Source organism: Glycine soja, chromosome 15 (genome assembly GCF_004193775.1).
Source record: "Glycine soja cultivar W05 chromosome 15, ASM419377v2, whole genome shotgun sequence".
NCBI lineage: Eukaryota > Viridiplantae > Streptophyta > Magnoliopsida > Fabales > Fabaceae > Glycine > Glycine soja.
The window spans coordinates 4,167,189-4,289,864 of record NC_041016.1 but is presented as its reverse complement, the minus strand read 5'-3'; the positions used below and the strand labels follow the sequence as shown (position 1 = coordinate 4,289,864).

At 31.9% G+C, this 122,676-nt stretch overlaps 12 protein-coding genes, 1 long non-coding RNA gene and 2 pseudogenes across 21 annotated transcripts; 5 read left to right on the top strand and 10 right to left on the bottom strand.

Moving 5' to 3' along the window:
• Positions 1 to 18,304: 18,304 nt before the first annotated feature.
• LOC114386864 (7-deoxyloganetin glucosyltransferase-like) lies at positions 18,305 to 20,383 on the bottom strand. The gene is made up of 2 exons (XM_028346921.1): positions 19,823 to 20,383; positions 18,305 to 19,456 (listed from the first exon to the last, which is right to left on the bottom strand). Exons 1-2 carry the CDS (start codon positions 20,328 to 20,330, stop codon positions 18,516 to 18,518), a joined length of 1,449 nt encoding a protein of 482 aa, XP_028202722.1. The 5' UTR covers positions 20,331 to 20,383; the 3' UTR covers positions 18,305 to 18,515.
• Positions 20,384 to 22,528: 2,145 nt separating this feature from the next.
• Positions 22,529 to 24,538, bottom strand: LOC114388075 (annotated as a pseudogene).
• An 881-nt stretch (positions 24,539 to 25,419) lies between these two features.
• Positions 25,420 to 28,503, bottom strand: LOC114387126 (7-deoxyloganetin glucosyltransferase-like). The gene is made up of 2 exons (XM_028347258.1): positions 27,875 to 28,503; positions 25,420 to 26,531 (listed from the first exon to the last, which is right to left on the bottom strand). Exons 1-2 carry the CDS (start codon positions 28,398 to 28,400, stop codon positions 25,606 to 25,608), a joined length of 1,452 nt encoding a protein of 483 aa, XP_028203059.1. The 5' UTR covers positions 28,401 to 28,503; the 3' UTR covers positions 25,420 to 25,605.
• Positions 28,504 to 32,844: 4,341 nt separating this feature from the next.
• Positions 32,845 to 37,665, top strand: LOC114387606 (annotated as a pseudogene).
• Positions 37,666 to 39,011: 1,346 nt separating this feature from the next.
• Positions 39,012 to 44,650, top strand: LOC114386287 (metacaspase-1-like). Of its 2 annotated transcripts, XM_028346247.1 has the most exons (6): positions 39,012 to 39,711; positions 40,164 to 40,497; positions 40,604 to 40,730; positions 40,840 to 41,022; positions 41,683 to 41,746; positions 44,251 to 44,650. In XM_028346247.1, the coding sequence occupies exons 1-5, from the start codon at positions 39,225 to 39,227 to the stop codon at positions 41,740 to 41,742; spliced, it is 1,191 nt and encodes a 396-aa protein (XP_028202048.1). In that variant the 5' UTR covers positions 39,012 to 39,224; the 3' UTR covers positions 41,743 to 41,746; positions 44,251 to 44,650. The 2 variants fall into 2 exon arrangements, with proteins under 2 accessions (XP_028202048.1, XP_028202047.1); XM_028346246.1 differs by lacking the exon at positions 44,251 to 44,650 and having other exon boundaries at positions 39,013 to 39,711; positions 41,683 to 42,006.
• Positions 44,651 to 47,194: 2,544 nt separating this feature from the next.
• On the top strand, positions 47,195 to 50,282 carry LOC114386286 (metacaspase-3-like). Of its 3 annotated transcripts, XM_028346244.1 has the most exons (6): positions 47,202 to 47,572; positions 47,732 to 48,010; positions 48,454 to 48,787; positions 48,895 to 49,021; positions 49,125 to 49,310; positions 49,957 to 50,282. In XM_028346244.1, exons 1-6 carry the CDS (start codon positions 47,254 to 47,256, stop codon positions 50,014 to 50,016), a joined length of 1,305 nt encoding a protein of 434 aa, XP_028202045.1. In that variant the 5' UTR covers positions 47,202 to 47,253; the 3' UTR covers positions 50,017 to 50,282. The 3 variants fall into 3 exon arrangements, with proteins under 3 accessions (XP_028202046.1, XP_028202045.1, XP_028202044.1); XM_028346243.1 differs by having other exon boundaries at positions 47,203 to 48,010; XM_028346245.1 differs by lacking the exon at positions 49,957 to 50,282 and having other exon boundaries at positions 47,195 to 48,010; positions 49,142 to 49,263.
• A 900-nt stretch (positions 50,283 to 51,182) lies between these two features.
• Positions 51,183 to 53,845, bottom strand: LOC114387128 (monoacylglycerol lipase ABHD6-like). The gene is made up of 4 exons (XM_028347261.1): positions 53,184 to 53,845; positions 52,292 to 52,384; positions 51,765 to 51,832; positions 51,183 to 51,678 (listed from the first exon to the last, which is right to left on the bottom strand). Exons 1-4 carry the CDS (start codon positions 53,817 to 53,819, stop codon positions 51,507 to 51,509), a joined length of 969 nt encoding a protein of 322 aa, XP_028203062.1. The 5' UTR covers positions 53,820 to 53,845; the 3' UTR covers positions 51,183 to 51,506.
• Positions 53,846 to 55,316: 1,471 nt separating this feature from the next.
• On the bottom strand, positions 55,317 to 61,700 carry LOC114387127 (outer envelope protein 64, mitochondrial-like). Of its 3 annotated transcripts, none has more exons than XM_028347259.1 (13): positions 61,359 to 61,700; positions 61,123 to 61,275; positions 60,896 to 61,020; positions 60,245 to 60,370; positions 59,618 to 59,800; positions 59,249 to 59,393; positions 58,916 to 59,084; positions 58,305 to 58,439; positions 57,998 to 58,195; positions 56,725 to 56,852; positions 56,591 to 56,642; positions 56,149 to 56,218; positions 55,317 to 55,802 (listed from the first exon to the last, which is right to left on the bottom strand). In XM_028347259.1, the coding sequence occupies exons 1-13, from the start codon at positions 61,571 to 61,573 to the stop codon at positions 55,720 to 55,722; spliced, it is 1,782 nt and encodes a 593-aa protein (XP_028203060.1). In that variant the 5' UTR covers positions 61,574 to 61,700; the 3' UTR covers positions 55,317 to 55,719. The 3 variants fall into 3 exon arrangements, 2 of the variants coding, with proteins under 2 accessions (XP_028203060.1, XP_028203061.1); XM_028347260.1 differs by having other exon boundaries at positions 61,110 to 61,275; positions 61,359 to 61,498; XR_003661234.1 differs by lacking the exons at positions 55,317 to 55,802; positions 56,149 to 56,218 and having other exon boundaries at positions 56,725 to 56,895.
• Positions 61,701 to 65,384: 3,684 nt separating this feature from the next.
• LOC114387129 (probable protein phosphatase 2C 10) lies at positions 65,385 to 70,387 on the bottom strand. The gene is made up of 5 exons (XM_028347262.1): positions 69,820 to 70,387; positions 68,614 to 68,847; positions 68,029 to 68,305; positions 66,086 to 66,240; positions 65,385 to 65,848 (listed from the first exon to the last, which is right to left on the bottom strand). Exons 1-5 carry the CDS (start codon positions 69,847 to 69,849, stop codon positions 65,708 to 65,710), a joined length of 837 nt encoding a protein of 278 aa, XP_028203063.1. The 5' UTR covers positions 69,850 to 70,387; the 3' UTR covers positions 65,385 to 65,707.
• A 4,086-nt stretch (positions 70,388 to 74,473) lies between these two features.
• On the bottom strand, positions 74,474 to 85,668 carry LOC114387021 (calmodulin-binding transcription activator 2-like). Its single transcript, XM_028347123.1, has 13 exons — positions 85,502 to 85,668; positions 83,648 to 83,767; positions 82,942 to 83,057; positions 82,691 to 82,779; positions 82,186 to 82,228; positions 80,327 to 80,501; positions 79,813 to 79,938; positions 79,389 to 79,699; positions 78,131 to 78,664; positions 77,337 to 78,028; positions 76,297 to 76,879; positions 75,046 to 75,369; positions 74,474 to 74,963 (listed from the first exon to the last, which is right to left on the bottom strand). The coding sequence occupies exons 1-13, from the start codon at positions 85,539 to 85,541 to the stop codon at positions 74,850 to 74,852; spliced, it is 3,267 nt and encodes a 1,088-aa protein (XP_028202924.1). The 5' UTR covers positions 85,542 to 85,668; the 3' UTR covers positions 74,474 to 74,849.
• A 2,567-nt stretch (positions 85,669 to 88,235) lies between these two features.
• LOC114388714 (copper-transporting ATPase PAA1, chloroplastic-like) lies at positions 88,236 to 91,976 on the top strand. Of its 2 annotated transcripts, none has more exons than XM_028349361.1 (5): positions 88,236 to 88,521; positions 88,615 to 88,668; positions 88,758 to 88,911; positions 90,211 to 90,283; positions 91,703 to 91,976. In XM_028349361.1, exons 1-4 carry the CDS (start codon positions 88,303 to 88,305, stop codon positions 90,228 to 90,230), a joined length of 447 nt encoding a protein of 148 aa, XP_028205162.1. In that variant the 5' UTR covers positions 88,236 to 88,302; the 3' UTR covers positions 90,231 to 90,283; positions 91,703 to 91,976. The 2 variants fall into 2 exon arrangements, with proteins under 2 accessions (XP_028205162.1, XP_028205161.1); XM_028349360.1 differs by having other exon boundaries at positions 90,205 to 90,283; positions 91,703 to 91,956.
• Positions 88,430 to 90,209, bottom strand: LOC114388716. Its single transcript, XR_003661530.1, has 2 exons — positions 89,223 to 90,209; positions 88,430 to 88,551 (listed from the first exon to the last, which is right to left on the bottom strand). It is a non-coding gene; the product is annotated as an uncharacterized LOC114388716 (long non-coding RNA).
• Positions 91,335 to 97,483, bottom strand: LOC114388713 (potassium transporter 7-like). Of its 3 annotated transcripts, XM_028349357.1 has the most exons (10): positions 96,985 to 97,482; positions 96,085 to 96,313; positions 95,756 to 96,004; positions 95,499 to 95,549; positions 94,905 to 95,165; positions 94,492 to 94,544; positions 94,265 to 94,379; positions 93,926 to 94,180; positions 92,715 to 93,237; positions 91,335 to 92,436 (listed from the first exon to the last, which is right to left on the bottom strand). In XM_028349357.1, exons 1-10 carry the CDS (start codon positions 97,237 to 97,239, stop codon positions 91,902 to 91,904), a joined length of 2,526 nt encoding a protein of 841 aa, XP_028205158.1. In that variant the 5' UTR covers positions 97,240 to 97,482; the 3' UTR covers positions 91,335 to 91,901. The 3 variants fall into 3 exon arrangements, with proteins under 3 accessions (XP_028205158.1, XP_028205159.1, XP_028205160.1); XM_028349358.1 differs by lacking the exon at positions 94,905 to 95,165; XM_028349359.1 differs by lacking the exon at positions 91,335 to 92,436 and having other exon boundaries at positions 92,860 to 93,166; positions 96,985 to 97,483.
• A 1,989-nt stretch (positions 97,484 to 99,472) lies between these two features.
• On the bottom strand, positions 99,473 to 104,028 carry LOC114388402 (CD2 antigen cytoplasmic tail-binding protein 2 homolog). The gene is made up of 10 exons (XM_028348879.1): positions 103,878 to 104,028; positions 103,101 to 103,461; positions 102,693 to 102,818; positions 102,456 to 102,611; positions 101,622 to 101,748; positions 101,409 to 101,450; positions 100,824 to 100,961; positions 100,676 to 100,718; positions 100,386 to 100,463; positions 99,473 to 99,899 (listed from the first exon to the last, which is right to left on the bottom strand). Exons 1-10 carry the CDS (start codon positions 103,955 to 103,957, stop codon positions 99,833 to 99,835), a joined length of 1,218 nt encoding a protein of 405 aa, XP_028204680.1. The 5' UTR covers positions 103,958 to 104,028; the 3' UTR covers positions 99,473 to 99,832.
• Positions 104,029 to 115,917: 11,889 nt separating this feature from the next.
• On the top strand, positions 115,918 to 121,605 carry LOC114386937 (putative pumilio homolog 13). Its single transcript, XM_028347011.1, has 5 exons — positions 115,918 to 117,871; positions 117,957 to 118,119; positions 119,823 to 119,986; positions 120,628 to 120,886; positions 121,049 to 121,605. Exons 1-5 carry the CDS (start codon positions 116,247 to 116,249, stop codon positions 121,154 to 121,156), a joined length of 2,319 nt encoding a protein of 772 aa, XP_028202812.1. The 5' UTR covers positions 115,918 to 116,246; the 3' UTR covers positions 121,157 to 121,605.
• Positions 121,606 to 122,676: the final 1,071 nt, after the last annotated feature.

Sequence of the window (122,676 nt, the reverse complement as noted above, 5' to 3'; positions counted from 1 at the left end):
TTCTTATTTTTATTTAATAATATAATTCTTAAAATATTTTTCATTTAATTCTAATTTTATATTTAAGAATTTTATTTTATTCATTATATTAAGTATCATAAATAATATTTAAAAAATAATTTCATTTTTTATTTAAAATAAATAAAATTTTAAATATTTTCAATTAACATTCTTAATTTATATGAAAGTAATTATTTTTACAAGAGGGAGTATATGATATTTATCATTGGAATGGGCCACAGGATGATGACGTCACTTGCATGCTTCTTTTAATTTAATATGATGGTGCTAGTGGTAGAGTAGAGAGTAGAGTGAGAAGTCAGAATAATAAAGTAAATTAAACGTAGCATGCAGCTAGTGCCTGGGTTTCTGAGGCTACTCTGTGACTCCGTGAGCTTAGGTGGGTGGGTCAGGAAGGAACCAGGTTACTTAACTTTATCCTAAATACGTCAGCCTATTAATATTTTACTGCTAAATTAATTAAGACAACTTACTAAACAAACATAAAATGTGGCAAACTCCAAACCATGTTCGGCATGTCAATTGCCTTGTCCACGGGTTCTTCCACTGTGCAGATTCCGAATTCAATTTTTATCTTATGCACTCCATCAGAGATTAACTTATTTTGGTTTTGCTGTCTTTTCTTTTCTTCGTTTTCACCTTCTTTTTTTTCCTGTGTCCACTGTCCAATTCCAATATTTTGAATTTCTTGAATAACATATTGGGACAGTGCCGACTCTATGAATTGCCTACTCAAATCACATTATTTTGATGGAGCTACCCGTGAATGTGTTTTGGTGGTGGCTACAATTTGAAAAGAATAAACCGAAATTCCATTGCTTGCATGCATGCATGCATGAGGATTGACCTACCCGTGAATGTGTTTTATGGTGACTTCGATGTACATAAAAATATAAGATTGATCAACTCATTAAAAAAAATCATGAATTCAAATTTTCTTAATTAATATTTTTAACAAAACTGACACATTTTAGAATAAAAGAAAAACATGTAATTAATATATACATATTGATTTAAACATGCAAATAAATTTAAAAATAAATTTAAATGTCATATTCAAATGAAACAGTGTAAGCTAAAAAATAGAACACAAGTATACATTTCACTATTGCATATTAAACACGAAGTAACGCAAGCACGAACCCAAAAGGTAGTTTTATTTTTCCAAACCCTTACACACTCTAGATAGATGATGATGTATTTTTCTGTCTTGATGGTATAAAACTGACAACACTTCATCCTATTTATAAAGTCTGTCTATCACAAAGTTCGACTAATTAAACGTGACAACATAAAGGTTGAACATAAGAAAAAAAAATGGACCAGATTCAAAAAATAAATTCTCAAAAAACTGAAAAAAAATAATGGAAGAAAAACATGGATCCATCCGAAATTCCATCAAAACATGCACCTTCATGAAACAGCTTAAGCTGGTCACACCAATATTTGATTAACATATACTACTAAGTGATCATTAACTTCACTTAATTTATCTGCTTTATTTCCGGGCATATTTATATATAATCACCCGTCTCCATGACGAAGTTGCTGACGCACTTCCAATTGACATTGTAAGTTTGATTCTTTACGTTCATGAAGAATACACATACTGCTTTGTGGGCCTTCGGTGATGAATTGATTTACTTTCCAGAAGTATTGAGTACTATAAGCGATATTCTGTACATAATTATACTTTGCTTGCCGCAATAAAAAAGGCTAGAGGTTACATAATCGTATTATTATTAGTTAATATCAGTGAAATGAAGATATATAGTTTCAGATTCTTTAGAAATAGATTAAGAAATAAGACTAATTTAAAGTTAACACCATGAAAGCTCGATCGGATACATTTATGCACTTCTCTCTCATAAGGTTCAAAGTCACATAATTGATAGGAAAAAGAAGAAGAAGAAGAAGAAGAAGAATCCGTTTGACCCGCTATCCCGAAATAGCCACTTTTTTTTATTTGGTTTTAGCCCAAATAACAAACGATAAATAAGAATGGAATGTAATGTAAAATTGTTCAATTGAAGTTTTGTCTCCATTCCATCCTAGATTTAATTGTGTGGATGACCCAAACTCAAAACAATCGATCCGTTGATCTAGATTCCCTCCCTAGGATGTTTCTTCAACATAAGTCGTTTCCTTTTCCCCGCATTTGAACAGTATTTTTAAGAGCTACTGAATCGTAATATAGCTTATTTATTACTATTATAAGATTCTTTTCGGTAGTTTAATTAGTTCTCTTAACCAAAACACCCTTCTCTATTAAAACTTTGGGGTATGTAGATGGATTCTAGGTACCCCTTGTACCTTCTATTAATGTATATATTTTTCCGATTTTTAAAAAAAATCCTTCTATATTAAAAAAGAAAAAAAAAATCAAACAAAGCAGCCTAATTAATATCTTTACTCAAATTTAAACCCGAAAGACCAACCTTTTAAGCTAAAAAGCACATGTGAGAAATATGAAGAAAAGAAAAAGAGTAAAAAAAATGTTAATAATTTACAAAAGAAAAGAAAATTCTATTTCTATTTTTTAATTTTTTTTAGTAAATTTTATTATTTATAAACGTTTTCAAATACAATAATTTAATATATTATTGAAATTTTTCTTACTTTTAATTATTAAATATTTTACTTCAAATACATTAAAAAAAAAACAGGGTCAGAATTCGGGTTTTGCACACCCGAATTCCTAACCTGTTAAAATAAAAATAAAAGGAGGGGGTGTGAATTCGGATTTGCTATTACCGAATTCACACCTTAAACAAGAAAGGTTGCTAGTTGGGTAAATAAAGGGGAAAGGTGGCTAGTTGAGTAATTTTTTATTTTTTTTGTCTAAATGGGTAAACAAATTCATCCTTTAATCCTTTTACTGTTCAGATTTACCCAATAGGAGTGTATAAAGTCAAAGCTAGCTAGACCGATATATGTCCGACCATTTATGATCATTGTCTTCATCTGATTCAATCCTCTTTATACAATTGACGACACACAACACGAGTCTCACATAATAACACTGTGTCTACGTTGATAATGCATTGAAGAATCACGGTAAACGAATTCGAAATCATATATATACATATATATATATATATATATATATATATATATATATATATAAATGTGGGTCTAAAATACCTTAAACAAATCAATATATGATTATAAATGACCATTAAATAATTTTTTTTTATTTATGATGTTATATTTTTCTTTAGTTGTTTGAAAATTTATGTAATAAAGAGGTGTGTTTTCTTCCAACACAATGTTCAACCAAATAAAAATGCATTTAGGCCTAAGAGACAATGATATTTCATATTTTTTTGGAGTTTTATTATTTTTACGACATTTTTTTGTAATAATTTTCATAACAATGAACAAGAATAGGAAAAAAAAAAAGAGAGAAGAGATAAAAGGATTGTGAAAAGTGTATTGAAAAATTATATGGAAAAGTAATACTATAGGACTGATTATTTTGGATTATGCACTTTTGTGGGTAAAACTCACGCAAGGAAAATTAGGTGTCAAAGCTTTCAATAAATGTTTGAAAAAATGAAAGGCCATAATATTACATCAAGATTAAACAAAGCGATATTTTCAAATTTGATTTTTATGGATTAGCTTGAAGGCATTGGTTAAAGAGATGGAGTGAAACGACAAAGTAAAGCTCATTAATGCAGTGGAGAATGAGGCATCTACAGCTGTCTTAGAATTTGGTGCATTTTGGTGTACATTTTTCTTCCCTTTCGGTGGTTATAGATTCACATTTGACCCGTGTTATAAATGCAACTTGGGTCTTTGGGACAGTGGCATTGCCACTTCTTTGGAAAAAAGAAGGTGCAACCAAAATGTTTGGACGACAACTACCTAAATCAGTTCAATGTGTTGCTTTCTTCATTTGTCCCCTATTCAAAGTTGCACAAAGTTGTTTGGATGGTAGCAGTAGAAGGAGGCCAAAACAGCTTGCAAGATGGGGGGAAAACAAAAAGTGGTCTTCATTATTTTGAAGACTTGTTCTCCGTTAATTACTAGCTATATTTGCTTGGTCTCACTGTTTTCTTTTTTTGCCTTCCTTTTTCTTTCTCCCATAGAATAACCCATTAATCCCTTATTAATAAAATAAAACAATCAAGACATTGCCATTATATACTAATTTTATGAAGTTTTTTATACAAACTAGTAGACTTTATCAAACATTCTAGCTAACCTTAATTAATTCCTCCATAAACTTTATATCACCAATTTGAGTTAAATTCAAATGACAGATTTATTGTTCCCTATAATTTCTTCATTCACTTCTACGGTTTGATAAACTACAATTCAGTTGTTGGAGGATTAATTTCAGCTGCAATTAGCTGGAGTGGATTCATTTAGTTTAGTGTTTAGTTGAAGAAAAATGGGAAGGGGAACTACTATTGTTGTCTTACATTTGTTTGTGAAGTTTTAATGTGCTTTTGGCTTTTGTTTAAGAAAATAATTATAATAATAACGTGTTTCTGACTTTAAGCACACCTCTGGATATACCACTATGTTAATTATATTGTCAATCTAACAAAACAAATAAAATATATCAAGTTGTATTAGGCAACTTTTGTCAAAATTTATTTTTTAGGGTAATAACTATCATCACAATATGAAATTCTTTTTCTCTCACTTTTTAAAAAAATTAAAAGCAATTTTTCTTCAATATTTGTCGGTTGCTATTTTTTTGGTGTCACTATTATTTTAAAAAAATAATTTGGTTACTAATATAATTTATTCTAATTTAGTAGATTTTTAAATATAAGTAATGAATTTTTTTTCTATAAAAATATAATTAAGTAGAAAAAAATGTATTTTAAAAAAAGTATGATTTTCTTAACGTATAAAACTGATAATCAATATTTGGAAATTTAGGTCTTAAAAAATAAGATTAGTTTTATTTTGTAAATATATTTTAACTATAGGTAGTTCTTTCTATTATATGTGTTGAATGGGAAGAAAATATAATGGAGATAAACTATGATAATTAGGGGAAAATAGATAACGTTTAAACCCTTTTGTTGTAATATTAAATTAGAAGTAACAAAAATGAAAAACAATTGGCGGATTTCATTAACTTTAATGCAAAGGCAAACATGTTAAATAGCGAAGATTGTATTAAGTATAAGTATAGTTTATCACTACATAAAAAAAGGTATAATTTATCACTGAATACACACATGAATCAGCTGGTGTGAAGCTGTTTTCTCACTAGAGATTTCATATTCAAATAGTGAATGTGATCTATAAAAAAGAGTATAACTATACTCTACTTTTCCCTTAACTTAATTTTGCTTAAATTTAGGTGAATATTGTTGCAGGCTTGCAGTTACACCGAAAGAATTTATTTAATTTCTATTGGATTTAATTCTTTTGAAATATAAAATGCACTTTAAATGATAAAAGATTAACTATTAAAATAAGAAGTGGTTGGTTCGAATATTAATGAATTTAATCTTTGAGTGTTTGAGGATGAAAAAAAAGGATTAATCCTTATAAATTTAACCGTTGATTATTAATTGATCAACCATAATTATTGTTATTATTTGTAAGCTACATTAATTTCTTACTTAAAAGGAGAGAAATTCATTCCTAAAATTATTTCTCCAACATTTTATTTCCTAAAGCAAATGCTATTACGTTCTCTCTCTCTCATCATTCTATTTAAATAGAGCAATAAGCTTAATTATAATGTCTCTATTTATTCAAGAACGAAGATTATGAAGCATGAACCGAACATGCATGTTCTGGATAAGAGATATGAAAGGTACTTCATATTCGATTACCTAATTAAATAATTACATCATAATAAATTTCTCTTGGACCCTCACCTTTTTAGGATAATAAAATTTAGGAGTGACATCAAGTCACATATATATGTTACGATTATTTCTCAACTAATATTCCAATGCATTATTAATTGTGGCTTAAGATTCTCGAACAATGATGTATACATTTGCACATTAAAACCTTTCCTTTTTTTATAAACTTTAGGATAGATAGTTCGTCCTAGTGCATGTATTAGGAGAAAGTCAGCATGTAATACCGAAATTCTGTAAACTATAATGTATATTTTCTATCCATGTCTTTCTCAATGAATGTATAGACGTTAAACATATACATCGTATTCAATGGATATGGATCCTCAAGGATTCAAAAATAAACCGTACCCGATGTAATTTTTATCATTCCATGGTTCTGATTAATAACACATAGTTATTTGTAACTTTTTTTATAATACAAATTTATTGTCTTACCGTCCAGATCTCGCACTGTTTAAAAAATAATTTTAAAATTACTATTACAATTTTGGCGGTATTAATCTATGTATCTATTATATTAAAAATGTAAAATTTGATGAAAAATAATATTAAAATAACATTATTTTATATATGATCATATAATTATGAAGTTATTTAATAATATTGTTCTTTTAAAATATATTATTTTTACATAAATTTATGTGATTTGACAGTTGATGAAAAATACATCAAAGAGACTAAACCTATTCTAATAAATGGACAAAAATACCCATGTTATATGACCATTGTTTAATAAATTGTGTTTACTATTCATTTCGAGCATTGCTTCTAATGAAGGACATGCAATCTTTACAATAATGGTTTTAATTTACAATATAAAATATAAAAGTAGAAATTAGTACAATATTTTTTAAAAATATGATTGTGATCAAGTATTCATCGATATTTTTCACTGAAAAATTTGATAGATGATCTTTAGTAATTTTGTAATTACTTATTTCGTTTTTATAGTCTCATCATTTGTATATTTTAATCTTTATAGTTTTAAAGTGATTTTTGTAATTTCTATAATTTACATTTTAATTTTCTTTTAGTTTCTGTAGTTTGAAAGTGATATTTTTAGTCTTTATTATTTGTATTTTAATTCTCTTCTAGTTTTTGTCTTTGAAAGTGATCTTTTTAGTTCCTATACTTTATTTCAATTTTTTTAGTCCTTATTATCAAAATATGAGTAATATTATTAATTACAATTAACTACAAAAATATTAACAAATAATTCGTAACCGAATTATCGTAATATAATTTGTAGTAAAAAAATAATTGATAATTTATAACTAATTTGTAGCTAATTATTTTTATATATATTTTTTTGTAGTAAAGACTAAATTTAATTAAAATACAAATTATATGGACTAAAAAGACCACTTTCAAATTATAGAGACTAAAAGAAAATTAAAATACAAACTATAAGGATTAAAAATATCACTTTTAAACTATAAAGACTAAAAGAAAATTAAAATGTAAATAATAAGAACTAAAAGATCACTTTCAGACTATAGGAACAAAAGGATACAAATGATAAAACTATAGAGATAAAATGAGTAATTTAACTATTTTTCTCTCATGATCACTTTTTTTCTATATCCATGAGGAACATCATGGTCTTCATGTTTACAAACTCGAGACCAAGGGATTGTGTACCTCTCTAGTCGAATGTCAATTGTTCTCGCTACATCAAGTCCTGAGCGTTCTCACTACCTCAAACTCTCTGTGTTACGCACTCAGGTTAAGGGACTATGTATCATCCTGGTTCTTATTGGATCAACTGACTTTAAGCCCATTAATTCGGATGTCAAATATTTCAGCTTAAATACGATATTACTATATAACTCATACTATATCCAAAAAGTAGGACATATTACACTTTCACACTTAAATATTTTTAGGTTAGTTGTTTTTCTCTAAGGCACGATTAGTAACAAAAACATGTACTAACAATTTTTTTATGATATGTTTTACATGTTTTATTTATATTTGAGAAAAATATAAAATAAAAAAATGAACTAAAGAGATATATATTACTAATAATGACGAATATTTGCTTTTATTAGATGAAATAAATTAAAAAAACTAAAACTTTTAAAATAAGGATAACATTATAAAAATATGAACATGTCGTTGATCCAAGTAAAATTAGGTTCAATTTTCTAACTTTTATGGAATACATCCTGCATGCCGCGGTGACCATGATCCAAAAATTATAAAAATAAATTATTTAAAAAAAGAAATCATAATTTGTTAGTATGAGTTGTAAAAAATTTAAATAGATTAAATAAAATTATAATACTCTTAAAGTCCACATTTTTTTAAAAAAATATTTTCAATTAAATAAAGTACATCAAAATTCAAAACTTAAATTGAAATTAAAATTAAGTAATAATGTTTGAAATAGAAAACATTATGAATAGAAAATACTCAGTATAAAAATATACTCTCTTTTCTTGCTAAGATAAAAAACCTACACTCTTACTAATAAATGAATAATTCAAATGATAAAATATAAGTGAGTGTTTATAAAAATTCACTAGATTTCTAGGCAGATATTACACTTCTTTTCAACTTTCTTTACATGGCTTATGTGAGAATGAAATTTTAGATGACTTTGCCTCAATCAAAACCAGGAATATTATAATTAGTAGATGTGGGTATTCCATCATGTAAGCATGTTGATGCGAGTAATTATGCAACGAAAGCCACGGAACAAAACATTTGAAAGGCCATGGAGATGTTGCCACTGTACGTAAATAGTTCTAGCCAAATTAATAATGAGTACGGGTCAGTAGGAGATGGATTGGGAATCTGGGATCGATAAGTTTATGTTTCTTTCAAATTGAAATGAATTTTTTTATAGGATTATTAATTTAAATTTGAGTTCAACTTCAGAAAAATCCGACCAATTATAAGACAAGATTTAATTAATTTGATTTATTAACGTCATTTATCAATTTTTAAACTATGTATAGTTAAATAATGAATAGAATAAAAAATAGAGTAATATAGTTATAAAACATAAATTAAAGTTATGTTATTATTTATTTTTTAAAATGAATTATATTAACATAAATATAAGATCATGCTTTATAGAATATTATTGATTAAATAAAAAATTATTATTAATATATAATTATTAAAAATGACACTTTTAAAAATAATATATAGCATTTAACTAGGTTAAAACATCTCAAAATATAACTCAAATATTTTATAAAATTAATACCTGATACTTCAGGTTAAATGTCTATAACCAAATCCATCAAAATTTTATCGAATCAAGCCAAACTAATGAGACGAGACAAATCATATACGCTCCCAAGTACAAGTGTATATGTATACAATATGCTAAGAGTCACTTATCATAGAACTGGACTACAAAGTTTGTATCGGATAATTTGATTTTTTATTATTATAATATATAAATATAGATATATGAAGTTTTATGATTTAATCATTCAATTATGTGCTATTTTTTATAATTTATCTTATTATTTAATTGATATAAGTCAATTACATTCAAACATATTTCTTACATTATTTTATGATAACATTATTTGTTAAATTTAAAACAAAATCATATTATTTTTTAATTTTTTAAAATTAATCATTTATTTTATTTATTTTGGTCATATATTTGATGACTTAAACCAAATCAACCTATTTATTATTGGATTGGTTTGGTTCGGATTGAAAACATTTTTTTATAAAATTTGATCCAAGTCAAATTAATTAAAATCATTTGATTTAAATTTTATTTTTTTTCAAATCCAAACCAAACGACCTATAAACACCCCTGATGCAAAGAGCTGTTGTTGATGGAGATAGGAGTAAATGTATAGTTGTATATGATTTAGGAATCATTATAGGCTAAAGTTTATTCTAAATTTTAAGATATGTTTTGTTAGGAGACAAAAAATTTTTAGAGTTCATTATTTAGTTAGGGTAACGAAATTTGATGCTGCTCACTAGATTTTTTATTACATACCACGATGTTTATAATGACGAAATGAATTGAGTTTTATGTTTAAAAAATATACAATTCAACATACATTGACGACCGACAATATACTTGCTAGCTTCTTGAAAAAGAAGAATTCGTCCACGCAACTCCAAACTATGAAATAGAGCATTCCAATTAATGCCATTTCTGGCCTAAATCTATGACTAGTTTTATAACGTATGAATTTGGTTGAGTAGGAAAAAATTGATATATTCATAACGGTAAATCATTTGTTCATTTTTTTTTCTTTTTGAAAGAATGTTCATTAATAGCGTGAAAATTTTCATACTTAAAGCTGTAAATTTTAAGATTTCAAATGGACCTACATTTTCTCTTGCAAGCCCCTCTTTTTATCCTCTACGGAGTAACATTAAATAATGTCATAACTACATTGACCATTGTAAGATATGGATAAATGTATTATTGCTTTTTATAACCTTAGATGTAAATCCAATTGTAAATACCTCACTTCTTAATTTTCATTCTTTCATTTTAATTATAGTTTAATATATACGGTAAAAGTATTATTTTTTAATAATTATTTTAAAAGTTATATCTAAAATAATTTTTAAATAATTGATTTTATAAACATATTTATATTAATTTTTTAAGAAGCCAAAGAAATTTGTATTAAAGAAAATAGATTTGGATACACCACAAGATGTGATCATTCCAAATATGTCAACACCAGTACAGAATATTTATATTAATAATGTATGAAAAATAAATTAAATTATTTAACCAAAATTTATTGATATCTACACTGTCATAGAATCAAAAATAATTCGTAAGGCTTTATTTGAATAAGTTTATTTATAAACACTTGTTAAAATAAGAAAAAAAAAAGAAAAATAAAATATGCTCACCTCAAAAGTTAAAGGCTTAATTGTATATTTTATCATTCAATTTTCATTATTTTGTGAATCTTATCCCTCAAAATTTATTTTTAAGAATGTTGTCACTCAAGTTTTTTAATTATTGCACATTTTAATTCGTCGACAAAATTAAATCAAGAATGAAACTTAAGAGGAAAAGTTTCGGGACAAAAATAATAAACACAACCAAATTTTTGTTGGGTATTTTGTGATTTGATAATTTGAAATAGTCCCCTGTAGTTTTGAGGAAAAAAGACTAATTGAGTTTGAATTGCTCAATGTCAATAATATAGGATGGGTGGAGTGAGGGTGCATCTTATTCTATTCCTTAAGATGGATACTTCAGTCAGTGTCAGACATGAAACACGTCTTAGTTAAGCTGGATGATTGCAAGAAAATATTAATGATACATCAACAACAAGAAGCTGCAATTGAAAGGGGTCAAGCTTAATTAAGAAAATATTGAAATGACATGCAGTGTAAACCACCAATTAGATTGATCATTATCCACTCGCCTTCCCTCAAATCCATTGCACTGTATCTGTATCAATGAAATTATTTATTAATTAAACCTTTGTCTTGATAATTGATACTATAGAAGAAGCAAAATTTGACGTACCGCCAACTTCCATTATAAATAAACCATAGACCATCACTCCGGTTCTGTTTTGATGGCTACTTGAAATTCTCCTGCACGGTCCAAAGCAAACATTAGCATTAATTAGCAATACTATTTAATTAAATCTATATCATGATGGTCTTTCAACAGCAAAATCCCCAAGGTAGATAATTATTACCAGACAATATCCGAAGTAAATCCACTTAGTGATTATGAAGACCGTGAATAAAAGCAATAGGTACTTTCTAGGAAGCAGCTTTCAGAATCTGGCCGTAACCAAAAAGGAGTTTGAACATTAGAAAATTGAGGATAAGTTCAAACTGAACTCAATTATTCAGGACCCCATTTGACTTCCAATTTGGCTTCTTCTGGCTACAATTTATACCAAAGTCTTCAAAAGAAGACACTTTTATCTGTTTGCAGGAAAAAGCTTTAGAGTTTTCGTTCGAAGATCTTTCTTCGTATTGGAAAATATTAATTAGAAATAGATTCAAAATAAAGTTTATAAAGTGAGAATAATTTTCACTTTATAAATTAGTTTTTAGGATTAAGTTAGACTTCTTATATTATTTATTCTAAAATAAACGTGAAACTTGAGTATTTTCTAATGCTCCGGAGGACAGGACAAGAAGTGAAGGATTAACATCGAACGTAGACTATGTGACATCTCAGTTGCACGCACCACATCAGCGATGTCTGAAATTTTAAGAACCAAAATACTGTACAAATACAAACAGAAGTAGTAGTTGTTTTTTTCTTTTCAATAAGAACTTTTTTAGGGTATTCTTAACTTAATTATCTAATTGCATGTATAATAGTCCGTGATTCACTTCGTAGTTGGAACAATATTTTATGTTTCATGTCAAACTGGATAATGATTTATTTAAAGCATGGCAAGGTGTGGTGGGTGGGTCTGTCCCCTGACTTCTCCTTTTATTTATTTATTTATTTTAATTATTTGGTATTGCTACTTCTTCATCTGTGTTTCTTTCCTCCTAAACTTAGATTCCCTCGTATATATTTACCTTTTCGTTCTTCAATTTCTTTTACCTCTTAAAACTCATACCTGAAACTATCATACTATTCTCCATACTCACTTTTATCTTTTAACTATAAACTATCCATTACCCCTTTAACTGTTGTAAATAATTACAAACTCCTTCCCATTTTTTGTTTAATCTGCACCTTTTCTTTTCTTTCTTTTTCATTTTTTTTAAAAAATAAAATTATAGAGACACGAAGTGATGACCGAGTGAGATAGGGAATGAATCCCCCACTGTGCGTAAGAGCCCTATATTGAAGTGGAAGTGGACTTGATTAACAATTAATCTTAACTTACTATTGGTAATTTAAAATGTCTACTGAAAAATGCATTAAAATTATGAAAATGAGCCACGAGCTCAGTTTAGAATAAGACTATAATGAGTAAGAGAAATAGTTTGTTTTCTTCATTCGATTTTGAAAATGCATATTGATCATGTCATCAAATCCGAACATTTTCAAGGGTTGATTGATCCTTCCTTCCGTCGAATTCCAACAGAACTGCAACTGCAAGCTTGTGTGAGACTGATCAATAGTATTATCCAAACTGATTAGAGGATTGGGCCAACTTTCAATTGAGAAATTAGGACCCAACCGAAAATGATAGGGTTTTGGCCCAGAGTAATGATTCCTTTGGAATATATGTAAAAATGTTCTAAAACTTTTCAATACATGAGAAAATACTTCGGACAACTTTCAACTTACCTCATTATTTTTTAAGACAGAATCTTGGTAAGCAAAAATGAAAAAGACAGTACCATTGACTAGTACTGCATACAGATGCAAACTGTTGTTCTTGGCAACTGAAATTAGAGGCACCGGTTGTACTTGAGTTCATAATTCGAAGACCAAGAATGATGCTATAGATAGATAACTGACATTCTACCCATCACAAATAAATATATATAATAAGTTGTTAATTTTTAAAATAATTATTTTAAAAATTAATAAACTTATTATATATTAATTTAAGATTAGATGATATTATAAAATTTAATGCAAGTCTTCTTTCTCTTAAAAAATTATAAATATAAATAAATCATGTTTTAAAACATGATTTTTATTTTTATTCAAATATTGAAGTGGTATTTCATCACACGACTTCTGTTTTTTTTTTCTTTAAAAAAATAAAAAATATGTGAAAGCCCAACTTGTTTTAATTTTTTATAATCCAATTAATATTCATGTGATCCATGCAGTAAAACTCTTTGAATGATGCAGGTGAACCCAAATCTTGACACGGAAGATGGAACTAAAACCTCAAGCACAACCACGCCAATACGGGGAAGACTGAAGAGCCTTTACAAGGACAACTAGCCTTTGCTAAATTTATGGGCAGTGATCAACTATAATAAATTTATCAAACTTAAAAAAAGAGAATGTTAACTGTATTCTGAAGGTATTAATTAAGAATATTTAAGTAAAAATATTTTCATTAAAAAATAAAAAATTGTATTATCTATTGATATTTTTACTTTTTCTTATGATTTACACATTTAATATTTCTTTTTTTAATTCTTCAATCAACATTTTAAGAGTATTCGAATTAAAAATATAGTCGTACTTTTATTGACGACTTCTGATTTTTTCAAGAAAAAACAAAAGTCGTATAATAAATTACATCTTCAACTCATGAAAATAAAATTGAAAGTCATATTTAAAATACATGACTTTTTTAAAATGATATTTTCCTATTTTAAAAATAAATGACATCAAAAAACAAAGGTCGTGTTTTAAAACACTTATTTAAAAAATAACACATTTTTATATTTTTGTAAAAAATTATCTTATATTAAAAAAATTATACTTTGATGGTATAAAATAATTTTATATAGTTATTTAATTATAAATTATAATATATGATAAATTTATTTGTCATAACAGTATTAAATTATGATTGAATGAGAACACAAAATTATTTTATAATATCAATGCATAATGCATGTATGATTATTAAATTCATATGAAAAATTATTTCATAACTTTTAAAATAATTATTATAAAACTATTTTACACTAGGTCTAATGAGACTACAAAAAAAACACCTTTTATGAGATCATGTTTTGGTCTCTAAATTATTTTAAAAGATTCAACTTAGTTTTCAAATTTTGTTAAAATATATTGATTTGATCCTTTTGGTTTTATTAAACTGATGCGATTAAGATTGTGAATTTCAACAATTTTAGTTTACTAATAGTAATGATTTTTAACCCTCGCTAAATTAATTACTATTATTTAAAAAAAATAATAACGTTAGATAGCTTTTCCACGCTTGTTAAGTTTTTTTTTTGGTAAATATTTAGTTTCTTAAAATGTCAAAGCACTCATAGTTTGATCCCTGAAAAATGAAATTCAAATTTAGTCATTGAATGTACAAAAAATATAACAAATTAATTTTATCGTTAACTTTTTTTTGTTAATGTTAATGTTTTTGTCTATATGACAACCTATATCATGGACTAAATTATTAATATTGAAAATTTTATATAAGAGTGGACAAATTAGTTTATGAACATTATAATTTACTGTCAATTTAGTCATTTACAGACACCAACAAATTAATTCACAAAAGGTTAAACACCTAATTAAATAAGCTTAGACACAACACACTTGCATGCATGCAAATTGAAATTACTACTATCAAACACAAAGTTCAACTCTAGTTGCCATCAACTTAACCTATTCCAAAGCCCTAAACATATTCTTTTCATTTATGTGTAGATCATAGTCTTCTTTTCTATATTCATGTGTCTCACTATGAGTTAAACTTGGATTAACTCTTAACTTATTAGTCAATTTTTATATTCATGTGTCAATTTTTTTTTTATTTCATAATTATAGCTTACTTGTTTTTGAAGACCTTACCACAATTATACTTCACAAAAGTTTTAATTGGAAATCTCTTTGTAACTTTGGTCCATGCATAATAACTCTCTGAAGGGTATTCATAATGAACCGTTCTTCTATAAGAACTAGATCTGTACATGAAAATCTATCATCATGTTCCAATAATGGATCTTAAAATCAAATCTTAAGGTTAAAGATTTCCTTGTAAGATTTTTTATTGGAGATGTTGTTCATTGAATTTAAGATTCTTCGAAATGTGAAGAGTAGCCTAACTGTCACATGGGCATGGAATGAATGTTACAAGAACGTGAAATAATATCTTTCACCCACGCAAGCTCCCACATGATATTAGCCATGGAACGATACTCAATTTTTATAGAGGATCCTTAGCACACAATATGTTTCTTCGATCGGCTCATTTTTCAAAGCACTAATTTTATTCGAACTGTAAAGCAGCATCTGAAAAATGGAGTGTTGTCTGGTGTGCCTCAACATATGGTGCATATGGAAACATAGAGATCGGTGGTGTATCTTTAGAGGGGGGCAATTCCATCGAAGAGAAGTGCTACAAGATATATAGTGTTCACTGCTTGGTTGTGGATGAAGGTCAAAGTTCCCAAGTTTTTGTGCTGTGATCCATTAATCCTGGAGCATGCGTGACTGGCTGAACTCAACTTAATTGAGCTTGTGCTGGAGGTGAGGTGTATATAAATAACATAGTTTCAACAGTCATTATATTGGTCGATGGGGTAGGACCATGTGACCATGTCACTATACAATACGGTGAATTTTTATATTATGGGTCCTTAATTAATGGCGCTTTTATATAGTAGGTACAGCAAGATACTGGTCAATTACGTACTATACTTTCCTTCAAATATATATATATATATTTTTGAAGGAAAGTATAGTACGTAATTGACTAATTGTAGATGCACAAATCATGGAATATCTTCAAGGTGGCTTCGATGGGTTAGCTTTTTTGGTGTACAGGGTGTTACCTTTTTTGAAAAAAATTGTCGTGATGAGCTCAAAATATGAAACTATTATTGTAGATCAAGATGTGTCTGGACACACAAGAAGGCAATTTAGTGTCGGCCGGGCATTCTTGTAGATCAGTACATATACTTGACAGTGTGTGTGGGGATGGCATGATGTCGGGTTTGAGGATATTTTGGTTTACAAACTAGTTGGCTGAGTTGTAATTGGGAAATCAACCCGACAGGCACTAGTTTAATTTGTAAACCAAAATTAGTCCTTAATATAAACTGGTAAAAGAATAATTAATTTTAATGAATTAAATTTGAATTTCAATCTAGTTTCGTGTGTAAAACAAAACAAAAATATAATTTATTTATTTTAGAATTTTTGTTCATAAAAATAAAAAACAAATACAAAATATTTACAACAATTCAAGCATTTAAGCTAGATTTCTGGGTATATAAACTTATTAGAATGAAATAAAATTATGAATCTAACATGTTTAAATTTAAATATTTGAATGGAAGCGATTACACGGGCTAATATAATTTGTTACTGTAATTTTTGAATTTTTTAACGAAATTATGATGCTCCTCCGTCATGTCTATACATCTTATGCTTTCTTGTTATATTAGTTCTTTTAAGTGCGGTAGGTTTGCTAAAATAAATTAATATAAACAATATCTTCTCAAAAGGAGTGGAGTATGGCATGGTTCCTGATTTTTGGTCATTATCTAATGTTTGAATATTGTATAGTTCAGGGACCATTAGGCCCTGATATATCTCTGGTCCCCAACTTGTTTCTGCAGTGGCCAATGCTGGTGCTCTTGAACTTCTTAGGGTAGCTTCAAATCAAATCCATGATAAAAATTTCATTTACACAGTGCTTCATCTGGAGAAATATGTAATATATATTACCATATTGCTACAAGAAATATTAAAAGAAAAAATAATTAAATCTACTTAAAACATTGATTCACCAGTTAACAACACTGAATAAAAAAAGAAACCAAATTAGTTCAGTTTTAGCAGCCCCTCCTTAATCAGTTAGTCCAAGTTGAAGTATGAAGAACTACGTACCTATGAAACATCGACAACGACACGGACACCGGATACTACACAGACACGTGAACCTGTAATGTTCAAAATATAGAACGTAATACAGGTGTCATGTCGATATCGGACACTGACATGAACGTGTGTCGGACACCGAACACGACAAGGACTGGAATGTCCATGCTTCATAGCTACGTACCGAGTCTTCTTTTTTCATCTCCAAGATAATTTCGTATGTCGTCTTCTCTGTCCCCCGATTCATGGACTTTCTTCTCCACCTCGCTATTCTCTTAACATCAGTGTCAACGCCCCGTTCAATGAAAATATGGTGCAAGTACTATTCGTTTCTTTACTTAAAAATAAAAAATTGACGCCATATTCGATATTGTAATGTTCAAATGAAATGTTTCAAATCATACTTTGGATCAGAGTAAAGAAAGTTACTTTTTTGCTTGAACTAGAAGCATCTATAGCTAATATTACCTATACAGACTTTACCGATCTATATTGTCTCGCTCTCACTTATGACTCCACAATTTGTCTTTCCCTCTCACTTATCATTATATAATCCTAACACAAATAAAAAATTCTAAAGGAATATATATAATACAATGAGTGTAGCTCAGTGGCAAGAAAAATCTGAGTTCAATTCTTCTAAAATACACTCATGCATAAGGATAAAAAAATTTAAATGTGACTTAGTCTTAAATAAAAAATTAATCTTATATTAGACTCAAAAAGCTGAAGTTTGTAAGAATACCTCCAAGTTTTATCAGAAAGCTAAAGATACTAATTAAGATAGATAAAAAAAAATACCTAAAGGGAGATTCAAGAGACTCACATTTTCACCTAGATTCCCAAACGATAATGGTTAGTAAGTTTTGCATTTTTTTCATTTTGATCAAGCTTTTACATTTAAGCTTAATTGTACTTTTTATACCTGAAGTTTCACAAATGAAGTGAATTTTCTTCCAAAACTTTTTTTCGCGAATTTTGTTCCCCGCGTAAAAATAGTGACACGGAATAGAAAAAATTGTCACAAATGTCTTAATTGTGATGCTATGAATCACAGTTTGAAATGTCAAGATACATTATGTATCTTTACAAAGAAGACACAAACTAGCACCTATAACCAGTGCATTAGTTCTACATGGCAACAAATTCTAGAGGATAAAATCAAGTAATTATCACAGTAAAGCATTAAAAAAAAAACAGAAAAAGTGAAAACCCCTTCATTAATCCAATGTTGTCTGCTTAAGCAACACCTCCTTGATTAATTTGTCCAAGTTCATGTATGAACCACCACCGGGCCTGGTTTCCTCTTCTGCCTTCTTCTTCAACTCCATGGTCTTTTGTCCCATCTTCTTTCCTTTCTCTCCCACCATCAACTCATTCACCAGCTTTTCCAAATCCTCTCTCTTGGCATTGGTATCAATTTCCATCCCAATTTCCCACTCATTGCAAATATATCTACAGTTTGTTGGCTGATCTGCAAAGAATGGCCAACACAACATTGGCACTCCTGCACAAATACTTTCAGTAGTTGAGTTCCATCCACAATGAGTCAGGAATACACCAATTGAAGGATGGTTCAGCACTTGCTCCTGTGGACACCAGCTTGCTATTAGGCTTCTGTCTCTAGTTTCATTGACAAACTCAGATGACAAAATCACAGAGCCACCAATGACAAGGTCAGGCCTAATGATCCACAAAAAGGGTTTCTTGCTGTTGGCCAAACCCCAAGCAAACTCCAAGAGTTGTTCTGCAGACATAACTGTGATGCTGCCAAAATTCACATAAACAACGGATCTGGGTTCCTTGGATTCAAGCCAATCAAGACAGCCAGTATCTTCCTTCCAAAGATTGGATCCTAAAGACGGGACCTGTTTATGTGGACTTTGATCTAAAAATGAAGGGAAAGGACCAATGGAATAAAGAGAAGGGAACATAGAGGGGAGAGCATTGATTGCATCTCTCTCAAGCTCATGAAAAGTATTAAAAGCAACAGCAGAGGCACTAGGAACTTTTTCGGCCACTTCAATGAAAAAGTGTAGCATGAAATCATTTGGATCTGTGGTCCTTAAAAAGTCAGGCAGATCCTTGAGGCGATAATTTTGCAAACCTGGAATACAGTCAACTTTGGTGTCCAAATATCCATTTGTCAGATAACTCTCTTCTGCATTTCATAATCACAAAACAGCTGTGTCAGATAACCATATTTGTCATGCTATTAACAGATGCAGCACATATTACTTTTTTTTCATATTTTTTTGTTTTAATATTTTTATAAAACAATTGATGTTTTAAACTTTCAAAGTTTATTTCATGTTTTTTAAAAACATATTTTTATTGAATATTCATTATTAATAGTACAAGATATTAGATAACGACATTTTAATTTAAATATGACTTTTTAATTCAACTAATTATTTCTTAATGTATGTATAATAACCTTAATATATATATATAGGAAGAAGATACGTAGTACATACTAAACAGATATGAAAGGTGGAATTAAGAACTTAATTAAAGTGATAGATACCTTTGAGGGGTATGATTCCTCTATCAACCAGAGTGCGATAGTGCATAAAACCCCAGAATGCAGCTGCACTGAGAGGAGAAAGGAGAAGGACAGGGATTCCAAGTTCATGAGCAGCTTGTATAGGAAAAGTGACGAAGCAATCAGAGACTAAGCAAGTAACTGGGGGAGTAGTGGCAGAACGGTTAAGTCTGGCAAGAAGGTCACGAAAGGGTTGAAGGAAGTTCTTTCTGAGAGAGTCACAAAGAGAGGGTATGTCTTGACTGACATCACCATCCGAGGGAGGAAGGCCATCTGGGATGGTTTCGAAGCGAAAATCAGGAAGCTCATCAAGGGCGTCGGGACCCTTTGATTTGAGGAAGCGTCTGTAGTTGTACTCAGTGTGGACAAAGGTTATGTGAAAGCCTTTCAGATAAAGCAGCTTTGCGAGTTTGAACAATGGGTTAATATGGCCTTGAAGTGGATATGGAGTGAACACAGCGTGAGGCTTTGTCTCTGCTGTGTAACTCATCTTGAATCATCGATGAAGCCTAGCTAGCTCACACGGTCATTATTATAAGAGAGGAAGAGATGGAATTGGTATTATTTTATTTGCTATTGTCTGTGATCTACATTATTACTATTATTCAATCAGGCGGCTTTAGATCCATTTAATTTGGAGATTGAGTCAGCTGCCGGCCAGGAATATTTTCAAATTTTATATACGATATGATTTGTCTCTGTCTTTGATCAAGTTGAGACTTGAGAGACAAGGGTTAAGCCTCTGCGTTACCAACATATATAAATATACCACAACTCAAATCATTCATAGTTCTCGCCCGCACAAGTAATTTTCATACATCACCCGCATGCAGACATAACTCATATATAAGAGGAAGAGGGGTTTACTATATATTCTATAGGCCAATATATATATTTGCAAAAGTCAAACCTAGTGTTAGATAAACTGACATTATAATTATAAAAGGTTTTTTTTCTTTCTATATATAGGGTCGTGGATCACGAGTACGTAACTTTTATAATCATTATTTTTTGGACAGATTTTATAATTATTATTTTGAAAATCACGGAATATAGCACGTTTCCTGATTTTTATTGATATAAAACGAATTGGAAAATTGTTTTTGGACTCTCAAAATGCTAATTGATACTCAGCAAGAGAGAAAAAAAAATAGATATTACGATTTATTGAGAAGAAAAATTAAAAGTGTTAGTTAAGTGTTTGAAAAAAAATGGCTGTTTTCAGTATTATTGTACAAAGGAATTTTGCATTAATACTGCATTAAAATTAAACTATATTTTTCTTTTTTCTCACGTGACATAATGCGCTGGACTTGCAAAAGTTTATAAATGAGGTAACTTTGTCCAATACAAGTTCATGTATGACCATTGACCAATTACCAGGTCTCGTCTCTACCTCATTCAATGCCAGTGCTCATATCATTGTAATCTGCGTATATATGATATATCTGCAGTTCGGTAAACACTTCCCAACACAATATTGCCCACGCGCACTTTTTCTAGTTAAGTCTATCCTAACTCAACCTGGTATTTAGGTTATCTTTGATAAGATATTCTAAGTAATTTTTAATTTTTTTAGTTGAAAAGTTTGTTTAATGATTATGTAGATAAATTTTTTTAGTAGTTTATAATATTTTTTTTAAATATTATTTGAAATAACATTTTTAAAATACTAATTTTTTAATTTTTTATATTTTTGTTATTTCTATTCTTATTATATTTATCTAATTTTTTTTATTTATTCTTCTTAAATAAATCAAAATTTTATTACTGTTCTATTATTTTATATTTTTTAATTAATTTAACCGTTAATTTTATTAAACTCTTACAATTTAATAAGTTAATTATTTAACTTTTAATTTTTAGCTACTAATTAATTTTTCAAGTTTTTAACTAATTTTACCAATCTATAAAGACAACTTAGGCAAGGACTATAAAATAATACTAGTAGTTAAAAAGAAGAAGAAACGTACTTTTCGATCAAGTTAAACGCTCAGTGCATGAAAAACTAGAAATTGATCCGTCCATCTTAAAATTGTTGGTGGACTTACCATGCAACTATTGGTGGAGACCATGCCGGCCTCCGGTAATAAGTTTTTTTTGTGTGTGTGAGTTGAAAAATTCAGCCAATATATTACATAAACATAAAGATTGGTGGGTAATATAAATATGTAATAGTTTGTGTTTTCTTTGTAGTCATAGTAATAATTCTTTAGACACGCTCACATTGTATACATTTAATTATGATTTATTGTTTCAAAACATCCATTAAAAGAAATGTCGATATTTCCAAACGACATATTTCTTGGGAAATGTCAAAAATTCGTCGGAATAAAGTTGAACCACTGACTTTTGACGGATTTTATCCGTCGGTAAAAATGCCCTAACTAACTGTTACCTACGGATTTTCTTTTTATCATTTTATATCACTTGTCACATCACAACAAATTATTGCATAGCACCTGTAACCAGTGCATTATTTCTAGTTTCTAAGGTGCAGAAAATTCTAGAGGAGAAGATCAATGAACTGTCACACAAGAAGTATCGTAAAAAAAGAAAGTCCTTCAGTCTAATATTCTAATGTTAATGTTGTTGTGTTGGCAAAGCCAACTTCTTGGGTTGCGGGCGGAGAAGAGCGGACGTGGGGCCGACCAGAACTTAGATTACCAGATCCTGGACACAATCTTCCTAGAGATGGAGAGCCCCTTGCCCCGTCCAATTAAGCAGCACCTCCTTACTTACTTTGTCCAAGTTCATATATGAATTACCACTGGGCCTGGTGGCCTCCTCTGCCTTCTTCTTCAACTCCATGGTCTTTTCTCTCATCTTCTTTCCCTTCTCCCCCACCATCAACTCATTCACCAGCTTCTCCACGTCTTCTCTCTTCACATTGGTATCGATTTCAATCCCAATTTCCCACTCACTGCAAATATATTTACAGTTCTTTGGCTGATCACCATAAAATGGCCAACACAACATTGGAACTCCACAAATTGAAGGATGGTTCAGTACTTGCTCCTGCGGACACCAACTTGCTATTAGCAGGCTTCTATCTTTAGTTTCATTCACAAACTCAGACGGCAAAATCACGGAACCTAAAGATGCCAAGTGGCTTTGCGGACTTTGATTTAAAAGTAAAGGGAAAGGACCAATTGGATAAAGAGAAGGGAACATAGAAGATAGAGCATTCATAACATCACCCTCAAGTTCGTCAAAAGTGTTGAAAAGAATAGTGGAGTTTCTCTGAACTTTATTTGCAACTTCAATGAAAAATTGCAACATCACATCATTTAGATCCGTTGTCCTTATGAAGTCAGGTATGTCCTTCAGCCGGAAGTTCTTCATTCCAGGAATTCAGTCTACTTTGGAGTCCAGATGCCCATTTTTCAAGTAACTCTCATCTGCATATATATCATAAACACAGCCGATAGCTTATATTAAAGCTCCATGCATGAGTTAATATTAATACATAAGTTTATACAAACACTAGTGGGCACTTATTTATAGTCTATAGCAATATAAAAATCACGTGGTCAGCTGGCCACTAAATCTTACTTCCACATGCTATTTGGGTATCTACATACTATGTTGTTTTTCTTTTCTTTTTGTTTCTCTTTATCGATTAATCTACTCTCTCTTTTTCTCTTTCCTTCCCTGTGTATAGCCGAGCCCCAGTGTTAGTAATTCATTAATGCCATGTTTATGTTTAAATAAACTTCTATACAAGCAGAGGGAAAAGAGCATAAGTTGATAGTACCTTTGAGTGGTGTGAGACCTTTCTCAACCAGAGCGGGAAAGTTGATGATGGACAAGAAACAACACGCACTAGCAGGCCAAAAGAGAACGTTAGGTACTCCAAGTTCATGAGCAGCTTCTATAGTAAAGGTCATGCCACCGTCAGAAACTAAGCAAGTAACTGGGGGGATGAGACCTTCAGTGGCAGAATGGTTCAGCTAGCAAGAAGGTCGCGAAAGGGTTGGAGAAAGTTCTTTCTGATAGAGTCACAAAGTGATGGTATGTGCTGAGTAACATTACCATTATCATCATCATCCAAGGGAGGAAGACCATCTGGGATGGTCTCAAATCGAAAGTTTGGCAGGCCATCAAGGGCATTAGGACCCCTTGATTTGCGCAAGCGTTTCTAGTTGTATTCAGTGTGAACAAAGGTTATGTCAAAGCCTCTCAGATGAAGCAGCTTTGCTAGTTTTAGCAACGGGTTCACATGGCCTTGAGCTGCATGCGGTTTTATTTCTTCATTGTATTTTGTAGCTCATCTTTGGTTTTCTTTTCTTCAGTTAAGTTCAAGAGGAGATTAAGGCAACGGATAGGCCTCTACTACTTCACGTCAATAAATATAGCTCACTGAATCATTCTCTCAAAAACAATTTTCTCACAACACACGAGGGAAATATGAATAAAAAATAAAAAATTAAAACAAAACTAGGAGAGGAAGAGAATTTTGCTAGCTAGTTTCCTTTACTTGACGAAATTTGTTTCATATATAATAACAGTATACAAGCGGTGATCTTCTAATGGCAAAGAATATCAAATGATAGTGAAAAAAAGAGAGAAGAAAAACAAACTCTTTGATAAAATTAATGTTCGGTGGTCACTGGACAGTGCAAAATGCTAATGCTTGCCTGCTTGCAAGAAATTGACCCGTCTATCGTTAAAATGTTTGGCGGATAACCCATGCATCGTTTGTGGAGACCACCCAATAGCTCGCCCCAGGTCTGTGGAGAGGGAAAGAAATAGTGCATGTTTCAATTGAACTCTAGAAACTTAAGTTTGGATCAATTTATTTAAGTTTGTAAATTAAGTTGGTAAAAGTATCTCGATGCATGCTTGTTTTTCAGGTGAATGAAGTTTTCAAAAGCATCTAGATCCTTCATTTTGTAAAATTGAATTTGTGTATCATTACATTTATTTCAAAATTCATATATCACATTTTGAACTTAAATCCAAAAATACACTCAATAGTTGCTCCTCTCCAAACTGAGTTTGGAGTTCTCCATTGGCAAACCAAACATAGCCATAGAAGTGAAAGAATTAACATGTGATGGAAATTGTTTCTTGGACATAGAAGCAACGTAGCTTAATGGTCCAGGGTCCATATGTTTTTGTCCTCGCTTTATGGCTATTATATTTGCAAAGCATATAGCATTGTAGCATTATGTGTACTTTGTACTGACATTTGGGCACAACTTGTGCTTGAGTTGTTCTTAATAAATATATATCGATCATTTAGTTTTTAGAAGAAAAAAAATGTTTCTTTCATTTGAAACTTTACTATTAAGATAATTTTACTTAAATTTTGAAATGGTATTTAACTATATACATTAAAATAAAAGTAGATAGTCTTAAATAATTATGCTTCTTATCCTATTAATCTTTATCTGACAAATAATTAAATATTACTAATTATTTAATTTATATAAATATTAATTGAGGACTGGACAGCTGATTAGCTAGATCAACTAATAATTTCTAGTAGCGGTGACAAATTCATGAGCTGGGCCTTGTCTTGCTTTCCGTTTTAGTTGCTGCTGTTTCTATTTCTTTTTTATATTGCGCACCAATTAAGCTAAAGACAGGAAAAAATCACAGATTGAAATGCCAAGACTTACATATTACATGCCACAAACTAGCACCTGTAACCAGGGCACTATTTCTACAATGCAGAAATTCTAGAGAAGATCAACGAACTATCATAGTAAATTAAAGCATTATGAAAAAGAAAAAAAAAACCTTCAATCTAACAATGTCTAATGAAGCAACACCTTCTTAATTACTTTGTCCAAGTTCATGTATGAACAACCACTGGGCCTGGTGGCCTCCTCTGCCTTCTTCTTTAACCCCATGGTCTTTTCTCTCATCTTCTTTCCCTTCTCTCCTACCATCAATTCACTCACCAGCTTCTCCACCTCCTCTCTTTTCACATTTGTATCAATTTGAATCCCAATCTCCCATTCATTGCAGATATATCTACAGTTTGTTGGCTGATCTGCAAAAAATGGCCAACACAACATTGGCACTCCAGCACAAACACTTTCAGTAGTTGAGTTCCATCCACAATGAGTCAAGAATCCACAAATTGAAGGATGGTTCAGCACTTGCTCTTGTGGACACCAACTTGCTATTAGGCTTCTGTCTCTTGTTTCATTCACAAACTCAGATGACAAAATCACGGATCCACCAATGACAAGGTCAGGCCTAATGATCCACAAAAAGGGTTTCTTGCTGTTGGCCAAACCCCAAGCAAACTCCAAGAGTTGTTCTGCAGACATAACTGTGATGCTGCCAAAATTCACATAAACAACGGATCCAGATTCCTTGGATTCAAGCCATTCAAGACACTCTGGATCTTCCTTCCAAAGATTGGAACCTAAAGATGCCAAGTGGCTTTGTGGACTTTGATTTAAAAGTAAAGGGAAAGGACCAATTGGATAAAGAGAAGGGAACATGGAAGATAGAGCATTCATAACATCACCCTCAAGTTCGTCAAAAGTGTTGAAAAGAATAGTGGAGTTTCTCTGAACTTTATTTGCAACTTCAATGAAAAATTGCAACATCACATCATTTAGATCCGTTGTCCTTATGAAGTCAGGTATGTCCTTCAGCCGGAAGTTCTTCATTCCAGGAATCCAGTCCACTTTTGAGTTCAAATACCCATTTCTCAGATAACTCTCATCTACATATATATATATCATAAACACAAAAGACAATAGCTTATATTAAAGCTCCATGCATGAATTAATGTTATTACATAAATATACGCATAAATATCTAACTTCTCTAAAAGTTGAACCGTATAATAAGTTGATTTTATCTTAATAGGAAAAACTCAAGCTTGCTTGATTCCTTTTTCAGTTTCTTATTTTAAAAACAATTATACTTTACTTATCAATCAATTCATCATCCAAATTCCATTAAATTTAGGTTGAATGTTAATTTTGATTTATTATATTTTAGTATTTTTTTTACTTTATTATCATAAGTTTTAAAAGTTTTATTTTGATTTTTTATGTTTTTAAAAGTTTCATTTTAATCTTTTATACTTTTAAACTTTTTTATTTTGATTTTTTATATTTTTAAAAGTTTTATTTTAATTTTTTCTTTAGATTTTTGTTAACAAATGTTAGTATTATATTAATTTTTAAATAATTAATTTAAAATACTGCAACTAAAATTTAAAACTAAGATCCAAAATCATTATTCACTATTATAACATCATATATGAAATTTCTTATCACTATAGGACCTAACATTTCTTATCTAAACTGATGTAGATTTTTTGTGTGACTATAAGATGACGTAATAATATTATTTGATGGATAAATGCTACGGATCTGATTCGATTATGACACTAATGTTGAAAAAGTCATAGATATGAGTGAATAATAATTAGGAAATTTGCAAAGATGATGAATGAGATTAAGGAAGTAAGTAATTGAATGCATACTCGAATTGAGTGAGGCTCCTTTCTACAGCGGCAAGCAAGGCTCACCGATATCATATGTAAGGAACAAATATCTACCGATCGACAAAAAGAAAAAAATGGTAGCAGGCAACGCACACCCAATCCCAGTAGCTATTTACATTTTAAACTAACTAAAAACTGTTTTTATCAAACAAACAGTTTTTTCTAATTTTAATTTTTGACTTGTTGTCTTTTTTCTCCTTCAAATTAATGTCTATGGATTATAGATAAGTGTTTATCTAAGTAAACAAACATTCTCTCTTATCTTAATTATAATTTTTTTAATTAATTCACCTCTCTTAAAAAAATAATAAATTTAATTAATCATATTAAATCTGTTAAGTAATTATATCATCACTCTAAAATTATTATTTTTATCTCTTTATACGTTTAATTATTTTTTATTAATGTTTAAAGAAAAAATAATTAAGTAAGAGTATATAAAAAAAGAAATAATTAATGTATCTATAATTTTTTTTTAAAAATATTATAAAAAGATAAATAAATTTCTAAAAAAATCTACTGAATAAATAGTAAGAAATAACAGTTGATACCTTTGAGTGGTGTGAGACCTTTCTCAACTAGAGTGGGAAAGTTGATGATAGACAAGAATGAACAGGCACTAGCAGGCCAAAAGATAAGGTTAGGGAGTCCAAGTTGTTGAGCAGCTTGTATAGTAAAGGGCATGCAACCGTCAGAGACCAAGCAAGTAACTGGGGGTATGGTACCCCCATGCTCAGTGGCAGAGTGGTTAAGTGAACGCACAAGGTTGCAATAGGGTTTGAGGAAGTTCTTTCTGATAGAGTCACAGAGAGAGGGTACGTGCTGAGTAACATTAGCATCATCCAAGGGAGGAAGGCCATCTGGGATGCTCACAAATCTAAAATCTGGTAGGCCATCAAGGGCATTAGGACCCCTTGATTTGAGCAAGCGTTTGTAGTTGTACTCAGTGTGAACAAAGGTTATGTAAAAGCCTCTCAGGTGAAGCAGCTTCGCTAGTTTTAACAAAGGGTTCACATGGCCTTGAACTGGATATGGAGTCAACACAGCGTGCGGTTTTCTCTCCTCGTTATAGCTCATCTTTGGTTTTTCTTTTCTTCAGTGAACAATGAAGATGAAGATGATAAGCCTCTACGTCAATAAATATAACTCACCGACAGAATGAAGATTTTTCTCTCGAAAATAATTTTCTCACAACACTCAGTCTCAGTCTAACAAGGACCAGGATATATACGACTCGAGGAGAATTGCTATTTTATTTTACTTGAATTTTCTTTTAAGTTAAATTATTCATTTGGTCCCTATAATTCTTATTTTTTTAGTTTTTATAATTTTAAAGTGGTCTTTTTAGTCCTTATAATTTATATTATAATTTTTTTTTAGTCCTTATAATTTTGAAAGTGATCTTTTTAATCCATATACTTTTATAATTTTTATTTTTTTAGTTTCTATAATTTTCAAATTATATATAGGGATTAAAAGAGAATTAAAATACAAGTTATAAAGACTAAAAAGAATATTTTTAAACTACAGGAACTAAAAGAGAATTAAAATGTAAATTATAGGGACTAAAAAGACCACTTTCAAACTATAGGAACTAAAAAGGTAAGAATCATAAAACTATAAGGACTAAATGTGTAATTTAACCTTTCTTTTATGAATATACTTGAATTTTATTTGATACAAGCATGGGCGTTTTATATAAAGACAAATAATAAAGACAAAAAAATCACACTCTTCGATAAAATTTAAGGTTGGCCTACATCACAAGAAATTGACCCGTGATTACCTTAAATGTTTGGTGTAGCTAGAGTGTCAAGCTAATAATGAATATATTTCAGGGTTAAATCATAAAAAAAAATTATAATTTTTATCTTAATTTTATTTTTGGGTAAATAATTGTTAAATTAACATTATTTAAGTTTTTGTGTAGAAAATATTAAAAGTAATGAATTTATGATACTTAGTGAGTAAAATAAAACTCAAAAGAGAATGACTAATTTAAAAAGTGAGACTAATTAAGAAATGAAAACTAATTTTTCAACATTCTCATCTTCTGAATTTTCTTCTACAATAATATTGGATTTTCTCATCCTTTCTGTCTTTAATTAATTAATTTAAATTCTTGTTTAATTTCTCCTCCTGATTGATTTAATTTTCTTCCAATTTAAATTATCATTTTTCTCATAACCTTTTCAAGTCAATTTTCTTTAACTTCTTTTATTAATAAAATATCCATCTACCTAAGTACAAACAAAGTTATTGTGGATTCGACACTCGGACTTTCGTTTTAACTTTACTATCTGGGACACATTGATGCATTTGCCAATTCATCTACAAGTTTTTGGTGTTGTTGCTGGGGACTTTGTTCTTTGTACTTGGTATTTTGGATATTTTGTTTTTAATTGTTATTTTTCCTTAATTTTTCAAATTTAAATGATCATAAAAAAAGAAGAAGGATATATTTTTCTTGTGAGCTATGCTTGCAGGGTAAAACCTTGGAAGAACTTGATCCATGGAAGATATTTTGAGTGGTATGCTCAGACATCAAAGGCTTCTTAGTAACCAATTAAATAGGTTATCTGAGTATGTTGAAATCATTCAATTAGGGGTTAGTCACCCACAACCGGCAAATTTTGATTTTTGTGGAGGAGAGCATTTCAATGATAGTTGTCATCTCTACTCCATGAATTTTTTTTGGTAGGAGCAAGAGTTACAACCTTAGAATCAATATGAAGAAGAAAGACTTTCTAATATTGAGAACGTGTGGATGCAATTCATGGAAACATCTGAAGCTAACTTCAAAGTCAATCAACACGCAATTCAAAATCTGGAGATTCAAGTTGGTAAGCTAGCAAAGGAAATGGCTGAATTATCCTTTTTAGTCACAAGGGAAGAAAAATTTGTAGAGGTTAAAGCTCATGACAAAAGTCTTGTAGAAGAGTATGATTCAAAAGAAAAAGAAGAAAAATATGAGGAGAGAACACAACAACAATAGAAGAAGTGTTCACAAGTAGAAATTAAAAAAAAAAAGCATTCTCCAAGTCAATACCCCTCCTCATCAACTGATTGGCAAGGAAGAAAGACATGTAGGATGTGATAAGTCTTTAAGTGTCATTTTCTCCTTGAACACCAACACTTCTCTTGCAATGATATGGAATGTGTTTCCGGGATACATGAGTTTCATGGAGTCTCTCTAGCTAAGAGGCAAAAGTGCGAGGAAGATGTGTTCTATGTGACTCTTATGCCACCTTGAAGACATCTGACCTGTCAAGCTAATGACATTAAAGAAGTGTTTACTGGGAGACAACCTAGGATTTCTTACTTAATTGCATTGTGTGTTTTTTTGTTATTTCTTAGGATAGTTGTGTTCAATTTATTTCAATAATAATGTGTGCTTGCCTTAGCTCTAGAAGGTTAAGAAAACTGTAGGAATGTCTTGCATGAGTGAAGTGATAAGAAGCGACCAAATGCCTATACAAGTTGCTTGGCCAGGAGTCCAGCTTCCCTCTATCGGGGGGAGACACCTCTAGTGCTCTTAATGATGATGTTGCAGATGCTCGAGCTGATGATGATTATGTTGCGGACATCACTATTACTCAAGAAGCTTAGGATCCAAGGCTCACATAGGATTGAGACCCATTTTGATTAAGATTTTTTTTCTTTATTTTTTTTTGTTTTGTTTTTATTTTCGTTCGTTTTAATTTCTTGCATTTAGGATAGTTTAATCTCAACAGTTTAATTTTAGTAGTTTAAATTCAGTCATTAATGATAGAGAAGTAGGAAGTTATGGTTGTATCACATTTTTAGTGAATCGATTGCATGAGTGAAACTAACTATGTACTAATGAGTATTTTTGTGAATTGTTGATTCTTGTGCAAGCAAGTGTCAGTGTATGTGATGGAGTGTGAACTAACAGTACAAGAGTGAAAAGGTTAGCATTTCTGACATAAAAGCATGGAATGAGAACTTTCATACTTCAATGAAAACCGGTGAGTTGTGTGATCTTTAAATTGTGAGAGAATAATTGGTTTTAATTTTCTGATTTTGCATGATTCTTGGATTGCTTGAAATGCATGTATGATGTGAAGATGATCAAGGCTTTGTTTGTTATTTTTTTCAACTACTTAGCCAAAAAGTCATCCTGTGAATGAATGCATCCCTTACACCCTTTTTGAGCCTAATGTAAAATTTTGGCATTGGAACCCAAGTCCAAAATATGATATTTACTAACTACCATTTCTTAGGTTGTAGAAGAATATTCATGGATTCAAACACATTTGTCCCAAATTTGGGAGAATATTTTTAGGTGATTTTCTATTGCAGAAAAATAAATAAACATCACAAGTTAAATTGAGTCACAAAACATAGTTTTACTCCATCCTAGCATGAATGTCTAGTTTCATTTGCAAAAAAAAAAAGAATAAATTAAAGAATAAAAGCTAGTTCTCAAAATAAACAATTATAGATATTTGAAATGAATCCATTTTTTACAAAATTGTCCCCGATTAAATTTTAGAATGAAAAACCCATATTTTTAGACAAAATCCACAAAGAGAGATCTATCTCTCTTGAGCTAGTAATAGTGATGACTTCTCTTTTCTCAGTCACCTTTTTTTCTCCTCAATCTCATTGTGCTCTCTTCAATTGTTAACTTGATCATTCTATGATCATGTTTGATTCTAATTTAAGGAGTGAAATGTGGAAGAAAAGAGTGAAAATAAATAATTGTTTTAGGAAGTAACTTCCATTTCTTTGAAAATGCCTTTGAATGTGGAAATAAGAAGTGAGAGAAGTATGATGCATTAATTTCATATTTCTGGTTATCAATATAAATCTATTTTAAAACTTGTTTGATATAATATGTTAATGGATAATATTATGAGAATTATTTTTAAAGTTTTATCACTCTTTTAAAATAATATGTTTGATAAATTTAGAGTTTAATAATTATTAATGAGCAGGTAATATAAAAGTTTTAAATTATCAACTAATTAAAATTATTTAAAAAATAATTAATATAAAATTTAGTAAACTTACGTGTATATATATATATATATATATATATATATAATGATTAAATGATAATATAAAAGATATTTACATTATAAGTACACACATTTCTTTTTATAAACTTATATTTCATTTATTAAACTTAATAAATATATTATATTTAATACCATTTAAAAAAATATTTATTTATATTTTATAAAAGTACTGTATTAATAACATTAAATAGTATGATGTGTTAACTTCCTCCTCTTTAGATTATAAATTTTTTTAACTAATTTTATCTCATTTTATTATTTTTAAAATATTTTTTATTTAATTGAAATTTTAGTTTTAATAACTTTTTTTATTCTTAATATAAAGTTGAAAAAAAGTTCATTAATTAAGATTAATTTAATTAAATATAATTCGTAAATTGGTATTTTCTTCTTCTTATATTATAAATTAATCAGTATACTAAATACTGATAAAATGCATATATAAGTGATTAAAGTGATTAAAGAAGTGTAGTAAAGTCCGTGAAGTGTGAAAAAAGGAAGAGGCACAGAGAGCAGTGAAAGAGAGAAAGGAAGAAAAGAGGGAGGGAGAGAGGTTCGGGGGCCATGTAATTGGAAAAATGGAAGCATCATTGAAGTTGGAGTCCCTTGCGTGCATAGACTCCACCACTCTCTCTCACTCAGAGCTCCTCGCTCTTTCTCTCTCCTCTCTATGCTCCACCCATGATCTCCTCACTCCCAATATCGACCCCGCCCTCTTCAACCAGAGCACCGGCTCCCTCCGCCAGACCTACTCCCTCCCCCACTCCTCCCCTACCGCCCGCCGCCGCCGCCTCGCCGGCCTCCTCCCTTCCCCCAAGCTCCCTCCCCTCCCCGCCCACGACCCCGAAAACGCCGAGAACCGCCTCATCATCGACTACCTCAAACAGTTCATCAGAGACGACCCCAATTTCGACCAAGTCGAACTCGCTCCCCCTTCCCTCCCCCAACCGAGAATCCAGAGGAAGCGTGGCAGAAATCCCAAAGTCAAAGTCCACTTGGATGACTGCTACCGCGGCATCGACATTGTTAACCAAAACGGCGTCTCTGTCGATCTCCAACTGTTGGCCAACTCCCAAGACCCCTTCGCCGAGGAACTCAAGAGACGCACCGAGGGTTTGCACAACGAAGAGGAGCTGTTAGGGTTTCTGAGGGACTTGCCGGGCCAGTGGGGGAGCCGGAGGAAGAAGCGCAGGATCGTCGACTCTGCGGATTTCGGCGACGTCTTGCCGCTTAGCTGGAAGATTCTCCTCGGTTTGAAGAGAAAGGATGGTCGCGCATGGATCTATTGCCGCAGATACATTAGGTTTTCTTCTTCCTTTCTCACTCGCTCATTTTCTTTTCTTGCTATTTTTGTTCCTTTGGGCTTATTGTGTTTGTGTTTCATATTCCCCCGCCCCCGCAGCCCCAGTGGACAGCATTTTGTGTCTTGCAAAGAGGTTTCTTCCTATCTGCAGTCTCTTTTGGGTAATGGTGATGCACAGTTGCAAATTAGTCGGAGGACTGAAAATGTAGTGCAAGAACACAAATTGTCTGCCGATAATGTTAGTACACGTATTGTCTATTTGTAAATGATTTAGCTCTCTAAGCAGTTTAGAGGATAAAGTGCACTTACAATCGTTGATTAGAATTAGTTACAATCTTAACTGTTGATTTCTTAATTAATGGTTATTATTATTGCACTTTATCCTCTCTGAAGTGTGTATCCTCACTTTAGAGGATGCAAATATGTTAAATGTTTTTGTGGAGATTTATGGGCTGTGTTTGCTTGTGGTGCAGTCTGCAGCTGTTACCAAGGAGCATCAAGATGAGATGCAGATTGTTGCTGTGAACATGGCTGTGTCTGGTTTGTCTGCTGCTAATGAGCGAGTGAAGGAGGTTGCCTTGTTGGGGATTGAAAATCTTGCGGATGTGCAGATTCATGACCTGTTGGAATGTCGCAAGTGCAACATGAGCTTCAATGAGAAGGATTTGTACTTGCAGCACCTGTTGTCCTTTCACCAGAGGACGACAAGGCGGTACCGGCTTGGTTCGTCTGTTGGAGATGGAGTTATAATTAAGGATGGCAAGTTTGAGTGCCAGTTCTGTCATAAGGTGTTTCTTGAAAGGCGTCGCTACAATGGTCATGTGGGGATCCATGTTAGGAATTATGTGAGGAAAGTTGAAGATTCACCGGGTCAGCCAAATGTCCAGGGGACAGACGACAAGTCTCCAGTCAGGGAGGACTTTCCTTTAAGGATATCTAAGATGGATGCCCTCATTGAAATTGCTCAGAACTCTATTATGGAGGATACTGTCACTGAACCCCATAGTTCAGCTAAACTGAATAGGATTCCTGGTTCAGATGCTGTTGGTTACTTAGATCAAGATGGAAACTCTGAGTCTCCAGTCAGTGAACAGCAAATGGAAGATAGCATGACTGGAAAAAATGTGGATCATGATTTGGATGAAAAAGTAGAGGAAATTGACGATGATAACCATGCGATTGATGTAAAGATGGTTACTTTTCTGGATAACATGGGTTTGTTATCTGTAAATAACCAAGATGTTAATGCACCTGAGACTTCTTAGGTAAAAGATGATGTGCCATTGACTATTGAGGAACTGGATCAGTCTGGGATGGATTTGGATGACAATTCTCAAAACTGTTTACTTCCTTTATCTGAACATCACATAATACCAGAATCTGAAAAGAGTGAAAATTCTGTATGTGCTAATACTAAGGGTCAATTTATACTTGATGAAGGCATCAGTAACAAGAGTGAGTTGGAATTTAGTTTAAATGGCTTGAAGGATGTACCTGTTACTGTTAGCACTAATGTCCAAGAGATGGTAAGGCCAGCCTCTGAAGAAAATGTGGTACACTCTTGGGATTTTAACTCCTCTATATCCACAGAACAATCTTTGGGTTGTTTACCTGCATTCAACTCTGATGAGGTATAAAGCATAACCTATGGATGCCTTTATTTTCAGGGTTCCATATATGTTGAAAAACTGAGGGAATAGTCCTGCACATATTATATCAAGGTCCTCTTAGAAAGTGATTAATTTGAGGTCTTCTGTATGTGCATGCACATGCATGGGATGTGGACTACTGTGCTAATTTTCATCTGTGTCTCTGAATGTATTCTGGTTTCATTTTGTATTCAACCATTACTGTAATTTTTCATTATTTACAAAGCTCTTGCCAGTTGGCACACATTCCTGATTTCAACAACACATGCGGTTTTGTAAACCAGTTTTGTTGTCTGAGCAGTTATTGTTCTGTAGTGAATTTTGATCCTTTAGTGTGTTTTTCACACAATTGTTATTGCTTCTGTGCAACACTGAGTATGTATATTTTTTTCATCCGTAACTATCTCACTTAAACCTGCTATATTGCTACTCAATGCAACAGTCTTAGGGCATGTTTGGATTTCCGTTGGGATAGTTTCAAAAATATGGTTTCAAAAATATGTTTGAGAGTAAAATCAGTTTGCGATTAGGTTTGGTTACCTTCAAAAGTATGTTTGGGCATAAAATTCTGTCTGAAAACTAAGTTTTGGAGAAGTAAGACTTGGGATACTTTAAAATTTAACTGGTTTACAAACTTTAATCCAAACATGCTTTTAGTCATTTGCTCTTTCAGCATCTGTGTCCTCTAAATGAACACATGAATTACAGAAGCACACTTCTTTGTTTATTAATTGTAGATTGAGTAACATGTCCATTGTTTCTGAATCCAATGCTGGCTTTCCATGTGGATTTTAATATATTATTCTTTCTCATCATTCCTTAACATATCATGTATCTTGAAAGAGAAAAATAACAAATTTCTTTATTTGGGGAGTTGAAGGAATTGTAGGTCTAACCTGCCTTTTATTCTTTCTGAGACTAAAAAATGCTTGCATATCTTAAATGCCCTGTTAACAACCCTGCCATATCTTGTGCTTTTCTTAAATTTGATGTGTACGGGAGATTTGATGAGAGTTCTAATTACCAGGTGATAACCATGTGCTTGTGCACTTGAAACAACCTTTGTCTAGTACATTTCTTGTTTTTGGCTCTTTCTTTAGTTGAACTCTTGCTGAAAGCTAATTATGATTATTGGAATCTAGCATCATTAACTTCAAATTCTCTTATGATCAATTAGCTACTACCCAGCCATGATGCGTCTCAACTGGTTGGTAGTGCTGAACTTCACCTTGAAAAATTCTTCTTGTTGCTCATTGACAGGGAGGAAAACAGTTTTGCAGTGTTGATCATGAACATGATAATGTCAAGGGGTTCCAGGAATTGAGATTTGATGAAATAGATATTGTTGAGTATGATTTTTTCCTGATGTACCAACTGAATTGAGAAATAACACAGTGGTGGAAGGGACGTATGCATCCCCAGTTCAGTTTGAATCACAAGAAGTTATGCTAAATATTGGTGGCAGAAATCAGCTTACAACTGTGTGTATGGTGTGGAATAGAGTTTGACCATGATGCTGTTAATTCTGAAATACAACCAGATTCTGTTGGATTCATGTGTCCAGCTTCTAAGGCAAAAATCTCTGGTCAAGTCAATGTGTTGGACTGTGGATCCCCGAATGCTGGCTGTCTATAGACTGGTAATTGCTGATTCTCTGTAGATTGGTTTGATTAGAATGGTTTCTGTTATCTTGTCTCCTAATTATGATCTTCTCTTCCAAACTGAGGGGAGAGCATTATTCTAATATTTCAAACTTCCTAATTTGGTTTTATACAGTTACTCAAGAACCAAGTGATGAGCAAAAAAGCAGTCATACTGCATAGACCAATATATATATATATATATATTAAAAAGACAAAACAAAAAAATTGAAGTTACTAAAGGTGGGAAATGCGAGGGGAGAGATTCCAATATGATTTACCCTTTCCAGAAGAATCTATTACCAATATGATTTACACTTGTTATCGTTTGTACTTGTCACAACTGCAGAGATTTTAGCTTTGGCAGCTGAATGATATTCCAAAGATAGTAAAAACAGATGATCTAGAAGAAAAAAGCCAGGATTTGGAGGTTGATGGAATGCTCAATTATAGATTGTATCGTGTTATTTTTTATTAATTTCACCTCGTATGTTGTATTGTCGATTTGTCGTACATTGCCCCGTTCATTCGTATAGAAACCGATATTCAGTACTGTATTGTTTTCTTTTATCCACAACACTGCTGTAATAGTGTGCCTGGGGCTTTCATCTTGAACTAGGTACTAAACTAACGAGTGTATTCCCCAATTACACCAAATGAAATATGAACATCAGAACATATGTATACGCAATTTAGGCCCGTATATATATAGTGAGTATACTGTACTATCTCCGTCTCCTTCCCATAACAATCGTTATGTAAAAATAAAAAAGTTGTCATCAAATAATTGTCATTTTATCTTTTTAATATAACATTAATTATATTTTTTTTACTTATATTTCTTATAATATTAATAAGGGTTTGAAATTAGTGTGTTAGAATATTGATTAAAGAACTAAAATGAAAAAATATTTAGTGTAAAAATTATAGGAGAGCCTAAAAATAATCATGAGCATTGTAATTTTGAGCAATTTAATAAAAACTTTTTTCCTTCTAGTTTTTAACTAATACCTTAAAAGCATTAGTTAACATTTGTTCATTAAAAATATGACTATAAAAACAAAAAATGAATTAATGATGATAAAGTTGATTTTCTAAAATTTAATTTTTTTATCTATTTATTAATTTCTTTTTGTATATGTAAAATTACTTAGAAAGACAATTATAATGGGACGATTGTAATGGGATGGAGGGAATACTTCTTTGCGGTCGGTTTGTATAACAATTGAAATCTTATTGATTTATATAAATTAAACTCTATAATGAAAATTTATGAAGATTGAGAAAATAGTTAGAAATGAACGAGTCTAAACGCTAAGGAAATTGATAGGTATAAAAGGAAACGTTATGAAAAGTAGTTATTAAGATCAATGAAAATAAAGAGTTACGAAGATTAAAAGAGAAAAGTGTATAAAAAATTGTCTTTCTAAACCCGTAATATAGTCTAGTATATGAAAGTAACAATTAAATAATTAATGCAAAAATTTAGAGTATCTAACTGAGTCATGCTTTATTAATTATACTTAACAAATAATATAAATAATAACCTAGGATTGAATGATTGATAAGAAAACCTTAGTATTGAATGAATGAAATATCATAAATAAGTCAAATGTTTAATCTTTTGCATGCATGCGTAAAAAAAATCTTTCGCATGCCAAACACAGTGTTTTGGCCTTTCGGTGAATGCAAAATGTGAGTTTTTTTTTTGGTACATACAAAATGTGAGTTGATAATTGAAATATTAAAGGACAAGTGATTTCTTCTTCGGGGTGATAGAAAAACGGTAAGTACTAATTATATTTGCATTGAAGGTTTGTGCAAAACAAAATCTTCAATGCAAGTATAAAAAGAATATAGACAGACAGGAAAGTGGATGCAGTTTTGGGCAGCTAAAGAAACAGTTAGGAGCATCTGGTTCCTGATTAAGTAGCGAGAACAATGGGTAAAAGCTTATGTTGGACGCAAAAAAGATGTGCCACTAATAAAAGGTAGAGTGATAATTTTTCTATGATAAATACTAATTTTTCAGTCTTTCTTCTTTACATCATTAGTCTTGTCTCGTATTCAACTTTTGGATTGGCAATAGAGTTGTCTGAGACCCGAGAAGACAGCGGGAATGGATTCCTCATTTAATTTGGCTTTTCTTATCAATGGAAGCCCATGCATGCACATAGATAGATGAAAAGTGAAAACTAGTCTCCTCTATATATCCTTGTCGTTGGTTACACGTTTGGCCTATAGAGAAAACTAATTTTCAAAAAATGAATGGTAAACATAAAACTGGATCACGGAGAAAGAATGTTCCTTTCCCCGCAAACACTAGTACAACTCGTTGCCTTTTTTCTTCTAAGATGAATAGTTCAAAGCGTGCTGGGGAAGCAAAACTTACCTGCAGTGGTTGCCAACGCAAGTTTCTAGTACCTACAATCACAAATGCATACCGTTGCTATAAATGTAATAGTGTCACCAATTCCACTATAGGTTCTGAGCAATCAAGGAAAGACAGTGGAGTCTTCAAACATGATCAACTGAATAATGCTTACCCAAATGGAGCTTTGCTGCCACCTTCAGCTAGTTGTTCCTTGTCATTATCCATGACGATGGGTAACAAGCGTGCAGTTATATGTGGAGTTACATACGGGAAAAGGAAATTCAAGCTAGAAGGAACCATTAATGATGTTAATAACATGAAAAATCTACTTCTTGATAACTTTAAATTCCCAATTGGGTGCATACGTGTCCTTACAGGTATCTCCTTCTCTCCTTTTCTAATTGGTATGTGGATTTTATACGATTCATTTCAATTTTATTTATTTATTTATGTTTTCTGTTTGTTTGAATGCATAACAAAATAAAATCCAAAGCTCCTTATGAACAACAATTTGACACTTCTTCTCACTAGAATGCATATGTACCTGACTATCTTCGACTATATTATAGCAGATGATCAATATATCTCTATTGAAAGTCTTTAGTATTATGCTATTGTTGCGACTTTGGTTGAACCAATTGCATGTAATTTTTTTGTTAAACTATACTATTTTAGAAATTTTAAAAGCAAAATACACCTGCTTCGTAGAAAAGCGGATTGCTCTGAACTTTCCCAATGTATGAATGCTAAGCAAGCATACAAAGTGCCAACTTTAGTAGTGACAATGAAAGATACAGATTAATTTCATTCCAAAACTTGTAAATTGCAGAAGAACAGAAGGATCCCAATTTAATTCCAACAAAGAAGAACATACTGGATTCCTTAAATTGGCTTGTGAAGGACTGCCAGTCAGAGGACTCATTAGTCTTCTACTTCTCAGGACATGGTTTGCAACAACCAGAAGATCGCAAAGGAGATGAAATTGACGGGCTTGATGAAACTATTTGTCCTGTTGATTTTTTGAGAGAAGGAATGATCACTGACAATGAAATAAATTCTATCATTGTTCAACCACTCAAGCAAGGTGTCACACTTCATGCTATTATTGATGCTTGTCATAGTGGAACAACACTTGATCTTCTGTATCTTTGCAAAAAAGAAAAGTAAGTACATATTCAATGATTTCTTTCATTTGATTTTATGCTTCTATTCCAAACTTACTCTTGCCCCTTGAAAGCCAACTAATTTGTCCCTTTTGCTTGCTTGCAGAGGCAGTTGGAAATGGAAGGATAACAAACCACCTCATAGTAAAGAAACTATGACAACACAAACAAATGGTGGACTTGCTATTTGCCTCAGTGCTTGTGAAGATGGTCAGATGGCTGCTGATACTGCAGTAAGAATCTTGGATAAATATTTTCATCTCCCCTCTCTGTGGTGTAATGCAATGCAATAAATTGAAGATACTTTCACATCTTGAATTGAGTTGTGACCAACCTGTGCAGGCTTTTGATGGAAACAGGTTTAACGGTCTTGTGACCTATCTTTTCTCACAAATAATTAGAGATAATCCTGAAATAACATATGGTGGTTTACTAGAAAAGCTACATCAGGAAATTGGAAATATCCATCAAAGCAAATTCTCCAACAGCATCTTGAAACGTATTTTTCACCGAAAAATTGATCAGGTAGGCTTCCGTCTTCTTTAGGTTCTATTGCTTTTAAGTGTTATGAATTCAAGATTTTGTTTAGCGGAAATACAATTGAATTGTCTTCACTAGCAGCCAACCTTCTTCATTATTGGTCATAACATTATTTTACCTCATATAAATGCATTTTTTGTCTCTAATCTAGTAGCCTAAAGCTTTTAAGCAGAGTGTAAAATATCTGACAATCTTCAAAAATCCTGTTTAAGTGGATTTTATCCTTCCAATGTACTATAAGATATATACCATTATAAAAAATTGTTATGTGGTTTTCTTGCATTCGAGCATTGTTATCTTCACACTACAGCAAGGGCATATCAATATGAATTGTGAATCACAACGATAAAAAAAGTTTTAGATTCTCTAAAATCGATGATCTTCCTTTTCCATTTCTAAAGCACATAATCTTATTCTATCACTTAGTAGCATTTGTGCTTTATGCCCAAAATTACATCATCTATGATATGATATGTGAAAGGAGCTAAATGTTCTAAATGTTATCTCTTTGAAGTAGCATCAAGAATTTATATCAACTTTTCTTTGTGTATCCAACTCATCCAAAATGCATTATATATCACAATTGGGTTGTTCTTGATTGCAATTTTACGATGAAATTGGATTTTTTTCTTTGGCGCATTGCAGGATCCTCATTTATCATCGTCAGAGAAATTTGATATTGCTACAAGAATTTTTAAATTGTGAGCATGTAAGTTGGTCAAGACAATTCTCTCATTTGTTAATTGGTTGGTAAGGTCAGGACAAAATATTATTGGCTATTCATCATAGCTATCTCATGACAGAAGAAATAAGTGAATAATTAATGATAAAATTGAATTCCTAAGATAGAATAAGTCTGTACTGATTACGTGTTAGTGGATATTTGATTTGTGTGATCATAAAAATTCGTGTATTTGTGTGACCGTGGTTTATGATTAGCAACAAATATTAGCACCTTTGCATTTAGTATTGAGTAGACCTCATACAATAATTGTCATAGCTTTATCCTATCTTTTATTTCAATTCTTTGACAATAATTACAAAAATTTTTTGAATTTAAAGAATCTTCTTTCAAATCTTATTTTTCAGTTATTAAATCCCTTTATTTTACCACGTTCAATATTAATAATATTAATAAATATTTGTTTATTTCAATTTAAATATTAGTAAATAAAAAAACACCAATTTAGTATTAAGATTACTATATAGAATATATATATATATATATAATATAATATAATATAAAATATACAAAGAAATTTGCCCGCCTCCAATATATTTGATAGTATCTCCCATAAAAAAAAAACATGTAATACCTATTCTAATGGAAATTCCATCAATTATTCGTTTATAAAAAAAATAATTGAATTGACTAATTTTCTTATATTTGTAATTAAAGATATATCATAAAAAATATCTATATAACCACGATTATACCACCAATCATATATGATATTTTGAAAATTATTTGCAACATTTTCATTAAGAACACTTTTTTCAAATAAATTTAATAAATTCAAATTTTATAAATATTAATAAAACGGTTTGTAAAAAAAAAACGCTATAAATATTCCTATAAAAGTTAGAATCACCCAAAAAGTTGCATTGTTAAAAAATTCATGCCAATCCACAAAATATTTTAAATTTTTATTTAAAAGGTTTATAAATGGAATTAACAATTTTAATAATATATTAAAATATATTCCTTTGTAGCTAAAAGAAATTCGTATGATGTTAACTAATAAAGTAAAGAGCACTAAAAAGAAGGATAGAAAATCGCATATAGTATACGGATTTATATTAGCAAGACCTTATTTATAAAAAAAAGAATATGAAAAGTCTATGCAGTTTTCGGCAGCTAAAGAAACAATTAGGAGTATCTGGTTCTAGTGAGTGAGAATAATGGATAAAAGCATATGTTGAACGCGATTGAAATGTGCCACTAATTACAGGTAGAGTTTTATTTTCTATGATATACTTTTATCAATCTAAAATTCTATTTATTCTCAAAATCTTTCTTCCTTATATCATGATTGTCACCTGTAACCCAAAAATTTTGGATTTTTTTTTATTGACTAATATTATTCATTAATTTTTTGTTAATAAGAGGATTGAATCTGTGATTTTTTTTTTCTTCTTTCTTAGTCATCTAACCATCCTTGTATTTCCTAAATTTTGGATTTGATAGGTTTTAGATTGAGTTTCTATTCGATTAATGTTTGAAGAGCGAGGTAAATGTAACTTAAGTAACTTTGTAAATGCTAAAATATTTTATTTTTTGTTGTGTTGGATTGAGGCAATCTCTCCGCTTGAAGTTTCTTTTACAAAGGTCAAAGTTGTCAATCCTGCAGCCTTATCTTAATTGCTCAATATACATATGCTATATGTTTGGCCTGCAAGAAAACTAATTTTCAAAAAATGGATAAATCTGTAACAACGAGAAAGTATTATTATATTCCCAAAACTGCAACTCAAGGCTCTCTTTCCCCAGATATCAATACTGGGGAAGCAACACTTACACTTGTACAACTCGTTGCCTTGTTTACCCAAAGAAAAAATAATGGGCAAGAATTACTAGCCTGCATAGGTTGCAAACAAGAGTTTCCAGTACATCCAAGAACAACTGCATACCGTTGTTACAAGTGTCATCGTCTCAGCAGTTCAATTTCAGGTTCTGAGCAATCAAGGAGAGACAGTAGGGTCTGCAAACATGATCTACTGAATAATGCTAACACAAGAATGTCTCCTTCAGCAGGTTAACGTTATTCCTTGTCATTATCCATGACGATGGGTAACAAGCGCGCAGTTATATGTGGAGTTACATTCGGGAAAAGGAAATTCAAGCTCAAAGGAGCCATTAATGATGTTAATAACATAAAAAATCTACTTCTTGATATCTTTAAATTCCCAATTGGGTGCATACGTGTCCTCAGGTATCTCCTAGTCCTTGAGTCATTTTCTAATTGGTATGTGAATTTCACATGATTCATTTCAATTTTTTTTTTTCCCGTTTGTTTGAGTGCATAACTGAAAGCTCCTTCTGAACAGTAATGTGATACTTCTTTCTTATGACTGGAATGTATAAATATGTATCTGACTATCTTCGACTATATATTATAGTAGTAGATGATGATCAATATCTGTATTGGAAGTTAAATTGTAGTGATAATGAAAGATGCAGATTAATTTTATTCAAAAACTTGTAAATTGCAGAAGAACAGAAGGATCCCAATTTAATTCCAACAAAAAAGAACATACTGGAATCATTAAATTGGCTTGTGAAGGACTGCCGGTCAGAGGACTCATTAGTCTTCTACTTTGCCGGACATGGTCTGCAACAAACAGAATATCATGAAATTGGATTCTTAATATACAACAAAATCTTGCAAAAAAAGAAAGAAAGAATAAAGTCTGTACTGATTACGGGTTAGTGGAGATGTTTCTACAACAACAAAAAAAAAGATTAAAAGCGCAGGAGTGCAGGACTTTATTAGGCTTGTGTATAGTAAGCTTCAGTTTTGTTTCACTCACCATTTTCTATGTAAATTGAATACAAAGGTTGTAATAGTGACTCCTCCAATAGTTATACTTCTAAAAAAAATAAAAAATAATGGAGATCGATCCTTCATTTCGTTTTCACACTCACATATAAAATAAGAAGAAACGTTAACAATACATTTTTGACATAACTATATTTTAAATCTCCACAAATATGATATTGTCTAATTTTAGTCTTTACAAAATTTTGTAGTAATATTACTTTGTAGATCTGATATTTTTTTAGTGCTCTTTATTTGTCAAGATCTAAACTAACAAATTTTGTTGTAGTAATATTACTTTGTAGATCTGACATTTTTTTAGTTGTCAAGATCTAAAGTAACAAATTTTGTTGCAAGACCTAAAATTATATAGACTCTTGTTTACAGAAACTTTAAATACATTTAAGTCTATATTTTTCTAACATATTTTTTTATTATTGGTTTAAATTTATTGAAAATTAAAAAAATATTTTAATAATTTTGATTGGATATTTTAAAAGGTTAATACTTCTGAGTAATTTTTAGAAATTCATTTTAAAATTAATCCAAAACTCGAGATTTCTAACTTATAATTTTTTCTTTGAAATAATTTCCGTTTTCAACCACATTAATGTCATATTTCAACTAGCCTTAGTAACTGTTTTAAGTTGTATTAGAGTTACTCCAAAAAAAAGTTGTATTAGAGTTTATTTTAATTGGCTTTATTATCCCTTTTAAATATACTATTTAACAATTGTTTCCAATTAATTAACATTATTATATTGATTTTATTTACTATTATTTATGTCCAACATTAAAGACACGGATGTCCTCCAATCTCCAATCTTAGGATGTGTGATTATTGCTAATTCAAAGAAATTTTATATATAGAAGAGAATATTAATTCTATTTGCAACTTATTAAAGATAATCTGACTATATTTTTGTATACAATGATATTAGTGTGAAATATTTATTCACTTTATCAATTTTTCTTACAATATTTGAACTATAAAAGGGGTGTTTTTCTTTTCATTTTCATACAAAATATTTCTCATCTATTTTCCTAGGTGAATGAGAATTTTCCTAGGTGGAATAAGGCGTTGTTGTTGTTGTTGTTGTATTTTCCTAGGTGAATGAGAATTTTCTCTTGTTAGTTTGGATGTGATGCCTACTCGATAAATTCAAGATGAATATGTTTATGCATCACATAAATCCTTAAAGACAATATGACTATCACATGTCTTAAGCCATTTTCCTTATGAGTAATTGAGTTCTATAAGTTGAAAAATAGATCATCAAGACTTGTGATCATACACGTTTATGTTATTGTTTGATTTAGTTCGTGATGTGACCTACCTTAAACAATAACTATGAGAGAAATTCATTAATAATAGTATGTTCAAGAGCACTCTTTTTAATGCATCCTCTAGGTTAAAATTTATTGAAATGAAGATTGAGCTCATTAAATGTTGAAATAAAAAAAAAATGAACGGTGGGAAAGAATAAAAGCAACAGAAACTACAGCCTCAAGGTTGGAACCTTGAGAGCATCCGCTAACAAAAGAGATCTTAAAGGAGAGGGGCATGAAGGCCAAGTGACCAACAAATCAGAGGAAGAAGAACCCTTCTTTGCTAGCCGGTCTGCACACTGGTTGGCTTCACGGTAAACATGCCGAAAGCTGAGCGTTCAAGGCTTTTGATTGAAGGATTGAATTTGCCTTATGCACGAAGGAAGCATTCAGATGATGAAATTGAATTTTGAAGTATACACGACAATGGTGTTCAACATCAAGAAAATTAAAGTGGATGTGGAAATATTAATAAATGAAATTAAAAAACAACAACAAAGATACTCTTTTAAGAGTAAGACATGAATAATATTGTGATTTTGAAATATCATGTGTTATTTCATTTTTTTATGGAAAAATAAATTTGTTAAATAAGTTCTGTTGTAATTTTGAATTATTGAATACTAAAACATTCTACTTTTTTTATTATGTGTTGGTGAATCATTTAAAAAACACCTGAACAAAAAAAATTATAATATGATTTTTTCCCCTAAGATACGGATTTATATCCAGTTCTTAGCTAGACATTATTTATAAAAAAGAATATGAAAATTAGATGCAGTTCTGGGCAGCTAAAGAAACAATTAGGAGTATCTGGTTCTTGATTATGTATAAAGTGAGTGGGAATAATGGATAAAAAGCGTATGTTGAACGCGATAGGAGAGAATAAAAGGTAGAGTTTTATTTTTCTATGATACTTTTATCTATCTATCTATAATTCTATTTATCCTCAGTATCTTTCTTCCTTATACTTATCTATAACCCAAAGATTTTGGATTTGATAGGTTTCAGTTTCTATTCTATTAATGCTTTTAGAGTGAGGTAAATGTAACATAAGTATTTGTAAATGTTTTTTTTAGTCATAAAGGTTTTTTGAGTCAAAAGAATTATCTGAAAGATTTTTATTTCCCGGAATATTGGATAGGGTGTGTGGCTTATGTTTTTGTTATGTATCTATCATCAGGAGGGTCTTGGTTACGTTACTTGGGAGGCTTTTTTAATTTTTAAACTTTGTATATTTCTTGTTACCAGATTTAACATTCTTTGTGTTAAATCTCTCGTTTCTTTAGTTAATAAATGGGTTTTGTTTTGCTTTTTTTTTAAGAAAAACTCTTACCAAGTGAAACGCATGAACAAAGGTCAGAGTTGTCAATCCTGCAGCCTTATCTTAATTGCTCAATATACATATACTAGTCTCCTATATATACCCTTCTGGTTGTTGCATGTTTGGCATGCAGAGAAAACTAACGTTCAAAAAATGGATAAATCTAGAACAACGAGAAAGTACGTTTATATTCCAAAAACTACACCTCAAGGCTTTGTTTCCCCAAATATTAATAGTTCAGAGCATGCTGAGGAAGCAACACCTACCTGCTTTGTTTCCCCAAAGATTGATGCTTTGAACTACTACAACTCGAGAAAGGATGTTCCTTTCCCGACAAACACTAGTACGACTCGTTGCCTTGTTTCTTCAAAGATTAGTAGTTCAAAGCTTGTTGGGGAAGCAACACTTACCTGCAGTGGTGGCCAACACAAGTTTCTAGTACCTACAATCACAAATGCATACCGTTGCTACAAATGTAATAGTGTCACCAGTTCAATTTCAGGTTCTGAGCAATCAAGGAAAGGTAGTGGAGCCGCCAAACATGATCAACTGAATAATGCTATCAGTAACACAAATGGAGCTTTACTGAGAAGGCTATCAGTTTCAGCAAGTTCTTCCTTGTCCTTGTCCACTCCAAGCAACAAGCGTGCGGTTATATGTGGAGTAACATACGGGAAAAGGAAATTCAAGCTAGAAGGAACCATTAATGATGTTAATAACATGAAAAATCTACTTCTTGATAAATTTAAATTCCCAATTGGGTGCATACGTGTCCTCACAGGTATCTCCTTGAGTCCATTTTTAATTGGTATGTGAATTTTTTGATTTATTTCAATTTTATTTATTTTTTATGTTTCCTTTTTCTTTCAGTGTGTAGCAAAATAAAACTAAAAGATCCTTCTGAACAACAATTAAATACTTCTTATGACAAAATGTGTGTGTATATATATGTATATGTATATGTATATGACTATCTTCGACTATATATTATAGTAGATGATCAATATCAGTATTGAAAGTCTTAGTATTGTGCTATTGCTTGCGATTTTTGTTGAACCAAGTTTGCCAATAAATCAACAGGTCTCAGTCATCTTTCATCAGATCTTGAACTTTCCCTGTGTATGATTGTTAAGAATACATAGAAATTAGGAAGTTCCACTGCCAGCTTTAGTAGTGATAATGAAAGATACAGATTAATTTTATTCAAAACCTAGTAAATTGCAGAGGAAGAGAAGGACGCCAATTTAATTCCAACAAAGAGGAACATACTGGAATCCTTAAAGTGGCTTGTGAAGGACTGCAAGTCGGAGGACTCATTAGTGTTCTACTTCTCTGGACATGGTCTGCAACAACCTGAATATTGCAAAGGAGATGAAATTGACGGGCTTGATGAAACTATTTGTCCTGTTGATTTTGTGAGAGAAGGAATGATCACTGACAATGATATAAATTCTACCATTGTTCAACCACTCAAGAAAGGTGTCACACTTCATGCTGTCATTGATGCTTGTCATAGTGGAACAACACTTGATCTTATGTATCTTTGCAAAAAAGAAAAGTACATGTAACATATTTAATGCTTTCTTTCGTTTGATTTTATGCTTCTACCAACCTCACTCTTGCCCCTTGAAAGCCAACTAATTGGTCTATTTTGCATGCTTGCAGAGGCAGTTGGAATTGGAAGGATAGCAAACCACCCCATAGTAAAAAACCTATGACAAAACAAACAAATGGTGGACTTTCTATTTGCCTCAGTGCTTGTAAAGATAGTCAGATGGCTGCTGATAACGCGGTAAGAATCTTGGGTATATATTTCCATCTGCCTCCTCCCTGTGATGAAATGCAATGCAATAAATTTCACATCTTGAATTGTGAGTACTGACCAACCTGTGCAGGCTTTTGATGGAAACAGGTTTAACGGTATATTGACATATCTTTTCTCAAAAATAATCAGAGAACATTCTGATGAAATAACATATGTTGGTTTACTAGAAAAGATACATGAGGAAATTGGAAAGATCCACCAAAGCAATTTCTGTAACAGCTTCTTGAAACGTATTTTTCAAAGTAAAGTTGACCAGGTAGGCTTCCATCTTCTTTAGTTGCAATTGCTTTCAAGTGTTATCAATCCAAGATTTTGTTTAGCAGTAATCTAATCCAATTGTCTTCACTAGCAGTCAACCTTCATCATTGGCCATAGCATTATTTTACCTCGTATAAATGCATTCTTTGTCCCCAATCTAATAAAGGCTAAAGCTTTTAAGCAGAGTGTAAATTATTTGACTAATATTCAAAAATCCTGTTTAAGTGGATTTTATCCTTCCAATAATGTATAAGATATACCATTTATTAAAGAATCTTTTAGTATCTGGTTTTCTTGCATCCAAGCATTGTTATACGCACCCTACAGCAAGGACAAATCAGTATGAAGTATGAACCACAAAGATAAAAAAGTTTTAGATTCTCTAAAATCAATGTTCTTCTTTTTCAATTTCTAAAGCACATAATCTTATTTTATCACTTACCATTTGTGTTTTATGCCCAAAATTACATAATCTGTGATATATAAAAGGAGCTAAGTGTTATGTCTTTGAAGCAGCATCAAGAATTTATATAAACTTTTCTTTGTTTATCCAACTCATCCAAAATCCATTATAATTCATAATTGGGTAGTTCCTGAATGTAATTTAACGATGAAATTGGATTCTTTTCTTTGGTACATTGCAGGACCCTTTTTTATCATCGTCGGAGAAATTTGATATTGCTAGAAGCATATTTAAATTGTGACGATGTACGTTGGAAAGGTGATAGTGATAATGACAGTTGAATGGAGATAGTGTGTTGAAAAATCTGATAGTTAGTAAGTTTGATGATCCCTTGTAAAATTAGTTGACGTAACAGTCAACCATGTTTGAAAATTGAAACCGTTAACAAGTTGTTAAAAAATCTGGTAGATAGGGAAGGTTCAGTGCTTAGTAATATAAATAGGACTTCTACATACTTTTTAGGGCCCAAGTCAATCAACCAAACATTTTCATTTTACTTTGCATTTATCTTTGTTGTCTTTATTATTTTATTGCCTTTTATTTTTACCCAAGTTTAATTTTTGTCTTCCCATCAGCACTAAATATTTTTTGGAGTAGTTTAGGGACTCAACTGAGAAACGAGTCAAATAGACCGAATGTATGTTTACAACTTGTTTTCACACGAATTTCAAAATAAATCTAACTGTTCACTATACAAACTAAATGCAAAAGAAATAATTTAATTGGATGTTTTTGCCAACGTTTGTTTGCATTACAAACCGTTACACAAACATTCTCTGATTCTCTAGAAATCATTGTAAATACTTACCTAAGCGGTCAACTAATATTTCTACGCGACAAAATAATCATAGCATCAACTCATTGTGAATAGTTGGCTATAATTTTATTAATTTTAAAAACAATTAAAATCTATGCACAGTTAATAAAAAATAATGTTATAAATAATTTTTAAGATAATTATGATAAAAATCATCAAACTTATTATATATTAAATGAGTGTTAGTAATTAGTGCATATTTACTTTTTTTCCAAAATAATAAACTTTTTAATATGCTTTTTAGATTTTTAAGTTTTTAACTAGAGAAATGTTTAATGTTACGAAAGTACTATGCACGAAATATTGTACGAAAGAGGAGTGGTGGATTTGTGTGCCACTCCATAATTATTATTTTTAATGTATTTTATTTAAAAATTAATAAATAAAAAAAATTCATCTTCATTGAAGAAAAAAAATCCTCGGAAGCATACTCGAAGAGTAAAATGCATGCAATGCGGAAGGCCCTTGCTAGTGGCAATTGAAGTGAGTATATAATTAGAGAAGGAGTGAGTATATATACACATTAGTCCTGCTATTGTGCAGCAGCATTTGATGAGGAATGGTTAATAGTTGACCACCACACCAATACAAGTACAACCCTGCTCAACCGCAGAGCAAAATAAAGTAATATATGTATATATTGAGATTTTTTAGTCAATTGTACATATGTTCTAAAAAACAAAAGTACATAAACAACACAGAACCTCCTTCTCGTCCAACTGTGACAAAAAAAAATGGAAGAAACTAGCACACGAAGCCTTTTATTTTATTTTTTTTGCATTAAATCAACAAAATAAAAATTAATAATCCCCCCCTCCCCCCACCAAAAAGAAAAGGAAAAAGAGTAATTCCCCCAGAATATGTCGAAAATTGGATCTGTAGGAAGCTGAAATCACCTTCTAAATGATATAAAGTTAAAAATGAATATTCCCCCCAGCAGAAAACTGTGAGGTGGGACATGACTTTGTAGTATTAGAATCTATAAGGAATGCTTTCAAGTGCATACCAAACTCTTTGGCCTTTTCTAGGTTCACTGCATGCCCTGCATTCTTGATGACTGCCATTTGAGCATTTCCCCCTATATGCCTGCTCCAAAGAGACATCCACACTTACTAGTTTCAGATTATGTTTGAATGTAACGACATGAACTTCCACTGAAATTGAAATCTCACCTTTTTAATCTGTGTCCTAACTCCAGAGGGAATATCTGATCTTGCTCTCCCCACAAAATTAGAGTAGGCTGCTCCAATGTAAACCCACAATAGTGTCAATATTCAAATAAATAAATATTCAAAAGAATGTGAAGCAAATAAGCTACTTGCTTGGTGTTTTTCTACAAATCAATGCATCTCAAAATTAGAAGATGACAATTATTTGGGAAGTAGTAAAGTTTGTTTAATAGCTCTTGTAACTGGTGGATAGGCATTTTCAGTGTTGAAGATATCCCTATCCCCCTTCCTCTCTTTTATTTCTACAGTGCTGGATGGATTCCATTAAACAAAAATAGATGATAAATAAACAACATTAACAAGCTACAAAACCCTTGTTCATGTTTGATCAAGGAAAAAAAGTTAAACACACACACAGTACAGTGTATTATAAAATCTAAGAGTATTAACGATAATGACAACCGAGCCAAATCTCACTAGGTTTGGAAAACTAAAGGCATGGTTTAGAAAGAAATAAAGAATGGCTATACCTGTTGGATCTTAGGAAGATCAGAAAGATGCCGACCTTTCAGTATTGCCTCAAGCAATTCTCTCTTCTGTTCAATGTAGTCTGTACACATCACCTGTCCAAAGTAATAAACACAAACATGATTGAAAAGTAGAGGTGTAACGTCCAAAATCGGTGAATATTGATACCCAGATGAGCCTTGAATAAAAACTGATTGCTTCACATGACAAAGAGAGTGCAGTATTAAGTTCACGCCATAAGGACTAGTACAAGACAATCAAACTTCATATCTGAGGCCAATTTTCAACTTTCAAGTAAATTTTGATATACATAAAAGAATGTAAACTACAAATCAAAAGAGATCGTATACAACCACCCAGAGTTGAATGCTAATGCAGGATTCACATTTTTATGGGTATCTTCTAGCATATATCATATACGATATATCCAAGGCTTTAAACTGTGGTTACATTTTCGTTTCGATCCTTGATATTGTAAGAAATTGCAAACAAATGCAATTGATGTGGCCACAATATATTGCAGTCGAATCACGGTCACAAAGGCGTCAAGATTCAGTCACAAACACAAAAAATCTTGACGTTGCTGTCGAAATCGTGATGACCGTTTTTATATGCATGTTTGATTTGCAATTGAAATTGTTATGACAAGCATTCCAATATAGATCCAACGAATAAAAGTAAAATAAAAGAAAAAAGGGACATGATCCTTTGATCAAAGTACATTTATCTCAAAAGTAATTTTTCAGCTGATTTCCAAACATACTCTAAGAGGGTGGATATATCATCTCAAATAGTGTCCTAATTATTCATCATATATTTTCCATTGAACACGAAGCAAACATCTAGAATATGGCAACCCAAAAGAAAGAAAAGCAAATCAAAGGCATTAATTACTTGAATGAAATCTTGAAGGAACCAAGTAGGCACACCCCTGGCAGGCCTGACAAAGGACAACTTCATCAATTCCCTGAGCTTGTCCGGTGTTTGTGGCAACAAAATGCTGGAAGCCTCATCCAAATTGGAAACCCTGAACAAGCCATTTTCCATGTCAACCTCCTCCAAGCAAACCCCAGCACAACAAAGAACAATCTTCTCCACCACCTCAGGGAAGTGAGCAGCCACACGGTACCCCACAAACCCACCATAGCTGATCCCCACCAAGCTCATTTTGTGCACCCCATGAGCCTCCATCATCTTCACCACGCACTCCGCCTGAAAGGACTCGCTCCTCTCAGGTCGAGACGTGAAGGACTCGCCGAAGAACACAAGGTCTGGCACGTACACGTTGAAGTGCCCCATGAAGTGCCGAATGTGTTCCCCGTATTGCCACATCGCATTGGCGCCAAAACCGTGAACAAGTACGAGACTTGGCTTGCATGGCTTGTGCATTTTGGGTACCCAGCAATGCATGGTGGTTCCTTCGCCGAGGTCGGTGGCCACCGACCGGAGCCCCGCGGAGGCGAACAAATGACGGTACAACCAGTCCCGCGAAGCGGTGAAGCTGATGCATTTTGAGAGTTTGGGCAACATAGGAATGGAATTAATCGAAGACGTTGATTAACTAATGGATCGGGTGGAAAAAAATGGATCTTGGTGAAGAAAAGCAAGTGGGCACGTTGGCGTTTTTCTGTTGATTTTTTTCTGGGTGTGGTTGATTTTCATTAATCTTAGGAAAGTGAAGAAGATGAGTGCGGAGAAAACGAGGTAAGGGCAGGCTAACACGACACGAACTGAAACTGCAATGCAAGAAACGCGGACTGTCATTTCATGTGACACACATGCAAGACTCTTAACTTTTCTTTTTCTTTTCTTTTTTTAGTTACACGACAGAAGCAAAAGAAAAAAATAACACGGACCCTATTTTTGTATTTTAAAATTGAATTAAACAATTCAGAAGAAAACAATGCTAAATACTCGTAAATAGTATCGGGGTGTTACGAAAATTGAAATTGGAATTGCGCTTTCTCAATTGCTTAGACAATTTTTAAAGAGTAAATTTCATAAAGAGTGAATTTCAAAACAAAATGTCTCAGAATATGATTTTTTCGAGTAATTCAATAATGAAGATAAGTATAATATTTATTTTAATAGTTTGGACTTATTTTTTGTGGTTCTTAATAATTTTGATGATATATTTTTTAAATGTAGAATTGATGATTCATAGTGAATTTTGTAATTAAGCATTATTTGCTTCAAGAAAGAGAGAATACAATTTATAAATTGAATATTCATAGTTCCTAGAATGACAGATTACTATAACAAAGGTATGAGTTAAGTATTCAATTCCTATAACCATTATTTATTGCAATGAAGTAATGCAACCTAGGACGCTAAGTGTATATAGTCCTATAACCATCATTTGTAATAATAAAAAAATAATGTGATCTATGTATATATACTAAAATGAAAGTTCATGAAATCTCAAGAGAGGAAATCTTAATTTTCAATTCAAATATTTTGTCTCTTTTTCACTCTTTTTCATCTCAATCAAACAATCTTAATTTTCTCTCCTATTCTCTTTCATCTCTCTATATTCTTTTTCATTCCTTTTACCCATCTAGTCTCTACCAAACACAATAAGTTTTTTTTAATATAAAAGCCCATGCTATATTTGCATTTTTACTTCTTGTTCACTTTATTTATTATGTTTTCACTAATTTTTTGTGACTAATCCTATTCTTTTCTTTTTCCCCTAAGATTTACTAGTTGAGTAGATAATTTCTTGAAATTTATTGATCTACCTAGGAATTTATTCATTATTTTGATAGACCTCCATTGCATACGATAGAAATTATTTCAAAACTACAATATAATGCAACACTATTGGAAGAGAGATAGAGATAGGGAAAACCTCTTTATTTTGAGTTGTAACCATATGGACATAATGGCAATGTAACTAAGATGTTTTGAAAAGTTACGATGATTACTATGTATATCTACATAAATTCTGATCGAAGTATTTTGGATGTATTTATGTCAAGGGCCTAAGTTAAGATCCGTGATTCTGAGTCTTCTGACACTTAAGAATGAAAAAGAAACTAATTTCCTTTCTGCACAATCAAAAGTATTATAGAGTAAAACTTAAAATGTACAAGAGGCTGTTAGGCCAAGCTCTTATGCAGACAAAACTTTATCACGCACACACAGAAGGGGGACGGGGGGAGAAGAAAAGGTGAGGTGAGACAGCATATACTTGGGTCTACACTTATATTCATTATTGAATAATATTTTTTACCACAAAATTCCCAAATGAGACCAAAAAATGGAGCATCCCACCAACAAAGATTAGTCTGCCCCTTTTCTTCGACTTACCTTCTTCACAATCACATCCAAGGTATAAAGTGCAAGAAAGGAGCCGATATTATATTTCCAGAGCTATTAACATTCTCCAGGAGGAGGAGGAAGGTCAGTGTTGAAAGAACAGCTTGTATCAACTCGTTGATTTTCTGAGTCTTTTTTCTGCAAGACTAGCAGTCTTGTTCTGTGGTTCAAGAACGAGAGCATGCTGGAAATCTGCATAGCATGAGAAATGACAGGAAAGGGAACAGCATTAAGAATAAAAGAGGTAGACAGTCCAGAAGAACTATCAAATAGACCCAGTTTTAATCTGATAAAAGTCAATGCTATTGGTCAGACAACGAGCCAAGAATCGGCAGTTAAAATACAGCAAAAATGGATATTACGAAACACAACAAACAACTGGTCCTACCACTCCAGTGCAAGATTTGAGTACAACTAAAACGTCCAAATTTCCTTGTAATGGCTGTTCTATGATACATGTCCTTGTCAACAATTCTCCTCCAGCATTCTAAATCAAATCCAAATGACGTGCCAGACAATTTTTTAAAAATTGGCATACCTTTTAGAGCCTCCTTATAACGAAGTAGTAATTCTCTAGCAGTTCCACGTCTCAGATATGCCTTCACATTCTGCAGTAAAATAACAATAACAAATTAACAATACACAACAATCCTGAATAACATCCATATGCACTGTAGATATTTGTACAGATTCAGATGTCAAAATATAAGGACAGCAAGATATAGAGATCTAGCAAATGTACATTGCTAAAACCAATGATGATTAGCACACTATTAAGCTCCTAGGATGGATGCCCATCAGGTAAGATGATGCAACCAGCATTTTGAGGTATTAGAAGATAAACATTTAGCATAATATTTGGAATACCCTACCTATGACTTATAGTTATTAGAGTTCATTAATTATTATTATACATGGCAGGTTTAGAATACAAGTTTTTCATGATTTTGTCAGTCACGCTCATGTGCCCATCTTCTCACCTTCTTATCATGTAATATGGCCATATTGCAGTCCTCTTCGGCTTCCTGAAAGCTGTATAATTTCACAGGGTATACACCAATTACACAGAAAAACTGTGAAACTACCAATTGTAAAAACAGGAGAAACCTCGTACCATCCTAACTCTAGGTAAGCAGCTGCCCGGTTGCTGTAGTAAGTCGCATTTGTCCCGTTCAAGTTAATAGCCTCAGTGTAGTAATCAACAGCCTTATTCCACAGCCTTCCTTTAAAGGCCGCATTTCCCTGAAGAGATGCCTTTTAGTGATCCATGCCACATCCTGAAAACCTATCACCAATCCAACACCTTCTCCCCATATATAACAATTGACCCTTCTTGAGAAGCTTTTATACATTTAGATTCAATTATCCACCCAAGATTTTATATAAAAGCTGTTCTTAAATTAAACTAGTGCAAGCACACATGTACTGAATAATAACAAAATAATTTATAGATTCCTCGAGGAAGAAAATTTCAAATAAGAAAATATTATAAATCCCTTCATTATTCAAGAAAAAGTTTCATAAATAATAAAATCGATTTCCACATACAAATGACAGAATCAGACCACAAACTTAAAAACCTTTAACTTTCACTAAAAAGTTCAAAAGAAACCTGACCATGATACTAATGAGCAGCAGCAAACTTACCCTTGATAATATTTTCAAATTACTACACGACAATTGTGTGCTTAAAACATCTTGAAACACAGTAAGGATTGTTATGTATTTTTTAATTTAATTGATTCAAATTATAATTTATAAATGTTTTAAAACTTTTAAATATAAAATTACAATTAAAAGTAAATTTGGGTTAAATAATTTTTTATTTCCTATAAAATCTTATTATTTTGGTTTCAGCCCTTCAAAAAAAAATTGCTAGTTTTAATCCTTATAAGTTGTAAGAGTTTTGAATATGGTACCTATCGCCATTTATTGATGATGGGGCATGCATCTACACATAATACATGTCGCATCACATGTCATTGCTCACATGGCATTTCTGGATAAATGTCACGTCATCACTAAATGGTTGTAAGGACCATTTTGGGGGAAAAAATGAGGACCAAAAGCAATGGAATTTTTTTTTGAAAGATTAAAACCAAAATTCATAATTTATAGAAACTAAAAACATATTTGACACTTTAATTATTTATTACAATTATAATTTTGTAGAAATATAACAAAAAGTATATATTTAGTTGAGCAGCCCACAAACAAGGTATCATTAAGCTCTAGGTTGGCTTTAATAGTTGTAGAACCCAACATTCAAGTTCACATTCATTAATTAATCAAATGATCAAGTCTCATGGTGTTTTGCAAGATGACTTTATTTACACAAGAATTTTTATTACGGATCCTAACAAACAAAATGCTGAAATACAACTAACCTTCTCCTTCAAAAGCTCAGAAGTTCCCATACTACCATTTGTATCCGGCAGTGGCAAAGCATAAGCAACACTAACTTGCTCCTGAAGAGTTGAATACATATCCAAAACCGTATTAAGAAGAAATTTATCAGCTCCATGTGCTGAGATGAGTGAAACAGAGGCACAACAATCATTGTGACATCCTAATGGAATTGCAACCTGTAAATGATGCATCAGAAAATATAAAAATCAACCAAAGTTTCTGCAAAATAAATAAAAAACGAGAAGAGGGAAAATATTCATTCTTCAGAGCCTTAAGATTGATTACCTGACAACATCCAGAAATACTAGCAATGCTAGATAATGCAAAAGCTCTGTCACCAAACTCAGAAGAAAACCCTTTCTCTGTATTAAGTTTTAATGGATAATCTGCAACAGTGGGAATAACTAGTATTCCATCATCCTATGGGAGAATCAAAACAGAGGTATAAATAAAAGATTATAATTTCATAAATGTTTGTATTTGAATATTTTTCCATAAAAATATTTGCACAATCCTACTATAATTATTTTCTTATGTAGATCATAATTCCAAAGAATGAAAATGATAATTTCATCATCATACATAATATTCTGATTCATACAAGAATATTTTATTTAATTACTTTTTAATTTATATTTAACATTAATAGTTTTAACAATAAATAAAAAATTACTTATACCTAAAATAATTTGATGATAAAGTAAATCATGGATATTTAAAATATTTTTTAATTTTACAGTTTTTTAATAAAAAATATTCTTGTTTTTTATGTTTAAATTATACGCAATATGACTCTATGCATTGCACAGGTCACCATCCTAGTTTTAACATCATTTGAAACTTGATAACATTACACTAGAGCATTACTGACAAAATTACTGCAGATATTACAGTACCTTTAACAAATGTTGAAATGCACCCCACATTTCAGTTCTTACTTTATACAAGGTTTTTATATTATCATGTGTAGCATTCATGGCTGCATTAACACGCTCAGACATACCACGCCCTAACCTGGGTTTGACAGATTTAACCCATTCTTCATGATTGGTTTTGAATTCATATCTGAAGAGCAGATGCGAAATTGCAATTACAGGGCTATATAAACAAAATCTAAAATGCAACACATGTATTAAAAGAGGATATGATAAATCATCAACCATACAAAAACTTAAAGTATAACATAACATAAATCCAATGAAAAAATATAATAGGATATATTAGAATACCCTTGTAAATAAAACATAACCGAAGTGAGAGCTTTCAATATAGAAACTCCATTTTGTTGGTGTGTGAATTTCTCCCTAAACTCCTTTAGACTGGGCACATTAGAAGCAATATACTGGCAAAGATTCATATGCTGCGGAAACTGATCTGCAAAACCAATAGGACCAAAAGACTTCATTGTTCATAATACACACAAATTTTCTTTTCATCTGATCAAGACAGTCAGAATTTTTTCACCCACTGTATTAACAATCAAACTTACAACAACAACAAAAGCCTCATTCCACTAGGTATTAACAATCAAGTTAATCAACCATAAAAGATATTAATAAAGGAATCACAAATTGGTCTTCACAGGTCCGGAAACTTACAACCAGACAAATTCTCAATAGCTTTCCCAATAATATATACTGTCTTCTGTGAAGGAGCTTTACATAATTGAAAAAGATCATCAGCAAAAATAATACGCCTTGTTCTTTTGAGCTCCACAGAATTCAATGGAAGTAAAACAAGTCCTACTCGATGTAGGACAGAAGGATCCCGAGCAAACCATCCTACAATGCAATTATGCAATGAGGAAATAAAAGATTAAAGAAGAGAATATTAAAATATTTTGCAAATAAAAAAAAAAGAGAAATAGTCGAGTCCCAATTCAACACACTGAGCAGTAATTTCTAATTAAGGTAGTCATACATTACACTGGGATGGGAGACCAAGACTTTAAGCATATGTACAAGACATTTCACTGTAGAAACTAGAAAGCACTACTGACCATATTTTGTTATATAGGATTCTTCTGTAAATTTATTAACCTATTTACCTATGTATCTAATTTCTCAATTTTCTCCACATAATACTGGTCATATGGAAAAATGATACAGAATTCAATGATTTGAAAGAGATAAAAGGTATATGTGGATAGTTCTATGAAATAAAACCTCATCATACATGACAAAATTAAAAGCATAGTCACAAAGTCACATAATTCTGCATCATACCAACAGTGTCCAAGCTTTGTGCATTTGGAAGAACTCCAATGGTGGATATAACCCCATGAGATGGTCGAAAGCCAAGAATACCACAGAATGCTGCTGGAATTCTCACACATCCCGTAGTATCAGTACCTACAGAAACAATATTTTTCCACATTCACATACTTGAGAGAGAAAATTCAAGCAAATGATTTTTATAAGCACAACATAATTGCAATTTGTAAGTGTCCATTAACCCTAATATTGATTAGAAAGAGACAGACTCTGCATGGCAAGCCATGCTGCAATAATGCATGAACAAGATCACAATAATAAACTAAGAGCTACAATCCTGAAATTTATACATGCAACAATGAAAATAAAATGTGTAGATCACCACAACCATGGAGCTGAATTTTTATCAAGTGTCAGAAAATTAAAACTCATTTTACCCCTGAAGAAGACCAAATAATACACACACACACAAACAAACAAAAAACAAAAAAGCCACTTTCCAATTTCCAGGTTTGAACAAAAGAGCAGTCTCAAAGCCCCAAACAAAATAGAGGAGTTGATTGTTTGTTACATTGAATAGGTAGGCTAATAAGTGAGAATATATATCGAGAAATAGCATTTTTGAATGAATGATAACTTGATAAGCAAGTAAACTAAACTCACCCATAGCGAAGTCGACGAGTCGAGCAGCAACAGCAACAGCCGAACCACTGGAGGAACCTCCAGGGATAGAAGATGGCATTTGAGGATTGGTTGGCGTTCCATAAAACTTGTTCTCACCAGAAATCCTGCAATACAACCCACGATGCGTAAAGTAAACTCGTTCAGAAAACCAAAAGGTTAATGTCTTAATGAAAATGAACGGTTACACACTTACACGCATAACATACCCAAAAGAGAATTCATCCATAACAGTCTTGCCAACACAAGTGGCGCCGTTGCTGAGGAGAGCGGTGATGACAATCGCAGTCTTCCCGGCCTCATTGTGCATCTTCTTCCACTGAGGATTCCCGAACCCCGTCACATACCCCTTCACATCGAATCTGCCGCAAACATACAATTATTACAGCTCATCTAAAATTTGAAGCAGAGGGAAATAAATAAGGAAATGGAGGAAGAAAAGAACATGTCTTTGATGGCGAAGGTAAGAGCAGAGAGCGTTTGCGTTTGGTTGGGCTGAGGAATGGGGAGAAGTTCGAAACGCTCTACGAATGCACCGAAGTCCGGTTTGGGGAGCTTCCGGCGTCGCCGCCGCCGGGTCTCGGCCACAACAACGACCGCGCCGACGAGGAGCCAGAGTTTAGGGTTGGAGGGATTGACCTTCTTCAACATTTTAGACATGATCGTGAATGTGATCTGACACAAACACAATAGAGGTAATCAAAAGAAAGGGTTTTAGAGGGAATGTCACTGCTATCATGCGCAAACGTAGATTCGCGCGAATCTGGTCATAGCATTCCCACTTTGTTTTCTTTTCTTTTATTTTTAAAATGGTAAAATTACAATTATTTATTACAGATATATCATTAAGTTACAGCTAAATAGTGACTTTCATTCTTATAACTTATATTCAGTGACTGATAATTTCGTTCCTCGGTTATGAAAATGATTAATCTAATCAACAAAAATATAACTGTACCAACAATTTAGTACAACTGTGAAATTATTTTTGTTTTTATTAAGTTTAACATATACATGACACGTGAAAGTTTATGTGATAAGTCAACATATTTGTATTTAGGGAGATTTTTTACATTAGCCAACAATAATTTGGACTAAATTGTTAATGAATTTTTTTTAAAATGTTGATTTTGTATTTTACGAACCTAAGGACTATTTTGAGGAGAAGTTTATTTTTTCTAATTTCATGATAATATGTTGTTAGTCAATGACATTTTGATCTTCAACATATTTAATTTAATGATAAAATGATGTGCAACTGAATTTAAAATGATATTTATTAATATAATTAAAATTATATTCATAACATATCCAAATTGTGATGAGGAAGATGTTTTAGACCAAATTCAAAGTAGTTAAGAAGGGATTCTTGTAAAATTGAAATTCATATTTGCTTGTAGATCAAATTCTAAAAAAAATATTGTCATTAAACTTAAAATTTTATTCATAATTGAGCTAAAATAATAGTAAAATTTGTAACATGACAATACCCAAAACAAAACAAAAAAAAAAAGACACCAAATCATGAATTAACATACATGATTCTAACTATACATACAACATAATATTATCACAACAGAAAATTTCAAAAAAGAATAAGTTAAGAATGAATTTATTATTCAAAATAACATAACAAAGAAAATTGTTGCTTATCCATCATAGTCAAATCATTCTTCCTTTTTACAACTTCCATGCATTAGTCAAATTCTACTACAATTGATGTCGTTGCACATTGTCAAACTAATCACCTAGATCTTGATGCAACAAAGTCAAAAATCATTTCCAATTATATTTATCTTCAACATTGCCAATAGCATATGCTATAGGAAAAATTCCATTGTTAGCATCTTGTCCAACAACACAATGTAATCAACTCTCATAATATCCCTTTAAAAAACATCCATCAAGACCAATAAATGGTATGCAACAACTTTGAATCTCTTCTTACATGCATCAAGACACCCATGCATTTTTTCAAACTATGGTTGGGAAATAAAGGGTTCAATTAGTGCATTCTCATTCATGCATTTGTGGTGCAATGGAGTAACAAAATACAATCTTACTTTACAAAATAGTCACTCGTCTTCAACGCACAGGGAGATATCATGTTTAAACAACAACCACAAATGAAATGTCACTATTTGACGCTGCGTTGTCACCATTGGCCACCAATAATGCAAATGGCGAAAAGGAAAACAATTACGAAGGTTGGAGTTCACGTTCTTCTCTCTTGCAATGGTAAAGTGAAGAAAAACCTTAATGGTCACTTTGTGTGGTTGTGTGGTGACTTTTAGATGTAAAAACAAAAAAGAGTAAACTAACAAATTGGTTAGCTCAATGTGTGTTACTCACTTTCGCATACGTAGATCTGCCACGTTGATCTTCACATGTCATGTCACCTAAGACATTAATGAAAAAAGAGATGACTTATCTTTTCACATTGAAAAGATTTTTCATGTTAAAAATTTTTGGTGTCATTTTTCTACTCATTGTTCTTATTTTCTTTATTTCTGCTATGTGATTATTTAAAGTTTAGTCAGAAGCTTTGATATTTTCATTTTGGACTTATTAAATGAATTTAATTTAAATACGTTGCTTATTAAATGGTATTTTAATTTATATATATATATATTATTTAATCGTGGACTTTGATATATGATAAGATTGTAATTTTTTAAAATATTATTGATTTTTGTAATAAAGAGACGTATCAATTAAGAAGTCTATATTACAGTGTAGACTTGTTTTTTAGACTTACAACTAAAAAAATACATAAAATGGATAGGTTCTTAGTAATTAAATAGTTGTTGTAGTTGTCCATCAGTAAGAACTAGTGAACTACCAATCCATCACAAATTCACAAATAAAATTAGCCTAAAGCATGATTCTGCACTACCATCGAGTACTTATCCGCATGATACATAAATTCCTCAAGATTTAACATGTTTATCCAAACAATAGTTGAAGCAAAACTATCAAGATTTATTTTAATGTGAACCCAAATTCTCTCAGAGGAAATTGGAGGAAGAGAAAAAGGTGAGAGTCAATCTTAGAAAAACCTTTGAAGTATAAATATTTATAATGAAAATTATGTTAAGTCGTGTTTAAAGATAACTTGAGACCAAGTCAAAGATGACAAAGTCAAATAATTATATTTTGGATCAACACTTAATTAATTTAATACTTCACAAAAAACTTAATTAGTTTAATTATTTAAAAAATATTATTTAAATTAATTAATTAGAAATGTTAACCTTTTGAAATATCAAACAAAATATTCAACAATCCCCACATATTTCCAAATGTTAAAGAAAATGTTTTAAAATTAATAATTTCTCATGTTCTTATTTTAAATATACTCAATGTAGCTAGTTATATGAACTAGACAATAAAACATGACACACAATATAATTAGTGTACCAAGTTAAATGAATCAAAGATATTCTGCATATGTTAAAGGTCAATCAATCACATTATACTCTCATAATTTTTTATTGTTATCGTTAATGTGCGTTTAGAGGTCATGTGCGCGTCTAATATTTACAAGTATTTTAGATATGTAAGCAAAATCTCATGCAAGAGAACTCACTTGACTCTCATAAATAATTTCGAAAGATGAATGTGGCAAATCAAACCACCTACAAGAGGTCTAAAAGTCCTTAAAAATTTAATAAGTTTAAGACCCCCACCCATATAGATTATCGGGCAGAAAGGGTAAATGACATTTTCAAACATAAATTAACGTTTTAATTGCTTATTAGAAGAACATGACACTTATCATCAAGAGAGGATTCACACCTAGAGATTTCTGATGAATTTGAAGTGTAGAAAAAAAATTAAAAATTTAGAAGTCATAAATTTTAGTAAAAATTTGAAGGAAAAAAATTGAAGCATTTAGTATATGTCAATATGTGAAGATGAGAAAAATAATGATTTTTTTTAATTTTGAATAAAAATTAATAGTATTAATTTCGGTTGATTATTTTTGACAGGAAGAAAATTTAAAATGATTTAATCAAGTTTATTTGTAAAAGAAAAATCATTTCAAAAATGAAATTTTAAAGTTTCAACTTAATTCTACAATTTCCAAAGAAGTTTTAAATTTAAAATTCTAAATAAAGGAATGCATGATGAAACTTCATTTTTGGATCATCATAATACTAAGATATCTATAAACTTTATTAATAACTAATTTTTATCAAAATATTTGACTAGTTATTTTTAGTAAGATTTTTTATCCACGTCCTTTCCATCCAAGATTCAAACCCATATGACTATTAAGATGATATTATAAAAATCAACAAATTTAACATAAATAATAATAATTTCTAATTAAATGATATTATCAAATTATTACACTTTCAATGAATAGTTTGTTTTATCAAATAAATTTCAAATATATTCCACCCAAAATAATGATAATAATAACTCGAACCGTTGCTGTCGTCACTTAAATTGTAGCCGCGGAAAATTAGTAGGACATTTCAAGTAAGTCGTAAATTGTGTTTGTAACAAACGCATAAATGTAAAAGCTATGCCCATCTTCACACTGATCCATGTAATAATGCAAATTACAAAGAAAAATGATGGTAATAATCTACACAAAACAAATCATGAGATACTAAAATGGCACCACCTAATTTGAAGAACTTCAATTTTACAGAGGAATGAACAAAAACTTATGTTGTAGAAAATGGATTTCACGAGATCTCCAAAAAAAAATGAGAGGGGATATTGATCAAATATATACCAAGAAAATTTAGGGAGTAGTTGTGCTGTGTTGTGTTCCCTTTTTCATCCCTTGAAACGAACTACAATGCACGAAATATCATCCTTACTCTCTCTGTTCAATGACTCGACAACTAGTTGTTTAGCTGCCTTTTGTGGATCTTTTATCCTTCGTGCAATATCAACTGCCTCTTGGTTTGCCATTACCTGCAATGAATAATCATAATTTAGACTTTAATATTTAAGCAATAAATTCAATCAGAAAAGTTCTTTACACTGCAATTGTAGAACGCAATAAACTTCTTACATGATAGTTTCTAGTTAGATGTCAGTATAAAAATTCTTTACATTGTCAGTGTCAATATCATTTATTTGATATTTTAAGAGCATGCACAAATAATTTTAAGAAATGATGGACTGAAAGATATTAGATTGGTGGTTAACCTTCCAAAGACCATCACTGGCAAGTATCAAAAGCTCAGCATCTAGGTCAATATCAACATATCGTATATCAGGATCAGATCGTAAGTGTGATTTTAGATTTTTGTCTCCAAATGCTCGAGAAACTGCAAGCTGCCCATTTACTCTTGCAACGTCTCCTGATATACCCCCCCCCCCCAAAAATGAGCAAATTAGTCTAAATTACACAACACAAACAAAAAGGACTCGTATTAATGTTGCAAATAATATACTTCAATACTAACATGCCAAAACTTTGGTTTGATGCCGGGTCTCTAACAGCTATAAACCTTCCTGAGGGTAGAGTTTCAGTTTGTGAAATTGTTACTTCTAAAACTTTCCTAATCTTTATTTTCTGGTTTTTAAGAAAAAAATTACGGTAGAATGAGACATACAGTGATCGCTGATTAGGATTCGTGAGGCATCCGATACTTATTGGAGAACAATGTCTATGCTCTGTATAAGTGAACCTCATAGTTCTAACCTTGATCCACCACATAGTCATTAACACTTGAAATTGCATTTGTATCTGTTATTATGGGTGATGTAGGCATGTAGCTAACAGATATGAACAGTTGCTGTAAAGTCAAAGTCAATGACCTCACGGAAATACATTCATAGAGGAAATTACATAAAAGTGGGACTTTTTTAATCAGAAAAAAAAAATATTTTACACCCAAAGTTATAACAGAGATTCAATAATTGACTAATATTACAAGTTTCCATTAGTATGATCGTATATTTCAATAGTTGCCACTTGCCAGCAAAAAGAATGAGATATGCCTAAAATCTTACACTTAGATGTCTAGAATCTAAAATGTACATCGTTTGCAATTTAGTCCATGATTTAAAATATATCACAAACAGTCCTTAAATTATTAAAACTCATTTCATGTCACTCCTTTTGCTATCTATAGTGGGAAATAATTTAAGTACTGATTGTGAATTTCGTGGACTGTTTAACTGCAGACGAACATGGACCAAGAAAAATTAGCCCATTTAAACTACGGACCGGGAGAGCCTGAGCCGTTAAAATTGCGTGCCAATGCAGACAGATCTTCATGGGGCAGGCTGTTTACCCACCTCTAAGCAAAAGTGATAATTTTACGGGTGTTGCTAGGTGCACCCAGCATTATTGTTGGTGCACCCCGCACTTAAGGTGAAATGACAAAAATACCCTTAATCCGTAAGCCATTGAATTTGATCCGTAAAGTCTTACGGATCAATTTGATCCGTAAACTTTTTACAGATTAACTTGATCCGCAGAAGTCTTACGGATCAACTTGATCCGTAAACTTTTTACGTATCAAGTTGATCCGTAAGACTTCTATGGATCAAGTTGATCCGTATTGTTCCGTAAAAGGCTTACGGATCAACTTGATCCGTATCAACCTTACGGATCAACTTGATCCGTACGATTTATGGACCACCCTCACACACACACACATCACAAATGCAAAAAAAGCATAGAGGCAATTTTGATATTTTAATAAAATGCCGAGTGCACCTAGCAACACCCTAATTTTACTTTCCAGATTGTATATAATTGGTAGTATCATATACATGTCTTGCAAACCAGAAAGAGATAGAAACAAAGAATTTGAACAAATACTTTCAGAAAGTTTGATCAACAGAGGAAAGTAAATCTCCATTGAAGCATGTGCCTTCAACCTAATTTTAGCAAAGTGTTTTTATAAACAAAGTAAAATGTATATCTCTCTGTCTTTTCCTCCCCCCTCCCCCCCCCCCCCCCCTTTTTTAAAAGCCTTTTCCTCCCCCTTTGAAAATGGAAATGAGACTCATGATGCAATAAATACTTTTCCCAAGCACTTCATATTATTGAAAGCTCATAGAATGACAAGATAAATCCCACAATGAACATGTAAGCAATATCTCACACATTAACTCATTAAGGTTTATTAAATAACCTGGCATGTTTGAGACAAAGCCACCTTTGTTCTCAATGATGCCCCTCTCGGTATTGGGCTCATGATCAATAGTCATCTGTTCAGCCACCCCTCTCCTTGACAAAACTGCTCGTGAATCTCCAACATTTGCTACCCATAACTTCTGATTATTAATAAGAATTGCAGTCACTGCAGTCGATCCTCCTTGCCCCAAATCAGAACTATGAGAAAGAATGGTCTGATCTGTTGTCTCATAGGCTTTAATGATGGAACTGGCTGGATCAGTCCAGAAGTCCTCCTGGAATAATCCATCATATTTAAGAGTACAATTCGTAATTCAAAAATAAAATTATGTCAAGAGGCATTACAAAGATTCAAAAAGAAAATTAGTCCAAACTCAAGTTTTTCTGACAAGAGGTTTACAAATTTCATCAAGATATCAAGTTCAACCAGATTATATTTCATACTGTTAATATTGATCATAAAAAAAGAGTATGGAAAGTCAGGAGAAAAAGGGGGAAAACTTTGTCCCTTTGTCTGAGGAATCAAATGTGATCAAGGTAATAATCAATACATGATAATTTTTAGTCTGGTTCAATAACTCACCTCCTTCAAGATATTAGAAAAGAGATGCTTTTGTAAATAGGCAGGCACACTGTCTCCCAAGTGTCCATCATATATAGCAAAAAGTCCTAACTCTTGCCCTACAAGCTTGACGATTTTTGCTACATGATAGTCCTCCATTGGGTGGTTTGCTTTCCCTTTAACTAGGCTAAAGCCATACTTAACTGAGCCCTGATGGCTCTTGCCCTTGCCAGAGCTACATGAAGTGCGTACCGCCTAAAACTATGTAAGTTAAAATACAATAATAAAAGAATCTACTGTTTAACATAACATAAATGCAATGCAATACAAGGAACACGGTTGAAATTATAAAGAAATTACTACAAAGACAAAGATACCTGGTTGATTATAAAAGGGAACATAGCATAAATGCAAAACAAGGAAATAGGAAGTTGACAATAAGCACAACATTCAGAAATATAACAGAGAAACACACTCTACTATTATAATTCCATCTTGTTAAGAAGTGTCAAACTTAAAATGGCACAACCCCAGAATATTAACTATTTATCAGCACCAACAAGCAAAGAAGATAGAAATAGAACATAGTTCATGCTCAAGGTTTTACAGAATGGTCCACAACTGCAATTTTGGCTGCCTCGACAAGGTTTTTTTCCGCAATTGTGGTTGTAACAGTTGCATTTCTCTGCAATTCCCCGCAATATCAAGAATTGTGACAAAAACCGGAACGTGACCTCAATTTAAAACCTTGCTCATCAGTAGACCAAAAACCACTCACGAAACATCCAAGGCTCAAAAGCATATTAATTAGACAACTTTGGTGTTTAAAGCAACCATTTGAAATGAGCCTTGTCTCACAAAATTAGCTTACTGCAAAAACAAATGCTGAATGCTGAAACTACCTCCAGCACAGTTAAGTACCAAGCTCTCGTTAAGACTCAAGAAACAAGCCAGTATTAGCTTTGTCAATTAAGCTTAGAAACAATCCTTATGTTTCAATTTTCATTATCAATTAAGCTTAGAAAAAGAAAATTTGGGATAGTCCTGAGCCATTCACTGCCCCAGCAAAACTCAATCCTCAAATAGACAAACGCTGCATCTAAGGCTCCTCTAAAATACATGGTAATCTCCTAAAACGTTAAGTTGTATATGCATGAAGGTTTATTATTCCAAAGACAATTTTTTTTTTAAAAAAAAAAAACTTTAATAGAGGCCAGAAATCCTCACCTGATTGTTGAAGCAACAGAAACAATCCATGTAATAATTCAGCCACACGTCACCTTCCCCCTCTATCACTCAACATGTAACTCTTGTGCAAATCTTCAAAAGCGAAAATTTCACAAAAAGTTGACGTCAGAGAAACTCCAAAACTCTCCAAGAACTGTGAATTATGAGAAAAACATTCCGATCACTCAAGCAAGCAATTCTAACAACCCTCCCCGATAAGGAGGGGACAAACTGGAAAATTTCCACCACCCAGATGATCAACAGGCTAAAAAACTAGAACTTTTTGGAGGAAAATGAGAGGAGAGATCGGTCTAAGAAGTGGATGAATGAAGAGAAAGTCACAGAGAAGACCAATAGAAAGAGGTTATTAATAAGAGAATAGAGAATAGAAGATGGATTGGATTTGGAGGGTGCAACACCGTCTGGTTTTGTTGAGAAAGTCAGGTCTGCAATGGGTGGCAAAAGGCAGAGGTTGCCCTTATTGACTTTGCAGTTTTGTAAGTATTTGTTGTTTAATTTGCTATGCTATGCTGACAGACACACTTTGTTTAATTTGATGATTATATACAGCTGTTTTGAGGTTTCATAGTTCTTATAAACTCGGGTAGGGTGGGGACTTGTCAGAGACTTCAAAAGTCAGCAAAACTTTATAGCCTCATAAACTCTCTCTCTCTATCTTCCTATTAATTCTCTCATTTTCCCCTTGAGAGAGCTCTTGTCCCAAAAGATAACAAAAACAAATTTATTTTATAAAACCCTTTACAGTAATTTCTTTTAACTCGATTAAGCAAGCAATGTAAAATAAGTAAATAATATATCTACTGATACGGTAAGCTATTTAACTTTGATGAGAGTCAAACTTTTATGCACAGGGAAAAGAGTTTGTAAATTGTCGATCAATAAAAAAAATTATGATAAAATTGATTTTTGAAGTGATTTTAATAAAAGTAAAAAAAAATCATTATATTTGATATTTTTTATTGAATAAATGTAAAACTTCTTTATATTATTAGTATATAGTAGATTATTTTCTCTTTTATAATAATTAGCTTAAAAATTATATTAACTATAATTTTTTATTAGTTAAAAGTGTAAAATACTTTTTACTGAAAATTAATGTACATAAAAATTAAATTCACATGAAATACTGTGATTTTATGGTACTTAAATTTATTAGTATTTTCTTATACTCCGATAAAAAAAAAAAAGTGTATAATGTAGTACCCAAAAAAATGTATGGTAAAAATAATAAGGGAGAATTGGATCTGCATTAAATAAGTCAACCCCGCAGGTTAGGTTTTTCAGACAAGACATTAACTTAGAGCAAAGAAACGTACAATGAGCAATTGACGACAAAAATGGTTATGGGTTTAATCTTAAGATATTTTTTGAAACAAGACATTAAATGACAAATGCGAGAGTGAAGAACTCAGAAGTTGCTACTACTTTGAAGGCAAGGAATCTCGTGGGGCTCACAGCTCAGGTTTAATTTTAGATGAAGTTTAAATAGTTAGGGCGGATCTAAATAGACAAATAAATGTCTCAGAAAGTCAGAAACCATCCTGCTCTATTTTTTTTGTTTTTTTTTTCTCTTTCTAAAATTATAATATACTGCTGATCCACCTGGTAGTAAAAGCTGAATGGTCAAATTACAATAGCAGACTAGTTTGTTTTGTTAGGTCGCTCATGTGGCCCTGCACCAGCATTTCCTCCTAGGTCCCTCTCACCCAAATTTAAACTTCAAACCAGAAAAACAGAAGAAGTTCAAACTAAATTATCTTTTTACTCCCCTTATTCAGTTAATTGCTTTACTCAACTCATTGGTATAAATTTTGACTTATCCTGTGTTTGTAATAAATAAATAAAAAATAGTGTACAAAGGTGACATAGAAATTAAAACTTATGACTCTATACAGAATATCCAAGCTTTATATTACTAGGTAGATATTAGTGGATTATTTTTTTCCCTCACAAATATTCCTTTTTAAAGTCGATTCTATTTGAGATACAATGAAATACCGATTCGTCGTGTTATAATAAGAAATCAAAGTAATTTTATGCAATAATACAATAAGAATTGTATAAAATTGTTGACTTTTTAGAAATTACTTTCAAAGTCTTATATAATAAGTTTGTTATCATGGACATCTAAATTAAATAAATGAGTTATTATAATTTTTTTTATATATGTTTTTGATTCTTACAAGTAAAAAATACATAATAAATTTGTTACCTTTAATCATAATTAACTTAAAATTCGTATTTTTATAATTTTCTATCGGTTGGTAATATAAAAAATTGTGTATAAAAATTAAATTATTTTTTTTCTCTTTCACATAATGTTTGATTTTTTTTCTTTTTATTTCATCTAAGTGGTGATAAACACCATTCCTTTTAGTTAGTGGTCACGGATTTGATTTGTGACCTTGTATACAAAGAAAATATTGTTTTAAGAAGACAATTTATCCTTAATTATTTTTAAATCTCTAAAAGTCTCAATAAATGTTCGGAAATATTCTTTGTAATCATATATACATGCAAGGACACAGTTTCTAGTTTTGCGATAAAGGGTGCCGTCCAACACGATCCATTAGATTAGAGAGTTAATAACAAGCAAGCACGGGATGCAAAAAATTTGCCAGAAAAAGGATATTCGATATCTCACCAGACACTGTTGTAGATTTGAAATTAGTTGATGAATAATGTTAACAAAAAACAATTGAAAAATGGATAAGGAATAGAGCTTCCTTCAACTGGAAAAGAAAAAAGAAAAAGCAAGGCATAAATATGATAGTGGATGTGGTTATTATTACAAAATTGAAAGGGTCAACTCCCCTGAGCTGCCATTGCATGCATTTGTCTGTGCAGTGTTTGGTGGAAGGAATAGCATAAAGCCAAGTCAAATCCCATTGAGAATTGAATTTGATAGCACGAAGGAAAAGGAAAAGCTGTTGTTACTTATTTTTGTTAACGTTGGCATCGTCATCATGAGAACCAACATGCCACCCGCGTGCAAAGAAACAGTCACCTAGGTGTACGAGGTGGGGTTTTGCCACGTGTACACTTCTGTCCTAATGTCTCCTTCCTCCCCTGTTTCTGTTGCTCTGTTACTCAAGAACAGAGCAACTTCCCCCGTTGTTGCTGTTGCTGCATGAATGAGTGGACAACGGTAAAAATCCTCCACTTGATGGATTTTGTTGTCAATTAGCTTAAGCCTCACATGCATGCTGAAACCATATTAGAGTGAAGGCTCTAAGTTACGACAAATGAGATCTTTGATATTATGGACAAATGAGATCCATGGTCTTAATTGTGGTTGCATTATGGTCATGAAGAGTTTTAAAACCTTCATGTTATAGTTAAAATTGCAGTCAAAGCCATTTTTGTAATTAGAATAAATTCAATTATGTATTTAATCAAAATGCACTCGTAGTTCAATATTATGTAGGTATGAATAGAATTGGATTCAAATTCTCCAAGTAACGTTTTCAGACGGAGATATTTTAATGTAAATTTTTCTTATGTTAGTTATCTAATCATGAAGTATCATCATATTTTATAATAATTTTTTTAAAATGCAAAAAAGAAGAAAGAAGTCTTTGGATGAAAAGAAAAAAAGAAGTAAAGTTATACATATGATTCAACTTTTCAATTCATGCTCGAAATTCTCCCTCGATAACTAAAATTTCTTTTTCAATCCCTAATTTATCCCTGCAAAATTAGTTTGCCCATGAAACAAGTCTTCAACGAAAGAAGTACTTGTATGTTTTAATTGGATTTGAATTAAGAGAGATATACCTAAATTTGTAACAGTATGTCAAGCATGTGCATGAATAGCCTCATGTCTAACAACATAAAATGCCGTTTTCTCGTGTTTTCCTTCTAGAGTCGGGAACAATGCATGTTGCATGCGTTAAAGAAAACCTGACTAGACATTGGATCAAAATTGGATGCTGCGTATTTCGCTGACCTGAAAAAACTGCATTGTTCCTATCCAAATTCAACTCTAGTTTTGGTCACTGCTAGAACCCTATCTATAAAAAAATGTTTTAAACCATTTCAAAAACATTTAAAAAACTTATTAATCGGTTACCAAACAGCAACTAAATATGCTGAAATCTAAGCTGGTTATTATCTTTCATTCATTACGATTCTTTCCATTTCAAAATCAAGCAAACAGAAAATTACAATAAACAAATATTATGTTTTATTTATAAAATATTAAGAAGATTAATCATCGACTTTTGTAACATTGCTCTTAGTTAAACTTACAAAATTATTTCAAGATGTTACCCAGCGTCAAATATAGCAACATTCATTTGTAAGCTCAGGTTAAGTGATCCACTTCTTGAACAGGCCTAACACAGGCGTTGGATATACACAAGTTGAAACAAAAATGAGTTCCTTTAGTCTTTCTAGTTGAAGCTGTGCTAAACTCTTCAATTTATGTGATGATAAAAAACAAAAACCCAGTACGTTGCAAACCGTGCAGTGATAAGAGTGAAGGAGGTAACCAGAAGCAAACCACGCCTATATCCTCTACAGTGCAGAAGTTAAAATTCTAGAATGGAAATCCTTTTAAGAAAGATGGGGATGCTATAACTAAAAAGACAAGTTGCAGAAGTAGAACTAACTGATCAAAAAGGAATTTAAATGTAAACGATGAAACAAGCTTGATATCATAAATCATAATTAGCACTTAGTATATAGTTTCTCTCGCCACAGTCGCCTTTTGTACACATTGCAGATTAATATTTTAGCAAGTTACATCATTATGATATAACCCCCAACCATCTGCCTATTAAAAAAAAAAAATCTTCTATAAACTATGTTTCATTAGACTACAATATCTTAACTGTCAAACCAGAGTGCATTCTAGCTATCATAATCTATTTATATGCAGCCTTTGGATCCGGGTAATTTTGATTAGAAATATATACATCAAGACGATGTTAGGACTCCCCAATGCCAAATAAAGCCAAACTGGCCATGTATTTACAGTGGGGAAGATGGGAGTAGCCATTGCAGGATCAATCAAATGCTATAGGAATGAAATTATCATCGTCTAAAAGCATATCAATATCAATCAAATCCTCCACACCATCAACTGTCTCTTCAGAATTGATCAAACCCTTGTTAGATGCCTGCCAGTTATCAAACAGCTATGAGCATATCATTAAGCCAAATATTAAAGAGTTTAGACACCAGCCAGATGTTAACAAATACCTTGGTTTGACGGAAGTCCTCAACAACATTTAGCAGACGCCGGTATTGAGCACGTGCCTCTGGATACTGAACCATGGACTTCACCCTTGATAGGGCCTTTTGGATCTTTTCTTCCTTTTGTTTTCGTCCCTCCTTGAGATAATCATAATCATCCTCTTTCAGAGAATCATTTTGTTGATTGGGGACTTTATTAATGGCATTTGGTCGAAATCCACGTAAACCGCTACCCTTGCGCCTCCAACGTAATATGACCTTCTCCAGGATTCCCACAGACCATATGATTGGTTTATACTGTTTCCTTACCTGGTGACCTCTAACATGGGCCTTGACACCACAGATATCAACAGTCAGTGGAAGCATGTGTCGAGGGCATAGGGACACAAAAAAATGAAAGATAGGGGAAAAAACAGGAAAATATCTTAAGTAGTCATATCTTCTTTTGGGAAAAGGGGGTGGGATGGAAGTTACATTGGAGGTGCAAGTAGCAAAGCAGGGGAAGGGTAAAGTTGCTTGGCAAACATCAACTTCACACCCAAGTCTTAAAAGACGACTCAGGCCAGAGATAATTGAACTTAAAGCTTTGGGAAGTCTCTGAATATCTTTTCCGGTAGCTTCCTAAATCTTTTTTTGTGTGGATACAAGTTGTGTCCTTAAATTGAATTTTCTACTTTACAGGTCGTGGCAGGAGGTAAGGAAAGACTTTTAGACAATAGTGCTATATATCCTTTGGTGTACTTTCTTGGGAATTAAATGCTCCCTATTTCAAGTGGTCTTAGTTGTCACTGGATCTGCCATGACATACGACTGCTTTTACGGCCCACTAAGTGCTCAAGTTCATGATTTGATGAATGTTGACACAACACCAAATCACCAAGTAAATGCATGGAATGATGGAAGGAAGAACCCAATATAAAGAACACTTTACTGCATTCTTTCCTCACATTCTGGATGGTTTTCTACAGTTTTTGACAATCCCAATGTGTGATCCACATGTATACAGTAGTTATAGAAGGAGCAAAGAGATGAAAAAGTTTAAGAAGCATTTTTCCATTCTTATCCACATCCAGAGTTTTTATCAATCAAAATCTCCAATGCAATCAATTTTCCACCTTTAATTTCCAAAATAGCAGAATAATTCATAAGATGATTGGATGATAAATTAAGACCATCTAACAATATACAGGTTTACTTAAAAAGAAAGTCCAGAATATTGAAAATGAAAAATCAAGTAAAAAGAACAGATCAACGTACCTGGATTTTAACAACTCTTTGACGAATCATCAAGAATTCTTTTCTCTTCTTCCAACCACGAAACTTTTTCTGTATCTGTACTGCAGCAGCATTGGCTAAACCATCCCCTTGTCCAGATTTGCATGCCCTGGAAGCTAGCAGAGAAAGAGCTTGCTGATCTGACAATCCAAGCTCATCATCACCTTCATACTGAGTTAACTGCTTCCTCTGAAATGACTGCATTCTGTATACTTGATGTATACGATCAGCAGCTTGTGTTGCATTACGCACAGCAGTAAGTGAATCCTTGAGGCAGATGGCATCTGGGATATCACAATAGTGCACAGGTGTTGCAGATCGTTCTGAAACTGTCTGCACCACCTTCATTCCTGAAATTTCTTGCTGACCACCTTTTTGATCATCCATTGTGAGGGTTTCGAGGTGGTGAGTTAATGAAGACTCAGCAAGAAAACCAGAAATTCCTTTGTGCCCATAGCTAGAGGCAAGATCTGCAGCTGTTCTACCAGATGGAAATGCGGGAGATGGATCTGTCAGTGCTCCACAATCTGCACCCATGGAGACAAGGACAGCAACTGTCCGCTCTCTGAGAAAAGGAGGAAAGAATAACATAAGTGAAAAAAATATGTTATGCTGAACATAATATATTTGAGAAAGTCAATGCTGCAAGCAGACTGTGATTTTCCTTTGACTAAGCAAAGCAATTGCTCTAGGGATAACTCTAAGTTAGCTAATTTACTATTTTAAACACATAATAAAAACTGTATTAACGTTTAGCACCAAGGAGAGGAGGGGGTGGAAGTGTGGAACAAGTCCATTCATGCAAAACACTGGAGATTTCTTACCACCCTTTAAAGAAAACTTAAATTTGCTTCATATGCTAGGACAAACCAATTTTGTAAACAAATTCACTTGATAAAAGTGGAAAAAAAAATTAAGAATATCAGGGAGGTAAAAGAAAGTTCAACCAGATTAGAAGACGTAACTTATGTTCAACCAACTGTACTCAATAAAGAGGAAAAAAAAATCTCAAGGAACCTTACCTGCCACAGGATGCAGCCCAATGAAGAGCTGTCCATCCATTCACATCTCGGAAGTTGATATTAACTCCAGCAGATATAATTGGATTTATGGCCCAATCATAACCAAGAAAAGCTGCTAAATGTAGAACACCTTGCCCATCCTCATCTAATACATTTGGCCCTTTACCATTCTCAGTTACTTTGTGAAGAAGCCATGAGTACAGCTTCTCTTTAAACTGCCTGTGAAACAGATGCTCCTTCACCATGTGTAGGGATATATCCAATTCTCTAGTAACTTCATCCTTAATTGAATAGTCCTCCTCCTCTCTCAGTGAAATGAGCTTAAAAATTAAGTTTCTTTTCTCCATATCACCCTCAAAAGAATGATTTGAAGGGTCCACTGGCTTTAAAGAAAGAAAATCCTCCAGTCTCAAATGACGCAGCATTTCAGTTGAACTGATATAAAAATCTGCAAAATCTACATTTCTAGCAAAGCCCTCTCTGAAATCGAATTCCCGCACTTCACTACAAGCTAACCTATTGGAACATGTTACATAGAAAGGGACCCGTCCAACCTTATGACAAGGAGCTTGACAGCACAAAATTCCATCAGCTAAGACCTCAGCAGGAACCTCAACTTCCCCAAACATACAGGACCAGTTACAGGTTGTCACCTCTGGTTGACTCTTCAAAAATGATCCAATAATCAACACCTGTATAGTTTTGAACAGGATAGCATGTCAATCAAACTACATCTGATTCTTCTTCATAATAATAATAATAATAATAAAATAGATTTTCCACAAGATCAGTACCTCAATTTCAGACTCAGCATAAGCCCATTTAGGTGAAAAATCATTTATACTAAACAGTTGGTCTTGAGAGAGAGATGGGCTCAATGAGGTATCATCTATCACATGCTGGCATTCATCTGTACTCCATGAAATACCAGGTGAGGACTGCATATTCAAATCAGCCACCTCTCCAAGTTCCTTAGTAATCCACCGAGAGAAGCTATCAACCTTCTTCAGGCTCTCGTCTCTGTCCAATAATGTGCTCTTCACTGTTAAGCCATAGTTGATAGTTTCTTCATCAGGAACTTTATTTGCAGAATTGGATTTTAGTGCATGTTGAGATTGTCCATCTTCAAGCTCTTGTGGATAGTTTTGCTGCATAGGCTGCTCTTTTGGTTCACCATGAAAACTGTACAGGATCGGAGCAATTTCAGAACTTGCATTACGAGTTTCGTTCCCTAGTAAACCGGTGCCATAATCAGATCTAAATTGCAGACCAAATGATTGGGTTTGGGTTAACATTGGCATGCCTCCTGAATTGTCTTCAAAAGGAATCTGCATCAAATTAAATAACAAAATGAATATAGTTATAGTTTTCAGCCAAATCTCATAAGCAGTAGTAGTTTGAAATTACATACAAGAGAAACCAAAGTTAAAACTATCAGTTTCAAATTAAGCAATCAAAAGATACAATTGACACCAAGGCAACACCCAGTCATTTTTTTTAAAGACAACAGATTAAGATATATTATGAAAAACCAACACCCAGTCATGGTTACCCAACAAGTTATTTACGAAGAGTTCAAGCTAAAAAATATTTATCTCAACAAAAAGATTGGATATGGATACATCTGGAGAAAGTTCAAGTTACTAAAAAAACTGTAATCTGAAATTATGGCTCTTAGAATTTGGGTTTGGATCCTAACTCAGCCCTACAAAACAGCTTATAAGGTGAGGGTTATTCCCCACTTATGTACCCTATCTTGGCACTATCTCTAGTCAATGCAGGACTTGGGTTTTTCCCAACAAAAGCATTTCTAGAGTTTCAGAAACAATTCAAAACCTTTTTATATAACAAATGCAGCCCATTACTAGATAGTTAATATATTCATCATTAAGTTTAACTAAAAAGATTAATAAAAAATTGCAGGTCAAGTGGCTCTGGCACAGGCTTTAGTCCCATAAAACTGTCAAATTATGTCTTTTCCATCCCAAAAATAATAGTCATAGATGTGAGATAATACTACTGATAGATATACTATGCAGTAACAGTATGTACCTGCCAATTTGATTGGAGAGACTGAGAACTCTCTGCTTCCTCAGTGAGACCACTTTTGCTCATTAAAAGGTCACCAAAAATGGTATGTTCTTGTTCAAGGACGTCTCCCATTGAACTAGGTAGGATGGAAGGAAATGATGCAAGAGAAGGATCATTGTGCAATTTGGCAGTGCTTTGCAAGACAGTGCCCCATGGTGCCATGCCATGCGGTTTCTGACCATCAGTATAAGCAGTATCATTTCCTCTAAATTTATCCCCATGAACAACAGGGATATAATCCGTTCCAGAAATTGATGACTGTTCATTATCACCTAAAAATATTTTAAGATATATATATGGGGGAAACACATGTCAGAGGTTGCCTAATAGAAGTTATAATATACATGTGAGACAACAAAAATGAAGAAAAAGGAGGGAAGGTAACCTGAAAAGGGATGCATAAGATATGAACTGTTCGAACCAGCACCAATCTTTTCCGTCAATGGACTATTCCCACTATGTTGTGACTCATGTAATGGGTGCAACCCAGAACTTGCATGGTGGATATCCTCTGGAAAGAATTATGATTAAATCATTTAAGGGTGATCAAATGGGCCAAACTATTACACAAATATTTGTTGTAACAGTACCCCAAGATAGTTAAAGACTTGGGGCATGTTCCAATAAACTTCTCCATAAACACTTATAGTAGAAGCAAATAAAAAGAAAAATGAAATAAGTTTGTTTCTCCATAAGCTTAAAATGAGAAAGCTTCTACCAAATAATTTATACATAAGTTAATTTAAGCTTATGGAAAAACTTGTTTCATTTTTCCTTCTTATTTTCTTCTCCTAAAAGTTTTTACGGAGAAATTTATCCAAACAGGCTCTTGGCATATTAATTCACTTCACAGGCCACAAATTTTTGAACCCTCATGAAATAAATTTAAGCAGAATTACCAGAATCAGCATCTTCATGTAAAGACATCAAACTGGTTGTTGGGCTCACGGAATCTGTACTCAGTGAAGAAACACAGCTATGATGTGTGGGAAGGCTAGACGATGGAGAAGTTACCTTTTGGGAATCTGTTGGGACTTCATCACCTTCATTATTTACAACAATACTTTTGTTACCCTGAGAAATAAAAAACCAGAAGAAATCTATGAATAAGAAGTCACCCATGCACTCAAGTCAATCAAGACCAGAACTACAAAACACAGATTCTTCCACATTGAACAGCTTCAAATTCTTTATGCTTGATCCCAAGAAGAATATGATAAAAATAGATTTCAAGATATTTTAAAAAAGGATTGTATGATATGACCAAGAGTGCTTTTATCAACATGCCAAAAGCTTAAGATGTTGGCAGATGTGCAACTCTTGAGTCTTGACTCATAAAACTGCATCAAGCACAAGCACTTTCCTGTTTTAGTCATTGGACACAGGCCACCGGCTTGAATCCAACCCACAAACTCAATATATACCTCATGACTCTTTGGGCATATCATTTCCTCCCTCTTAGAAAAGGTTAGTCCTCAAACCTTGAGATGATTTGGAAACATTTCAAACCTGAGATTTGAACCCAGACCAACTCTAATACCAAGAGATATGACCACCATGCCAAAAGCTTAAGCTGTTGGTAGAAACACAACTTTTGACACATAACACCGTATATTAGGCACAAGCCCTTACTTATTTAAGCCATTAGGGCATGAGCACCTAGGTTGAACCCAACCCACAAACCGAACATGTACTATCATGCCCATTTGAGCATATCATTATCTTTTATATCATCAATTGAGACTTTTAATGAAATGGGATCAGGAAAAAAATAGTATACCAGCTGAAGAGCAAATAATACAATTCAACATTTTCAATGGGTATAATGCTTAAGCTTAGCCACACTGGTTTATCAATGCTAAAAAGGCATATTTTTTATGCAAAATGAATCAATAACAAATGACATGGAAAATGAATCAATAATGAAAAACAATGTTTTATTTCTGATATAGAAGGAAAATGCAGAGAAATGAATATCCCTACAGCCAACAGAGCTCAGCTCCCTAAGAGAATAGAAATTTCTCTGCCACTAACTGAAAATGATTCTCTCATCATACACTCGCCCTACACAATCCCCATATAACAGAAACACTCACACAATTTGCTCACCCCTTTCTCTCTCTGCCACCTCATCATTCTTACCCTGACTCTACTTATTTTTCCTGACATATTCTCTCTAATCCATGGGCTTATGCTGCTGATGTGCAATATGACCCATTGGGCCCATGTTTGACTATCACAACAACTAGGAACTCAAACTCTTTTAATGACATGTTAACATGTCATTAGGTAATACTGATAGTATTAAAAAAAATCACATTGACAATTGATCAAATTGAACTCAATCTAGATGCCATACAAATCATATCTAAAAATGGCTTAGTGGCTGTTTCCTACTCAAGACGCATTATGAAAAACTCATCCTGTGTATACTTCATTAATTACAGCCATGGTTATTAAATAATATAAAGACCCAAAATGAGTTGCAATGATATCACTAATAATTCATGATGGCTCAACATAGCCTACAAGAACTGCAGTTGTTTCATTCTTTCTCCCTTCAAATGTATCATCATATTTTGTAAAACATCAAAACTCAAGTTATGGAGGTAAAACGTTTCAAGTAAAAAATAGATAAAGTTCAAAAGCTAGAAATGCGAGTTATAACTTATAATTGATAAAAATACATAACCATTGGTAATAACAACTAACAAGAAAGAATAATAACAGAAAAAATATGAAGAAATGAGCAAAATACCTTAACTTCCAAGTAATGGACAAATACTATGTGCATCATATCCCTGCAATAAAAGAAAAATAACAAGAAAACCATATTCTGATTAATCGTAAGACAAAAAATATTTAAGTAGATGAACATTGAAAACTCAAATTAGGTAAGATGCAGCAAAATAGTTGCAACCCGGTAAGATTAAAAACTGTTATCTACAATTTATTAGATAAAAAAGAACAGGGAAGAAGAATGCAGTAAAGCTTCTCAATCAACATGTCTAAGCTAGCAACTCCTTTGAAGCATACAAACACCAAAGAAAAGCCAAAAATGTAGCTCTAACACTCTATTCACTAAGTTTGAGGATAAAGAAACACCCTTAAAAACTTATATCTATACATTGACATGAGATATGACAGCAAATGCACCAATGCAGTACTTGCTAAGAAACTTACAAAGCAACAAACACATGAAATATGAATGTACTTTAATTTCCAATACACAAAGTCTTGTAAGTAAATTAATTCATACTCACGGTTCAAGCATCCAGTAGCTTCGCCTTTGAAAATTTTCATTTTCTTCTCCATGGGCATAGTAGCAGTGCAACACATCAACACTTCCAACCTAAATTTACTTAAATGATGTTACAACTCCAGTGAATAATTGCATAATGGTATAAAGACTTGCTTTCCAATTGGAGAAAATTCCAATCATCCTATGTATACGCTAGTCTTACGAAAATTTGATTAACTACAAACTCAAAACTGAAGTAAATTATAAGCTTACCTTCAACTTTTCATGAGCTTCTTTCACAGTTTTTCCATCTTTTTTCTTTCTCCAATTATGCCCATCCTTTCTAAAGTATCTCAAAACCTTTCGATCAAAAAGAAAAAGTGAACCACCTGAAATCATGAAATACAAGTCATTAAGTGATGTCTTAGTAAGCATGAAGTAATGATAGGAATAGGATTAGGAGCTAAAAGATGGATTGAAGTTAACAACGAAACAAGATTTTAGCAAAACAACAAAATACTACTAATAATATCATAAAAACTACTGAATTGCGAAGATAATTCAATAAGCATATCAGGGGCTTTTTTGCTACCAAATTTCATGAAAAAATATTTACTGAATTACCCAATGTGCCTCTATTCCTTGAAATGAATATATAGGATCTATTGGAACATGAATAACTTAAGTTCAGATAAAGCAAAATTAAAATGCTTGATACATCTTTAAAAGGAATTAAATGCAGCTAAGTGAACCCAAGGAGGGCAATACTTCCATGTTGAAACACATTGTTCGGCACATAGACAGATGTTAATAATTTCGGCCAGAAAGTTCATTAACACCCAGTTGCAACAAACACATCATTGAAAATCAGTATTGGTGTAAGCTTCTTAAGCAATCCATCCAATGGATATATGTAAAAAATTATATAATAGTATATACAGGTGCCAATTAATTTATCAGTAACAGGCAGTAACCATACTTGGTGGCCTGTTATGAGGTTCTGATGTGATATGAAACATCCGATAATTACGAAGAATTTCACAAATTTCTGCAGGTCGCAACCATCGATGCTGGGCTTCAAATTGTAATTGCTGAATATCTGCACATTGATATAAGGCATTCAGTTAAATATTTGATTTTTGAATAATATCACATACACAAATACAATTATTCAAGCAAGCTTAAAGAATCAAATCATGGCCACAAAAGTGACATGCTTCAATAAGAATATTTTTGTTACAGAATCAAAAAAGAAAGATAAACTGGCATATGAAAAGAACACCCACATTGTCAATCATGAGTCCAATATTGAGGTCAAAGTATCCAGTACATAAATTAAGCAGCCTGTTAGTCCCCCCAAAAATCAATCTATCTACCAAATATATTCCTTTCGTCAGAATCAGTTCGGTTTTAGTCTTTTTATGTGATTATTTGGAAAAGCTTGTGTTTAAAATAGTTTAAAATCAAAATGTTGTGGAGCTTTTGTCCAAAAAGTTGTTTTGACCAACGTTGTCAGAATCGAGATCTCACACGAGATCGGGAGGGGGATGAAATATCATAAATCGAAAGATCCTACCAAAAGAGGCAAAATTATATATGAAGATATACATGTGATGAAAATGATGTATAAGGAAAATATCTTGTATATGATAACTTTGAACTAAACTTTAACTGAAAATAAATATTCATAGATTTATATGGGTAACTTTCCTTATGTTCATAAGGGTGATCTATAAATACCCTGTTATTATGAGTTAAAATAAATACTGCACAGTGACTACAATTTTAGGGATTGTTGATAACTATATTAATGGTATTAGTATACAGAGAATGAGAGAGGCAGAACCGCAGAAGAATATGCTTGTAATCAACACAGAGGTAAGACGCAAGGCACATCAGAAGGCAAGAAGAAGAAGAACCCCAGCATTATATGGCCACTATGAATTGATAGAATTAATTTGCCGACAAGGCCATTGTGTATGTTATATTTTGAAGCAATGTATCCTTCACTCAAATTCACTTTTGCTTTCCCCGGTGTATTTTCAAACTTCTTCACACACCATAAGAGGAAGCAAGAACAGTTAAAACAGCCGCCTTACCATATGAAGCCAGGGCTCAACATATATTCATGTCAGACCTTACCAAATACCACTAGTCTGAATCCAACTTTTTTCTTTTACATTTTGCACCAATAAGAACAGGATTCATAAAAAAATGGACAAATGATAGTCTTTAATTTTGTCTCCATGAATAAATCTAACTTTCTAAAAATTGATGCTTCTTTCAGTTTTTCTCTGCAAGGAAAATCCCTCAAATGCATGGTGCTTTCTACATCCAACTAAATCATTTTGAAATAGTTACAAATTTGACAATACTAGGTTCGCTCATTTTGGGGGGAGAGGGGGATTGGGTCTGCATATTAGTTAGTTTCACCAGTCAGAACCCGAACAAGTGGAAAATTGATGCAGTGAAGCAGTACTATCAATAGTTAATGTCGTTCAAACCTAGTGCCAAAGACGTTTTAACACCTATAACGCCTAATTGGACTGAAAAAAATCCCAAAATAGTTAATTCCCCAAATCAATTGAGCACAGTTTTTGTCAACCTCAGTAAGGACCGAAGCTTGGGTCCATTCATTAGCGAAGCCATTATTAGTAACTGAACCTTAGTCCCAACAACAGGAACCCACTCAACGAAAGAAACAGAATTCAATAGCTGAAGCTCCGTGACAAGAAATCGTGTCGAAAATAACAATTAAACTCACAGGATCGAAGCATTGAATGAAAAATTATGAAGCAAAAAAAAAAGAAGAAAAAAGCAATTAGAAAATGACCTAATGGACGACGCAATCCGTAAGAAGCACCCTCCGCCATGGCGAAGACTGAATCTGAGATCAACGCGAACGACGAAGGACGAGAGAGACGACAGAGACTTTTTTTCTTTTCTTTTTATCCTTTCTTTTCCTTTTCTCAACTGACGCGCGATAAAGTGAAAAAACTGATACTGTATATTTAGTATTTATACTATACAGCAGAGTAACTTTTACTACTAGTATTATCAATTAAAAATTACTGAAAAGTATACAACGCTGTCTCAATTCTTATTTAACGGATTTTATTTATGATTTATATGTTTTAATCCATTTGAGATAATAAGAAGACGAAAGATATTGAAAGGATAACGAATATAGAGAACATATTCCTTATATATATTCTGAAAAGAATGAACGTTTTGTTATCTGCAAAAGAGTAAAAATACTTCTGCATAAATGTTTTACAATTATTAACGGAGAGAATAAAAAGTAAGGAGAAAAAGAGTGTTTAGTAAAATAAATTATGCGAAGAAAGGTAAAAAAAAAAAGAAAAAAAAATTAAAAAATTGTTAGATGTATTTTGACTTTGACTTTTGAGACCAATATTTGAATGGGAAGTGGATCCTTTTCATTTCCTTTTTCCTTATTTCCTATATTTATTTCATTTTGATAATCTTTTGGAAAAGAAAATTAAATGGGGATGATACAAAATTTATGAGGAATAACATTTATATACTCAAATTCAATAATTAAAAAAATTAAAAGAAAAAGATATAAAGAGAATCTAATTCGATTAAGTGATTAGAGGAGTGAATAATTAGATCAGATTATTTTAACGTTTTTATCTTTATTTTTCTCAATAGGAACTAATTACTCATGAATAAATGTTAGGTCTTTAAAGTGAAATATTATTAAATAATATTTTATTTTATTTAAGATAACTATTTTTTTATATAATTGAAATTTTTAGTAAATAAATAATATTAAATATTTAATATATATTTTAGATTTTAGATTTTTTTACGTAATATTTTAAATTTTTAAGTCAACTAAGCTCTCTAAATTATATTTTAAATTTATAATAAATAATTTTAATTATGATATAAAGTTATTTTTAATTATTGATATTTTTATTAAATAAAGTTATTGAAATTTGATTTAAAGATAAAAAGTAGATTGAAAGAAATAATTAAACTATTTAGACAATTAAATATAGAGATAATAATAATAATAATAATAATGAATGGTTTGATATGGTTTACAGACAAATTATTTATTAGGTCTATAATCATTTGATTAGTAGCTTCCTCTCATTAATGTAGTGTGGTGTGGAGTGTACCATTTTTATCCCAATGATCGATTCGTTATGAATGATCATGGTTTGGATTCATTTGGATTTAGGAGATATTTTAAACCAAACAAGTTAATATTAATTGGTTTGGATTGTTTTTATTTTATATAAAAAAATATAACCCAAACTGAATCAAACTAGTCACATGTAAGTTGTTTTGAGTGGGTCATCAGATCACCTAATAAAAAAATATTATAAATAAAACAAAATGGAAAAATAATAGAGAAACTATAAAAAAATCATAATAAAATAAAGCTAATAAATAATATTAAAAGTAAGAATAATATAATTATATAACATAAAAATTACATTACTATGAAATTACGCAACATAAGAAATTTAAAATCTTCTAAAATAGTATAAGTTTGGATTAGTTTGAATTTTACACGTTAAAATCTGATATTCAAATTAAAGTTATCAAATTCATAGTTTTAAGATTCGAATTAAACGAATGATACAAACCAATCCAACTTTTTTTTGGATTGTATTTATCGGGTCATTGTTTGAATTTGACCCACAATCACCCTAAAGACCCATAAAACTAACACAAGATCTAAAAATATGTCCAGGTTCAAAATACTCTAACCCTAATAATTATTTAGCCCAAGATCTAAAGGACCTAAATAATTTAGCATCAACAAATTTATATTATTTTTAAATTTTTTTTGGAAGATTTTAAGTTATTTTATCTAAATATAGCTTAAGATATTTTGAAGAGTAACAGTACACCTTCGTTTTTTTAAATCATAGTATTATCTTTTATATAAAACTATTTCATCTAAAAAAAATTTAAGTTAGACAATTATATTATAAAATAATTTTTCATTTTTATTCGATCACAATCCATTTTTAGGACAATTACTTTAAAAATCATAATAATAATAATTTATAATTAAATAATAATTAATACATAACCATTAAACTCTTAAAATATTACATTATCATTAACTTTTTAAATTGAAGTGTCTTATAAATAAAACTTAAATTTTTTGTTTTTTTATCCATACAAGAATTAAAGTTACAATATTGATTTCAATGAATCATGCACAATTACTTAAATTAAAAGATTGAATTTGCAATAAAGGAAAAAAAGAAGGAAAGAAGATCATGAATTTAAATAATTTTGGTCACAAAAATTAACAAATTAACCAATAAGATTCTGATGATAAAAAACATAATTACTTGAAATGAAAAATCATGAGCAAATTTGAATAATGTTTTTTTATAATTTTAATCATGAATTTGTCAGTATGCATTTTTTTCATGTAAGTATTAAAAATGCTATGAAAAATAATATTACTGATTTTAATAATTTTGATAAACGAAAATATTTCTAGAGTTTTAAAATAGTAATAATTATTGTAGCTTTTATTTCTATATATTTTAGGGATGTATATTGTATCGTAGGCGATAACAAAATAGTTAAGCAGTAATTGGTCTCCCCTGGAGTTGCTCCGTGTCCGTGCTAATAATGTCTTTTTATCTTTCAATTCCGATCGCTGTGGATTCTTCGTCGTCTTTGACGGTGACGCAGATGGCGCTTTTCAAATCTCTGGAGCAGAAGCACCACCGTCATTTCGTAAGAGGCAGAGTCAGTGTTATTAGACCACTTCATCGCCGCCTCAACTCCGTTACGCCTCTGCGGTGCTCTTCCTCCGGCGACGACGCCACCATTACTCTCCACGTTGGGGTTTGTTTCACCTCTTCTATCTCCATTTTTCTGAAACGGAATCAATCAAATTATAGAAATTAAAATCCACTTCTCACTCTTTCTACTTTCTAGGGAATGATGTGCGAGGGATGTGCAAATAGCGTCAAAAAAATTATAGAAAGCCGAGTAAGTAATAGAAATAGTAACAGTTTCAATTTCGTATCTTTGAATATAACCTAAGTTTATGCTCAATGATTAATTAATGGAGTGGACAGCCACAAGTGCTATCTGCTCATGTAAATTTGACATCCGAGACAGCAACCGTTTCCCCTGTGCCTGAACAAAAAACTGCACCAGATGGCCTAAAGCAATTGGGGGAGGAACTTGCGCAGCATTTAACTACATGTGGTTTTACTTCTACCCTTCGAGGTTTGGTATTTTTTTTTATTGTGGTTGTTTCAATTAGTTTTCATTATGGTGTTCAATGTTGTAAATGTCACTGTATCTGTTTTTATGAAGTTTTATGCAATATAGAAGGTAACATTAACAAGGTGTTGCTTGAGTTTATAGAGATCAAAGGCATGTTATTGTTCTAACGATACTTTTTGAAAGTATAATGATGGCTAGATGTATGGACTTTGGACACCCCCTCAGAGATAAGATAGAAAAATATAGATAATTAATAAGATGTGACAAAAAGAGAGAGAGATAGGGAGTGTCAATTAAAGATACTTCTTTACCTTTTGAATTGTTCTACCGATCCGTCGCTCAAGACCTTTGGTCTCTACCTGGATCTGATGAAAAAAATGGAATCACATTTTATGAACTTGTTGAGAATAATTTTGATTAGTTCATGGTCTATTAGAAGTAGAAGACGCTCTGGTGGGATCCTTACGTACAGAAAAAGATTACAATAAGTTTGATAAGGATCGAGTGACATTGCTTCTTCGGTCCGAATCAAGGAATCCCTTAAATGTGATTCAATAATATAGATAAGTAATAAGATGTGACAAAAAGAGAGACAAATAAGGAGTGTCAAAGGGGTGTTTTTTGTAAAAATGGGATATCCATATATATCTGTTTTTCTCCCTAACAAAACAAATGAAGGATATTGGAATCGGTGCGTGAATATTGAGGGGATTTTGTAGTCATTTGATTCCTTTTCATGTACAATGTTTGTTTGCATTCTTTTCTCCTCAATCTGTCACTCAATAATCTCCTTCATTGATATTTAGAAAATTGGTATGAGAATTTGAAAATCCTTCTATGTTTAGTGGCTGGTCTAATTTTCATAAAATTGTGTGCTTCATTGGTTTTTCTTCTTTTCAATATTTTACTCCTCAGACCATCCCATCTTAACAGAACTGATAGTAAGGATTCATTATAAAGTCGTTGCAATATCTCTTACCTCTTATTCTCTTAATATAAGTACTACTAATTAAAATGTTAGAGAACAGTTTGAGTTTCTATATATCTGTCTTAAAACTCAACTTTTCACCACTTGTAGAATTGTTAACTAATTGCTATGTTGTTGCTCATAGTTATACCTTTTAACTGTTAGATACATGCTCTTAAAATACTTAAAACATGAATGTACCAAAAGAAAAGAACTTAAATATGATGATGGACATTTTCTCCCCTTAGTCTGCTTGTTGTTCACTTAGCAATCATTATGCATTTTCGATACTAAAATTTGATTTACATGACCCTTGGTGGGTTAAGTGGCAGATCAAGAAGATAGCAGCTGAAGGAGTTCTATTTCATCATATAAATGCAAAAGAGTGGTTATCTGGAGTCCATGGTATGTCTTTTAACGGATTAAACTGTTATAAGATCTTATATACTCATAAGATCTTATTAAAAAGGAAACAAGAAATTAATATGATTTCTATTAATCAAAAGCAGTAGAATAATATTGTGAATAAATCTAATGCCTAATAATAGCATTGTTTTTCAGCTTTTTTCTGTTTGTTCTCTCTTCCATTACCCCAAAAAAATAGCATTGTTTTCTTTTTTAAAAAAAGTAGAAAATTTTGATAGAAAAATCTTGTGATGACTTTTATGTCCTTTATGATATGGTTGATTGAGAGAAATGAAAATAGAGATAAGAAAATGTAGATTAATGATATATTTACTTTCATTTGATTATAGAGAAAGTAGGAGAGGAAAAAACGAGAGTGAGAGAAAAACTTTAGTTCTAAAAGTAATTCTTTATTCTATTTTTCCTACACTATTTCAATGTAAGTCTACATAAAGTTGTGATCTCTGCAGTTCTTTCTCAAAAAGGCATAAAAAAACTAAAATGGTTTATAATTAGCTTCTTCATAAACCCGGAGTCCTTCCTTAGTCTTATACCTGTTGACAAAAGATTAAGAGGGTAATATATACTCCGTTCAATTTTTCCGTAAATGGAAGCCATCAGATTACAATAGTGCAAGGCTTGCAAATTATTTCCAACTACAAACAATTAGCTCCCACATCGATCCTATATATTTGTCACACAGTATTGAGATCTTCGATTGGATTCTATTTAATATCTTTTTGACACATCACGTGCCTTTACCAACAGTATGACCTAATTATAACAAAATCCCGACTATATTTCGGTTGTTTTCGTGTGACTTTCAACATTCATGAGATCATCTTTGTTCCGTGATGTCTTCGAACATTCCATCCTTAAAGATTCGTAAATTTGTATAGTATTCTACACGCTTTCTCTTGAGGCAAAAGCGTTTCAGCAAATCATATTACATCATCTGTGTCTGATGATTAATTCGAAAAGTTCGATGCACTTGAATTCTGATTTCTTTTTTTTTTTTAACTGTAATATGCGAATCAGAGAAAGGACACAATTCACGAATCAGTGAAGGCTTCAGGCCGACCACTTAGTGTTTTTATTCCAACTCGTGAATTTAGTATATTAAAGACCAAAAAGGGAAATATACATTATGAAAATTTTCAAATAAAAAAATAGACATGATCTCATTTGTGTTTCAATCAAGAAAATATCTAGTCAGAGTTGGGAAGGTAGACAACAAATTAAGGCGATAGAATAAGAAAACTAAGGGCAATGACATACCACTGTACGATACTCGATGTCCATGGTTCTGTCGTTTAAGTTGAATTTGACACATTCACAAATGTGTACTGTATGCATAGGGATGTTTAATTTTTAACATTTTCTCTTTGTTATCTGCCTTTTCCGATCCCATATATGCAGATGGCGAATCCACAACCCCAACAAACATCAGGACAACTTCCGGATTGTCACGCTGGAAGGACAATAAACAATTTGGAGATCCACATGGCTAGAAAGGATCGAACATTTGAGCAATCCAAAATAAGACCTTTCCACTGCTATCAAACTGTAGCTTTCAAGATAATTGCCATTTGTTTTATTTGGGCTGCAAAATTGATTTTCAGACCATGTATGTCATGCTAACTTGCATCAGATGTGAGTGTGGTACACTTAAAGTTGTGATCCCCCTTCTGCAGTTCTTTCTCAAAAAGGCATAAAAATAGTTTATAACTAACTTCTTGATAAACCACGAGTCCTTCCTTGCTCTTATATCCCCATGACCCAGAAGATACACAACACCAGATTCTTTAGCCTTGTGAATAAAATATAACTCACTCTCAAGGCTCTGCTCAGCATCAAACACCAGGGGATCAGTGGATACCGGGCTTATCACGTCTGATGTGCTTGCTTCTAAAATGGGGTTGCTTGTACCCTTAAAATCAGCAAGAAGAGGAACACCAAGTGAGTAAACGCTCCCATTGGGAGCTATGAGAACCCTAGAATTAGGGTACTCATCCTCTGAATCAGTATCATCATCCCCATCACTCTCCAGTGACCTCTCCTGAGCCTCACGACGTATAAATTTCTCTAGACTCTCAATCAGCAGCTGCTCAAAAGTCTGATGATTTTCTTTCCGAACATCTTTGTAACCATACCTGTTTGACATAAAAATTCAGACAAAAAGACATTTTCATTAAGAGGATAATAAATACATTATTCACAAAATTATCGCTTACTGAGATGCTCAGTTGTTCACATGAACTTATTGCACTGCAAATTTTTATTAAGAGGATAAAATACATTATTCACTAAAGTAATTTATAGGACCTCATTTTAAGAATCCATTCAACTTTTCCTTAGACCACCTAGAATGAATGTAAAGGTTTGAATCACCACTGATCTAATACTACACACAAAGAAAATGTGAGAATACCTGGCGATACAACGAAATATATGGTAGCTTTTGGGGCAGACTCGCCGAAAAAGAAACCTTTCACTTTGCAGCACCATAGGAACTGGAACATACTTGATACTCACAAATATAATCATGGAGTGTATTGCAGGAAGTGTGGTCAGAAAATGACCAAAAATTGCCGGTATTCCTTTTACCAACTCATTATAAAGCAAACCAATCCCAGGAGCTCGTATTGTCCCAAGATTACAACCTAATTCTCGCATCAAATCCGTTGACAGCTTTTGCTTGACTTCAGTTTCATACTTGAGATTGCTTCCATAATTCCATACGTACATTATTAGAAACATTATTATGGCAAAGACCAGTATAATCCAACTTCCATCTGTCACACTCCACAGGACAGACGAAAAAAAAGTTAATTCCAATCCCAAGAAGAGTACCACGAAACTCAGCACTATGATGATGTGTATCTGCCATATAAGAATCATAACAAGGGTTACTAAAATAGTGGTCATCATCATCACCCCGAGCTCAGCAATGCCTGAAAGGGGATAAGGAGCAAGACGAATATGAATACATTATAATATAACAATAACGAACTAAGTTCGGTGCCTAAAATAAAAGCTAAAGAAAGCTAAACTACCACCAGTCTACATCCCCCTATCTAGCTTGCCAAATCAAATTATTATCAATGAGTATCAATTCATTTTTATAAACTTAATAAGTTTCCTCAATGTGACATTGTGACCACAGCCATTCGTAATAAACTGATAGCCACCACCTCTTAGAAGTCTTGATGATGGAAACAAATATGCACAAAATGTTATCATTCAAAGTTTACAGCCAGCATTTAAAGAGCAGTGCAATGATGGGGTTTTAGGTCTCAGTGTGCATGGATTCTTCTAACTTCTAAGCAAATTGGGTCCTCTTATACAAGGCTCCAGTTGGATTATTATTTCTCAAATCTCAATATAACTGAGGACATGCAAAGGAAATATTAAGATTACAAATAAAGAGGAAATACTAGGAGAGCAGTTTAATGCCTTTCCAAATAATTACAAGTAATACAAGCTACTGATGCAAACTGTTCTATTGTGATAGTAGATAGCAACAAAATTGTGATATTAACATTATCACCAAGTTTCAATTTGACTATCTTACGTAAACATGGCTGATAAGTTTTACCAATTATCTGCAGGACTAAAAATAAATTGAAATAAATTCATTACCATAGGCATTTCCAATCTCGTCAATGCTAGATATAGTGCAGACAAGCACCAGAGAAAGAGCCAAGAGGAACCAGTTTATCACAGGGATATAGATCTGGCCCATAAATTTCCGAGAAGTATGAATGATTTTAAGACGAGGGAAACAACCGAGTGCAGTTGATTGCTTTATACATGAAAATGTTGCTGTTGTCATAGCCCGACTCGCAATAAGTGCAGCAATGTTAGCAATAAGGAAAGTTGGCCAGAATGCACCACCTGCAGACAGAGGATATCATTACTTGAAGATCCTGTAAATTGCAAAACCAACACACTGTAAAGAGTGATATTATTGACACTCACTTGGAACAGAAGAAAAAAAGGCTTGACCAGCATCAGCATGGTTTTCCATAAGGTATGCAGCTTGACCCAAATAACCCAATAGTAGGCACGGCAAAACAAGAAAGACAAATGAAAGCTGCAAATTAGCCCCATCAGTTTCACCAGCATATCAGTTTGCGATCACACAGGAAATAAAAGATAAGAAAGCATGACAGTCAAATAAATATGACAAGGACAAAATCCACTACCTGAACTGAGCGTACAGAAAAGTAGCAAAGATCTGCAAACATGGCTTCAGAACCTGCAACATGAAACAATCAGTATTTACGTCAATTAATAGTTGAATAGGTTGTGCATATCCCAACTATAGTTACATTTGTATTGCAATTTTATCACATTAAAATATCAAGTCATCGTGAGCTGATAAGGATTACAGTGACAGAATAGTTTATCAATAAACCTAAAAGTTCAGACTATTTCTCCTCAGATAGCAGCAAACATGAAATGAAAACCTGTACATTGATCATCATAATTGCTTGCAATGCATTGTCTTTAAAACAAACAAAAACAGACTAGTAGAACCAAATTTACATAAATGATAGGACAAAATGTATGGTATTATTGCATTCTCAGTATCAAGATCTTGCATGTATGTGTTTACCAGTTGCACTCAGAAGGCAACCCCCTAGAGAATACCATGCATTAGTTGAGTTCCTCTTGAAGAAATAGTAGATGTGAATCGGATTAAATGCCCTCAAGACACTATTGTCATATTTGACAAGATTATATATCCCGATGCCCGCAAGAGAACAAAACCATAAGAACAAAGCAGGTCCTACAGCAAGTCCCATTTTACTAGTTCCATACTTTTGTACACTGAACAAAATGATAAGACAGGCAACCGAAATCATCACCACTTCATCTGCAGAGTCAAAAAGCGAAGAAAAAATTCAAGCAACCAAACAAATGACCACAACATAAGGATATAAATCAGCTTAATAATATACCCACCTCCCAACCCATCTTAAAAAAAACAGAAATTAAAAAAAAATGCTTTTTATTCTCTCGAACCAAGTCAATAGATAGAAAAAGTGATATTATATTAAGCTTAGATGATTTATTTTAGCCAAAGAAGAAAGAAAAGATAAAAGGTCTAAACTGAAATTCTTTGGGTGTGTCTGTGGATATCTGACATTCAATCTAGGTATTAATAACTAATACAGATAATAGAGTTCATTAGTAGGTTACATAATACCTTTCTTGATTGCATCTACCCCAACTTTTAAACCACCAACAGATGACATAACTGCAGCAAAGCAAAGATAGAAAGAAAATTACTATAAAGAAATAAACAGAAAAAAGAGATAAAGAAAACAATAGCTGGTCATGAATACAAGCAACAACATATCATTATGTCAATACAGAAATGGTTTTTGGCATCATCCTGAACACAGTGACCAAAGCAAGTCTGAAAAAACTACAGGTATACACGAAGTAACATCAGTATATAACCTGACATTGCTGGCGTAACAACACCGTTAGCAATCACCATTGAAGTACCAGCAAGAACTAATATTAGTAGAGTCTTCTTCAGAGCCAGAGAATTCTCAAGTCTTTCCTTGATTTTTAATGACCTTTCAAGCTCAGGGGATGGCACCTTCAGCCTAAAGCTTGATATACGGGCATCGGATGGTAACTGATTGGGGAGAAGACTCACCTTAGCATGACGACAGATCAAGGAGTACAAGGCAAAAGTACCACCTGCAGTGGTTTCAGAACAAGAATGATTTTGAGGACATAACTGCCAGAAGCTTTATTCAAGGATATTAAATTTAATATACCTTCACCGTCATCATTGGCCCACAGAACCACCAGGACATACTTCAATAAAGGAAACAAGATTAAAGTGTACAAGACAAGTGATAAAGCTCCAAGAATGTCTTCATTTCCATTAATAGGGGCCTTTCTAAACATAACACTGAAGGTATATAATGGACTTGTTCCAACATCACCAAAGACAACACCAAGTGTCTGAAAAGCCAATACAATTTTCTTACCCACACTGATGTCCTGCGGTGAAATATAATGAAGACAACAAGCAGATAATATTAATATATAGATGTTGATGTTCCACTACACTAACAAGCTATATAATCTCATGATGAGCAGTAAGACACTTTAAGGGGTGGACCGCAGGCACAAGAACCGTGAACAATTAGAATACATCAGTGAATTACAGACTAAAATTCATATAATCCAGAAATTCAGCAAAAGGAACAACAGTGATTGCTTTAAAAGAAGAAGAAGAAGAACGACAAGAAACATAAGCATCTCCTAGACACTAATTGTTATATAATAGCTTGAATTGTAAAATCATCATTAAGGTTGCAATGCGCATAAGATTTTGGTTGTATTGGGATTTGGATTAAGAGCATCAAAGAGATGATTGGTTTAATTTTCACAGTCCACAGACCGTAGACTTTCACTCTGTTTTGGCCGCGAACGTAGACTTCAGGTTGAACCATGTTAAATTCCATACCTAATTTTCTTCACCTTATTTTCCATTTCTGGAGCATGTCATAACACTAAATTAACAATCAAAATTCACAAGGTCCCACGCAGAGAGAAACTTTTAGATTGATTTAAATATTTTTTCCATCAGAAATTTCAACCTATACTGAGAAACAACGTGGCGTGGCCACTTCCACAAACTGATTCTCAAAGAGAGAAAGGAAAGAGACCTCATAGTCACTTCTATGAGCACCGGGAACTTCAAGGGCCTCGACGTCGAAGGAATCGATGCGAGGACCAGTGCGAATCAGTCTCTGTTCCGCGTTATCCTCTTCCTCCTCCGAATCCACCACGCCACCGTGCCGCCCCAATCTCAAATCCGCATCGAAGTTCTCTAAATCCGACGCGTCCTCGTCGTCGTCCTGTATAACCCACCGCGATTCGGTGGAGTCCATCGACGTTCCGCCATTGATCTCCTCGGCCATGTGTTAACGCAAAATGCGAAAATCGTGGTCGTTAGTTAGGGTTTCACATAGAGAAATCGCTGAATCTCAGGAACTAGCTTTTGCCATGGATTGGATTGGACAGGACAGTGCTGCCAGCCATAATTCACAGCCTCTGGCGTAAGATTAGTCCCGTTGCTTCGGTCGCATTCTCTGTAACGCTTTAAGACGGCGCAATCCGAATAAAGTGGTGTTTTTAATCTCAACATGGGATAGTGTTAGGATTCGGTCGAACCAACCAAACTTAAAATGATTTGGTTTGATTTATTTTTTATTAAAAATAAAATTTAAATCAAATTAAATTAATATTTTATGATTTAGTTTCGTTTAATTTTGGTAATTTTTATTAGAAATATTATTTCATTAGAATTTAAATATATTTTTTTCATATTTTAAATAAAATTATATCAAAAAATTATTGAAACTTATTAATAATAAAAATGTGTAAAATTTGATCTATTTTAAATTACACATATCTTAAAAAATCATTTGAAAAATAAAATAATAAATATTATATGAGTTTTATATACATAACACTACAAAATATTATAAAACTCGAACAACAGATTAAAATAAAAAAATAAATCCTATATACAATGCAAAAACCTATATTTTTTTTAATTATATTAATTACATAAAAATAAATTTGAATTACAATTAAATATTTCTTTTAAGCACCCCTTCGTACACAAATAAAATATATAACATTAAAATAATTTAAATGTTACCATTTTATTTGATTTGGATTGGTTTCAAAAACATAAACAATAAATCAAACCGAACTAATTGATTTTAAAAAAACTATTCAAAGAAATCCAAAAATAATTAGTTTAGTTCAATTTTTGATTTTTTGAGTGGTTTTTAATTTTTATCTTAGTTCAATTTAGAGTTGAACACCCCTCTACACAGAGGCATAACTTCTTCTCCTTCTTTTTTTTTTTACATTATCAAGCTTTTTTTTATTACACTCCTCTTTCAATAAATAAAAACAGACAAAATGGAATATAATGGAACAATAATAATAAGTTACTGCATTTTTATATATTAAAATAAGATAAAATGAAAAGGAATAAAATAAAATTTATCTATTCTATTTAATATTTCTAAATTTTTCTAACTTGGAGGTATGAGATGAAATTATTTTTCATCCATAAAATATTCAAACAATAGCATTTGCATCCTTTAGGTTTATATCTAACCAATCAATATAAAGGTTATTTTCACTCAAGATAGCCTCCCTTATATCTTCGTAAAGACAAGTGTATAAAGTATAGAATATTGAATAATTGCAGTAAAAATAAATATTGAATAATTGTAGTGAAATTATTTCAGTACGATGACTATAATTGGTTGGTTCATGCTAGTAATAATTGAAAGATTGAAAATTACGTTTATCTTTATTTATAAATATAATATAATGGCGGAATCATGAATAACATTTTAATTTTACATTTGGGGAATGCATATTGTTACGTTGATGTGTTTCTGATCTCTTTTATTTTTTTAAATTTTATAACTTTTTTCTAATTTATTACTTTGACTAATAAAAAACAAAAATATTTTTTAAAATAAAACTGCCAATATTGAGTTGAAGGGGAATTTTTTTAAATGGGCTAAAAAGTTAAATTGCCCATTATAATAATGACCTATATGGCAAAACACTTTAGAGATCATCATCCGATCTTCTAAGCTATGGTGAAACACTTTATATCTAGCCAGATGATTATCTTCTGTTGGAGATTGGCATGTCTTATAATGACCTGTAATTCGTTCTTGAAATTATTTTTTTTCATAATTTTGTCTAGCAAATATGATTTGTTTATTTTTTTATCGTCAGCTCATTAATATTAGCTAGATGAGAGAGGCTGTGCCTATATCAAGAAGGTTCCTATTTTGACATTATTCTGTTTATTAGTAGGAACCTTCATATGGTTGTTGCATATTAAGAGAAGCTTGTTGCATATTTCAGACAAGATTCTTGAAGATGGTTTGAATTTATTACTTAAAACGAACAAGAATAACGTTTGGTATTTGTTTCCAGATACTGAAATGAAGAGCAGTAGGGCTTCATATTGTTGTTGCATATTATGAGAAACTTGAGTTGAGGATGAACAAAATATTTATTACGAACAAATTTAATGTCATACGTGAATATCTCAATTCTTGCATATTTAACTACAATTAACAGCAGCTTAAAAAAATAAAATTAACAGAATAAAAAAATTGTTACATACATTAACATCACAAAACATCATCTTAAAATAATTATCTTTTCCGAATAAAGTGATTTGCAATTTGAAGGCAAAACTGCATATAACTCACAAATTGATAAGAGTAAACATTGTACAGCTCCTAACTTCAAGGGATCATTCTAAGTAATTTTTAGGCGAAAAGTTTAAGGAACTATAAAACAGGAACCTTAAAGAGATAAAAACACAACTGTTAGCAGTAGCACCTAAGAAGAAAATCCCCCATAACGTACAAAAAGATCAAGAGTGCTTCGGTCTGTACATGAGCCACTGAGACAGTGATTGTGGCTATGCTAAATAGCCTATTCTCCCCTTAAACTAGTCACTCAACTCACATTGGATGCAACCTCGTGAACTTCTTCATATGCGCTAGTCTCCTCATTATATGAGTACCTGTGCTTAAACAAAAAGAAACATTGCCAGTGAGCTATGAACATGATTTGCAATAAGACAAACATCGAACAAGTCACTCAATTGGCAGCAGTCCAGAATACAGCTAGTGTGAACTATATATGGCTACTATTGCAAGGTCCATCCCACATGGCATCCCCCACAAATTGTAAGAAATCTATAGATAGACAAAAATCGACCCCCTCTTTCTTTTCAGGTTCTTTTTGTTCCTTAAATAATAGAAGTGTACTGATCACCAAGCATGTTTTTTTGCCCCAAGATCAAGATTAAGTACAAGTATCACGTCTCTTGATATAGTTTCCAACAAGAATTATCTAAATATCAAGAATAAAATTTAAACAAAAGGGCAAAGAAGTCATATCCAAAGCCATGTAGTTTCAGACACTTACAAATAAATAGAGGCCAAAAGCTATCAAAATGAAAATTCACACACCACACAAACTAAAATGAATCATCAATGTGCTATACCATTGCCCTGATGCTGCTGAGCAATAAAGCCCTGTATTTGGATCATAATAATAGCCCAAAGTGCTGCTGTAATAGTACCTGGACCATCAAATAAATTGATGTCAGAAATTCTTTTTTATTAAAGAATTCATTAAGAGAAAGAAGAAATGGATACACACATCAACTTTTGTCACACTCTTTATACTATACTAAACATTTTTTTGTTGTTTCTGATATTAAAACAAATGTAACTAATGTTGCATATCTATCAGATTATTTCCAAAAACTTAGATGGAAGAAAAGAGTCATACCCAGAAGATTCATCATACACATAATCGTTTTGTGATGCTCCACCTGGAAAGGAAAGTAGAACCATGTTAAGTAAAGTACTTTATCAGATAAAAATCAGGAACAAAAATTCCATTTCAGAAGCTAATTTTAGAGAGGCACTGTATTTACCCTCAGGACCAGAATTTATGGCAACTGAAGAAGATTGACTGACTGCATTATTTTCATCTGTAGATGGCTTACTGGTATCATGCTCGTCATCATCAGCAAACATATCATAATTTGCCTGGGCTAACTTCTCATATCCTTCTGAAAAAGGGAGATTATAGAAGGCATAAGCATTAAGCAATTGGTAGTAGTACTATCAAACAGGTAACCTTCATTGCTTCTCACAAACCTAAATATCTGCATCATCATTCAATGAAGAGCCAAGAAAAAATGGAGATTAATATACAGCCCCAAAATCTAAAGCTTAATATGGATATCCAAAAAATAGTTTTTTCAAACACCATGAATTGACCATCACTATGTATCATATTGATAATTGAGCAGTAAGTTCTATCTCGCATCACATCATGACCATCATAAAAACATAAGTTGAACAGAATTAAATTAGTAAAAAAAAAATAACTAAATCCAATTATGTTAGAAAACCAATCAGCATATTAGAACAAAGCATGAACTAAAGATGTGAACAAAACAATAAAACATAATACAAATATAATAAAGCATTGAGTATACGTTTATAACACTGACCTGCTTCACGATCAAAAACCTCTTGCTTTTCATGATAAACATCTGGAAAAAAATGTAAAAGAACCAAAATTAAGCATCATGTACAAATGTGCAACGTTAAAAAAAATGAAGCAAAACAAGTTGCAAAACATAAAGGGTCTCATCAGGCTATCTAAATGATTACGTGTTTGAACCATGCTTAATATCTACAAAGCCCAGAGGGAATAACTTAACTGTATTCACCATTCTCCATCAGCTTCATAGCATCCTCAGTTAGCTGGTCAAATACAATCTTAGTCTCAGCAGACATTTTTGCCTTTCTATCACTGTTACCTTTTAACCTTCTTAAGGCTTGCAAGACCTATTGGAAGAGTTATCTATTAATAAAGCCCAGCAAATGACCCTCAAACACCCCTAAACAGAGTAAATGATGTATTATATATAAATAAATTCCATCCTACCTAAGTATAATGAGTTAAAATTACAAAGATATAAAGAGATCAACTAATCAAGTAATTGAACATGATAACGAGAATTATTATAACTTTTTAATTATTATAACAATAAATTTTGTTTTCTATTTTTATTTTTACGAACACCATTATCCCTTTAGTTTGGTAAATTGGTAATAAGCAGGTTTTTCTCTGCTAACAATGAGAGAGAGAGAGAGAGAGAGAGGTAAACCAGTATCAAATCAAGTTAAAAGTAAAATTGCATAGGTGACTATGGAGTTAGCAGCAAATTTCACTTCTCTTATTTTCTGCATTTACTTGTTCCAACTTAAAAATCTCAACATCAAAATTGCATATTCTTTACACGTTTAGAGTATGAACTTTTAACTACTATATATTTTACAGATTAACGGATATAAAGTTCCTCAACAAGAAATGTCACAACTGCTTGGCCATAAAGAAAATAAATGTTTGCCTCAATAAATAGATGATCTACTGTTTCTACTCTTGAGTGAGTTGGCAAATAAATTTATTGTATTTTACAATGATGCTTCAGTAGAACAAAGACATCAAAATCAGAAATCAGAAAATTAAGAATGGCAAAATATAGGCTTACCGTTTCCCCAGGTTCAAGAACATTTGCAATGCGCCTCTTCATGATTCCAATATCTTTAGAAGAAAGGTCTGGGGGGCCCTCATCTTCATCATTTGTTGCTACAGAGCTTAATGCAGCATATTTTGGATCAACTTCAACATTATCAAGCCATGCATCCTGTAAGGCTCTTTAATTTATTAATAGAGCTCAAATGAAATAGTCACAAATAAAAAATGAAAAACAATATAAATCCCTCACCTTAATCTCATTCTCTCTTACATATTCAACAAAATTTCCTGCAGCATCAAAATAACCTTCTTCCCTTTCTTTCTCTAGGTTGAAAGGCTCAATTTGAATCCCATCATCAACAAAATTCTCGTTATCCTGCCACAAAATATCACCTATCACTGCCTACCTATCCTTTATGTGGACTCAATAACAGATCTCTATGCAAATACTTCTACTATAAAAATTGCTGCTGATTAAGGAATGAATCACACTACAAAAATACATTTGAACTACAGCCAACATACAACAAGATTTACCAGGCACACAATTGACGCTACTAGAATCCATTAAAAAAAAGTATTCTACAGAAATGATTAAATTGTTTGTGATAAAAAGTTCATCCAGCTCAATAAGTTAAGGAAAAACTTCAAAACAAACCTCATATGTCACTTCAGCAGCCGATAAATCGTTTGTGATACCTCCAGCGCCCTCACTAAGGAGTTCAGAAGTAATTTGATTTCTGAGTTTTGCCCGTTCTTTGGCAGCAGCAATTTTAGGATTCATCAAGTCAACTTCTTCACCCTCCTCAACATTTGCTTTGTCCACCACCACTTCATCTCCTGGCTTCACTTTCTTTCCCTTTAGAAACCTTCTGAGTTTTTCCCGCTCTTTTGCAGCATTGGTGGCAGTTTTAGCATTCACCAAGTCAACTTCACCCTCCTCAACATTTGCTTTGTCCACCACCACTTCATCTCCTGGCTTCACTTTCTTTCCCTTTGGAAACCTAACCCTTTTTTCTCTGTATAAATTTATAAATTCAATGCAAGCATCTCAAAATTCAGCTCCACAAACTCATCAGAACAATCTCAAAAGCTAAAACGAGCACAAGGGGGCACACACAAACACAACATATTACCGCTAGTGGGATGAATGAATAAAATACACAAAACTTATTACACAGTATTCAATATTCATACACAAGCATAATGAATTTAAAGTAAACTAGCTTCGAAGAATGCCAAATTTTGGGGCCAGAAATTAGAACTTGATAGGCGTTGGAGGTGATCCACAAGATAATAGTCCCCGAATCAAAATAACAGAAGCCAATATGCAATAAACTAAGTCTAAAAATCATTTCTACCGATTACTGGAATTTTCTCAATAAGAATGAATGAAATTAGGGTTTGTGAGCGGGAAGAAGGGAAAAGAAATTACGGTGGCTTTTTGGAGAATTCATTGTCGTCTTCTTCCATAAAGGGGCGTTTAGCGCTACTGCGAGATGACTCTGCCGCCATTGAAGAAGAGATTTCCCCCTTCTCTTTTTTTCTTTTTCGAGGGAATTCTCTTTCAACCTCTTCTTGGCTTTAAAAGTTTTTTCACTTTAGATAATTAATTAATTTAAAAACATTATATTACAATTTAAATTATAAATCCAAAATATAATCTTAACATTCAAATATATTTATTCATTATTAAATTTAATTATAATATATTTTATAAATTTAAAATATTTATTTATTATAAATTTTAATGATATAGAAACGGATATTTAGCTTAGTACACAAACTACAATACTTAAAATTTGTGAACATTTTCTAGCTCAATTGGTTGAATATGTGTGAGTTATATTATTGTAAACTTTTTTCCATATTCTCTTTGATTCAATTCTTACTTGGAAAAAAAACTAAAATACTAATTTTTTAATATAGAAAAGAAAACATTTTTTTTGAAAAATAAAATACATTGAATTTTTTCATAAAATAGAAAACGGATTAAAATACGATTGTCAATATTAATGAGTATGTTTGACAAATTATTTTAATTAGCCTATAATTTATTCGATAAGGTTTTAAACTTGTTTAATTAAAATAGACATGCTTAATATGCAAAATTATTTTATAGTGCTTTTCAAATGCTACTTAAAATTATATTTGAACTTACAACTTAAATTTTATTATTATTTTTTGCTTTTGTACTCTTAATACTTTAATAAAATTCCTTATTACCACTTCATTTACTATTACAATATTTATGAAAATTATCTAATAATAAAAATAATTTAAATCGTTTTTGTTTTTGTTTTTATTCTTTGGGTTATCTAATCTTTTACTATTCCGGATGGATGCACTTAACTGAATATTTGTCTAGATAATGTGAAGCTGAAAGCTATCAACATTCCAAATTGACATGAGACTCGCAATACAACTTTCTTATATCTATCTGAAACTCTATAGGTGCGTGATGTAATTTGGGATGGGTATGAAGAAAACATAGCATTATAAGCAAATAAAGTTATATTTAGTCAACAAGCTATCCTTAGATATAAAAAGAACAGCACGAAAAAAAAAAGAGAAACTATTATGGTCTCGGATCACACATGTCTATAATTTTGATTAATTTCCATGTGACAATTAATTAGATTTTCAATCTACAAGAAAGAATTAATAAAACTTAATTCCATAATTTAGCCGGGGACCACGATGATATGAGGTCATACAATAATTTCTCTGAAGCTAGAAGATGCTGAAGTTGTTAAATTTGAGGTTGGCATAACTAGCACTGAGATAAGCATTAAGCAAGTCATTTTTAGAAGACCAGAAATGAGCCTTGAGACCAGCTTTTCTCAATGCTTTTAGGATTTTGTTCTTGTGTGCGTATCCCGTCACTACAACCTTCTGGCTGTTACAATCCACTTCCACCTTCTCTATCCCCTACACGTAGATTCATAGCTAATGCCAAATATTAATTAATATATTAATATATTCAACTACAAAGTAGTACTAAATACGAATTATTATATATGACATATGTGGTTTCCCATACAATCATATACCTACACACAAACCAACCTTTCAATTTTGCGAGGCATTTCCTTAGTCTTTTCTCGTGTATTCCAACCATTTCCACTTTTAACTCAACTATCTGCAATGCAATGCAAAACAACACTTCAATATTATCAATCATTCATAATTCTCATAAGAACGTTACCACACATGTTAATTCACGTTGTGTGAGGCTAACTCCAGTATATTCAACTCAACCCATGATGACATCCTTTCAACTAATTCATTTGTTTGATTGAGTGTACATTTTTTCATTCATAATCTAATAATGAATCTTTTATCATAATTCTATAAACTAAAAACACCCCATTTTTCAAAATTACCAAAAATGCAGAAAATTGAGACAATAAATTCACTATAAACTACTAGTGCTATATAAAACTTGAAGGAACAATACCTCCATGGAAAATGATCAGAGGAAACGATGCCTTAAAGATAAGTCCAATGAGACAGAGAGACTGATAGTGTATTATATATATATATATAACACAGTTGGTAGCCAACTAAAGTTGGAAGAAACATTAAAATGAAGAATGTCTTGGGTTTTGGGACTGGTGGCCATTTGAGTTAATAATACAGTAAGCACCAAGCAAAACCATATATGGTTTGAGAGGGACACAAGCAAATTGAGCTTTAGATTTAGAATATGCGGCTCAAGATACGAGGCTTTAGAATTAGATCCACTCAAAGAAATGAATACATGAAAATTTGAAATGATTGGCTTTGACAGGTCTAATTCGGCTTTTGATCGAGTCCCCTTTTGACCGAAGTTTAACTCGCACATTGAGAAAATAAATGAAATGGACAAAGAGAAGCCATCTTGGTTTTGATGCAGATCAATGTTGAACATCTGACACACATAATCTATGCTGAATTTATCAATTAGTACATTGAACTTGATGAATGGATATGTCACCCACGCTTTAACAACACGTTTGAATGATGAAAATTTAAGTCAAATAAAACATAATATCTTCTAGAACTTACTAATAAGTTGTTTAAAGAGTGAAGATTGAGGAGCAATTCTACACCGTACGCATTGCATATACGTGAAGAGGCTAGTTAGGCTAAAAGCACAGTAAAGTTGGGGGTCTTGAATCTCTTGCTTTTTTTGGTGAATTGGATTGGATAGATCCTTTACTCTTTGATGTCATATTCTTTAAAGAAAACAAGTTTACGTCTTGTCCAGTTACTGTCACTTTTTCAATATTACTGTGCTTCGAGACACACACATTGCCTTCCTTCTACGAGGATAAAAATCCCAAAATCGCTATGTTATGGCAAGATATGTTAGTAATGTATATGTATATTTTGTATGCTACATTATTTTCTGTGTTATTTTATAACTACTGCATTATCTTTTTCCCCTTGCGGTTAGAAAATTGACAATAAGGTGCATATGTAGAGTATGGACACGGCACTGCTCTTTACTTGTGATCTAGCATATGGTATTTTGCATTTTTGTTGTGAGCAGACTTAGCAGAACAAGAAAAGAGAGAAACAGAAAGAAAGAGAATAGAAACGGGTAATGTGTAGAAAACAAGAATAACAGCATGAAATAGAGCAAGCAAAAATCATGGTATAATTGGTTATACCTTTTTGCCTAGCTCATATAGATGCACCCTCTCTCACAACTTTATTCGTTGGTCCAAACACGTCACATTAGATGATCTAAAGCTATGTTTGTACTTTGTAATTGAATAAGAACATGTCATCCCTTCTGTTACCATTCAAAATAAAAAAGAAAACGATAAAATATACATATGAAATAGTCTGCCTAAAGTAAACTAACCCACCCACATTTCTATTAATAAAGAAAGAGATGGCCAATAAAATAAACATGAAATAGTTCAGTGAACGCTTAAACAACAGAGCACTTCCTTCCTTATAATTTGTTATATTTGTAGACAGATTTAAGATTATGACACCATATGGCATATATAGGAAATTGACCAAGCATCACATCTGAATCAAACTGATTCATAATGAAACAAACTTTTATTCAGAGACACTGCTATAAAGCCTATAATAACTAACAAAAGGAAATATCTCATATACATGTCCATGTACATAACAAATTATATGTAATCAAAATAACAACAAACATTAGCGGGGCAGAAACCATAGATTACTTGTACCGTAATATCAAAGGAATAGGTTCCAAGGCTTTCGGTTCACTTCTCACTTCCCCTTTTATGGGAAGAGATCTAAACCACAAATAAAGATGGCGAGACTGATTCTATTTTAGTAATAATTAAAATTCGTTTAAAAATCATAAAAAATAATTACTTCAAACACATTAAAATTATTAAGTTAAAAGAATAACAGTGAGCAAATTAAATACACTCTGGCTGATTCTACATTCTACATAAAAGTTTAAACATTACATTACATCACACTAATGTACATTACGTGCGATTAAAAAATTATTTTATAGGTCATAAAAATATAATTATAAATATTAGATATATATTTTTTAAATTAATTTAAACTAGACTATTTTAATAATGATTTGTAAATATTTGATCATGTCTAAGAGTAATTGAATAAATTTGAGTAATAATTAAATAAATTTAAAAAATCTTTTGATTAAATAACTAGTCAAAGAAAAAACAATAACTTAATTTGATATGAAAGTTTACAAAAAAAACTTATGAATTGAAAGAAAAAACAAATACTTATGTGAATAAACGCGATTACCTCAATTCAAAGAATAAAAAATCTATTATTATTATTATTATATCGAGGTGAATTGATGTATGTTGATTGATAACACTTACTAGCAGGAAAGTATAATAATATTTGTAGAGTGCTAAGCAGGGGTAGGAAATGGAAAATAGCAGATGACGCTAGTGAATTTCTTGTTTCGAACAAACGTATGGATCCAATCCACCACCAACAGGGAAACTTGGGGAATCAAACTGAGGAAAAGTGAGTTGTAGGGATACGAGAATAGGATGCAAAGTGACCCAACCCAATCCACAACAGTCCACGTTGCGGCCCATCTTAAATCACTATGAGCAATAGCTTCTGTCTCTTCTCTCACAAAATATTAAATAAAAAAATCTTCAATTTAAAAAGAGTGTTTGGGAACACTTATACAAGAAAAAATAATAAGAAAAATAAAATATTTTTTTCTTTAATTTAAAAATAACTTATGCTAAAGTTAAAATTAGCTTTTAGATAAACTTATTTCATTTTTGTTCTTTTCTTTTCCTATGTAAGTGTTTGAAGATAAGATTATTCAAACAAACTCTTAATGAAATTAAATTAGAATCGATCTAGGTAGAGTGTGTATGAGAAAATGTTAAGTTGAATGTGACCTTTATGTTTTTTTCAAATCCACCAGCATCGTTACTTCTCCATTTGTAGATTTGGAATATGTGGACGGTCATGGAGGTATAGTGTATTGCAAACGACAGTCCAAACCAACACTAATTGATAGAGTTTGGATAGTTTACACATAATCTTGGAGTTCAAACTTTGTTGTGGATATTGAACAAAAATAAAATAAAATCCAATTCGTTAAAATAAATTAGATTCAAAGTAAATTAGTTTCATCCTTTTTTATTTTACTTTTAAAATAATAAACAAAAATTACAATACATTGTATATGTAATATATATATATATATATTATAATAATATAAATAAAAAATATTAAAAATTTCCAATTTATGAATCTTATTAAATTTAAGTTATGGAAAATGAACTTATATATAACTAGTATTTTGGCTTATACATGACATATTTATAAACGTCCAATTTTGTTCAAACAAATAAAAAAATAATTAATGTTAAAAGGAAAATGAAATATTAAAAAATAATAAATGTCCAATCATCGTATACTTTGCTCCAATGTAACATTGAACTAAAAAATATTTTTTTTATTTTAGGTTTGTGAAAAAAATATCAAATTTCATAAATTAGTGGAAATTAATAAAACAAAAGAAAAACGGGATGTATGGATACCCAAAAAAATTCTCTGTAAATAAAAATAAAATATAGAAGAGGTTAGAAAATGAATATATTTTTTAAGAAAAAAAGAGTTTAGTGAGTTTTTATTATGCTAGGAAGCATGAAAAAATGACACCATGTCTATCCTATTGAGTTAATCTTTGGAAGATGGTTTCACATCCGGTAGGTGTGAGTTTTGTGGTATTTTTTCTTCTAAAAAAATATATTTAAGATAAAATTTAAGTTCATTTTTTTGCTTATATTTAAAATTTGGTCTCTCAAAAAAAATTATTTTACATTTAGTCCTCCATATTTTTAAAAGTCATCAATTCTCAACATAAATCATTGATCTGATATTATTATGTTGACATGATAAACAAGATGACAGTCTAACATTTATGTTAATACATTATTTGTGGCACGTCGGCATGTTTCATACTGTTATGTTATTTGTCATATAAATTCATCACTTAGATGTTGCATTAGCAATTATGGTAAAAAAAATACAACAATAAACAAATGATGAACTAAATTTGCTATGCCTAATTTATTTTATTTTTTAAAAAACCAAAATTACATAATCATAAAACTGTGTAAAGATCAAAATTAATCTTAAACCAAAAATATAAAAAAACAATGTATAAAATTAAATTAACACCTCCATACATTACACATTAGAATACTTATTTCTAAATGTGAATAAATCTTGTATCATCATTGTTTTATATTTCTTTTTCTCATTCATTTCCTTCTTACCAAACAACTCATTTATTTCTTCTCTTCACACATTTCCTTTCTACCAAACAAAAGGTAAATGTTTGATTTTGCCCAACAATACTCTTCTTCTACATACATGAATTTAAATCCCTACCTAGTAATTCAAAGAACACAATTATTTACTAATTATATACACATATCATTTACTAATTATATCAACTATGTTACATAACTTTTCTTCTATAGCTCAAAGAAAAGAGATTCAAGCTATATTTGGTTTAAGGAGTAAGGAAAAAATTGTTGTGAATTTCACATGGGACTAACTTTTTATATTCTACTTTAATTTTTTTTTATTCTTTCTATTTTTATCATTTAATCCAAAGGTTCAGAGAGAAAGGAAAAAAACAAGAGATAAATATTGTGGGTTTATGCGAGACTTGTTTTTTACACTTTATTTTAATTTAAAAAATTATCTTTATCATTTCTATTTATATTCTTTAATCGAAATACACCCTTAATGTAAATTTAACACATTTGAAGGTATGTTTAATTTATAGAATAAAAGATAAAGTTTAATTAAAATAAAATATAAAAAACATGAACCCTATATAGAAATACAATTTTTTTCTTATTTTTCCTCTCTCACCTTAAATCAAAAACACCTTGGTAAAATAGAAAATAAAGATATAATAGTATTTATTATGCGAATACAAGTAATTGCTTTAAAGACATAGTAAAAAGTTAACCAAAAGGAGATCTATTTGATTAGACCTCAAAATTAAAATCCTAGTCCTAGAGTGGAGCTATATATCTAGGTGGAACAAGAGATCATCGCTTTCATCTGGTACGTAATATGCCACGTGTCATTGTCTCATAGGAGGAGCTCCACGACTTATGTGGACCAATTATGAAAATAAGGTACAGACAGGCACATGTGGGTCCGAACGGTTTCTCGCTTTTCCATTAAGGAACCGAATCAAACCCATCTTCGCCACTTTCTCATGCAATGCAATGCAACAATTCCTTTTTGCCCAGAATAAAGGCTAACTAACTATTTTGATATTGAAAATGTGAAAATCATGATAAGTTGATATTTAAAAGATAAAAAATTAAAATTTAATTATCAAATATATAAAAAGTAGGTAAAATTGGTCCTCACTTTATCTTCAATTACGAACTTGGTCTCTCTATCATTTAATTCACAAATTTGATTCTCAGTTTTATAAATTCATGTAAAATTGATTTTGGAAGCCCAATTTGAACGTTAACCGTTAACCTCAGAGTTGACTGTCATGTGTTAACGTCGGAGTGGTTCCTTGTAAAGATTTCATTTTTTTAGGTAAAATTATATTTTTGGTTCTTCAGTTTTACTCCAATTTTGATTTTGGTCCCCTTATAGTTTAATTCACACATTTAGTCCCTCAGTTTTATAAATCTCTTTATAAATTATTCTGCAAAATTGGTCTTTTGAATGGTTTAACCACTAGTGCTAGAGACAAGGTGAGTCTTGATAAATCTCGCACTTCTTTTCCATCGCAAGTTTTTCACTTACTTGGAATTCAGAGAAAAATCACTCTTTGTCTCTCTCCCACTTATGGGGTTGTTCAATTTGGGAAAGTGACGCATGAATCCTAACTTGGGTCTGAAATTTTCATATCTCTTACTTTAAAAGGTTTTGTAATATCCTCCTATTTTTTTTTCTTTTTTTACTCCCCCATGAGATATTATGTGTATACGACTGTTTAAGTAGCCTATGTATGATAATGATATTTTTGTTTAAAATTTGAAATACAACTTCTTCAGTAATAAAATTTGGCTGAATTTATAAAGAGATTTGTAAAACTGGGGGACCAAATGTGCAAATTAAATTATAAGGAGACCAGAATCAAAATTGGAGTAAAACTAGGGGCCCAAAAGTACAATTGTATCTACAAAAAATGAAGCATTTATAGGGAACCACTTAGATGTTGACACGTGACATTGACACGTGAAAGTTTAATACCAAATCGAACTTTCAGGACCAATTTTGCAGGGATTTATAAAACTGGGGACCAAATTTGTGAATTAAATTATAGGGAGACCAAATCCAAAATTAGAGATAAACTGGGGACCAAAAGTGCAATTTTGCCAAAAAAAGTATGATGAATTGGTTTAATTATTAAATTTATAAGATTATTTTGTTATTATGTTATAATATTTAATAATCAATGTGTTAATAATTTATATTTAAAAAAAAATTAATTTGATATTAAATTATAAAATTTATGAATTAATTTGTTATTAAATTATTTATATGACTAATTTATTTTATTTTTTACATATTTAAAAATTTAATTTAAATACTACTAGTATTAAACTTCTACTTCCTCAAATTTTGGTTTGGAAATTCCAAAACGCCAACGGTGTCCTTTCCTTTGAGACCAAGCCACCTTCGTGGATGCTATCATATCGACAATTGTCCACGCTTAGCCGTCAACATTTTCCATCTAAAATAAATAGGCAAATGGTTTTTTAAAATTTAATTGATGCTTCTCTTTTTTCTTTTCTGGTCACTAATCACTTTAGTTTATAGCAAAAGCAATGAAGACGTGAGTATGGTGAAAACTCTGTATGAGGAAGCCTCCTCTGAAATCAACAATTAGAATTATTAGAATAATATACGTTACTGTGTATTGTGTTGGACTGTAGATGTCTTTCCCACATCACCAAAAAGTTAAAACTTAAAAACGTGTTATAGTACCCTCGTGCAATTTTCCAAAAATAGCATATCCATTTTGTTTTATATACTGTCACTTCGTAACAATTTCTACAAAAATTAACCCGTTTTAAATGGTTGGTTTTATTTGTGTGACCCGCTTTCATGATCAAACAAACCTACACTCGGAAGACCAATACTAGATTTAGTTGATTCTCACCGCGCTTGTATTCACGTTCTTATTGGAAATAATTTATATTTATATGAATAATAACTAAACTATTTTTCTCATTTAAAAATTTTAATTTCTAATTATAAAATATAATAAGCATATGATGCAAACATGAATAAGGTGAAGTACTGTAGTATCTATAACAATCATGTTAAATTGTTAATGTAATGTTATGGTCCTATGGAGAATCACTCGTGTAAATTTATACACATTCAAAACCCATTGCAAGTAATTGTTATAACATTACAGGTGTCTTTTAAGGGAAAAATTGGTAATGAGAAATTTTTTGTTTCTCGAAATCTAAAGTTTGAGTAATGTGTTTTTCATTGTGTTGGTGATTGTGAAGGATAAAAGAGGTGTTTGAGTTAAAAATATATTATTGCAATAAAATTGAATGTAGATGTCTTTGAGTTTGAGAAGAAGGTGGTTTTCTTCCTATAGACAACCAACATCATAAATAGGCTATAACCACTCCAAGGTATAAGTTAAATGTATAACTCATAATTCTAAAATCATGTTTATTTTGCTTTTTAAAAGATAACATTCCTAAGAAATAATATTTTTTAGAAATGTTTTTCTAGCTATGTTTGTTCTCATGCGGAGGTCAAAAATTTAATTTTCTCGAATTAATTTTTCGACTACATTAAAAATATAACCTTGCTTTTTTATTAGACCATATAATACTACTTTTTGATTTAAATAAAAAAACTTATATAAGTATTTTTTAAGAATATTTTTCATCAATCAAACATATTTAAGTCGATGAATCATGAATCCTATTTTTCTATTGTAGTTTTCACTCGTGGATTTTAGCCTTTTTTATGTGCCCTCTTTAGTCTTTAGTTTTAAGGCTGATCATGAATTACAGACTAAGAAAAATGCTACATTTCAGCATATATCTATTATTATTTACAACAATTTGCCTTGGTTTGTCGCTGTTTAAACTTTTATTTTTATGTTGATCTAACAAACCAAATTACCATTCAAATGTTTGATTTTCTGCCATCGTTTTCTATACCTGTCTGTTTCATTATTTTGTTTTGATTTTTTTCAAACAGTGTTCGGATTGCATTATCCAAATACCTTATCACTAATCTAAATTTTTATCTAAAAACTAATAATATAAAATAAATGCATCTTTCTCTTTTTGTTTTGCAGACGCGTATTTGCAATCAATCTTACAAGAAATTAAAAATAAAGAAGATAAATGAGCTTTACAATGTTAAATAACTATTACAAATTACAGCTCCTTTTTTAAGACGGTTCTTTTTTTATTTATTATTTGGGGTAAAAATGATAAAAAAAAAGGTTATAAACCCAAAACGTTGCAACAAACTATACACAAAATCGTATATGATTGAGTTTTTCTTTTTTTCTTTTAAAACAATAAAGTTTTGAAGACTTGTTTTTTTAATTATTTAACTTATGTAATGCACATACCTTTCATTTTAAAAGAGTAACACATATAAATCATTATTTTTACTTAAATTTACACAATCTAAATTTAGATTTTAAATTTTGAAATTAGACACATTATATCAATCAAATTAATAAACATAAAAACAATATGCTGTAGTTCAAACAACATATTTTTATAATATTCTTTTCAATTTTAAAAGTATTTTTTAAATTTATTATTGTATAATAAAATAAAATAAAGTAGAAATCTCATTATCAATAATTTAAAATATCTTTTATGTACTTTGTTCTTAAGATATGTAAATTTGCCGTTAGGTAATATTTATAATATTTTGTATTTTCACGTTGAACTTATATTTATCAAACTTATTGGTTACACTACCATACCATAACAGTTAGGTGGAGTATGATGGATGGGGTATGAGATTACAGGACATGCAAGGAGAAAACAAACATAGAAAAGGGTAATATAGACATTACGAAAAAATCCTACTTAATTAACAATCTTCTCGGCGAGAGAATTTGGAGGATTGTCTTGTTGCAATCCGTGCAGATATCAGTAAAAGAAAATTCTTCTAAAAGATATATATAATTTTATTTTCTTTTATCAATAGATAACAATTAAAAATATTACTCGTGTACTATTTTTCAATTTCCCCAATGGTGGGAAGATTATAGGGATTGATAGAAATGTCTATTAACTGCATGTATAATGGCGTTCAATTATCCCAAAGCAATCTATTTCCACGCGCGGCACCCGCATCAAAACTCCACGATAAAGTACTGATTATGCAACGGGACCCATCCTCACAGCAGAGCGTGCATAACACGCGTCACAAAGGACTTTCACCTTCACACTTATTATTTTTTTTCATTCCTGAAAATAATAATAATAAAAAAGAAGTAAAATTTTTTTAAAAAAAATAGTACGAGAAAGACTTGCAGCACAGTAGTAGTATTTGTTTTTGTTTCTCCTTTATGTCTGTGTTTGTATGTTTGTTTTGCTGATCTATACCAGTATAAAAAGAAAATACAATTTTATGTAATTGTTTTTGGTTTATATATTTTTTGGACTATTTTATTTTTATTTTTAATAATATTAAAGTAATAATAATTAATTTTTTCAATTATGTAGATTAAAACCAATCTATTAACTAAAATTAGATAACCAACTATTAATTACATTTCATTTTTATTGAAAAATTTATCTTTGAATATTTTAAAAATTTTTAAATTTTCTTTTAACTCACATTAACTTTTCACCATTTTTATATTATTAATTTTTTTATTCTATCATTTTTTAACTATTAAAATTTTTAGAGAGACGGTGCCTCTCTTTTCCTGGTATTATATAAATAGAGAGAGACAGAGAAATATGAAGGGAAACTAGAAAGTGTAGAGCGACTCTTCTTGTTCTGCAAGTTTAATGGCGTGAGAGAGTGTGTGTACAGTACCCCTACGGGTGGGTTCCCAGTAACCGTATGAGAAAGTTGAATCTTTGCATGCTTCACCAACTCCTCTCAAATTAAAACCCAGATAGATAGATAGATAGATTTATGTGATCGTTTTTTTTTTTTCTTTTGAAATGCAAATGCGATTGTGAGTCCCATCATTTAGATTGTTCAACCCCTCCACTACCCTATCCACACGACGTCGTCTGGTCTCAATGGGTTTTTCTTTTTCCGTTCTGGGGTTCCACTGAGTGTGTTAGTTTTGTTTGAAATGGCGAGAGAGACGATAGAAAAAGTGAGAGACGATGTGGAACTGGAGGAGGAGCTAGAAATGTTGCTGGATGAGATCCCTCACGCCACATCGCACAATCTCCTTCGCTATCATCATCATCATCGGCATGGTCATGGTGATGACGATGGCGGCGCTTTCGTAACGAAACAGACACAATATGGTCATGGTCATGGCCATGGAATGTATTATGATGATGACTTCAAATCCCCTATAAGTGGGTTTTTTCTGCAATCTGACGGTTCTTCTTCGAGTTTGTTCTCGTCATCGCCTCCTCCTTTTGAGGACCTCAAATCCAGCGTGGCTTCTAGAAGCTCCTATTACCCCAACACCACCACCACCACCACCAACAACAACAGCAACCTCTTCTTCGATTCTAAGATCCCTGATTCCACTGTCAAGCTCAATGAGGCTGAGAGGTTGGTTCATGAACTAAGCCTCTGCGCCAATTTCAGCAAAATGCACGTTGCTGATAATAATAATAATAATAATAACAATAGACGCCACAATCCCAATGTGCTTACGTTTCGTGATTTTGTCAATCATGTTCACAACACGCGTCGAGGTGGGGACTGTACCGATTTTGAGAGAGGGTTTTGTGATTCTGTGGGGTTTCAATCCCCGTTTACCAGGACAAGGAGTCCTATCGCTCCTGCTGCTGAGATTAATTCAGCTTTGTCAGGATTAACTCAGGATCATAAAATACCTAATTTATTTGGATCATCGCAGCAGCCATGTACCGGATGGCGTGAACATGATAGTATGGTCTCTCAATTGAATGGATTCAGTGCTGGTTCAATGGATTCTCTGAGGCGCGGAAGCCAGCTGATGAACGACTACCATTTTAGGGGAGGCATGGCACCGGAGCTTGTTGGTTCCTTGAGCAGGAGTTCGGCGTTTGATTCTTCATTTTATGCGCAGAAATATGCAATGAATTTATTGGAAGAAAGGGGGGGGTCAAGATTGCCTAACAATTCTTTCTGTGGTAATTTTAAGCCTTGTGTGAGTGTTCAGGAGTTGCTGCAGTATGGCCTTTTTCAGCCTAATCCTAATGCAAGAGGTGTGCCACTTTCAAATGCTAGGATCCCCCAAGGTAATCTAGATGCTATTACAAGTGAGGGGAGTTTCATTATACAAGGGGAAGGTTTAAATTATGTAGGGGTTAGTAGGGGTTCGGATCATTCATGGTGTCAGCGTGCTGTGCTCGAAAGTGGCTTTGCTAAGCAGCTACCGAGGTCGGAGCTAGACATCCAACACCAGATTACCGGATATGAAAATCCTAGGAGTCCAAGGAACGCTTGCTCATTCCCTTTGCTACCCAATTATAATTCCCTAGCAGAAGCTCAAGGGTTGATATATTTAATAGCCAAAGACCAGCATGGCTGTAGATTCCTGCAAAGAATATTTGACGAGGGTACACCGGAAGATGTTCAAGTGATATTTAATGAGATCATTGATCATGTCGTGGAACTTATGATGAATCCTTTTGGAAATTACCTAATGCAGAAGCTGTTGGATGTCTGTGATGAAAACCAGAGAATGCAAATGATACTCATGGTGACCGAGGAGCCAGGGCAGCTTGTCAGAATCTCTTTAAACACTCACGGGTAATCATGCTGACTTATGCAAGTCCTGAAATATTATATCGACTGTCTGAAGTTGAATTTGACATTATTTTTTATTTTCTGTCAGCACTCGCGTGGTTCAAAAGGTGATTGAGACTCTTAAAACTAGGCAGCAAATTTCATTAGTTGTAGCAGCTCTTGAACCAGGATTCTTGGCCCTCATCAAAGATCTTAATGGAAATCATGTGGTTCAGCATTGTTTGCAATGCCTAAGCAATGAAGATAACAAAGTATGACTTTTATATTTAAGTATTTATTGATTTGGATAAATCTTGTACATGATGTAGTAATAGGTGAACAGAAATTGATCTGGTTAAACCGTTGGTTGCTTTTTTTTGTTGAGCTTTTGGATCAGTCCATGACAACTGATCATCTAGTGTGAAAAAACACTTTATTGTTTCCCCTGTTTCATTATGTTCTCAAAAGTTTATTTTTATTATTCATTGGCATGCAGTGTTGTATAATGATGTTCTTATAATTGAAATTTCAATTTTGTCGCCCCTGTGGTTAAATTGAATAAAATTTCAACGTGTTTTCTTCTTCTTTGGGTATTTTACAAACTTCTTAATCCTTTTTGAAAGGAAAGGCATCACAGGAAGCATTATGGTCATATGCTGTTCTGCTTGACTGGTAAATTGAACAGCTTGGCCAAATTGTTCAAACCTTTATTTTGTTTGCTTGATCACTAGCTTGTTTTTACTTTTCCTAAATATCTAATTCAATGAATTTTTTATTTATTCATCTTTCAATTATGGTCTTGTATGCAGAACATTATGTTTTAAACAGAAGGACTTTGACTTTATAGCCACGTAGTAATACCAAATTCATTTTCATAGATGGCTATTTTTGATACTTGATGTTGTGAATAGACATCAATATTATCAAAACATTTGAAATGATCTATTTATGATCACATAGTTTACACTCTCCTCTTGGGCACAGAAAAGCCCGAGCTTATAAAATTAAATAATACATTGTACATTACCATGTCATTTAGACTGGACATTTTCTTGTCTAATAGAGTAATGGTTAGTTTCATCATTTTGTATTTTGTGGTGATAACATGTTAATGTCTTAATGATTGTTAGTTATGTCTGTCTGTATTTTATTCTCACAGAATCCAAATGCAGTGATGTAATTGCTCTTTCCGTGCTTTGCTCTTATTGTTCTATTGTTCTAGGTAGCTTTTTTAACCTCCCTTATAGCTGGAAATTCAATGTAGTGGCAAGGTTATAGATAAATATTGTATTATTGATAAATAAACCGTGGGATACTTTCAAGAGCTTATTTAAAATAATGATTTTGTGAAAATGCTCCCAACTACTAATGGCTATGTCATCTGAAACATAGTTTGTGATAGGTTAAAATTCAATACTTTAAGAATCCAAATACAATTGTCTATTGCTTTGTTTAAAAACTTGATCCATGCCACCTTTACTTGCATTGTAAGATTAATGCATTTAGGATTATTAAATTGCATCAACATTCCTGAGATAGAGTCTTTAGACCAACAAACCAATAAAAAAAAATTGTGATGGTCTATATTGTGTAGGGGAAAGGGCTTATGAACTATGGTTGAAGTGAAGTTTGTTGTGGTGTGTATTGCTAGTTTAAGGCTAGGTATGTTTTGAGAAATGAAAATGTTGCACAAAATAAATGACAAAGATCTGCTTTACTAATAGAAATGTTATTATAGGACATCTGTTTTGCATGTTTAAAACATTCTTTAAGTATATTGTATGGATATAAGTTTTTTACATGCCCTTAGTTTAGTTGTTAACTGTGCTAATTGATTCAGGCAGATCACTTTGTCGCAAATGTAATTTCTTCACTTGTAAAGATAGGAGTTTGATGAAATTACATAAAAATATGTGTGCAAATATTGATATTTTGTTGCAGAAAAGTTACATTTCCCATTCTTTGCATTGAGCAGTTCATATTTGTTGCTGCTGCAAAGTATTGTGTTGACATTGCAACTCATCAACATGGATGTTGTGTTCTGCAAAGATGCATTGGTCATTCAAGAGGGGAGCACAGAGAAAAACTGGTTGAAGAAATATCTGCTAATGCACTTCTGCTAGCTCAAGATCAATTTGGGTAATTATTTGAAGCGTATTACTTAAAGTATAAAGTACAATAAGCCTTCCACTGATATTTTTTGCATTAAGCATGTATACCTTTTTGTTTATAGATATGTTTTTTTTTTTTCCTGGGACAAAGAATCTTAGCTGTAGCAAATTTTCTCTTGTAATTGTTAAAGAAAATTTTTAACTCTTGCCACTGGACAACCATACTTTGTGGAGATTAGGTGTGGCAGTCATGAAACATTATTTTGTTTCCACCTTTTGCATAAGACCATTCCAATGATTCCATCTACTAGATTGATGATGGCAATGTGCTGTGCAATTATGGAAGAGCAAACGCCAAATAATGTGACCAAGGGGACAAATTTTTTAACAACTATCATATTGAAATTTGAAACAGAAATTCATCTATAATTATCACCTTTTTTGATTCAGCTATTTTTGTTCCTGTACTTTTTTTCTTTTTTCCATTTCTCTGCTTCCTTCTATGCTTGGGATTTGTAGTTAACAAATCAATTTTTAATGGAGGGCTATCTACATATACGTTTTTGGTCAATATTTAGAAATAATGTTATACTTTGAAACTGAGATAAGTTTGCTTCCCTCTTGATTTTTCCACTCTACGATCTATTCATTCTATTTTGTCTTATGCAGAAATTATGTTGTTCAATTTATCTTAGACTTGAGGATTCCTTCAGCCACTGCAACTTTAAGCTTGCAATTTGAAGGTAAATATGTGCACCTGTCAATGCAGAAGTTCGGCAGCCATGTGGTTGAAAAATGTCTTGCAGTATTCAATGATGAGAATCGATCAAGAGTCATTCATGAACTGCTCTCTGCTCCTCACTTCGAACAGTTGCTTCAAGATCCACATGCAAATTATGTTATTCAATCAGCTGTTCGACATTCTGAGGTTTGTAACATGATCACTTTATATTCCTTTCACTTTGGTTTTTGCTTCCTATATCCGCAAGTGTTTAAAATTTGTGTTGGCTTTGTCAATGAACATCTTGATTCCTCTGATCTGCTTGCTTGGTATTTCTTTTCTCACGTTCTCCTTTTCCTTCTAATCTAGGGCCATGTGCATAATTTACTAGTCGAAGCCATTGAGTCCCACAAAGCAATTTCACGGAATAGCCCATATTCCAAGAAGATTTTCTCACAGAAGCTTTTGAAGAAATGATGTATATTATCTCCTTAGCAAGAACTGTTGTTGTTCTACATTAAAAATCATTTTGGAGTTTGCCACTGAACAAATGCATTGCATGGTTATTTAACTGTAAGTTGGGATGCTAATAACCATACAAAGGAGTCAATCCGTTTAGAGTTGCTTATCCTTCTGCTCAGCTAATATTTTGAAAAAAATAGAGTAGAGAAAAAGAAAGAGCAGACAATTTTGCTCCCATTTAAAATTTACTTTTGAATGTACTATTCTGTTGTCTTGTATCTCAACTTCATGGATATTATTACTATCATCCTGTTAATTATGGCATTATCACCGGCTGAGAATGTACAGCCTATATTGTTTAGGATGTTTGGTGTTTACTGTAAAATAGTACGAGGAATCTCTCAGAATAACTTCCTTTGTCTTGTGCGCAAGGGAATGAATGACGCCTGTTATTATATTAGCAATTCCCTGTTCTTAATTTTAGAATCTCATTTCCTGTTATTCTTCCTCCGCTATGGAGGTGTTGATTTTCTACAATTTTCTTAGCTACCGGATAAGTTGGGTTTTCCTAGGGGAAAACAAAAATGAAGTGGAACAGACCTGGCTAGCTTAATTGTTTGTTTCTAGTATGGAAGGAAAATGGGGGTTAAAAATCCTTTTCTTCCACCACTTGCCTTTCTCCCGATACATGTTGGCCACTTGGTACTTAATTATACAAAATCTTTATTTTAGTTTCTAACTTTAGAAAACGTTATTCTCCTTATTTTTTGATGCAAAACAATAGTGGAAAAGGATTAAAAGGAGTAGTTTTTTTTTTTGGCAAAATCAAAAACTAAAGTAAGTTTTGTAAAATTAGATACTAAAATAACCGACATTTATAACGCAATTAATTTCTTTCCTTTTATCCTTTTGAACGAAATCTAACATAAAATAGGGATTTTTCACAAGATTTTTGCATAATAAAGCTTCTTGAAGCGTAAGAAACAAATACACTAAAATGGGATGTTTTCGAAACATATAATTTAAAAGGAAAAAATATGTTTAGTCCGTTTGCAAAATTCTTCATTTTAGTTTCTGGCTCTATATTTTACCATTGAACATTTTGATCCCGAACAAAATAAGTATTTTTAGTCCATTGAGACAATGCTGTACAAATTAGATTAACTGCATGTTTGTTTTTCAGTTTCAAACCGATGTTTGGAGTAAAATGAAGTTTACAAAAGCATTTAGATCCTTCCTTTTACAAAACTAAGTTTGCGGAACATTAGATTTATTTTGAAATTTGTGCACTACATTTTTAACTAAAATTCAAACATGCACTCGAAAGACTTCCTTATGAGAATTGGTACACTCTGAGCAGCAGTGCTTCATATTTCTATGATAATAGTATACTACAATTTTGACTTGTGACATTGATGATGGAGCATTTCAGAAAACATTATAGTTACAAATTAGAGTAGAAAATCCCCCCTCCCCCGGCAACACACAAACTACAGCATATAAACTGAATTTGGTAACAAAAGATTTGAGTTTCA

What these genes read in the sequence shown, in the direction of transcription:
- LOC114388713 (XM_028349357.1), bottom strand. Translation starts at nt 97,239, where the DNA reads ATGGCCGAGGAGATCAATGGCGGAACGTCGATGGACTCCACCGAATCG. An exon ending in GGCCAATGATGACGGTGAAG is followed by an intron (nt 96,005 to 96,084) that starts GTATATTAAATT and finishes AAACCACTGCAG; the next exon opens with GTGGTACTTTTGCCTTGTAC. An exon ending in GGTAGATGCAATCAAGAAAG is followed by an intron (nt 95,166 to 95,498) that starts GTATTATGTAAC and finishes TTGACTCTGCAG; the next exon opens with ATGAAGTGGTGATGATTTCG.
- LOC114388714 (XM_028349360.1), top strand. Translation starts at nt 88,303, where the DNA reads ATGTCTTTTTATCTTTCAATTCCGATCGCTGTGGATTCTTCGTCGTCT. An exon ending in CCATTACTCTCCACGTTGGG is followed by an intron (nt 88,522 to 88,614) that starts GTTTGTTTCACC and finishes TCTACTTTCTAG; the next exon opens with GGAATGATGTGCGAGGGATG. An exon ending in TTTTACTTCTACCCTTCGAG is followed by an intron (nt 88,912 to 90,204) that starts GTTTGGTATTTT and finishes TGGTGGGTTAAG; the next exon opens with TGGCAGATCAAGAAGATAGC.
- LOC114386864 (XM_028346921.1), bottom strand. Translation starts at nt 20,330, where the DNA reads ATGAGTTACACAGCAGAGACAAAGCCTCACGCTGTGTTCACTCCATAT. An exon ending in AGGAATCATACCCCTCAAAG is followed by an intron (nt 19,457 to 19,822) that starts GTATCTATCACT and finishes TATGAAATGCAG; the next exon opens with AAGAGAGTTATCTGACAAAT.
- LOC114387126 (XM_028347258.1), bottom strand. Translation starts at nt 28,400, where the DNA reads ATGAGCTATAACGAGGAGAGAAAACCGCACGCTGTGTTGACTCCATAT. An exon ending in AGGTCTCACACCACTCAAAG is followed by an intron (nt 26,532 to 27,874) that starts GTATCAACTGTT and finishes ATATATATGTAG; the next exon opens with ATGAGAGTTATCTGAGAAAT.
- LOC114387129 (XM_028347262.1), bottom strand. Translation starts at nt 69,849, where the DNA reads ATGGATTGTTTCTGTTGCTTCAACAATCAG. An exon ending in TCTGTTGCTTCAACAATCAG is followed by an intron (nt 68,848 to 69,819) that starts GTGAGGATTTCT and finishes ACATAGTTTTAG; the next exon opens with GCGGTACGCACTTCATGTAG. An exon ending in CCAGTGATGGTCTTTGGAAG is followed by an intron (nt 65,849 to 66,085) that starts GTTAACCACCAA and finishes TATTCATTGCAG; the next exon opens with GTAATGGCAAACCAAGAGGC.
- LOC114386286 (XM_028346243.1), top strand. Translation starts at nt 47,254, where the DNA reads ATGAACAAAGGTCAGAGTTGTCAATCCTGCAGCCTTATCTTAATTGCT. An exon ending in GTGCATACGTGTCCTCACAG is followed by an intron (nt 48,011 to 48,453) that starts GTATCTCCTTGA and finishes AGTAAATTGCAG; the next exon opens with AGGAAGAGAAGGACGCCAAT. An exon ending in TTCAAAGTAAAGTTGACCAG is followed by an intron (nt 49,311 to 49,956) that starts GTAGGCTTCCAT and finishes GGTACATTGCAG; the next exon opens with GACCCTTTTTTATCATCGTC.
- LOC114387021 (XM_028347123.1), bottom strand. Translation starts at nt 85,541, where the DNA reads ATGGCGGAGGGTGCTTCTTACGGATTGCGTCGTCCATTAG. An exon ending in AAGCTCATGAAAAGTTGAAG is followed by an intron (nt 82,780 to 82,941) that starts GTAAGCTTATAA and finishes AAGTAAATTTAG; the next exon opens with GTTGGAAGTGTTGATGTGTT. An exon ending in CTCTCCAATCAAATTGGCAG is followed by an intron (nt 78,665 to 79,388) that starts GTACATACTGTT and finishes AATTTGATGCAG; the next exon opens with ATTCCTTTTGAAGACAATTC.
- LOC114388402 (XM_028348879.1), bottom strand. Translation starts at nt 103,957, where the DNA reads ATGGCGGCAGAGTCATCTCGCAGTAGCGCTAAACGCCCCTTTATGGAA. An exon ending in TTCTTGAACCTGGGGAAACG is followed by an intron (nt 101,749 to 102,455) that starts GTAAGCCTATAT and finishes CTCTTCCAATAG; the next exon opens with GTCTTGCAAGCCTTAAGAAG. An exon ending in GTGTATGATGAATCTTCTGG is followed by an intron (nt 100,464 to 100,675) that starts GTATGACTCTTT and finishes TTGATGGTCCAG; the next exon opens with GTACTATTACAGCAGCACTT.
- LOC114387127 (XM_028347259.1), bottom strand. Translation starts at nt 61,573, where the DNA reads ATGTCTAAAATGTTGAAGAAGGTCAATCCCTCCAACCCTAAACTCTGG. An exon ending in GCTTACCTAGAGTTAGGATG is followed by an intron (nt 56,643 to 56,724) that starts GTACGAGGTTTC and finishes GAAATTATACAG; the next exon opens with CTTTCAGGAAGCCGAAGAGG. An exon ending in TTATAAGGAGGCTCTAAAAG is followed by an intron (nt 55,803 to 56,148) that starts GTATGCCAATTT and finishes CATGCTATGCAG; the next exon opens with ATTTCCAGCATGCTCTCGTT.
- LOC114386937 (XM_028347011.1), top strand. Translation starts at nt 116,247, where the DNA reads ATGGCGAGAGAGACGATAGAAAAAGTGAGAGACGATGTGGAACTGGAG. An exon ending in ATCTCTTTAAACACTCACGG is followed by an intron (nt 117,872 to 117,956) that starts GTAATCATGCTG and finishes ATTTTCTGTCAG; the next exon opens with CACTCGCGTGGTTCAAAAGG. An exon ending in CAGCTGTTCGACATTCTGAG is followed by an intron (nt 120,887 to 121,048) that starts GTTTGTAACATG and finishes CTTCTAATCTAG; the next exon opens with GGCCATGTGCATAATTTACT.
- LOC114386287 (XM_028346247.1), top strand. Translation starts at nt 39,225, where the DNA reads ATGAATGGTAAACATAAAACTGGATCACGGAGAAAGAATGTTCCTTTC. An exon ending in GTGCATACGTGTCCTTACAG is followed by an intron (nt 39,712 to 40,163) that starts GTATCTCCTTCT and finishes TGTAAATTGCAG; the next exon opens with AAGAACAGAAGGATCCCAAT. An exon ending in TATCTTTGCAAAAAAGAAAA is followed by an intron (nt 40,498 to 40,603) that starts GTAAGTACATAT and finishes GCTTGCTTGCAG; the next exon opens with AGGCAGTTGGAAATGGAAGG.
- LOC114387128 (XM_028347261.1), bottom strand. Translation starts at nt 53,819, where the DNA reads ATGTTGCCCAAACTCTCAAAATGCATCAGCTTCACCGCTTCGCGGGAC. An exon ending in ATCTTCCTAAGATCCAACAG is followed by an intron (nt 51,833 to 52,291) that starts GTATAGCCATTC and finishes ACATTGGAGCAG; the next exon opens with CCTACTCTAATTTTGTGGGG. An exon ending in TTAGGACACAGATTAAAAAG is followed by an intron (nt 51,679 to 51,764) that starts GTGAGATTTCAA and finishes TCTTTGGAGCAG; the next exon opens with GCATATAGGGGGAAATGCTC.